The sequence below is a fragment of the Salvelinus fontinalis genome, chromosome 5, assembly GCF_029448725.1.
Source record: "Salvelinus fontinalis isolate EN_2023a chromosome 5, ASM2944872v1, whole genome shotgun sequence".
NCBI classification, from domain to species: domain Eukaryota; kingdom Metazoa; phylum Chordata; class Actinopteri; order Salmoniformes; family Salmonidae; genus Salvelinus; species Salvelinus fontinalis.
In genome coordinates, this window is record NC_074669.1 from 48,957,319 (window position 1) to 49,065,812 (window position 108,494).

The following is a 108,494-nucleotide window of genomic DNA, read 5'->3' on the forward strand; positions in this document are numbered from 1 at the left end:
TCATCCAAAGTGACACAATACATTATTTACCAATCATTTCCAAAGCCAATGCATCAAACACGTTTGTAGAGTCACAAGCTTGATGTAATCATTGCGTGCTAGGAACATAGGACCAAATACTCAACTTTTGACTACTTTAACACATAAGTGAATTTGTCCCATTCATTTTGGTCCCCTAAAATGCAAGGGACTATGTACAAAAAAATGCTGTAACTTATTTTGGGCCTGAACTATTGCAAAGGAATATCCAAACATTCTGTTACGCTGTCCTCACAGTTTTGCTTCAGGCCTATCCATGGCAGCCATGCAGACTAAATGGACCCAGGGTTTCAGATGTGTTCTGCTACAGTAAAGCAGCTAAGGAGCTTTCTAGTGATGAAGATATGGCCAGCCGATAACAATATTATATTTACTCTACATATCTACGGTATGTGCAGTTATGCTGCAGATGTGGAAAAAAACATGACACTATCTAAGATTTGATATTTCAGCATATTTCATTGTAGTTTACAGGGACAATAATATTTTGTGTATTTGATAGACCGATACAATACAAACATTGCTGATCTAAACGTTCTAAATTCTTTTGATTTTTATGCATCAAATTTTAAGACTCCTGATATATTCATCTTCAAGTCAACACTATCAAGCACGTAGAGACAAAATGTAATGATATGTTTTACCATTATTTCCAATGGGAATTCAATGTTTTAATAATTCCTAATGAAATGTATAGGTTATTACACATATATAATTACCATTTTATCATGCCATTGTGTTAGTTAATATCTGGTCATTTATGTACAGTAAAATAAAGTGCTACCGGTTTTCCTATAGAATAGTCCTGTAAGTGAAAACCCCACCCATCTGGCACGTCAGGCAGGCTCAAGAAAATGCTATTTCAACACAGGTCTGATCAGCAGAGGGCAGCTTTGCTGTGCTAATAGAACCCAAGTCCATTTATGGCTGGGACAAACTCGAGACTGTTTCGTAGTATGGTGCAGCACATTCAACCCAATCAATGATTTATGCTTGGTGAAATAAATGGAAAACTGAAAGTCCTGGATGTCCTTAAAATGCTTTGACACAAACTAGCTTTAGTGTCTAGGTGACCAATGCTGATGGTTTGCAGGGCTTAGAAACTATGCAGGAGCCTGCAGTGTAACAATTTTCGACTCTCACACTGAGAGGAAATGGACCATTTTAAATACTGTGTTTTTTTTAGTTGTGTGGCTCTGCTAGCATTGTCACTGGTTTATATCATCGCCAGAGCTGACTTTCCAGCTGTTAGACTTGTGCTAGTAACAGAGCCTCAATGGTTTTCGTCATCACAATATTAGACGATGGTCCAAATTCTAAATAGTAAAGTGTGTGCAGAGTGTGTGTGCAGGGTAAAGGAAGTTGATACTTGATTTAGAAATTGGCTAAGTTGTGGCTTGACCCGTTCAGTGCTGAGGATTAACCTGGCCAAGAAGTCGTTTGGTGCACAGAAGAGGGCTGTCGATTCCTAAATGTGAATGTGAACTCCCTCCGTCTGGAAAATGCTGCAGTGCAAATCAAAGGCACTTATGAAAGCACAGTGCAGGAGAGTCAGTACTGTGCATAGTGTTAGTAATGCACACTGACAAAAAACTCTAATAGAGCAATAAGAGATGGCCTCCGAACCGTATTCATCTCTCAGATGGTTAACAATAAAATAAAAGTTGCTTAACCATACCAAAATTACTTTTTGTCATTTAACATTGTGCCACCCCTCCCACCAAGCATCTACCCAGCCTAACTCACAATGAGAGAGATGGAGGCAGAATGGAGTGGATTGACCAGAATAACAATATTCATCCCCTCTCGATGAGCCAGCTGGCTTGTGCCAATAACATCCTCACACATCATCACATAATTTCCCCAAACAATCCAGCTTGATTGCCACGTCACTGACTGTAGTCTCTGTAGTGCATCACAAACAGGCGCTGGAGTAGCCCACGAGACCGGAGTTGGACCGCGATTGAACGCTTGACCCTGAAATGCTGTTGTGATTCAATCAAGCACTTTCCCTCATTGAAAGCCAATTATAGAACGAATTGCATGAGGGCTAAGATCCTTTTCTGGCACCAGTACAATCATGTCTGTTTTGAGTATGTATGTATACAATGATCAGTAGCTCGTGAACTGGTTGGTTGTCAAAAAGGGGCATAATCGATGTGTGGGCTTTCTCACTTATATTTGTTTCATAGTGTCCTGTGGTGTAAAGTACTTAAGTAAAAATTCTTGAAAGTACTACTTACGTTGTTTTTTGGGGTATCTGTACTTGACTTTACTATTTATATTTTAGACAACTTTTACTTTTACTTCACTACATTCCTAAAGAAAATTATGGACTTTTTACTCCATACATTTTCCCTGACACCCAAAAGTACTTGTTACATTTTGAATGCTCAGCAGGACAGGAACATTGCCTAATTAACACACTTATCAAGAGAACATCCCTGGTCATCTCTACAGCCCCTGATCTGGCAGACTCACTAAACACCTGCTTTTTTTGTAAATTATGTTTTGATGTGTTGAAGCATGCCCCTGGCTATCCGTAAATAAATAAAAAACAAGAAAATGATGCCGTCTGGTTTGCTTTACATAAGGAATTTGACATTTTTATACTTTTAATTTTGATACTTAAGTATATTTTAGCAATTACATTTACTTTTGATACTTAAGTATATTTTAAACCAAATACTCGTAGACTTTTACTTAAGTAGTATTTTACTGTGTGACTTTAACTTGAGTAATTTTCGATTAAGGTATATTTACTTTTAATCAAGTATGACAATTGCGTACTTTTTCCACCACTGATAGCGTCTTTCTCAAGACGCATTGGGGGAGAAGATTCTAGGTTCTACCCCTTGGATCTTTTCCTCAAATGTGTTTTGAGGGAGAAGCAATTAATCAAGGATGCAAGAAATCATGGAACGTTTTAGTTTCCTATCGATCGACTTATCCTCCCCTATTGTACTAAGAAAACATGAAAACCGTATGTCAATTCATAACATGGAACTTGATGTACTGTAAAAACGTGCTATACATTCCCATACAGAGGCTGGGTGAATAGGAATTCTCCTGAGATAGGACTTACCTCAGGGGTAATGAAAGATTACGTCTGTGAACAGTGCACATCTCAACAAACATTCCTTGTACTTGTGTGGCTGTGGACAGCTGTGTCCACACATGAATGTAGTCTTTTTTCCCCCTAAAATTTCTTTCAGTATTGGATCCCAGTTGCTATTTAAGGAGTCTTCGTAGTCCTGTGTTTGTGCCATCTTAGGGTTCAGTATAAACAAAGAATAGGTGGACTCTACTTGAAGCTGTCTGGGCATGTGGCACACACCGTGGGAACTGCCTTTTTATCAGACCTACCTTTAAAGACCACATGCTGAGTTTTGCAACCCTGTCAATGTAAACAGGGTAGGGGTTTTACATGACGACATATGGAAGGGAGACATTTTGTACCTGAATTACATTACAAGGCATGGTGGCAAAATGGTTCTCTCTTCACGTGTTAAGAAAATAAAAGACATTACAGATATAAGGTCGATGTAATTGTTCACTTATGATCATAATTTAAGCCATTGAAGTGAAGTCCATTTGTTGTACCTTTACATTACATCACATGAATAGTCTACTGTAGCCTATGCCATTAACATCACAGAAGCCTCAAAAAAGCCTTTTGAGGACAGTCAGGAATTTTCTCTAATCTTCCCGCTAGGTGGCTAACATTAGCAAGATGGCTAATGTTAGCTAGGCTAGGGGTTAGGGGTTAAGTAGCCATCTGTCTTATGTAACCATACAAAATGTAACATATCATGCAAATTTTATATCCTGGATTTACATTTACTATGTTACGTCTAATCAACGAGACCATGCTGCCTAAACAACAGCCAAACTATGACCCACAGTTTCCATTTGACACCATATGAAAACTTTTTAACCTACTGATAACCTCAAAACATTATAGTGATTTATCCTTTTTCCTTTATCGTCTAGATCTTGTTTCATCTGGGAACGAATCCTCAAGGCGAAAGAAAACAGATGGCTATTAATTGCTTTCCAAAAGTTTTGTTGACTATTAATTAGGCATACAGATGATGCTTTTAGTCCACAGACTCTCTTAATAAAAATATTGCCTTGCATTTGATTAGGACAAGAAAGATAAGAGCATAGGATAGTGTTTCACAATGTAATTCAGGCTTTTTTATTATCTTAATTAGTTGTGCTTTGAAGTCGTGGACTTGTTCTGTTTATGTACTTCGGGAAAGCTATCTGGGGATCAGTGCAGATAGTTAGCCTGCGCCACCAGATTGTTTTAGGCCCCTGAGCTAAAGCCTTTAGGGTATTAGCTCGGGGGAGCTTACGTGATTCTTTAGATCTCAGACAAGGTTTCTCATCATCATTTACCTAACCACCTCCTCTACACATACATGAGCACACCTAACAGTCTGATTTCTTAAGTGCTCTACATATTAGGATTGCGAAACGAAGAAAAGCAAAAGTGGTTTAATGAAATAGATGTCTGTCTTTGTTTATCACCACGTTAGCTAAAATACCCAGGTGGCCTTCTTTAATCTAAAGTCCCATTGTTTCCAAAATAGAGTGCACACCGTCAGCCAACGGATGCTTCAATAATGAAAATGGATAGGCTGGCTTATTTGGAGGCTTTGTGAGTGAAATTGAAGTTGAAATAGAAAAAAAGAGAACTCCCAAAACAGTTTCCCTGGCTTTTGTATCTGTTATGAGGAGTAACAAAGGATGCCATCCAAATGCTTCCTTTCCCAAGGAGAGATGGGAAAGCTTTCAAGTGCCGGCCTAACCTTCCCTGCTTGTTTATTATTTAAACGCTGAAATGTGTTTTATGTCAGATTTTAAAATGGCTGCTCCAATGGAACTTTCTCTAGGCCATTTCACGCCAAGCTTCCACAGTGACTCATGAGCAAACTGATGACAAGTATTTGCTAGAATTGTGAAGATTTGACACATACTGTATAAGAAGAGCAGGTCATTTTCATTTTAAAGAAAGAAGTCATCCTCCTTGTGTCACCAAATGACATATTGACCACACATTGACTTCACTGTGATTCAAAACGAAAGCATGACTACATTTAGTAATGGCTATTCACCGCTTAGCATTATCAATTAGTGCAAAATAATGAGAGCTGTATAGGACCCCTGTCATCAAAATATTGTGGGCCGTAACTTGTTGCTTTCTTCGATAGAATTCAGTTCAATTCTATTCTTAATTTTTTTGCCAAGATAGTCAACCAGGCAAAAAATGTCAGTCATTCTGGGAGTCCTAGGATCCATTGGTGACTTCTTGCAAGCTGAATTGTTTGCACTCATCAACATAATTTCAATAACACATTTCAATATTACTACTGAGGCCCGAAGTCTGGAAAAGATGTGGTAAAGATCCACATCGTAGGATTCTAGTGCCATGCACAAGAGCCCACACACACACACAAAAAAAACACATACCTGTCTGATAAAAATGAATCTTTCTGGGGAAGTAAGATTAACTGTGAAAGACTGGAGCAGTTAATCACAGATTCTAACCACATCTCCAATCATAGTTTATATGCGAGAAAAGTCATAATGTATACAAAGTAATGACAGCTGTGGTGATGGAAACAGGAAGTTTCGGGAACAGTTTTATAAATGCCGACAGATCATTTGTTCACTTGACATGGTGGGATCTTTTAGTGTTTGTCAAATGTATTATGCAATAAATGGCAGCAAATATTGATATAAAAACCATCATACTAAAGTAAACTTAGAGTCACACGATGACATGATGTGTGGTCCTCCCACTACGACTCCAGAAACGATGACATTTATTAGTCTACGGATGATGACATAAATGATGATGAACTTCACGGGTGGTGGGAGTGCACGGTGATCTTGATGCTCCTTTCCAATAAATATCATAGAGGGTCTTATTCTGTTGACATGATGATCGATGCTTGACTGCCGTTTTGACAAATGCAATTACAAATATTCTCGCTCTTCTCTATAATAATCCCATTATGTAGACGAGCCTACCCGCATCTCAGATAAAGCATCCGAGCGAGCAAAACAGCGCCCCTCTGTCTCCGTATGTAGACCATGAATCTAATATTGTCTGGACAAAAGGAGTATTGCATGTCATACTTCTTCGGGCCAAAGAGCATCAGATACATAGGCTTTCGCCTTATGCCCTTGGGGGAATCCCCGTCACCATCTTGAAGGGTGGTCCAAATGATTAGCCAAGCAAGGGAACTTTGCAACGTAAGCCCCTCAGCCCTCGTTTTTAGTTGAGTTTGCGAGTGTACAATTATGTTCACTTCGGGACCTGAAACTCAGCATAATTCAATTTGCGACGATTGTACATCCACTAAGAAAAGCCAGCCAAAAATTAAAACCTCAAAGTCAATATGGAGTCAACATACAAGCTAAAGTAAAAACGAATATAAATAAGTTAGAAATTGTGCTGCTAATGCACATGACGGCACAAACACGTAGCGTAAAAGTAATGATGTTTTGTTTGGTTATTTTTTGGAAACGGTAGAAATAAAAAAAAATCCTTCTTCAGAAGTTCCAGCTAGGCAGGCTAACGTTATTTAGCTAATTGATTTTCTAGCTATCATACAGTAGACGTATATTAATAATTATATATTTAATATAAGTAAACATAGAATCATAATTGAGTGTAGCGCACATAAGCTACCGGTGGCTGAAAACATAATCATCTCGGAATGAACAAGTTATTTATTTAAAAAATATATATATATATATATTTTTTATTAACAACAAATCAATACAGAAAGTACATAAGGGAATACAAGTATATATAGATTATATACAATGGACAACCGAGCTAGGGAGTACAATATCACATTACAATTACACAAGAAATTTAAACAACTTCTTATGGCTCCAATCCCATTAACGGGATGATATGACAACAGCCAATGAAAGTGCAGGGCGCCAAATTCAAACAACAGAAATCTCATAATTAAAATTCCTCAAACATACAGGTATCTTATACCATTTTAAAGGTAATCTTGTTGTTAATCCCACCAAAGTGTCCGATTTCAAATAGGCTTTACATCGAAAGCACCACAAACGATTATGTTAGGTCACCGCAAAATCACCGAAAAACACAGATATTTTTCCACCAAAAGACAGGAGTCACAAAAAGCAGAAGTAGAGATCAAATTAATCACTAACCTTTGATAATCTTCATCAGATGACACTCATAGGACTTCATGTTACACAATACATATATGTTTTGTTCGATTAAGTTCATACTTATATCCAAAAACCTCAGTTTACATTGGCGCCATGTTCAGAAATGCCTCCAAAATATCCAGAGAAATTGCAGAGAGCCACGTCAAATAACATAAATACTCATCATAAGCTTTGATGAAAGATACATGTTTTATATAGAATTAAAGATACACTTGTTCTTAATGCAACCGCTGTGTCAGATTTCAAAAATCTTTACGGCAAAAGCACAATATTCAATAATCTGAGAACAGCGTTCAGCCACAAAAGGAACCCATACAGTTACCCGCCAAATTGTGCAGTCAACAAAACTCATAAAAAGCATTATAAATCTTCACTTACCTTTGCTGATCTTCGTCGGAATGCACTCCCAGGACTCCCCCTTCCACAAGAAATATTTGTTTTGTTCGGTAATGTCCATAATTTATGTCCAAGTCGCTACTTTTGTTAGCGCATTTAGTACACAAATCCAAACGCTCGTGCAGGTCCAGCCGAACGTCGGACGAAAACTTCAAAAAGTTATATTATAGGTTGAATAAACTTGTCAAACTAAGTATAGAATCAATCTTTAGGATGTTGTTATCATAAATATTCAATAACATTCCAACCGGAGAATTCCTTTGTGTCTATAGAAGTAATGGAACGCAAGTCGATATCATGTGGAATGCGCGTGACCAGGACCTGGCTCTCTGCCAGACCACTGTCTAATTCCCCTCTCATTCAGCTCCACATCACAGTAGAAGCTTCATTCAAGGTTCTACAGACTGTTGACATCTAGTGGAAGCCGTAAGACGTGCAAACAGATCCATATCCTACTGTGTTTTCAATAGGCGATGAGTTGAAAATCGACCAACCTCAGATTTCTCACTTCCTGGTTGGATTTCCTGGTTTTTGCCTGCCACATGAGTTCTGTTATACTCACAGACATAATTAAAACAGTTTTAGAAACATCAGAGTGTTTTCTATCCAATACCAATAAAAATATGCATATATTAGCAACTGGAACTGAGGAGCAGGCAGTTTACTCTGGGCACCTCTGTGCACCTTTCATCCAAGCTACTCAATACTGCCCCTGCAGCCATAAGAAGTTAATAACTAAATGGAACAATAACCATGTAAAGTCAGAGCAGACCTGTATGCCCTTTAAAACAGCATCTTAGTAACTGTATACATAAAAAATAAATACAGCTTTCAATATTCTTCGTAAGTTTGTAAACAAAATAGGTCTACAAGAACAAACTAATAAATTGAAGTACCTGAGTATTCCTGAAAAATAGTCACCTGATCCTTGTTAGGTTAACAACATTAGGAAAATGAGAATACCATGGCTGAAACCATCAACCTGTTCCTTCTGATGAGATTTTAGGGAGGAATATGGATTCCTGAACCGTTGATGAAGCCTCGTCCTCTGACGAAGTAAGCAGCCTTTCCCTCATTTCGTGCTATCTTGATCGTTGGCCACAACTTGTTCCTTCTTTCTATGTCCTCCGGGATGAGATGCTCGGCGAAACGCATACCATGGCTCTGAAGGAAGGCGTTCTTCGTAGCAGCTTTCCAGACAGCATCCCTGTAGAATCTGGCAGTGAAGAGGATGATGATAACCCTTGGTCTTGAATCGTTTTGCTGTTGCTTTTTACCGAGGCGATGCACAACGTTGATGGTATCACCAACTTTGTTCTTCTCTGCAGGCATAACTTCTTGGCAGATGCGGATTGCGTCTCCTCGCACATCTTCATTCTCCCCCTCTGGCAAGCCGTAGAGTCTCAGGTTCCATCTTCTTGTGTATTGTTCCACATCAGTGAGAAGTCTATGGTAGACATTGTTATTCTTTTCTACCTTTTCCACACTTTTTTCAACTTTTGCCACTCTCGTTTTCACATCCTTGATTTCACCACATGCAAACTCCACAGCCTTTTTCAAGCCTTCGATAACCATGGTGTTCGCGCCAACCTTTTTCTCAATGGCGTCAGACCTGGAGTTGATGAGTAAGGAGAGGGTAGCCACGATGTCAGAGTTCATGTTGGGGTTTTTGGAGGGTGGAGGTTTGCACGGAGTAACCGGTAAAGAGGGGAATTCGTCATCTTCAACAGCATTCGAATGCATGATATTAACCATAGGGCAAGCGTAGTTATGGCAGTTGTATATAAGCAAGTGTGAACGCTGCGTGTAACACATCCGGTGTCAGGATAAATAAAAAGCAAAGTCTGCAAACTTTTTAAAATTATGTTTAATTACCGCAAACAATGAATGGCAAATGCAATTTAGTATATACGGGTTTGCTGTATCACCGCGCAGGTTAAACAGAGAACTGGCAGGAAGTACGTAAACAGCTGTTCTTATACCGTGATGACGTAGTTCCAACGCGTCTGTTGGCCTATCACAGTAGAGGCTGGGCACGGTTTAGACTTTGCCCCGCCTTTGCTGGCCCTCGGACTTGTCCAAGCCCCTTGGCGCTTTCCTTTGTCCACATCTGGTTGCTGCATAGATTAGCTCCGTCTTGTGTCTGTCGATTCTACATTGAAACAGTTCCTAATATGGTATTGTCCAGTAATCTAACCTCCTGGTTGGCCTAGAGAGATGCACCCCTCCCCTCTCCAGACGACCACAGCTTTTATGGCCTGTGTTGGTCAGTCCTTACACACCTATCTGTATTGTTTGTGTGTGTGTGTAACAAAACAATATTCATCTTCAAACAAAATGCAAACAGGCTATAGTGCATAAACATACATCCGAACACAAGTTTCTCTCTTGTTGTTTAGCAATAGAACGGCTAACTTCTTCCTTTCTTTTTTTGTCACGACTTTGCATGGACATGCTGAAATAAATTATCCAATTATTATTCCAGTAACAGGAAAGGTCTTATATCTTGAACAAATAAAAATAGTAGTGACTGTAAAAAAGTGTAAAAAAAGTGTCTGTTCAAGCCGCCATCTTGGCACCTCCATTTAATTTGAGGGCTAAGGGTGTGTCTTTTAAGTGTTTGGACTGCGCCATAGTCTAGTAAAATAGAGCAGCTCTTCTTCGCTCGCTAGTTTCCGCAGAGAGGAAGAAGGGAAGCGAGAGGGCTCACTCTCACCAAAATCTGGCCTGAATAAACTCAATGCATTTCTATGGGGATAATATGCAGCCATAAATTGTCGCCTGCATTCCTGCCTTTGGGACGACGACTCGCGTTGTTAGGGCGGAAACATGGGCATCTCGTCATTATATAGACATATCTGGTTTCAACCACGGCTTCATGACATCCAGCTCGATGCCCACCCTAGCCCTCCCAGTGCGGCAAGGTGGAATAGCCCGCACTGGGCTAAGCACGCGTACTGGGGACACCGTGTGCTTTACCGCATAACACGGTGTCTGACCAGTACGACGCCCTCTCACTCCACGGTATGCCCAGGGAGTTGGCTCAGGTATCCAACCCGGCTTCGCCACACTCCCCTTTAGCCCCCCCCAATACATTTTTGGGTGAGCCTCTCGGGTTTCCAGCCACTCTGCCTTGCAAGCGCCTCATAATGCCGCCTCTCCGCTTTTGATGCCTCCAGCTCCGCTTTGGGACGGCGACACTCCTCTGGCTCTGCCCAGGGTCCTTCTCCGTCCAGAATCTCCTCCCATGTCCGTTCCTCCTTGTACTGCTGCTGCTGTTGCTGCTGCCCGTTGCCACGCTGCTTGGTCCGGGTTTGGTGGGTATTTCTGTAATGGGTTTTTTCCAGGGGTGAAGGAGAGGACCAAAGTGCAGCGCAGCTAGTGTTAAACATGTTTAATAAAGAACAAGTAAAACACTACAAATAACAATACAAAATAACAAATGTGCAAAACCCGACACAGACCTATCTGGTGCAGACAATCACAGAGACAGGAAACAAACACCCACAAAATCCCAACACAAAACAAGCATCCTATATATGATTCTCAATCAGAGACAATGATTACCATCTGCCTCTGATTGAGAACCCACACTAGGCTGACATAGAAACAGACAAACTAGACACACAACATAGAATTCCCACCCAGCTCACGTCCTGACCAACTAAACACATACAAAACAACAGAAAACAGGTCAGGAACGTGACACTGCATGTATTAGTCATTTACTGTTCTCATTCTCGGAGTGGAAACGTCATTTCAATCAATCAATATATAACATTTATTTATAAAGCCCTTTTTACCTCAGCCGATGTCACAAAGTGCAATACAGAAACCCAGCCTAAAACATTCACAACAGATTTCACAACACATTAAGTCTGTGCCCTCAGGCCACTACTCTGCTACCACAAATCTTCAACACATCATCAATGTGTACGAGTGTATATAGTGCGTATGTTATCGTGTGTGTATGCACGTCTCTGTGCCTGTGTTGTGTCTCTTCACAGTCCCCGCTGTTCCATAAGATGTATTTTTATCTGCTTTTTAAATCGATTTTTACTGCTTGCATGAGTTACATTGATGTGGAATAGAGTTCCATGTTGTCATGGCTCCATGTAGTACTGTGCACCTTCCAAAGTCTGTTCTGGACTTGGGGACTGTGAAGAGACCTCTGGTGGCATGTCTTGTGGGGTATGCATTGGTGTCCGAGCTGTGTGCCAGTAGTTCAAACAGACAGCTCGGTGCATTCAACATGTCAATCTCTCCTCCACTTTGAGCCAGGATAGATTGACATGCATATTATTAATGTTAGCTCTCTGTGTACATCCAAGGGCCAGCTGTGCTGCCCTGTTCTGAGCCAATTGCAATTGTCCTAAGTCCCTCTTGTGGCACCTAACCACACGACTGACCAGTAGTCCATGTGCAACAAAACTAGGGCCTGTAGAACCTGCCCTGTTGATAGTGTTGCTAAGAAGGCAGAGAAGCACTTATGGACAGACTTCTCCCCATCTTAGCTACTGTTGTATCAATATGTTTTGACCATGACAGGTTACAATCCAGGGTTACTCCAAGTAATTTAGTCACCTCCACCTGTTAAATTTCCACATGATTCATTTCAAGATTTAGGGCTTAGTGAATGATTTGTTTCTGAAATATTTACGACTAACTTATTCCTTGCCACCCATTCTGAAATTACCGGTAACTGCAGCTCTTCAAATCAAATCAAATTTGATTTGTCACATACACATGGTTAGCAGATGTTAATGCGAGTGTAGCGAAATGCTTGTGCTTCTAGTTCCGACCATGCAGTAATATCTAACAAGTAATCTAACCTAACAATTTCACAACAACTACCTTATACACACAAGTGTAAAGGAATGAATAAGAATATGCACATAAAAATATATGAATGAGCGATGGCCAAAAGGCATAGGCAAGATGCAGTAGATGGTATAGAGTACGGTATATACATATGAGATGAGTAATGTAGGGTATGTAAACATTATATAAAGTGGCATTGTTTAAAGTGGCTAGTGATACATTTATTACATACATTTTTCAATACTAAAGTGGCTAGAGTCAGTATGTTGGCAGCAGCCACTCAATGTTAGTGATGGCTGTTAAACAGTCTGATGGCCTTGAGATGGAAGCTGTTTTTCAGTCTCTCGGTCCCCGCTTTGATGCACCTGTACTGACCTCGCTTCTGGATGATAGCGGATTGAACAGGTGGTTGTTGTCCTTGATGATCTTTTTGGCCTTCCTGTGACATCGGGTGGTGTAGGTGTCCTGGAGGGCAGGTAATTTGCCCCCGGTGATGCGTTGTGCAGACCTCACTACCCTCTGGAGAGCCTTACAGTTGTGGGCGGAGCAGTTGCCGTACCAGGCAGTGATACAGCCCGACAGGATGCTCTAGATTGTGCATCTGTAAAAGTCTGTTTGTGATGTGTACGCCGAGGAACTTAAAACTTTCCACCTTTTCCACTACTGTCCCGTCGATGTGGATTTGGGGCTGCTCCCTCTGCTGTTTCCTGAAGTCCACGATCATTTCCTTTGTTTTGTTGACGTTGAGTGTGAGGTTATTTTCCTGACACCACACTCCGAGGGAACTCACCTCCTCCTTGTATGCCATCTTGTCGTTCTTGGTAATCAAGCCTACCACTGTAGTGTTGTCTGCAAACTTGATGATTGAGTTGGAGGCGTGCACGGCCACGCAGTCATGGGTGAACAGGGAGTACAGGAGAGGGCTTAACCTGTCTAAGATGAGGGTGCCGCTAGCGGCACTCCCCCCCCACCCCCACTGAAAAACCAGTGCGGCGAAATTCAAAAAAATATTTTTTACAAATATTTAACTTTCACACATTAAAGTCCAATACAGCTAATGAAAGACACAGATCTTGTGAATCCAGCCAACATGTCAGATTTTTAAAATGTTTTACAGGGAAGACACAATATGTAAAGATGTACATCTATTACCTAAAAACACATTAGCATAATCCACCATCTTTTATTTGTCCACCAACACCAGTAGCTATCACCAATTCGGCTAAACTAAGATATTTATAGCCCCTAACCAAGAAAAAAACTCATCAGATGACAGTCTGATAACATATTTATGGTATGGGATAGGTTTTGTTAGAAAAAAGTGCATATTTCAGGTAGATGGCATAGTTTACAATTGCACCCACCGTCACAAATGGACTAGAAAAACTACATTGAGCAACGTGTTTACCTACTTACTAATCATCAAACATTTCGTAAAAATACACAGCATACACTAATCGAAAGACACAGATCCTGTGAATACAGACAATATTTCAGATTTTCTAAGTGTCTTACAGCGAAAACACAATAAATCGTTATATTAGCATAGCACATAGCACATAGCAGCCCAGCATTGATTCTAGCCAAAGTGAGCGATAAAAGTCAACATCGCCAAAATATATTAATTTTTTCACTAATCTTCTCAGAATTCTTCAGATGACACTCCTGTAACATCATATTACACAATCCATATAGAGTTTGATCGAAAATGTTTATATTTAGCCACCAAAATCATGGTTAGACAATGTGAAATGTAGCCCAGCTGGTGAGAAAATGTCCGTGCGCCACTTAGACAGTGATCTACTCTTATACATAAATACTCATAAACGTGACTAAAAAATATAGGGTGGACAGGGATTGATAGACAATTTAATTCTTAATACAATCGCGGAATTACATTTTTTAAATTATCCTTACTTTTCAATACAGTTTGCGCCAAGCGAAGCTACGTCAAAAAACATGGCGTCCTAAGCCACTAACATTTTTCGACAGAAACACGATTTATCATAATAAAAATGTCCTACTTTGAGCTGTTCTTCCATCAGTATCTTGGGCAAAGGATCCTTTCTTGGGTCCAATCGTCTTTTGGTGGAAAGCTGTCCTCTTGCCATGTGGAAATGCCAACTGCGTTCGGGATGAACTGGAAGCGTGCCCAGCAATTCACAGCGTTTCAGAAATAAATGTCCCAAAATCGCACTAAACGGATATAAATTGCTATAAAACGCTTTAAATGAACTACCTTATGATGTTTTTAACTCCCATAACGAGTAGAAACATGACCAGAGTAATATTACTCCCTCCACTAATGCTTGGAACAAGTGCGGGTCGATGTCCTCCAGGCGCATTACGCAGCAAGAAAAGACTTGCTAGCTACAGGTTTTTTTAATTTATAGTGCCTGTGAACGCGCAATCGACCCCATTCAAATCGTCATCACGTAAAGGCATCCAGGGGAAGACGTAAGCAGTGTCCGTATACTCATAGCAATAACAGTGCCCTTTTAACTGACTCCAGAACAGTGGCCAAAATTTCTGAAATCTGACTCCATGTCAGGGAAATTGCTGTAGAATGGGCTCTGTTCCACTTAGAGACAAAATTTCAACTCCTATAGAAACTATAGACTGTTTTCTATCCAAAAATAATAATAATATGCATATTGTACGATCAAGAGTTTTGTGGGAAGCCGTTTCAAAAATTACACGATTAGCATAAATAGTCACAACAGCGCCCCCATCCTCAACAGGTTAACACGTTTAAATGTTTTACTCACGTTGGCTGCAGTGAAGGAGAGCCTGCAGGTTTTGGTAGCGGGCCGTGTCAGTGGCACTCTGTTGTCCTCAAAGCGAGCAAAGAAGTTGTTTAGTTTGTCTGGGAGCAAGTCATCGTGGTCCGCGACGGGGCTGGTTTTCCTTTTGTAGTCCGTGATTTGTTGTCCTGCCACATACCTCTCGTGTCTGAGCCGTTGAATTGTGACTCTACTTTGTCTCTATACTGACGCTTAGCTTTTTGATTGCCTTGCGGAGGGGATAGCTACACTGTTTGTGTTTGGTCATATCTCCGGTCACCTTGCCCTGATTAAAAGCAGTGGTTTGCGCTTTCAGTTTGCGCGAATGCTGCCATCAATCAACGGTTTCTGGTTGGGGAATATTAGATGCTGTGGGTACAACATCAAGTATCCACTTGCTAATAAATTTGCTCACCGAATAAACGTATTCATCAATGTTATTGTCCGACGCTATGCCGAACATATCCCAGTCCACGTGATCGAAACAATCTTGAAGCGTGGAATCCGATTGGTCGGACCAGCGTTGAACAGACCTGAGCACGGGCGCTTCCTGTTTTAGTTTCTGTCTATAGGCTGGGAGCAACAAAATGGAGTCGTGATCAGATTTTCCGAAAGGAGGGCTGGGGAGGGTTTTATATGCGTTGCGTAAGTTAGAATAACAATGATCCAGGGTTTTGCCAGCCCGGGTCGCGCCTTCGATATGCTAATACAATTTAGGGAGCCTTGTTTTCAGATTAGCCTTGTTAAAATCCCCAGATACAATAAATGCAGCCTCAGGATATGTGGTTTCCAGTTTGCATAGAGTCAAATTAAGTTCTTTCAGGGCCGTCGATGTGTCTGCTTGGGGCGGGATATACACGACTGTGATTATGATCGAAGAGAATTCTCTTGATAGATAATGCGGTCGGCATTTGATTGTAAGGAATTCTAGGTCAGGTGAACGAAAGGACTTGAGTTCCTGTATGTTGTTATGATCACACCATGTCTCGTTAATCATAAGGCCTACACCCCCGCCCTTCTTCTTACCAGAGAGATGTTTGTTTCTGTCGGCGCGATGCGTGAAGAAGCCAGGTGGCTGTACCGACTGACTCTGATGACGTATCCCGAGTGAGCCATGTTTCCGTGAAACAAAGAACGTTACAATCTCTGATGTCTCTCTGGAAGGCAACCCTTGCTCGGATTTCGTCTACCTTGTTGTCAAGAGACTGGACATTAGCGAGTAGTATCCTCGGGAGCGGTGCGCTATGTGCCCGTCTACGGAGCCTGACCAGAAGACTTCTCCGTCTGCCCCTTCTATGGTGTTGTTGTTTTGGGATTCCGGCTGGGATCCGATCCATTGTCCTGGGTGGTGGGCAAAACAGAGGATCCGCTTCGGGAAAGTCGTATTCCTGGTCGTAATGTTGGTGAGTTGACATTGCTCTTATATCCAATAGTTCCTCCCGACTGTATGTAATAAAACCTAATATTTCTTGGGGTGCAGCTTTCCTTCCGACTGTATGTAATAAAACCTAATATTTCCTGGGGTAACAGTGTAAGAAATAACACATAAAAAACAAAATTCTGCATAGTTTCCTAGGAAAGCGAAGCGAGGCGGCCATCTCTGTCGGCGCTGGAAGTAGTGTTGCAGTCATTTCAGTCACTGTAGCAGCTGACGTGTATAGTGTTGAGTCATCTGCATACATACATTGGACATACTGGCTTTACTCAAATCAAATCTTATTTGTCACATGCGCCAAATAGAACAGGTACAACCTTACAGTGAAATGCTTACTTACAAGCCCTTAACCAACAATGCAGTTTTAAGAAAAATACGTGTTTAGTAAAATATAGATAAATAAAAAAATATGAAATAAAAGTAACAAATAATTAAAGAGCAGCAGTAAAATAACAATAGCGAGGCTATGTGCTGGGGATACCGGTACAGAGTCAATGTGCGGGGGCACCAATTATTCAACGTAATTGAGGTAATATGTACATGTAGGTAGAGTTAAAGTGACTACGCATAGATAATAAACAGAGAATTGCAGCAGCGTAAAAGAGGGGGCGGGGGGGCACTGCAAATAGTCTGGGTAGCCATTTGATTAGCTGTTCAGGAGTCTTATGGCTTTGGGGTAGAAGCTGTTGAGAAGCCTCATGGACCTAGACTTGGCACTCCGGTACCGTTTGCCGTGCGGTAGCAGAGAGAACAGTCTATGACTATGGTGGCTGGAATCTTTGACATTCTTTAGGGCCTTCCTCTGACACCGCCCGGTATAGAGGTCCCGGATGGCAGGAAGCATACGGCCCAGTGATGTACTGGGCCGTATGCACTACCCTCTGTAGTGCCTTGCGTTCGGAGGCCGAGAAGTTGCCATACCAGGCAGTGATGCAACCAGTCAGGATGCTCTTGATTGTGCAGCTTTAGAACTTTAGAACTTTTTCTCCCCAATTGTTAGTAGTTACTGTCTTGTCTCATCACTACAACTCCCGTACGGGCTCGGCAGAGACAAAGGTCGAGAGCCATGCGTCCTCTGAAACACAACCCAACCAAGCCGCACTGCTTCTTAACACAGTGCGCATCCAACCCATTTATTTCACCTTTATTTAACCAGGTAGGCCAGTTGAGAACAAGTTCTCATTTGCAACTGCGACCTGGCCAAGATAAAGCAAAGCAGTTTGACACATACAACAACACTAAGTTATACAGCATGTGCAAATGAGGTAGGATAAGAGAGGTAAGGCAATAAATAGGCCATGGTGGCGAAGTAATTACAATATAGCAATTAAACCTTGGAATTGTAGAATGTGCAGAAGATGAACGTGCAAGTAGAGATACTGGGGTGCAAAAGAGCAAGATAAATGTTGACGGGGTACAGCCCGGGACCGAACCAAGGTCTGCAGTGACGCCTCTAGCACTGAGATGCAGTGGCTTAGACCGCTGTGCCACTCAGGAGCCTTTAAATTTGTCCATTTGGCAAAGGCTGGTGCTCTTGTATTAGTTGAATTTTAACTTTCTGATTTTTTATAATTTTTATTCATATTTTTATTACTCTCAGTGTACATCTTTACAGCTTCCCCAAATTTGAAACCCCCTAGCTGCCTATGGTCTTTATTATGACACCGATTGACACCCACAGGAGGACCCGTGAAAAAACAGGCCCGCCTATAGATCAAATTAAATGCCCATCCAACTGATTCGTTCTGGCGCCAGCCCTGGTTTCACCATTAATTTTATATCATGAAAATTGTATAAAAACATTCAGAAGCATAGTACAATATATTGAAAAAAAAATATTAACCTAGTACTTTCCACTATACTGACCATGATTTTTGTTCTGTTTTAGCATTAAATACGTTAGCCTAAAGGAATAGACTGGCACATCACAACAAAAAAATAAGGTTTTCCTCATTTCAAAATTGAGATGCAGAGCCAAAACTGGATGGACATCTGTAAATGGCATTCCCTATGGATGGTTTGTAGCTATGGTGTTCAGCTATGAATAATTATGGACACACACACACCAAATACCTAGCTGCAGTGTACAGAATCATATCCCTTAAATGTAGGGCCTAAATGAAGCAGGAAAAAGGGCTGGAGAGACAGGGGAATGAGAATCTGCCTTGGTGGTGTTCAGCACAAAATCACACCGCGTGCATTTTCTCTGACATCATTATCCATATACTAAGTGGGTCCATTCACCTGGAAGCGACAGCAATTCACTTCTGCCACCTCCTTCTTAAATCTGGGAAATAAGAAGGTATTCTTCGATTGTTTCCGCTTAGGCTTAATCTTTCAAGTTCAATTTGGAAGCTGGAACTAGGTGTGACAGTGGTACATAGAGTGCAGGGGCCTCGGTACAGATCGGAAAAGGTTACAGTCCTTTATTTGATCACAGGCCCAGTACACAACTTTGATATGCTCAGAATAAACCCTGGCGTAGACAAGCACAGAATGGCAGAACGGCGGCCATCTTGGCCAGCTGCTTTGATGAAATGTAAAGGTCAAGATAGCTATGTGGTTTTCAGAAGGACTCGGTTACTGTGTCACAAGTTTAGAGCTAATGAGTTTCTATAGTTTTCTAGTGGTTGTTCACCATTGATGCCACTGAATGACCTACATTGTACAATTAATGTCATTATGCACATAGGGAAAGTGATTATTTGATTATTTGCTGAGGGAAACAGACATGCAAACTCTTATTCAAGCACAGACAGACAGACAGACAGACAGACAGACAGACAGACAGACAGACAGACAGACAGAACACTCTCACACTCTCCCTCATATTGCTGGAGTGTTAGGGGAAAAACTATTTCCGAGTAAGTGAGAGTGCTTTTTAATCGACAACGCCAGGCTATTTCATTTTCCATTACATATAGCAATACCTCTGTGTTTTCTCAACACCAGCTTACTTCAGGGAGTCACCAGCAAAATCTAATCCGAGTTGGAAAGCACAATTTTGAGGCCATATACTTTCCTCGATCAATCCCATCTTTTTCTTGTAAAGGAGTGGAGAGATTTGACCCTACTAAACTCAAAAATCTATTCCAACTAATTTTGAATTATATACACCTTCATGTGGCAGACTGAGTGCAGCAGCACACATACATGTTCAAATGAAAGCTGAGATTGGTGGATTTCAACGAATATGTGCCACACAAACTTTGAGAACTTTGCACAGCTGGCTTTATGTAAACACACGTTTGTGAGTCAAGTAGCTGCTGTTTGGCTTTATTTGGACTATTGAACACCGCGGATATGTTTGCTTATCATCTTGACCATGTGCTAACGTGGTAGGCTAGTCGACACATTGTTTGTTTTTGAGTGACTGATGATCTTGACTTTGTAATAGAGATAGATAGTTATGGGATCCCACAACATCCCACTGGTCAGTGTCCATTTTAGGAAGATATGATGTAAATACAGACTTAAGTCATGAAATACATGAAAAGGTGGTCCGACAGTAAAGCAGTGATTTGACATTTTAAACTGACATTTTAAACTGTGAGAACTCATTTATGATGATGATTATTAGGCGGAGGCTGCGGTTCCGAAGATAACCCCACTTTTGCCCTTGTCCCACCCCCATGAAAGCCTCTTCCCCAAAGCAAAACATCTCTATCACATTCTGTGCATGCATTTCTTTACGCCTTGATCACACCGACAGCGTCATTGCATTTTAGTACACCAGAAGTACATTCATTTCGAATGGAACACTGCGTTTGCCTTGCAGAGGCACTTGCAGTGCGTTCTGTGTGGTGCACACTCTGTATTTGTCGAACTTATGCGTCAAATTGTATGCGTAGACTGCTTGACAGAAATGGTAGCAGAAGGTGTTGTTTGTTGCACACATATCCAGATGATGCTGTATACCATTTTATGCAATGACGCTGTTGGTGTGATCGAGGCGTTACCTCTACTTTACTTACATTTTTTTGTGGCCACCTTCCCTTCATATTTCTCAGTCTGTAAAGTAGGGAATCCCATACATTTTTAGCTATAGAGAAGAGGCTTCCAGAGAATTCAGAACCGCAGCCCCTCCATGATTATCATTCAACCTTTATTTGACCAGTTTAGACTCTCAAATGTTACACAAGATAAGCATAATGTCAAGAAGATAAACATTTAGTTTGACATCAGTTATCTTAAAAGTATGAGCTTGTGTTAGCATTGGTAAGGTAACCGTGTTATACAGTATATCTGCCAAAAGTAAAATTGCAACAAAATGATTTAACTCTATTTTCGGGACCCCACAGCCACTTGCTGGAGTGTTTGAGTCTGGTAAAGGTTGAAACAGATGGACATTGCCTACTCTGTGTAAACACACTGGACTGTGGTGTGGGCTACATTACATTTCGGATTCCTTAGCAACCTTCATATGCAACACTATGGTATGAAAAGTAAATGACCAGTCCAGTTGGGAATAGGCCTAAGCATGGGCAAGACGTGCCAGTATTGTCTCTGGAAACAGATAAAGCCTAGTCCTGGATTAGAAATCACCTTCAATGGAGATTCTCTATTGAACATACTTCTTAGTCCAAGAGTAATCTGGTCCAGGAAATCAGCCTATAGTGTGTCGGCTATACCTGTGGGATTCTCAGACAGATTTTGGACATGGAAGTGGGCATGCAAGAAGAGCAGATGATGAGGGGGAGAGGGCAGGCTTGGCTAGGGAGTCGACGTTTGTGCGCGTGTGTGCGAGTGCGCGTGTGACTTGGCAGTCTTGGCAGTGAAGATAAGAAGTGTGATTAAGAGAGGGGGAGATGGTGGGAGGGGCTTTCCATTAGCTAATGGGGGTTGTTACTTCGGTGCCAATACAAGTTTGTGGCATACACATGCAGAACGCTAATGGTGATGCTCACAGTAACACTTGATTATAGCCTACATAGCTAGCTAGGCATTAACCCAGGGGAGATACATTATTATTTATGTAATTATGTAAATACATTTGAACATGTAACATGTGGCTCAGTTGGCAAAGCATGGCGTCTGGATTGTGGGTTCAAATCTGTCTGGGCTACCTGTATGAAAATGTATGCACACACACTACTGTAAATCGCATAAGATGAATGCGTCCGCCCTAATTTGTCTCCAGGTGTGTCTTGTTATGAGGGTTGGGATGCACTTTGAAACAATAATTAAGACATGATGCACTATGTCACTGTACTGCTGGTGCAGACAGGTACATTGCATTCAGAAAGTATTCAGACCCATTTACTTTTCCCACATTTTGTTACCTTACAGCCTTATTCGAAAATGTATTAAATATTTTTTTCCCCTCATAAATCTACACACAATACCCCGAAATGACAAAGTGAAAACAGGTTTTTAGAAATTTTTGCAAATTTATTAAAATCAAAAAATAGAAATACCTGTAAGTATTCAGACCTTTTGCTATCGGACTCGAACATTTTGCTCAGGTGCATCCTATTTCCATTGATCATCCTTGACATGTTTCTACAATTTGATTGGAGTCCACCTATGGTAAATTCAATTGATTGGGCATGATTTGGAAAGGCACACACCTGTCTAGATAAGGTCTCATAGCTGACAGTGCATGTCAGACCAAACACCAAGCCATAAGGTTGAAGGAATTGTCCGTAGAGGTCCGAGACGGGATTGTGTCTAGGCACAGATCTCGGGGAAGGGTACCAAAAAATGTCTGCAGCATTGAAAGTCCCCAAAACCACAGTGGCCTCCATCACTATCTTAATGGAAGACGTTTGGAACCACCAAGACTCTACCTAGAGCCGGCCGCCCGGCCAAACTGAGCAACCGGGGGAGAAGGTCTTTGGTCAGGGAGGTGACCAAGAACCCGATAGTCACTGTGACAGAGCTCTAGTGTTCCTCTGTGGAGAGGACTCCACCAATCAGGCCTTTATTGTAGAGTGGCCAGACGGAAGCCACTCAGAAAAAGGCACATGACAGCCTGCTTGGAGTTTGCCAAAGGCACCTAAAGGACTCTTAAACAAGATTCTTTGGTCTGATAAAAAACAATATTGAACTCTTTGGCCGGAATGCCAAGCGTCACGTCTGGAGGAAACCTGGAACCATCCCTATCGTGAAGCATGGTGGTGGCAGCATCATGCTGTGGGGATGTTTTCCACCGGCAGGGACTGGGAGACTAATCAGGATCGAGGTGAAGATGAACAGAGCAAAGTACCGAGAGATCCTTAATGAAAACCTGCTCCAGAGTTTCACCTTCCAACAGGACAACGACCCTAAGAACACAGCCAAGACAATGCAGGAGTGGCTTCGAAACAAGTCTCTGGATGTGCTTGAGTGGCCCAGCCAGAGCCCAGACTTGAACCCAATCTAACATCTCTGGAGAGACCTGAAAATAGCTGTGCAGAGACACTACCCATCCAACCTGGCAGAGCTTGAGGGGATCTGCAGAGAAGAACGTGAGAAACTTCCCAAATACAGGTCTGCCAAGCTTGTAGCGTCATACCCAAGAAGACTAGAGGCTGTAATCACTGCCAAATGTGCTTCAACAAGTACTGAATAATAGGTCTGAATACTTATGTAAATGTCATACTTCATTTATAAATTTTAACAATCATTTCTAAAAACCTGTTTTTGCTTTGTCATTATGTGTACTGTGTGAAGACTGTGTGAAAACAATTGAATCCATTTCAGAATAAGGCTGTAAAGTAACAATTTGGGAAAAGTCAAGGGTTCTGAATACTTTGCGAATGCATATAGCCTACTTCTTATCCTTGGTAATTCTGTTTTCCAAGAGAAGACCTAAGGAAAGCCTGTGGTGTAATAGACATGGATAAAAAGAAGGGATGTTGAATGGGCTTGTAAAAAGAAAGAATAAGCATTGTGTGCCCAATTTGGAAGACTCACTTCTCTCTGGTCCTGCCTCGTCTTCTCTCATTCCATCTAAACCCCATAAAATGTACTCTGGGTTTTGCTGGCGTTTCCACAGCAACCAGGGTAAACTGATGTAATTCAAAGCTGACATAGCAAAGAGTTACAGGGAAATAAGTAAAACATTTCAAATGGTGTGACATTGCCACAGCAACATGTTGGTGATTCATTGATAGATATGGGTTATTGTGTGTTATATATTACCATATTATTTACAATAGGAATGTTATTTTGTAAATTTACAATAGGAATGTTGTTTTGTAAACTGTAATAAATTAAAATTAAAATAGACCTTAAAACCTCTCTTGGGGGCCTCCCGGGTGGCGCAGTGGTCTAGGGCACTGCATCGCAGTGCTAACTGCGCCACCAGAGTCTCTGGGTTCGCCCCCAGGCTCTGTCGCAGCCGGCCGCGACCGGGAGGTCCGTGGGGCGACGCACAATTGGGCTAGCGTCGTCCGGGTTAGGGAGGGTTTGGCCGGTAGGGATTTCCTTGTCTCATCGCGCTCCAGCGACTCCTGTGGCGGGCTGGGCGCAGTGCGCGCTAACCAAGGGGGCCAGGTGCACGGTGTTTCCTCCGACACATTGGTGCGGCTGGCTTCCGGGTTGGAGGCGCGCTGTGTTAAAGAAGCAGTGCGGCTTGGTTGGGTTGTGCCTCGGAGGACGCATGGCTTTCGACCTTCGTCTCTCCCGAGCCCGTACGGGAGTTGTAGCGATGAGACAAGATAGTAATTACTAGCGATTGGATACCACGAAAATTGGGGAGAAAAGGGGATAAAAAAAAAAAATAAAAAAAAATAAAAATAAAAATCTCTTGGGTACGTGAACCGTTAGCGTCCCACCTCTTCAACAGCCAGTGAAACTGCTGGGCGCCAAATTCAAATACAGAAATACTCATTATAAAAATTCTGAAAACAAAACATATTTTACATAGGTTTAAAGATGAACTTCTTGTGAATCCAACCACTGTCAGATTTTTAAAATGCTTTACGGCGAAAGCATACCTTTACGATTATTTGAGAACATAGCCCAGCAGACAAATCATTACAAACCAGCCAAGTAGAAGAGTTACACAAGTCAGAAATAGAGATAAAATTAATCCCTTACCTTTGATGATCTTCATATGGTTGCACTCAGCAGACATTCATTTACTCAATAAATGTTCCTTTTGTTCGATAAAGTCTCTTTATATCCAAAAACCTCCGTTTTGTTCGCGCGTTTTCTTAAGTAATCCACAGGCTCAAACGCAGTCAAAACAGGCAGACAAAAAAATCCAAATTGTATCCGTAAAGTTCATAGAAACATCTCAAAATATGTTTATATTCAAACCTCAGGTTTAGCCTAAATAATCGATAATATTTCAACCGGACAATAACGTTGTCAATATAAAATGTAAACAAGAAAGGCACTCTCTCGGTCTCGCGCATGAAAAAGCTCTGTGACACTTTAGGGTCCACTCATTCAGACTGCTCTTACTTCCTCATTTTTCAGAATACAAGCCTGCCAATCAGTTCTGTTATACTCACAGACACTATTTTAACAGTTTTGGAAACTTTAGAGTGTTTTCTATGCAAATCTACCAGTTATATGCATATCATATCTTCTGGGCCCGAGAAGCAGGCAGTTTAATTTGGGCATGCTTTTCATCCAAAATTTCGAATGCTGCCCCCTACCCTAGAGAAGTTAAAAGGAGTCTTGAAAAAATAAAAAATAAAAGAGTCTTAATTTGATTACTGTCTGTCTACTGTTTTCAATACAGTTCTCCTTGAATCACAAGTAGCCTACATCATTGGATAACTGTCATTGCTGAATGTGTACATTTTAGAACCGAAATCTTATGTGGCAATTTACTGATAAGGCTATCCCCTGTAGGCTTCTAGATGTAGTGATATTTGTTGGGTACAACAGATTCCCTGTTGATACAAGTTAGTGAGGGTAATATAATAACAAAATAAATATTATTTTTGTGAGATATAAATATAGGCCTATAGGCTACTTCAAATTGTGTTCAACTCTTGCAATGTAATTGTATGTTATTGTTCTATAAAATCAAGTCTGCCAACGTGACCACACAATACATATTTAGGCCTACCAGCAAAAAGCAATTCATTACAGTAGCCTATGTATTATTCCAGGTACAATATTATAAGCACATTAAATGAGAATTAGAATTAAGTAAACCATGGCTGGGCAGTATTAGTGAAGTTGGTTATTACACTTTGGCAGTAATGGGAATTCTTATGCAACATGCATCTGTCATGTCTAGCCTACTATACGCAGTTTTGGGATGGATGTTTAGCCTACTATGTTAAAAATGTGGTAAAATGAATAGTATATAGGACTACCATCATTTGTAAAATGGATTTACAAATATGTGCTGGAAGAACAAAACGTTAATCGTATCCCAACCCGATTTTCCCCTTGACATCAACATGGAATTTCGTCGTGTAGGCCTAGAATATGCGATTAAACGCACGCCTGTAAAAACAAAAAACATAACACCACCGGTCATGATAAATACCTTTACTAAAATAATTAAAAGAATGAATTAAAAGCCTGTATTTTGGGGTGTCACAACAAAAATACCAATGACTGTTAGTCATTCGTGCGTAACGGTACTGCGCACAAATCATCATCCAACTCTTTAACCGTCCACTGCACGCGCGGAGTAGTCTACAAGGCATTTCATACTGATATATTTCTTTAAGAGCCCAACCTACTCGCGCATCGATTGGCCAGGTCGACTCTCCTGTCGGTTTTCATTGGTTTGTGATAATGGTATTTCACTCATCTTTTGCCCATGTAATTTACTATTAATATTGTGTGTGGTTGCTGGCATAGGTGCGGATCATTTATAACATACGAAAGGGAGAAAGACAGGTGTCCACAAGAGAGGATGCGCATAAAATAATACATTTTTTTCTCCTCGCTACCTTGCGAATGCCATGATGTGGGAATGGAGTTTCCAGCTGAGACCGGAGTTGCGTGTCCAAAATGTAGACATTTGCATGTAATCAAGAGATGAGGATAAGCACTAAGAATGTTTTGCGCAAAATTGAAAGACCTGAAAATCTCTGGAGAATGCCCGTTCTCCGGTATCGGTCGTATGGACGAACCCGGAGACTTTGAGGAATGTACAAGTGACCATACCGGGGATGTACTTGCAATTTCCAAGGATGTGTATGGAAATGTATCGGAGGTGCTACCTCAAAGGAAGACAAGCAAGCCTAGAGTCAATCTTCATTCATTAGGGGAGAGCATCCGCAAATTGGCATGTCCCGAGGTAAATTGAGATTGTACTACAATAAAGCAATTTCTCAAAACATTCATCAGAATTGATTTGTGCACGGTTGTTGAGTGTAGTTTTAGAAGAGAGCAGTTTACACCGTGGAACATGTACAGATCGGAACAAAAAAAACATCTGTTTTATCTCGAACCAAATTATTTGTTTGCTGTTGTGTTGATGTGATTGCAATGGGCCAAACTATAAGATTTCTTATAGAAATATCTTGTAAATAAACTTCTCGACTATTTGTTTACAGTTTCAAAGACTGCATACTGCCTTTCTGCAAATGATGAAACAGCATACGTTAGACAAGAAATGGTAAGAAATAAGTCCAATAAATGTTGGCGAAATTAATGATTTAAACTATGCTGCCCTGATATTTAATTATTGTCAAAGGTCATGATTATAATAAATGACAATGTTCAGTTCAATTGAATGCGTTCAGATATTATTCTTATTGACGACCTATTGACTACATGCCATGCATGGATGCACCATGTATCACGACCTGTATATGGTCAATCAGCAAGATGGCTTTGAAGGCAATACAAGGAATAGGAAAAATAGCCAAACCTTAGGTTAGAAACTTTCTTTCGTAACATGCATGGGATTTCAGGGAATACGATATCTAGACCCATTTATTAATGTGGGGAGTGCAGTGCTTACTAATATAATACTAATATAATTTCTGTCCACAGCCCTTCCGTGTGTTACGCAGACATCTGTCAAGATAGGAGCTTTGATCGACCAGAGAATTTAATGGAGATCATGAAGAATTATTCTCTAAAAACAGGTAATGTAAAGCTGATCGAATTCAAACAACACTGAACATGAGTTGCTTTTACTCAATTTTTGACGTTTTTAAGGTCTGTTATATTCATGCCTCTGTGCCTTGTGTGGAAAATAAAAATGTTTTATTCTATTCGTTTGTATTATTTTCTATTCTAATTATACAGTATTGTATTTCATTTTTAATTTACATAGTGTTATTCTATTCTATTACATTGAATAAGTGTTTTGCCCTCCTTTTACGACCAGGTATTCACATGGACGCTTTGAAAGTCTCCCTTGGTGAGGAGCTGTTCCAAACATGCTTCGATGAGGATGGCCATATTCTGCGGGTAGTGGGGGGAGCCCTCAGCGACTTCCTGAACAGCTTCAATGTCCTGTTGAAACAGAGCTGCAGCCCAAACCCGCTAGCACCAGCCGCTCTGCAAGCCGAACCAGACAGGAGAACAGATTATGTAAACAATGAAGAAGCGTCGGTGCTGTGCCTGGACAAGGATCTGGGTCTGCTCACCGTCTACTACTTCAACCCCAGGCAGACCACGGAGCTCTTCTTCCCTGGGGTCATCAAGGCGGCCGCCCGCCTGCTCTACGACACCACTGTGGAGGTGTTGATGGACATGGAGATGGACCTTCAAGGAGGCACCAAGGAAAGCGTAGGCCCCTTGCAGTTTCAGGCTGGGCCCCGGCAGCCCAGCCTGCTCTACTCGGTGGTGGTGAAGAACGCCAAGAGCCTGAGCCCCAGTCCCATGAGGGCCACGTCAGTTGGGACCATGCCCACCTCGCTCTTCTCCTCCACCTTCCCCTTCCACCTCTTTCTGGATCAGGACCTGGGCCTGTTGCAAATCGGGGATGGCCTCCGGAAGAGACTTAGCCGGAAGGACGGCCTGAGGCGGCCCACTGCCTTCCTGGAGCACTTTGCCATCGTCACGCCCCAGATCAGGTGCACCTTCCAAGGCATCTTGACTATGCTGAACACACAGTTCATCATACGGATAAAGCACCAAGGTGGCTCCATGGCCGATGACACAGGGAGGGTATGACCCTATTTCGACTGAATATCAGACCTGTGTTCAAATAGTATTTGAAGTCTTGCGTGATGCTTCATTGAGCTCGTCTGGTTCAATGGAACCAATGGAATAGTCCCAAAGGTGCAAACCCGCCCATTTGGCAGTCCAGTCAGGTTTAAGCTAACCTAACGTAGCAGCCGTAGAAATACGCCTGAGCGGAGTTCCCACTATCGTTTTTAAGTGGAAAGTTAGGTGGAAAATACTATATCCTTTGAAACATCCACTTTTTGTCTGGCTCAAGCACAGACTCAGTCTTTGATTTCCAAAACCATTTGAACTCAGGTCTGCTGGATATGACCCTTTGGAGTTGAGACGAATGACTCACAAGGAATCGAAGGTTGTCTAAATGCAGATTTGATGTTAGAAATAGCCCTTCAGAAAGGCAAAATGCCGCATTGTTAATTCTTATGTGCTAATTAGCGGAATGCTCCCCCTGAGGTAGAGAACAACATAAGCCCATGATGGAATTGGACAGCCGGGTCTCAAACACTAGACGTAATATAGTAAATGTAAATCCGGGACACTCAAATTAGTATGATATGGCTACATAAGACATATGGTTACTTAAGGCAAAAAACAAAAGTAGGGTGGTTGGTCAGGGTGGATGGGCAGGCATATAAAGCGAATGTCTAGCAACCCAAATGTTGTGAGTTCGTATCACATTACAGAAAACGTTAGCTAATTAGCAACTTTTCAATTAGTTACTACTTTGCGACTACTTAGAATGTTAGATAACACTTCCCTTAACGCTAAACTTAAACTTTTTAGCTAACCATTTCGCTAACCATAATCCCTTTAGCTAAACCTAATCTTAACCATTTAACCTAACTCCTAAACTTAACTCTAACCTTAACCTCTAACCCTAACCCCTAGCCTAGTTAATGTTAGACAGCTAGCAAATGTTAGCCAGCTCGCTGGAATTCGTAACATATCATACGTTTTGAAAATTTGTAACATATCGTACATTTTGCAAATTTGTAACATATTGTACATTTACAAATTCGTAACATAACATCAATTGGAGAATTTTGTTCACTTCGCGCTATCTAGCTACATTAGCTACAACGCTTTCAGCAAACTCACCCTTGATTAGTAATTTGGGCAATTATATGCCATTCAATGACAGATGATTTAATCAGATCTGTTTTCTTTGTTTACCTTGTAGTAGTGTCCAGAGCCTGAACAACTAAAGCCAATACTTACAGTCACGTCCAAAATGATTGGCACCCTGTACAAAGATGAGCAAAATTGTATAAAGTAAATACACTGAACAAAAATCTAATCGCAACATGCAACAATTTCAAAGATTTTACTGAGTTTATACATTTTTTCAACCATTATTTTACCAGGTAAGTTGACTGAGAACACATTCTCATTTATAGCAATGACCTGGGGAATAGTTACAGGGGAAAGGAGGGGGATGAATGAGCCAATTGTACGCTAGGGATGATTAGGTGACCGTGATGGTATGAGGGACAGCTTGGGAAGTTAGAGTTCATATACGAAAATCAGTCAATTTAAATAAATTCATTAGGTGTGACCATTTGCCTCATGCAACACATCTTCTTCACATAGAGTTGATCAGGCTGTTGATTATGGCCTGTGGAATGTTGTCCCACTTCTCTTCAATGGCTGTGTGAAGCTGGAAGGATTTTGGCGGGAACTGTAACATGCTGTTGTACATGTCGACCCAGAGCATCCCAAATATGCTCGATGGGTGACATGTCTGGCAGCAAACCGCTTGTCCACATGACGCCATACACATTGTCTGCCATCTGCCCCGGTACAGTTGAAACCGGGATGCATCCATCGAAGGTGAGCATTTGCCCACTGAAGTCGGTTACGACGCCGAACTGCAGTCAGGTCAAGACCTGGAGAGGACAGGCCTCCCGAGTAACGCAGTAGCTGCGTTACCACACATCCTGGTTCGATACCAGGCTGTGTCGCAACCGGCTGCGACCGGGAGAACCATGAGGCGACGCACAATTGGTCCAACGTCGTCTGGGTTAGTGAGGGTTTGGCGACTCCTGTGGCGTGCCGGGCGCATGCACACTGACACGGTCGCCAGTACAGTGTTTTCTCTGACACATTGGTGTGGCTGGCTTCCAGGTTATGTGTGCATTGGGTCAAGAAGCAGTGTGGCTTGGCAGGGTTGTGTTTCGGAGGACACACGGCTCTCGACCTTCTGCTCTCCTGAGTCTGTACGGGAGTTGCAGCGATGGGACAAGACTGTAACTAACAAATGGATATGATGAAATTGGGGATAAAAATACAAAAAAGACGAGCATGCAAATCAGTATCCCTGCGACTGTTTCTGAAAGTTTGTGCAGAAATTCTTCGGTTGTGCAAACCCACAGTTTCATCAGCTGTCTGAGTGGCTGGTCTCAGACGATCACGCAGGTGAAGAAGCCGGTTGTGGAGGTCCTGGGCTGGTGTGGTTACACAAGGTCTGTGGTTGTGAGGCCGGTTGGACGTACTGCCAAATTCTCTAAAACGATGTTGGAGGTGGCTTATGGTAGAAAAATTAACATTAAATTATCTGGCAACCGCTCTGGTGGATATTCCTGCAGTCAGCATGCCAATTGCACACTCCCTCAAAACTTGAGACATACAGTGGGGCAAAAAAGTATTTAGTCAGCCACCAATTGTGCAAGTTCTCCCACTTAAAAAGATGAGAGAGGCCTGTAATTTTCATCATAGATACACTTCAACTATGACAGACAAAATGAGGGGAAAAATTCCAGAAAATCACATTGTAGGATTTTTTATGAATTTATTTGCAAATTATGGTGGAAAATAAGTATTTGGTCACCTACAAACAAGCAAGATTTCTGGCTCTCACAGACCTGTAACTTCTTCTTTAAGAGGCTCCTCTGTCCTACACTCGTTACCTGTATTAATGGCACCTGTTTGAACTTGTTATCAGTATAAAAGACACCTGTCCACAACCTCAAACAGTCACACTCCAAACTCCACTATGGCCAAGACCAAAGAGCTGTCAAAGGACACCAGAAACAAAATTGGAGACCTGCACCAGGCTGGGAAGACTGAATCTGCAATAGGTAAGCAGCTTGGTTTGAAGAAATCAACTGTGGGAGCAATTATTAGGAAATGGAAGACATACAAGACCACTGATAATCTCCCTCGATCTGGGGCTCCACGCAAGATCTCACCCCGTGGGGTCAAAATGATCACAAGAACGGTGAGCAAAAATCCCAGAACCACACGGGGGGACCTAGTGAATGACCTGCAGAGAGCTGGGACCAAAGTAACAAAGCCTACCATCAGTAACACACTACGCCGCCAGGGACTCAAATCCTGCAGTGCCAGACGTGTCCCCCTGCTTAAGCCAGTACATGTCCAGGCCCGTCTGAAGTTTGCTAGAGAGCATTTGGATGATCCAGAAGAAGATTGGGAGAATGCCATATGGTCAGATGAAACCAAAATATAACTTTTTGGTAAAAACTCAACTCGTCGTGTTTGGAGGACAAAGAATGCTGAGTTGCATCCAAAGAACACCATACCTACTGTGAAGCATGGGGGTGGAAACATCATCCTTTGGGGCTGTTTTTCTGCAAAGGGACCAGGACAACTGATCCGTGTAAAGGAAAGAATGAATGGGGCCATGTATCGTGAGATTTTGAGTGAAAACCTCCTTCCATCAGCAAGGGCATTGAAGATGAAACGTGGCTGGGTCTTTCAGCATGACAATGATCCCAAACACACCGCCCGGGCAACGAAGGAGTGGCTTCGTAAGAAGCATTTCAAGGGCCTGGATTGGCCTAGCCAGTCTCCAGATCTCAACCCCATAGAAAATCTTTGGAGGGTGTTGAAAGTCCGTGTTGCCCAGCAACAGCCCCAAAACATAACTGCTCTAGAGGAGATCTGCATGGAGGAATGGGCCAAAATACCAGCAACAGTGTGTGAAAACCTTGTGAAGACTTACAGAAAACGTTTGACCTCTGTCATTGCCAACAAAGGGTATATAACAAAGTATTGAGTTAAACTTTTGTTATTGACCAAATACTTATTTTCCACCATAATTTGCAAATAAATTCATTAAAAATCCTACAATGTGATTTTCTGGATTTTTTTTTCAAATTTTGTCTGTCATAGTTGAAGTGTACCTATGATGAAAATTACAGGCCTCTTTCATCTTTTTAAGTGGGAGAACTTGCACAATTGGTGGCTGACTAAATACTTTTTTGCCCCACTGTATGTGGCATTGTGCATATCCCTGCATATTTTAGAGAAGCCTTTTATTGTCCCCAGCACAAGGTAATGATCATGCTGTTTAATCAGCTTCTTCCCACACCTGTCAAGTGGATGGATTATGTTGGCAAAGAGAAATGCTCACTAACAGGGATGGAAATAAATTTGTACACAAAATCTGAGAGAAATAATACTTAGCTATATTGTATGCACATTTTTTTGTGCAAATTATATTATTTTATACTAATACAATTGCTCAGAGAAATACATTTTGTTTAACAAGTAATACAAAAAAATCATAAAAAGATAGGGGTCCAAATTATTGGCACCACTGTTTTCCATACTCTGCCACCCTCCCCTTGCTACTGAGACTTCTTATTACATGTTTTATGAGATTGAACACATTGGGAGGGACCTCAGACCATTCCTCCATATAGAATATTTATAGACCCTTGATGTCCTTTGTCTGCGCTTATGGACTGCCCTCTTCCATTCAAAGACACGACAATGTCCTGAGATGGCCATTGCAAAAGTCTGAGATGGCTATTGCAACATTTTAATTTTGTGGTCAATCAACCTTTTTTTGGGGGATTTTGATGTGTGCTAGGGGTTATTGTCTTGCTGGAAGATCCACTTGAGGCCAAGTTTCAGCCTCCTGGCAGAGGCAACCAGGTTTTTGGCTAAAATGTCCTGGTTCTTGGTAGTTCATGATGCCGTTGACCTTGACAATGGCCCCAGGACCAGTGGAAGCAAAATATCCCCATAACATCAAAGTTCCACCACCATATTTTTTACAGTAGGTATTTTCTACATATGCATCCTTCGTTTGATGCTAAACCCACCACAAGTGTGAGTGTGAGAAAATAGCTCTATTTTCATGTCATCTGACCATAGCTCCAGTTCCAATTCAAGTGCCAATACTGGTTAGAAAACTTGGTGTTATGGGGCAATCCACTGGTCCTGTGGACCTTGTTAAGGTCAACGACATCATGAATTTGACCAAGTACCATGACATTTTTTGCCAAAAACCTGGTTGCCTCTCTCAGGAGGCTGAAACTTGGCCGGAAGTGGATCTTCCAGCAAGGCAATAACCCCTAGCGCACATCAAAATCCACAAAGAAATGGTTAACTGACCACAAAATCAACATTTTGCAATAGCCATCTCAGTCTCCATACTACAGTACAGGTACCATTGGAAACCTATGGTTTGAATTGAAGAAGGCAGTCCATAAGAGCAGATGAAGGATATCAAGGATCTGGAAAGATTCTGTAAGGAGGAACTGTCTAAGATCCCTCCCAATGTGTTCTCCAATCTCTTTAAACATTTTAGAAAAAATCTTTAAATGACTTGTTAAACCAAATCTCTTTCTCTGAGCAATTGAATTTGAGAATACAAAATAGCTCAGTATTTGTATTATTTCTTTTATTTAGTCTTTTTTGCTAAACTTTATCAAGTGTGCCAATAATTTTGGACCTGACTGTGTATGTACCATTTAGCATGGAGAACTCAGACAAAGACATGTATCTCATGTCTTGTTTCCCTCTCTTCTAGCTCATGGACCTGAAAGGCCAGATGATCTACATCTCAGAGTCCAATGTCATCCTCTTCCTGGGCTCCCCGTGCGTAGACAAGCTGGAGGAGCTGACTGGCCGGGGCCTCTACCTGTCTGACATCCCCATTCACAACGCCCTGCGCGACGTCGTCCTGGTGGGCGAGCAGGCCAAGGCTCAGGACGGCTTGAAGAAGCGCCTAGGCAAGGCCAAGGCGGCCCTGGAGCACGCTCACCTTGCCCTGGAGGAAGAGAAAAAGAGGACGGTGGATCTGCTTTTCACCATTTTCCCGGGGACGGTGGCCCAGGAACTTTGGCAAGGCCACACGGTGGATGCCAGGGAGTTTGAGAATGTCACCATGCTGTTCTCTGACATCGTGGGCTTCACGGCCGTGTGCTCACGCTGCACACCTATGCAGGTGGTCACCATGCTCAATGAGCTGTACACACGCTTTGACCACCACTGCGGGGAGCTGGATGTATACAAGGTGTGTGTTACAGCAAGGCCCAAGGAAACTCAGGGAACTTCTCAATCAAAACTGGATTTACCAGATAAAACTTAACATTGTTTAGTGGTTACGCTTTATTTTACAAAGTGCCTGGTAATTACTTGGACTGATAAAGGTGAAACTAAATTCAGATTAATAACCACAGAATATATTTGTTTATGGGGATCGATTGAATTAATTGAAATACTACGCAACATCTGGTACAATGCCGTTATCAATTGTGTGGAATTAAGTACCAGAAAGTACGAGGATATAATATTATTTCTCAGTAAAACAGCAGTTAAACAGCAGTTGAAATGGAACAGCAAAAAGTGCCTTACAGTGTAACAGCTAAAATGAACATTATTGGGAAAATGGACCCCAAATGTGCCCAAAATGTTTCTTTAGTCTAATTCCACAACCCCTGTTACGGGGTTGGATTGAATAGGCAATATTATGTAATATTATTTTTATATCAACAGATTATTTTTAGAACAACAATCTATGTTGTTGACTGCAGACCCTTGCTGGCATTCCCATATTATGTTCATCCCATCATGAATACGGCTTCATTTGAATTAATTTAGCCATGAAAGTAAAAAGGTTAGATATGCCTTATGTTGCTCTTCGATAGCGTTTTATAAGAATGTGTTAACTGATATGAATCATTTGAGAGTGGAGGATTGTTTACTTTTTTCCTTTGCATAATTTAGCAATAATTCGTCAATGTATTAATATAGACAATACTTAACAGTTATGTCTTGACCAAAGCAATTTAGAGAGAATAATAGTTGTATTCTTAACAGTCCATCAATAATTAAAAGGTCTACTCCAAAATAAGAGTCTGCAATATAAAAGAGATGCACAGGCTCCAAAAAGGGGAAAGAGCACGGTTGTTTTTGACCTTGTCGGGATAAGACTGTTATGTGATTTAGGCACTAAAGTACTTTAAGTTCATGGTAGAAAAGTTATTTTTGTTGCGTTCACAAGTTAGATTACACAAGTCTTGGACAAAAATGACACAATTCCACCATTTTATCTAGGTTTAATATTTCTTAAAGAACAGACTGTACTTGTCTCATGGCCAAACTTGCTTGCTCTCAGCCAACTGTCCTGTAATCTGCGGGGAGTTTGGCTAATGTAATCAGTGTGTCACTGATGTATAACAGAGGAGAGCAGCATGTCTGACAGATCATTTGTAAAGTACTGGGAAGTCAGAGGTTCCTTTAGGACCTCTGTTTCCATTCCCGGTCCAAAAATAGATTTTGTCTGCTTTCCAAATGGCACTCTATTCCCTTAATTGTCCACTACAATTCACTATATGGAGTGCCATTTGGAACATCAACTTTTACCTCACATTGTTCACCACCACCACACTGTTGAGTGCTCTCCTGCTACGGAGTAAAACATAAACACCTCCCAGAAGAACCATTTTGATGCTAATTCACACGGATTAAATTGGCCCTGATGATTGTTTTAATGTGTTTGTGTTCGAATGTGTCAACATCTACCCGTAGGGGAAGACTGTGTGACAAATTAAAATAGGTACAGTCGTTTTTGCTCACTTGACGTGTTTTCCATTACTTGTGCTTTTCATTAGGAGTATATGAATTGGAATGGTCTAACGCACAAATCAAGGAATTAAGAGGGCTAGAAAAACAATCCTTCAATTTAAAGTCCTATGCATACATCATACAACTATACAACTACTCTCTCTCTGTACAGTCAATGTAGAAATGAAGATCAGAGGTTCTGTAGACAATGGGGGCACGTCTTTAAAAAAAAAGAAGTTGAGTGGTTCCCTCTCTCTGATCTATGCTATCTGATATTATACAAGTCTTGTGATGAAGTTAACTGTATGCCATGTAGTTTGTCTATGGGATATTAAACTATTCTATTTGACTGTATCTAGGTGGAGACTATCGGTGATGCGTACTGTGTGGCCGGTGGCTTGCACAAGGAGAGCGAGACTCATGCAGTGCAGATTGCCCTCATGGCGCTGAAGATGATGGAGCTGTCCGATGAGGTCAGGACGCCCACTGGTGAGCCAATCAAGGTGAGTGTTACAGCTTACCTTCTCCACAGTGTGAAACCATCAATGGAAAGCCCAGAATGGCACTGAGTAGCACAGGAAGTTGCCTGGACAAGAGAGTTTTGTACACAAAACTGATTTTCAGGCTTTTCTACTGTTACGCCATTTGCTCAAGATGTAGACAAAGTTGTTCCCTGGTAGCTGGTTTTTGTTAATATCTAGAATGCCAATATTGTTCATTTGAAAGAGAGTGACTCTCCGTTTGTGCTGATCTATGACACGCTAGCACCTCCCCCATTAAGAGGGGGATGAGGCAACCTCAGAGTTACACACAAGGAATTTTATTCACACACACACAGACGGAGATGTACAGGGGATGAAGAATAGTAATGGTTCTGAAACAGGAGAAACAGAGGTAATGAATACACCGTACACAATGCAATAAGGGTTCCCAACATTTTCCCCCAGGGCCCCCCTTTTCACATTTGATTAATTCATGTTTATTGAGATAGCCTATATTAAATACAGCTTTTATAATTTATTTTGCTTAACTTGACCTAGGACAATGTTGTTGTTTTGAAGCTCATTTCCTGCAATTCTACGTAGTTTAACAAAATTCATTACATCTTTTAGGTAGGCTAAATAATAATAATTATAATAATAATACTAATAATAATGGATATGGAACTCTAGACCCAATTTACCCAAATGTTTTTCCGCTACCAAATATATGTTTTATTATGATCATTTCTATAAACCCTCAATTTAATTATACATGTTCTCTTTTTCAGAGAGTGAAGAGATCAATTGATAGCGACAGTCACACATCGTATAAGATTACTTCCCAAGCAAAGTCCAATTTCTTTGACTCCTCGACTTTAGAAGGTTGTAGCTCAACTTCTGAATATCACAGAGACAAACAAAATATATTCCCATTGGCATCAGAGTCGTGTCTTCCTCTGGCATTTTACAGCTTGTTTCTTGCCAAAAGCATCGCAGATTTATGCATAATTTTAGATTGGTATAAACAATCGTGAATTGTAAATGATTAGCTATTATTATTATTATTATTATTATTGTTATTTGTAGTAATTTTTTACCCCCCGCAAAATGTTGGTGCCCCCTCAGGTTGGAAACCTCTGCAATAAGTGATAGCACAAGTAGAGTAATAAGGTTATTAACAAGGGAAGGACTGTATGAATGTATATGCTACCTGCACATATTACAATACAGCTATACACAAAGGCAGCATATAACAACTATAAGAACATCAAGCAGGAATTATAAACATGTCACAGTTTTTGCATGTCACACTCACTTTGGTCATGCACACCAACCCACAAGTCCAGAGATATTGTATGAATGAGTCCAGTTGTTGATGGGCAGAAACAGAGATGTTGTAGGAGACTGTGTATTGTGTGACCTGCAGAGTCAAGGGGATGGGCAGATGTCAGGCCGGCTAGTAACCTCCCTAGCAACCTGACAATTGCTCATCAACATCTCAAATTTGGAGATTATAATGAGAAAGCTGCAGCTGTTCCTGTCTTTCTGTATTTTGATATATTATTTGACATTTGACATTATATTGAAAGCTTAGAGGTAGTTGACCCCATCTTATGAATACCTAGAACACAGATTATGGACCCAAGCCATGATTTGGATTCGTTCACTTTGCTACAGTTTAGCATTAGCATCATTGAACACAAAACAAGGGGTATACTACAAAGCAGGATCAAGGAGTTAGCCAGCTCTTTAGGAAGATACGCTTTAAATGTGCATTGTCTTATATAGTAAACAACCAAAAACACATCTAAGTTTAGCTTTATTCTAATGAACTAGAAAATCTATAGTTATTTCTGGTTGATTTTCCAAAGTAGCTGGCTAACTCATAGATCCTGCTTTGTATACTCCTCTGGTTAACATGCTCCAAAAAGCAGGCCTAAATCACATTTAAGTAACTTCTAAAATACACTTGACCACCCGTTTGGGTGGTCAAGTGGTCTAAGCCGCTGCCTCTAGAATACACAGAGAACACATATACTATGTAAAGTTGTGAGCGTGGGTTCGAATCCAACGCTCTCTGCTGTCAGTTATGGGACTGCCCTACTCCTTCGGATAGGACGTTAAATGGATATCTTGACTCTGTGGTGACTCATTACAATTTCATGGCACTTATCGTAAGAGTAGGGGTGTCCTGGCCCCATTTCCATCATGGCCACCTAATCATCCCTATCATTAATAATCGGCATAGTATATCACTCCTCACCTCTACACCATGCTACCTGATGGTTGCCTTGCATGACCAAAGTGGGTGCCACACATTGATGGTGGTGGATGAGGTGAGTTTCCTCCCTACTATGAAAGCAGCATCTGGAAAATTGATATATAAATTCAATCAATAAATCAAAGTAATCATTTGGCTAAATAATCCATTCAGAAGTAGAACATGTGGATAAGGTTATATCACATAAAGCATCACAGCCGATAGCATGGGAAATGTTCTTGAGTTATTATCATCAAATTATATTTAAATTATATTTACTAGTCAAAATGTGATTTCCCAAAAAGATAGGAGTTGCAATGACTTGATTGGGATTTCCACGACAGTCTTTGAAGAACAATCACAATTTGTTGTTCCTTGAAGTCACCTTGGTGAACTTTACTTTTCGAATACACATTCATATTGGATTTTAGTTGATTTCACCTTATAGCTGTCACTTCTAAGGAAAAATTAATATAATCAATGAAGCTTTGATTTAATGTTGCAGTTTCTTCCTTCAATGCAAGTTATCTTTTTTTATTTACAGATGAGAATTGGCCTACACACTGGCTCAGTTCTGGCCGGTGTTGTTGGCGTGATGATGCCGCGCTATTGTCTGTTTGGCAACAACGTCACATTGGCAAATAAGTTTGAGTCCTGTAGCGTACCTAGAAGAATCAACGTTAGCCCCACAACCCACAGGTGACTTAACACTTCTGCACTACCAAAATATTTTATAGTTAATTTCACTGCCAGATCTCCCTAAGCTCAGCCACTAGCTAATGTTTTATATAAAAAAATATATGTTTTGAAGAGTCTTGTGTTTACACTTTGCATTGATGATCACATGTATCATTATGATGTGGTTATAATGCATCGTTGGACATGTCATTAGCATGTATGTATTTATAATGTCTTTATTTGAATGTCTCATTAATTTGGATCACACTGTTTATCACAGAAGTCACACAGTAAATTATGTTCTGTGTGGTGTTCTTCAAATGACAAGCTACCTATAACTCACCGTGATAATGAAAGATGCACTGACCATACACTACGTCCACTGTTGGGCACAGAATTAGAACCCTGATTTGGCTACCCAACATTTGTCATAGTCAACAAAGCCAAGGTCTTTACTACACACGTTCTAGGATGTTCAGTGTGGTCTCTTTAGGGGCACAGTTGAAAACAGTTTCACAAAACATTTGATTGGCCAGAAAGTTCACCCACCTGGTTTCCCAAGTCTAAGTCTGTCCCCGATTGGAAGGAAAGAATGAAAACCAGAAGGGCTATGGTTGTTCTCTCGGACTGTAATAAGATAGCCCTGGTGTAAGGGCCTCTGAAATGTGTGTCCAAAACATTACCTGGGTATTTGCTAGCCCTTTCAATAAAGTCCTTCTTGCACCCGTGTAATAACACTGTAATTACTACATTAACATTGTTACAAATTTCTGCATTGCGCTTTATTATTCAAATGCAGTTACTAAAGTAAGATGTAAAAATATGTTAATACATTGTTATTAATAGTGTAATTACAGTGTACTGGTTGATTATGTTACTGTATATTTTTTGTAAGGAAGGAAAAACCACATTGTTTGTGTGTTTCAAGAGAACGTATTTAACTTCCTATCCAGTTGTTGCTTTTTGGTTTCAGACAGTACAATAAATTCATACACACATTCTCACAGTACAAGATAAATTGTTTATGTGGTCTTGCACAGGAAACGGGATCCAATGTTGATTGAATAGAGAGCCCCGCAGCCTCCATTTCTATCTGCAGCACATACTAAAACGTTGTATTTACATTCAAGATGGTTCATTTGTCCTTTTGGGTTTCCAGATTGCTGAAAGATTGTCCAGAGTTCGTCTTCATTCCCCGGACCAGACAGGATCTTCCGCCAAACTTCCCGCCGGATATTCCTGGTGTTTGTTACTTCTTGGAGGCTTTTGATCAATGGTCGGGCAAAATCACAAGTGACTGTGAGACCGATGAACCATGCTACAGCAATACAAACTTCATGGCTGAGCAAACATAGATGGTATGATGAGACACAGCCAAACCTGGGCTCAATTAATATTTTAAACCTTTGAGCGTTTGATTGAGCCTGCCTGGAGCACCAAATGGGCAGTTTGCACTTTTAGCAATATTCCATTGGATTCATTGCGCAATGCAAGCTCAATCGAGCAGAGCTATATATTTGTACCCAGGTCTAAATACAGCTAGCACCCGTTGCTGTAGATTTCTTTAGGTGATGTAGAAATGTTGATTATTCTCCTACAAAATCGCTAGATGTACATTTTGTATGCTTTCACTGATTTATTCACCTCACCAGATTCACATACTTTCGTACACTGTAATTACACTACAACTGCCTATGTAACTACCATGTCAATACATAGGTATTAATCACACATTGGGACTTAAAGGGATAGTCACCCAAAGTACATATCGGTTTTCTTACCCTGTATGCAGTCTGTGAACAAGGTAAGAAAGCAATCCATATTTTAATTTGAATTAACTGCTCTCCAAATGCAAGTCAATGTCCCTGCATTTTTCGCCTCTCACCTTGTCCTTAGACTGCATACCGGCTAAGTGCCAAGCATATGCAATTTTGTAATTTGGTTAAACTATCCCTTTAAAGAGAATTACACAATAACTAATGTCACGGCATGGCTAGAACACAATGAATGTGCTTCCATTACAATTAGCATTTATTACTGTGATTATTTTTGTATTGTCCAAGCGACAATAAATATTGTGATTAACAGGTTTGTGTGTCTACACTTCTACTACTCTGATGTTTGGAATATATTTTCAGTTTTCCTGCGAGCATAGTCATAGTACATGTAACTGCCAAAATAAAGGAAACACCAACATAAAATGCCTTAATAGGGCATTAGGCCACCACGAGCCAGATGCACCTTGGCATAGATTCTACAAGTGTCTGGAAACTATCCAATGCAACACCTTTCTTTCACGATACATTTGATCATTTTATGTTTTGTTGGTGGTGGTGGTGGAAAATGTTGTCTCCGGTGCCGCTCCAGAATCTCCCGTAAGTGTTCAATTGGGTTGATATGTGGTGACTGAGCATATGGTTTACATAGTTTTCATGCTCGTCAAACCATTCAGTGACCAGTCCTACCTTGTGGATGGGAGCATTGTCATCCTATGGGGCATAGCCATGGTAGCCAAAATAATGGCCTGCCCAGCATTTTTATACATGACCTTAAGCATGATGGGATGTTAATTGCTTAATTAACTCAGGAACCACACATGTATGGAAGCACCTGCTTTCAATATACTTTGTATCCCTTATTTACTCAAGTGTTTCCATTATTTTAGAAGTTACCTGTAGATTGTGTCGTGGAACATGTAATCAATAATGAGGAGAGACAAGGTCAATCACCAATCAGAATATTTCTTTATTCAAAACATATTAATTACATCGATGAATTATTGCAATAATGAAGCTGGTTGACGAACCACCCTTAGATGATTCATTGAGAGCCCAACGAGCTGATTTGAGCCACAGCATTTTATAACAAAGTACATCCTCCTGAATGTTCATGACAACCAACAGCTGTGTGAAATGGATCACAAGGTTAGGATTTATATGAAAGAAATGAATCATTCACAGCAAATATCTGCTGTAAAGACTGTTCTCATTGTGTGGAAACCAGGGTCTGGCCCCCCCAAAAAAGTTCCTCTCATCATTAGCCATCTCCACCCTGGTACCTCCCCTCACACACAAACACTAACTATGGAATGCGGTCTTTAGGTTTTATCACCAAAGGCATCGTAAATCCACTGTCAGCTTTAAGCTCCCAGAGGCCCAACTCAGAAGACTACGCACAGATAAGGGTGTTCTAAGAACCCTATTCTATTCCAAAAAACAACCATTTGATGCAATAACGGTATTATAACATAATCTTGCAATTTCACTCTCACAATTGATATTACACTGCAACAATGTGAGGATCAAACATTTGTTAAAGTTTGTTTTGCATTTTCACACGAAGGAAATTGTGTCCAAAATGGCACTCTATTCCATCTCTGGACCTCTAAGACAGTTTTTTCATTCTAACCCTCTAATCGGGGACTGATTTAGGTGGGTGTAATTAATTATCTGCCTTATTTGACGATGACCAGTTGTTGTTGGGGGTCAACTGCCTTCCTCAAAGGCAGAACAGCAGATCTTTCCACCTTGCCAGATAAGGGATTCGAACCAGAGATCTTACTGTCCAAACGCTCTGAACCACTAGGCTACCTGCCACTAGTGGCCCTGGTCAAAAGTAGTGCACTACAGTACACAGCGAATAGGATGCCATTTCAGACACAGACTTGGTTGTAACAGCTGTGATGGTAGGCCCAGAGGAGATCAGATGCAATTCGGCCTATGTTAATAGAGTGGATGGGGGTCGAGAAAAAGGTAAGGAAGAAAACATTTATTTTGTTATTTTCTATGATTACGATCATGTAGCCCTTGGTCATTATAGGCTGCACAACTCGAAGCATGGTTCAGTAAGCAGGAGGTAAAACCTGTCCACCCCTCAACATAAAAAAAGCTACTTTCTTGTCCTTAAGCCGTTTTGCCACAACTTTGGAAGTATGCTTGGGGTCATTGTCTATATAGACAGTTCAAAATGTTCTACATCGACATAACCTGAAAGGCCGCTCAGCAAGGAAGAAGCCACTGCTCCAAAACCGCCATTAAAAAAAGCCAGACTATGGTTTGCAACTGCACATGGGGACAAAGATCGTACTTTTTGGAGAAATGTCCTCTGGTCTGATGAAACAAAATATAACTTTTTGGCCATAATGACCATCGTTATGTTTGGAGGAAAAAGGGAGATGCTTGCAAGCCGAAGAACACCATCCCAACCGTGAAGCACGGGGGTGGCAGCATCATGTTGTGGGGGTGCTTTGCTGCAGGAGGGACTGGTGCACTTCACAAAATAGATCGCATCATGAGGAGGTAAAATTATGTGGATATATTGAAGCAAAATCTCAAGCATTACTCAGGAAGTTAAAGCTTGGTCGCAAATGGGTCTTCCAAATGGACAATGACCCCAAGCATACTTCCAAAGTTGTGGCAAAATGGCTTAAGGACAACAAAGTCAAGGTATTGGAGTGGCCATCACAAAGCCCTGACCTCAATCCCATAGAAAATTTGTGGGCAGAACTGAAAAAGTGTGTGCGAGCAAGGAGGCCTACAAACCTGACTCAGTTACACCAGTTCTGTCAGGAGGAATGGGCCAAAATTCACCCAACTTATTGTGGGATGCTTGTGGAAGACTACCCGAAAGGTTTGACCCAAGTTATACAATTTAAAAGGCAACGCTACCAAATACTAATTGAGTGTATGCAAACTTCTGATCCACTGGGAATGTGATGAAAGAAATAAAAAATGAAAGAAATAATTCTGTCAACTATTATTCTGACATTTCACATTCTTAAAATAAAGTGGTGATCCTAACTGACCTAAGACAGGGAATTTTTACTAGGATTAAATGTCAGGAATTGTGAAAAACTGAGTTTAAATGTATTTGGCTATGGTGTATGTAAACTTCCGACTTCAACTGTATATACATATACTAATCACGGGGAATGGGAACCACACGTGCGGAGATCATCCGTTCACCTACTCTGCGTCTCACAAAGACACAACGGCTGGAACCAAAAAACTCACATTTGGAATCATGAGACCAAATTACAGATTTCCACCGGTCTAATGTCCATTGCTCATGTTTCTTTATTCAATCAAATCTTATTGGTATCCTTTAATAGTGGTTTCTTTGCAGCAATTCGACCATGAAGGCCTGATTCACGCAGTCTCCTCTGAACAGTTGATGCTGAGAAGTGTAATTCACGCTGCAATTTCTGAGGCTGGTAACTCTAATGAACTTATCCTCTGCAGCAGAGCTAACTCTGGGTCTTTCCTTTCTTGTGACGGTACTCATGAGAGCCAGTTTCATCATAGCGCTTGATGGTTTTTGCGACTCCACTTGAAGAAATTTTCAAAGTTCTTTAAAATTTCCAGATTGACTGACCTTCATGTCTTAAAGTAATGATGGACTGTCATTTCTCTTTGCTTATTTGAGCTGTTCTTGCCATTATATGGACTTGATCTTTTACCATATAGGGATATCTTCTGTATACCACCCCTACCTTGTCACAACACAGCTGATTGGCTCAAATGCATAAAGAACTTTTAACAATGCACACCTGTTATTTGAAATGTATTCCAGGTGATGACCTCATGAAGCTGGTTAAGAGAATGCCAAGAGTGTGCAAAGCTGTCAAGGAAAAGGGTGGCTACTTTGAAGAATCTCAAATATAAAATATATTTTGATTTGTTTAACACTTTTTTGGATACTACATGATCCATGTGTTATTTCATAGTTTGAATGTCTTCACTATTATTCTACAATGTAGAAAATAGTAAAAATAAAGAAAAAACATTGAATGAACAGGTGTGCCCAAACTTTTGACTTAAGTAGTTTTTTTTGGGGGGGGGTATCTGTACTTTACTTTACAATGTATATTTTTGACTACTTTTACTTTTACTTCACTACATTCCTAAATATATATATTTTTAAACTTTTTACTCAAACATTTTCCCTGACAACCAAAAGTACTAGTTACATTTTGAATGCTTAGCGAGGCAGGAAAATGCTCCAGTTCACGTACTTATCACGAGAACATCCCTGGCCATCTCTACAGCCTCTGATCTGATGGACTCTCTAAACACAAAATGCTTCGTTTGTAATTTATGTCTGAGTGTTGGAGTATACCCCTGGCTATCTGTAAAAAAAAAAAAAAAAATGGTGCCGGTTTGCTTAATATAAGGAATTCAAAATGATTAATACTTTTACTTTTGATACTTAAGTATATTTTAGCAATCACATTTACTTGCAATACTTAAGTATATTTAAAACCAAATACTTTTAGACTTTTACTCAAGCAGTATTTTACTGAGTGACTTTCAATTTTACTTGAGTAATTTTCTATTAAGGCATCTTAACCTTTTCTCAAGTATGACAATAGGGTACTTTTTCCACCACTGCCCATTTCACGATGGAGCTAGAAGCCACGTGAGTAAGTGTTAGCCAGATCGTCGAGCTAGTCAAAAGCAACAACACAAACAAATGGACTATACAGCTTCAAGTAGTGAGTGGAATTACAAACTTATTATACTAAACAAGTTAAATGTCTTACCTGTGATTAAATGTGTTCCACACACAAAGCCACTCTCCCACGCCGAAAAGCCTGAAGCCACAGGGCTCTTCTTGCAATCTCTAATCCCCTACTTGGGAGCATTGTGAACCATAGATCGGGATTTCTGACCTGGTTACATGTACATTGAACAACACAGTAGCTTTTGGCATGTTTTGTTATTTCTTTATAACTAAAAACCATTGTAAAATAGTAGGCTATAACACGACGCAATGCGGAGTGCCTGGATACAGCACTTAGCCGTGGTATATTGGTAATATACCACAAACCCTTTAAGGTGCCTTATTGCTATTATAAACTGGTTACCAACGTAATTAGAGCAGTATAAAAATGTTTTTTGTCATACCTATAGTAAACGGTCTGATGTACCATGGCTTTCAGCCAATCAGAATTCAGGGCTCGAAACACCCAGTTTATAATCTATTCTACCAAATATTTGTTTCTATCATTTGATTGTGGAATTTAAATAGGTTGGTTTCGTTCTGTAGTCTTTCTTTTGCAGTGGATAAATAAAACGTTTGATGGGACTGTTTTCATAAACAACGCTGTCTTCAACGGGCAACCCTCACTTCTTCCTCAGTGGTCGGTTGCCGAGTGAGTATTTTTTTCCTTGCGCTCTCATTGGACATATTCGACGTCAATTTGGGGAATGTTTTCAGGAATGAAGACGCAACGTAACATCTGCAAACTGTGAAGGTGCCGTGATAATTTAGACATAACAGTTTACTTACATTGATAGGGAATCGGGAAGAACTGGTCGTAAAAATGGTATGTAAACATCGACATATTAGATTCCACGGCGACATTTGATTGCCTTGGCTATTTTGATGTGTAGTGGTGTGTTTTCCTTATGAGAACGAACTATCAGCCTATGGCTACAGTATTCGTTCCCCATGCTAACGGTTCTTACTGTAAATTACCACTGAAATTCGTTATTCGACTGCGATTTTATCGTTCTAATAATCATGCTGCGTCAATTAAAACATTATTTGCTGTTGTACAATTTAAGCATCCCTTCGTTGCAATAACAATGGAATCATAACACTATCATCACTCTAAGGCATTTATTTACATACTTGTTAATCCCAGTATTTTCAGATTTATGTTTCTCTATTCTTTCTGTATTCTGTTTTATTTCCGTTTTAGTATGGTTTTGTCAACCACGCCTTGGAACTACTTGTATTAAGAAATTATGGCGAAGAAGTGTGGGAAGACATCAAGTAAGTTAGTTTAAAGATGTATTTTGTATTTGTGAATGACACAGGGAATTTGCATATCATAATTTAAAGCAGAACGTGAGAATAAAAACTCAATGTGGCCATGTTGCAAAAGCAAAACAAAGAATTAGCAGATATGGTCATTACATAGATATGTTATTAACGCTTCACATTAAGTTGCTCCTATAACTGTAGTAACACTGTAGTAACACACTTTACACAGAACACATGGATTGTGTATTGTAGATATGTGGTAGGAGAGTAGTGGCCTGAGGGCAGACACTTAATGTGTTGTGAAAAGTGTTATGAAATGTAACGTCATGTAATATTTTAAATTGTATATAACTGCCTTAATGTTGCTTAATAAATACAAAAATACAAAAAACAAATTACACTACTGCCTATGTAATGACCATGTAATAACAATTGCTGTTACTTTACATTGTTATTACACTTTAATTTTGTTTACTACATTGTCTTGACCACAACTTTATGTAACCTACTAATATGACATGGATAATAATATGTCCATTAACCATATTATAGTTTTGAAATCAATAATCTCCCCCTATTGCTAAACAGAGTGGATAACGAATGGCCATGTCAAGATATTCCACTGATGATACATGACCAGCAGATATAGATATAGTGGTAGTTGGCATATCTGTAACTTAAAACATGTGACCATAAATCACCAGCAAACATAAAAGAAAACAATATATAATGAATCAATTAATTCTTAAATTGCATCACTCTTATGAGAAGGCGAGCCATATTTTTACTCAAATCATTAATTTTCATTAGCCTTATAATAGTGGTGAATCAGAGAGGTTGTGAATGTTGTTGCATTATGATAACAATCCCCTCTTTTCAAAGTGCTCAAATATTTGGCAAGATCCACATTTATTTTTCTTCCTCAGTCTTCGCTTTCCAGGACCCAGACTTTCATCCCATCCTATAAGAACAGATCCACAGCTGCCTCTCCGAAAAACGTGTTTTGAGGAATCTGGTCATTTTTATCCCCCAAGAAATATTGCAGCACAATGTTATCTTAATGTTATCTTAACCTTATCTTGGCTGACGTAATTCAACATTATTACATGCCTAACTAGGTTATATTTTCAGATCTTGCTGCTCAGAGCAATTGAAAAATGAAGTCTTATTTTCACTACATTTTTACATTGCTTGGTGTGTTTGTTCAGCTGATCACATGCTCAGAAAAAGTGGTTGCTAGCCAGCACAGCAAATCAGTATTGTTTTCTCAGATCAACTCAGTAATCAGGTCAAATAGACCTCATTAGGATATATAACAGTCTTATTTATTAGCATGCCAAATACATTTTCTCATTGTAGCTTCTAAATATAGATAATCCTACAATGCAGTTAATGCTCAAAGGTAGTTTAATGGTACTGCAACATTCATGAAGGTGTCATGACTGGTTTCATAACGGTGTTATGAATGGCTTATGTATACCCCCTAAAGTAAAGTGTTACTGATTGTTTTTGTTTGGACCCAATAAGTGTAGGTATCACTTTACTGAAGGCCTTTATGTATGCATTCATTAAGCCTTAATAACAACTATATAAGACGCTATACTGTCAGTCACAGGCAGAAACAACAGCATACAATGTTGTGAAGCTAGTTTTAATGGATACTATAGAGGACAACAAATATGTTGTCATATGCTCTTGTCAACAGCCTCTTTACATAGGTAATAATCACATTAATATGATATCTAATAATTCTATTTTCTTCTTACTTGTTATCAGGAGGGAGGCGCAACTCGATGTAGAGGGTCAGTTCCTTGTCAGAATCATATATGAAGATGCCAAAACATACGACCTTGTTGCTGCTGCAAGCAAAGTTCTCAGTACGTTTTTTTTAATAATGTTTTGAGATACATTATTTGAACCAGTTTATTCGTAACATAATTGTACGTCAACACATTTAAAATATGGTAACCCTTTATAAAGGGTAACTTATTGTAAAGTTTTACCAATGGGACTGAGATGGTGTATGCAACAAGTGGATATTTTTTTTTATCTTGCAGAGATTGATGCAGGGTGTATCCTACAGATGTTTGGGAAGATGTTTTTTGAGTTTTGCCAAGAATCAGGGTATGACACCATCCTTCGTGTTTTAGGCTCCAATGTCCGTGAATTCTTGCAGGTAAGCACTCCAGTTCCCTTCTTAATCTTTCTTCAGTTAACAGAAACTAATGTAAAACAATGTACTCTTCAATGTCATGAATGCTTCAACGTAAGTTAAATATGACATGTATTTTAATTGTACAGTGCAAAAACAATTCTGTGACTGCCCTCTCATCTTTGGATTTGGGGGAGGTGACCTTGTAATTCAAATGTATTTATTTATTTTATTTAACTTTTATTTAACTAGGCAAGTCAGTTAAGAACACATTCTTATTTACAATGACGGGCTATCAAAAGGAAAAAGACCTGCTGCGGGGACTGGGGCTTGGGATAAATAAAAAATACATATATATAAATATAGGACAAAACACACATCACAGCAAGAGAGACAACACAACACTACATAAAGAGAGACCTAAGACAACAACATAGCAAGGAAGCAACACATAACAAAACAGCATGGTAGCAACACAACATAACAACAACATGGTAGCAACACAACATGGTAGCAGCACAAAACATGGTACAAACATTATTGGGCACAGACAGCACAAAGGGCAAGAAGGTAGAGACAAAAATACATCACACAAAGCAGCCGCAACTGTCAGTAAGAGTGTCCATGATTGAGTCCTTGAATGAAGAGATTGAGATAAAACTGTCCAGTTTGATTGTTTGTTGCAGCTTGTTCCAGTCGCTAGCTGCAGCGAACTGAAAAGAGGAGCGACCCAGGGATGTGTGTGCTTTGGGGACCTTTAAAATAATTTGACTGTCAGAACGGGTGTTGTATGTGGAAGATGAGGGCTGCAGTAGATATCTCAGATAGGGGGGAGTGAGGCCTAAGAGGGTTTTGTAAATAATCATCAACCAGTGGATCTTGCGACGGGTATGCAGAAATGACCAGTTTACAGAGGAATATAGAGTGCAGTGATCTGTCCTATAAGGAGCATTGGTGGCAAATCTGATGGCTGAATGGTTAAGAACATCTAGCCGCTCGAGAGCACCCTTACCTGCTGATCTATGAATTATGTCTCCGTAATCTGGCATGGGTAGGATGGTCATCTGAATCAGGGTTAGTTTGGCAGCTGGGGTGAAAGAGGAGCGATTACAACAGAGGAAACCAAGTCTAGATTTAACTTTATCCTGCAGCTTTGATATGTGCTGAGAGAAGGACAGTGCACCGTATAGCCATACTCCCAAGTACTTGTATGAGGTGACTACCTCAAAAACTCTAAACCCTCAGAGGTAATAATAACAGTTGTGGGAAGAAGGGCATTCTTCTTACCAAACCACATGACCTTTGTTTTGGAGGTGTTCAGAACAAGGTTAAATTCTTGAGGTGGAGTGCAAGATCATGGTCGAACCAGGGGCTGAACCTGTTTTTAATTCTCATTTTCTTTATGGGGGCGTGTTTATGAACAATACCTTTGGAAATATCAAAAAAGATGGTCCAAGCGTCTTTGTCAGAGGGGATCAAGCTGATTCTATACCATTTTACAGAGGCCAGTTCATGAAGGAAGGCTTGCTCATTAAAGTTTTTGAGCAAGCGTCTATGACAAATCAGGACAGGTCATTTCACTGAGCATTCATTACGAACACAGGCTGTAAAACAGTGATCACTAAGGTCATTACAGAAAACACCAGACTGGCTTCTAAACAGCTTTTACCCCCAAGCCATAAGACTCCTGAACATCTAGTCAAATGGCTACCTAGACTATTTGCATTGCCCCCCTCTCCCCTCTCCACACCACTGCCACTCTCTGTTGTCATCTATGCATAGTCACTTTAATAACTCTACCTACATGTACATACTACCTCAACTAACCAGTGCCCCTGCACATTGACTCTGTCCCGGCACCCTCCCCCCCCCCCCCCTGTAAATATTGTTATTTTTTACTGCTGCCCTTTAATTACTTGTTACTTTAATCTCTTATTCTTATCCATATATCCATATCCATATCCATTTTGAAACTGCACTTTTGGTTAGGGGCTCGTAAGTAAGCATTTCACTGTAAGGTCTACACCTGTTGTATTCGGCGCATGTGACTAATACAATTTGATTTGATATCTATCACGATTATTTGTGAAGATAACATCGAGGAGAGTAGCCTTTTCTGGGTGTTTGGAGTCATACCTTGTTGGATTGGTCATAATCTGAGAAATATTTAGGGAATCCCATTGCTTTAGGACTTGGTCAGGTGGTTTAAGCATGTCCCAGTTTAGGTCACCAAGCAGGACAAATTCAGATTTAGTGTAAGGGGCTAGGAGAGAGCTTAGGGCAGGTAGGGTACAGGCCGGTGCTGATGGAGGACGATAGCACCCAGCAACAGTCAACAAAGAGCTATTTGAAAGTTTAAGGCTTAGATTTGCCAAGACCAAACCCTCTGTTTACAAACACAAAATGTAGGGCTTCGCTTTGGGTTGAAACTGAGATAAAGGAGTGAGGACTGGAGTTATGCAAACTTATTCTAAAGGAACCTTTCCTGCTCCCAGGTCTGTTTATGCTGTGTAGCCAACTCCTATGGTGTTTGGCATGACAATGACCACAGGAGTAGGCTATACAGCACAAACCGATATGGGACCAGTCTAAGTGGAATCTTAATGGAGAGAAACTCCCGTTTCAATCATTTATGCAACCCCCATACAGAATCTGGATGCCCTCCACGACCACCTAGGTACCATCTACCCTGGGATGAGGGCTCCGTCCTTCCGCTGCACGGACGCAGAGAAGGGCAACAATCTGATCCTGCACTACTACTCGGAGAGGGAGGGGCTCCAGGACATCGTGATCGGCATCATCAAGACGGTGGCCCAACAGATCCACGGCACAGAAATAGAAATGAAGGTATGCTGTTTCAAAGAAAATAAGTATATTATTACTTAAAGGGATAGTTCAGGATTTTGGCAATGAGGCCCTTTATCAAGTTCCCCAGAGTCAGATGAACTCGTGGATACCATTTCTATGTCTCTGTGTTCAGTATGAATGAAGTTAAGAGGTAGTTTTGCGAGCCAATGCTAACCACACCTAGACCTAACTCTGGCACTGTTTTTTTGGGTGCCTTGGTAGCTATTCGGATTCTTGGGGATCTTGCCTTCAGTCCAAAATGGGACAGTGGTCGACTTTTAAAATTCAGGAGTTGTTTGGGTCTTAGCAACTGCTAGGTGTTTGTCACCCACAGTGGGCATTTGTTGAGATGCTGGTGGGTCTCTGTTGACTTGGGTCAGATGTCTATGGAAGGGGCAGAATGTTAGTACACCCAGAAGGTGACAATGCAATTAACAAATAGCTAGTAGTTATAGTGTAAGATAGTGTATTTTAAAGTGTCTAACCATTATTAGACTGATATGTGTGATGATAGTTTTAAGGCTAGGAGTATGTGAATAAGTTATTGATATCTGTCATTCTAATTTTAAAGTTAGGGGTATGTGAATAAGTTATGCACAATCTTAATAGCAAAGTAGTCCATGCAGCAAACACTAGGTGGAATTAGTATACACCATTGGTATAGACTTGGATAGTCCTTTCAAAATTCTTGTCTCTGAGCACTTAAGATACCTCCTCATTTTCAGAGAAAGCAACTCTACTATCAAACCTAATCATATCGCAGAGATAGAGATGTCAGTATGTATTTTTTCTCTTCAGGACTCAGCGTAAAATTAAATGGGGGAGCTGAATTGATAGACCCTCCAAATGTGACACCAGCTTTTCTGGAAATGTTATCCGCCGTTGCCACGGCAACCGTGTGCGTCAGAGTCAAGCCATTGACGTCAGTGTATAGACTAAAAAGGACTTGTTGTGGCCAGGCAGTAACCCTCACAAGAACATCACTGTGTTTAAAACCATCACACCAAACCTTAGATATTTATATAAAGACATACAGTATTTCGATGTCTATGCGTTTACCAACCACCCACCGGTATCTCTTACATTATCTCTTGCCATAATGGGTGGACTGGCGGCCATTTTGCGTGTCCCCATAAAGTAAAGCAGGATATAAACACAGGAAGCATAGCATGCACTCATTCTAATTTTATGGTTGTACCTTCCTCCCTTTATGAAATCCATTCTTCCTTCACCAGGTGATCCAGCACAAGAGTGAGGAGTGTGACCACATTAAGTTCCTGATCGAGGAGAAGGACTCGGAGAAGGAGGCCTTCTATGAGGATCTGGACGGCTTCGAGGAGAATGGCACACAGGAGACTCGGATCAGCCCCTACACCTTCTGCAAGGCCTTCCCCTTCCACCTCATGTTCGACAGGGACCTGATGCTCACTCAGTGCGGCAATGCCATCTTCCGTGTGCTGCCGCAGGTTTATGTCTATTTAGTTATAGGACGTTATGAGATTTTATGTGTGTAAATAACTGATTAAATACTGCATTATGACTACATTATAACTCAGTATGAGTGTGTTTATAATGCATTGCAGATATGGGCTTCACAGGTAGCCTGCAATTATAATGCATTATGATGTGGTTGTAATGTATTTTAAGACTTGTCATTAGCATGTATGACCCCCTTATGAAGTGTTTTGCTGTTGTATTCCTTAGCTCCAGCCGGGCATCTGTAACCTGCCCTCCGTGTTCTCTCTGGTGCGTCCACACATAGACTTCAGCTTCCAAGGCATGCTCTCCCACATCAACACTGTCTTCGTTCTGCGAAGCAAGGTACGCCAAGAATACTCACTAATTAAACATTTAGCTTTTTAATTTAACGTTAAAATTAAATCAGAAAAATAATAATACAAAATAAAATAGATTAACTGGATAGAAAGCTGCATTTATATTTTCTGTGTGTCCTGGTTGCTTGTGTGTTCATGTGTGTTTGTCTGCGCTTGCGTGTGAATGCATACATACATGTGCGTGTGATTCTGTCTGTTTGTGTGTGCATGTGTATTACGTCCTTCCAGGAGGGCCTCTTGAACGTGGAGACTTCGGAGAACGAGGACGAGCTGACTGGTGCTGAGATCAGCTGCCTGAGGCTGAAGGGACAGATGATCTACCTGCCCGAGGCGGAGAACATCCTCTTCCTCTGTTCTCCCAGGTTCTGCCGCTGTGGAATTAGAAAACTATGTGCTGTCTGAAGGTTGTGTCCCAATCACAAATGGCACCCTTTTCCTTACATAGTGCACGGAAAGCTTAAAGATCATGTCGGTGTTCTGAGAGTACGAGACGTCATTGGTTCCAGATTGTTTGTCTGTTTCGGTCTGTCTCTGCCTTCCTGCTGCTGTGGCGTTAGACAAAGACAATGTGCTGTTCTAGGCTGCGTCCAAATGAGCACATGGAGCTCTGGTCAAAAGTAGTGCACTATGTAGGAAATAGGGTGCCATTTGGGATTTAGTCTTAGCCTTCGGGTGGATGGCTGTGCTGGATGGATGCCGTGGGGTGGATGTCTCTTGGTTGGTGTGTGAAACTTAATTGGATTCAAAACCACAGCTACTGTAGTGCAGCAGATGGTCTGGCCTTAAAGGGCAAATCTACAGTTGAAACAATAACAAAGTGACACCCCGCCTTTGTTTTGGTAAAAAGCTGAGGGATGGGTCTGGAAAAATGTAACTACTCTCAGATTCATAGACAGAGCTATGGATGCAATGACTGACCAACCATTATATCAAAATTATAGTTTTAACCATGTTTTTAGGCTATACAGTGTTTGTTTACATTTGCAATGTTTACTAACATTGGAGTAAAACAAGGTTCTATTTGGGTTCTGACAAGGTGTCACAGCTGAACTAAGCTCAGTAGGAATTTAGTGATATTCTTCAAGAATCAATGGGTATATATCATTAATTGGATGTAGCAACAACAGATTGTCCCATTTATAAAATCTTTGGTAACACTTTACTTGAAGCATCCATTTATATATTGTTTTATAACAAGGTTTATAATTTGTCTCAAACAAGCTGTTACTGTATTCAGTCCACATCATTATGAGCGTCTTATAAGACAGGCTAATGAAGTCTAACAATGCAGTACATTTAGTTAAAAAAAATACATTTTCTGGTTGAAAACGGCCTGTTGGTAATAGTCATATACACCATTTCTAGTCCCAGAAGTGACTGAAAAGTGTAAATATGATAACTTAAGTAATAAAGTCAGTATTTTCCCCCCAATAATACTGGTTGGGTTGGGTTTGATTTTAAGTTATGTCCACAAACTGACCATGTTGGTTATCTCTATGGGGCTAGTTACGGACTGTCAATAAATTCCATAATTTATATGGGACAATATGTTCACATTTCAATAGTTCCACATTTTAGTGACGTAAAAACCTCAAACCAACTATAAATTGTACAAATTCATGTAAAATATTGAAAGCATTTTATAAGAAAACTAAAAGGTGTAACATGAAAATATTGTCCCATGCCAACCAGAAGCATTGGTTGGCATGGGCTAGATGTCCTTTCAAATCAATGAAGGAAAGTGAACAAGTTCACACTTGGAGATAATTGGAATGCACCCCATGTACCTGGTAAAACCTTATTTCTATCAAGTGATCATCTAGAGAAGGTAGTGTCCCTGCATGGTGCCAGCAGGTGGTGAAACAACATTGGTGTTGTTGTTTACAGGAGGAAAGACACTTGGCTTTTTCATCAGCGACTGTATCAGTTTGGCCCTGTTCAGTCAGTCTTGCAAGTCATTACAGCTGAATACTATGTCTAGATCAGAGAGTGTGGCATCTAGAGTGCATTGTGTCTGTTAGACCTTTCATTGAAATGTGTTTGATTGAAGTTTATTGAAAGTGATTATGATGAGAGAATTGAGCTCTTGATACTGGACAAAGGGATAGAAAAATAAAGTAACTAGCGCTCCTGCGTTCATAAGAGGACAAGCCTTTATGATGTGTCTTTATGTATAACATTTTCAACTGACCCAAATTACTTATTTAGTCAATCATTATAAGATGATAGTTATTATAGGTATTATAAGTGGGGCATACATGCTAATCATAATGTATTATATGTTGCGCCCTGCTGAAAACGGCCCCTGTTGAGTTGTGTTCAGCCACTGTTTAGTGTTCAGGCTCTGATGATGCGTCACCAACATTGTGTGTTCAGTGTGATGAACCTGGACGACCTGACGCGGAGAGGCCTGTACCTGAGCGACATCCCGTTGCACGATGCCACACGTGACCTGGTGCTGTTGGGAGAACAGTTCCGTGAGGAGTACAAGCTGACCCAGGAACTGGAGATCCTGACTGACCGTCTGCAGCACACCCTCCGGGCCCTGGAGGATGAGAAGAAGAAAACGGACAGGTTCGTAGACTCCCGACCCATCGCCCTCACCCTCATAGTTTGATAGAATCCTTCACCCATTTCCATTTTTTTTTTAACGTAAAGGGATGGTTCACTCCAAATAGAATTTCAGCTGTGTTGGAGTCTTTGGTGTAGCGGTCTAAACTCCCAACTCCGACCACATGTGGACACTTTTCTCTCTGTGTCTATCTCCCTTTTTAACTTCTTACTGTCAAAAATGATAAAATACTTACACATTTAGTTAAATGTACAAAATGCCTTTCGTAAATAATGTGAAACCTAATTACCACAAATTGTTTGAACTTTGTGCACAGTAGCGCCATTCTGCTCAATAGTGCGGATTGCCTCAGAAGGAACTTCTGAACCCCACCTCCATTGAAAATCAGAAAAGGGGTGACTTCCCTTCGGGTTTGATTTGTCATGATGAACATGACATTTTTTTTATAAAATATACTACACTATATACCTACATTAACTCAGTCCTGTTTTATTGCAATATGCCAATGAATGTGTGAGGTGCAACACTCTCATCAAAACTATGAAATAACACATATGGAATCATGTAGTAACCAAAAAAGTGTTAAACAAATCAAAATATATTTTATATTAGAGATTCTTCAAATTAGCCACCCTTTGCCTTGATGACAGCTTTGCACACTCTTGGCATTCTCTCAACCAGTGTTATTTTATAGTTTGGATGTCTTTACTATTACTCTACAATGTAGAACATAGTACAAATAAAGAGAAACCCTGAAATGAGTAGGTGTGTCCAAACTTTGGACTGGTACTGTATGTCAAATCCAAAGTCCAATTTTATTAAGCATTTAAGTAAAAAATGTTTTGGTCAAGTACCCTCATTAAAATGTTATTGCCATAATAATGTCAAACTAGAGCTCTTCTCGGATCCTGAAATTGAGGTCCGAACCGAACTGGATCCATGAAATTCTAATCTGACACCAACAGAACCCGGCCATAAAAATAAAAAATGTTATTCCCGATCCAATACGGATGCGAGGTGGACCAGATCTGACGCAAAATATGTCCGAAATGAGGGAGAATCTGATCCAAATTGGTTCATGTCGGTATCTCACCAAAATGGATCCAAAAGAGAAAACAATGTAGCTTAATTGATGTGCAAGCCAGTAGAATTGTTTTGACTTGTGTGGCGGGCAGTGAACGTTAATGTATATCATGCATTTTCTATTTTCATAAATGACATCCCTAATTTAAAATGTCAACACAAGAAGAAGGGAAGGGGTGTGTGACGAAGACGCGCTATAGGAGCGTCTCTCTCCAGAATGCGCTTTCTGTCTCCTGCTAGTTTGTGCACATTCATTGTTTCATTGTGTGAATTGTTTGCCATTTGTTTGTTCATGTTTATTTTGCTTGAGCACTCATAGAAGTACCTGACCTGATGTGCACAAGTGTAGGCTTATAAAAGTTTGCATTTGGGAATATCTGATATTATTATTTTTCATCACCTCACACAGTCAGTGTTTTACATCCGTTGCGAACGGCAATAGTTCATCACTGTATTTGTAACATCTTTCCAAAATCTTCCCGATAGGCCTAAGTAACCACTGCACCTCGGTGGGCTATAGCAACATTTTGCTCTGTCTGTTCCGAGCTCCTTGGCGTGGGAAACAGTGAGCGCCCAGTTGAAACAATGTTGCAAGTTTACAATAGGGAGAGCTCAAACCAGACCAGAGAAGCAGACAGGCGGAGCATTAAGAGATTAATGCTATTGACTGAACCAACTGCCATGTGTAGCAAATGTTATTTATAGAGGATATTTATTTTCCTCAGGATACTTTCTTCTTCAAATATAATTTAGGCACTGGTGAGTATATTACATATTTTCAGGTAGATCCGAGGTCAGTAGCCACCTAGCTTGATCCAATCCGGCTTCCAAGGGTCAACTACTGAATTTTGGATCCGACATGTTCGCATACCGGATCGGATCTCAGGGCATCGGGTTCGTGTATATCGGTGAAGACCTCTATGTCAAACCACAAAGAAATGTCATATTTGTACCTACTAGGCTACTTCTCCGCAGTGGACGTTCTGTCTGGTAGTTACCCTTTTGTATGATTTGCCTCTGTCTACTCGGTGGCTCAACAACCTTTCACTGTAACCCAAACACAGCTTCCTCGGTGGCAGCTGTTTACAAAGGGCCCATATATTATTGTTCACCCATCCCCCACACCACTATTTCTCCCAGAGAGAGAGAGAATGCCTCCAGCAGCTCTGACTGCATTTTAAAGTGCTTTGTGAGGGGGGTGAAAGGTCAAAAGAACAGAGGTCAGGAACGTCGACCACAGTCAGACAGACAACCGCGCGTCCGTACAGTAAACACTGGCAGCTGTTTGTGCTAGCGAACCGAACCGTACTTTAAGTTCCCTCGGTTGGAGTGAGGTTTCGCACAGACGCACGTGCGCATTGATGCACACCTACGGTCACGGCCTCTAACACACATATACACATGTGCTTACACACACACACACAGCTTTATTTTAGTGACATTTCTGGAGTTTTTGTAGAGTAAGAATTTTGACCATTCAAAATCCTATTTTCCCTAACCATAACCTCAAACCTAACCTTAACCCTAATCCTTAGCCTAACCCTAACCTTAACTCCCCCCCAAAAACTAACACTAAACATTAACCATAACCATAACCTTAACCCCTAAACCATACACCATACACCTAACCCTTAAGCTTAACTATACTGTACAAACACACACATACACACACTGTTAAGCCTGCTGTAGATGTAGGGCTGGACTATGGCATTTGGGGTCTGGGGTCCCCCTCCCAAGAGAAAATGTTGCAGTTTTAAAGCGAATTTCCTGCAATTCTATACTTTTTGCCATGGGGCATTGAAAATAATTGCTGTTTATAGCTCATCTCATGCTTTTGTTCACATTTTGCCATGAGGCTCAGAGAACATTTAGCAATTTTCAAGCTAATGTCCTGTTATCCTACACATTTTGCTGTCATATGCCTTCTGGAGGTCGGGGGGCACGTGCCCTGCGTGCCAGTTCGGTAATCCGGCCCTGTGTAGCACCCTATCTTCTTATTGGGAAATGCTTTCTTTCTTGGCCGTGGTGGGGTTTCATTAATATTCTTCATGTAGTTCTGAGGTCTGTGTGCCTCAGGAGAGGACTCAGGTCCACTACGTTTGATTGGAATTCAAAGCTCTCTCATTTTGGTAAACTGTATTGTAATGTACACTGATCGCTTTCTCAAAGCACATTTTAGAGGTATGCAATTGGGTGGTGATGAAAGTATAAGACGTGTAATTTGGCCTTTGAAATATGTTGCAAACAATGTCTTATTAGACTACTGTATATAATAGAAAGACGATTTAAGACGATTTGTATAGGTAAAATAAAAAATAAAAAATACTTAACTAAAAGCTAGAAAAAATCTAAAATAATGGAAGGAGATTTTGCAGATTTTGACAGCATCAGAAAGATATCAGATATAGCAAAATGTGAAAACATGATAGATTAATACATTTTCCCCTCTACTTTTCATGGCATGGCACGTCAGTGGGTCAGCAACTTGGTGAAGACCGAATGTGGCTCCTGGGCTAAATTAGTTTGACACCCCTGCTTCAGACATATCCCTGGGTTGCGTTACTTTTTTTGTGTGTTTCAGAGAATACTTTTAGAGTGCCAGTGTAGAGAAATATTTGCATGCACCATGTGCCCTGCCATGCTGATACATCATTTATGACATTTCCCATTGGTAGACACAGATGGTAATGCTTTAGTCAGTTACCATGGCTACCACACCCTGCCTTTTCGAGACCAGCTTGTGTAAAGACTTGAGTGAAAAGGGTGAGGTTACCAAAGGGTGTATGAGGTGATGTGTAATGGGAGACCATTAAAACATCAATGGGGTACTCATAACCTGTATATTATATACAATTATGCAGTATATTTATGTTTTAATATACATACTGTTTATTTAATTTGTTAATTCATTAGTTTCTTCATTATAAACAGTTACAGACCTAAACCAAGAGAATATAGGCCTACTAAACTGATACAATTGTTTATATTTTCTTGCTCAACTACCAATGACCTAAAACACAATACAAGAAGCCAAAGACAGTTATCTTGTCATTTAAAAGCATATTAATATACACTGAGTGTACAAAACATTTAGAACACCTTCCTATTATTGATTTGCACCACCCCCTTTTGCCCTCAGAACAGCCTTCAATCAAATCAAATTGGATTGGTGCAGTAATATCTAACAATACACAACAAAACACACATATCTAAAAGTAAAAGAATGGAATGAATAAATATAGAAATATTAGGACCAGCAATGTCAGAGTACTGTGTGTGTGTGTGTGTGTGTGTGTGTGTGTGTGTGTGTGTGTGTGTGTGTGTGTGTGTGTGTGTGTGTGTGTGTGTGTGTGTGTGTGTGTGTGTGTGTGTGTGTGTGTGTGTGTGTGTGTGTGTCTGAGAGATGGGATGTATAGACATTATGGACAGTATATGGATAGGATATGTAGTAGGATGGATAGGATTTGTAGTATATCTGAAGAATACAATCTGGACCCTCTCTTTCTAAAATTATCCGCCGAAATTGTTGCAACCCCTATTACTAGCCTCTCTTTCATATCGTCTGAGATCCCCAAAGATTGGAAAGCTGCTGCGTTCATCCCCCTCTTCAAAGGGGGAGACACTAGACCCAAACTGTTATTAGACCTATATTCATCCTGCCCTGCCTTCCTGAAATCTTTGAAAGCCAAGTTAACAAACAGATCACCAACCATTTCGAATTCCACCGTGCCTTCTCCACTATGCAATCTGGTTTCCGAGCTGGTTATGGGTGCACCTCAGCCATGCTCAAGGTCCTAAACGATATCATAACCGCCATCGATAAAAGACAATACTGTGCAGCCGTCTTCTTCGACCTGGCCAAGGCTTTTGACTCTGTCAATCACCGCATTCTTATCGGCAGACTCAATAGCCTTGGCTTCTCAAATGACTGCCTCGCCTGTTGTTCGGACCTCTGGCAGTCTCTATGGTTGTGCCACAGGGTTCAATTCTCGGGCCAACTCTTTTCTCTGTATATATCAATGATGTCGCTCTTGCTGCTGGTGATTCTCTGATCCACCTCTACGCAGACGACACCATTCTGTATACATCTGGACCTTGTTTGGACACTGTGCTAACAAACCTCCAAACGAGCTTCAATGGCGTACAACACTCCTTCCGTGGCCTCCAACTGCTTTTAAATTCTAGTAAAACTAAGTGCATGCTCTTCAACCGATTGCTGCCCGCAACCTCCCGCCCGACTAGCATCACTACTCTGGATGGTTCTGACTTGTGTGGACAATTACAAATACCTAGGTGTTTGGTTAGACTGTAAACTCTCCTTCCAGACTCACATTAAGCATCTCCAATCCAAAATTAAATCTAGAATTGACTTCCTATTTCGCACAAAGCCTCCTTCACTCATGCTCGTAACACTGACTATCCTGCCCATCCTTGACTTCGGCGATGTCATTTACAAAATAGCCTCCAACACTCTACTCAGCAAACTGGATTTAGTCAGTCACAGCGCCATCCGTTTTGTCACCAAAGCCCCATATGCTACCCACCACTGCGACCTGTATGCTCTCGTTGGCTAGCCATCACTAAATATCTGTCGCCAAACCCACTGGCTCCAGGTTATCTATAAGTCTTTGCTAGGTAAAGCCCCGCCTTATCTCAGCTCACTGGTAACCATAACAACACCCACCCGTAGCACGGGCTCCAGTAGGTATATTTCACTGGTCATCCCCAAAGGCAACACTTCCTTTGGCCGCCTTTCCTTCCAGTTCTCTGCTGCCAATGACTGGAACGAATTTCAAAAATCACTGGAGCTGGAGTCTTATATCTCCCTCTCTAACTTGAAGCATCAGCTGTCAGAGCAGCTTACCGATAACTGTACCTGTACACAGCCAATCTGTAAATAGCACACCCAACTACCTCATCCCCATATTGTTACTTATCCCTTTGCTCTTTTGCACCCCAGTATCTCTACTTGCACATACTCGTCTGCACCTCTATCACTTCAGTGTTAATTGCTGAATTGTAATTATTTCGCCTCTATGGCCTATTTATTGCCTTACCTCCCTACTCTTCTACATTTGCATACACTGTACATAGATTTTTCTATTGTGTTATTGACTTTACATTTGTTTATGTGTAACTCTGTGTTGTTGTTTTTGTCGCTCTGCTTTGCTTTATTTTGGCCAGGTCGCAGTTGTAAATGAGAACTTGTTCTCAACTGGCCTACCTGGTTAAATAAAGGTGAAATACATTTAAAAAAAATAGAATATAATGGTATATGTACAGCAATAGTTGTACATATAGTTCAATATATAGTTCAATATACATATAGTTCAATATACAGCTGAAGTTGGAAGTTTACATACACCTTTGCCAAATACGTTTAAACTCAGTTTTTCACAATTCCTGAAATTTAATCAGAGTAAAATTCCCTGTCTTCAGTCAGTTACGACCACAACTTTTTTTTAAGAATGTGAAATGTCAGAATAATAGTAGAGATGATTTATTTCAGCTTTTATTTCTTTCATCACATTCCCAGTGGGTCAGAAGTTTACATACACTCAATTAGTATTTGGTAGCATTGCCTTTACATTTTTTTAACTTGGGTCAAACGTTTCGGGTAGCCTTCCACAAGCTTCCCACAATAAGTTGGGTGAATTTTGGCCCATTCCTCCTGACAGAGCTGGTGTAACTGAGTCAGGTTTGTAGGCCTCCTTGCTCGCACACACTTTTTCAGTTCTGCCCACACATTTTCTATGGGATTGAGTTCAGTGCTTTGTGATGGCCACTCCAATACCTTGACTTTGTTGTCCTTAAGCCATTTTGCCACAACTTTGGAAGTATGCTTGGGGTCATTATCCATTTGGAAGACCCATTTGCGACCAAGCTTTAACTTCCTGACTGATGTATTGAGATGTTGCTTCAATATATCCACATAATTTTCCTCCCTCGTGATGCGATCTATTTTGTGAAGTACACCAGTCCCTCCTGCAGCAATGTACCCCCACAACATGATGCTGCCACTCCCATGCTTCACGGTTGGGATGGTGTTCTTCGGCTTGCAAGCCTCCCTCTTTTTCCTCCAAACATAACGATGGTCATTATGGCCATACAGTTCTATTTTTATTAATCAGACCAGAGGACATTTCTCCAAAAAGTACGATCTTTGTCCCCATGTGCAGTTGCAAACCATAGTCTGGCTTTTTTATGGGGGTTTTGGAGCAGTGACTTCTTCCTTGCTGAGCGACCTTTCAGGTTATGTCGATGTAGGACTCGTTTTACTGAGGATGTAGATACTTTTGTACCTGTTTCCTCCAGCATCTTCACATGGTCCTTTGCTGTTGTTCTGGGATTGATTTGCACTTTTGGCACCAAAGTACATTCATCTCTAGGAGACAGAATGCGTCTCCGTCCTGAGCTGTATGATGGCTGCGTGGTCCCATGGTGTTTATACTTGCGTACTATTGTTTGTACAGATGAACGTGGTACCTTCGGGCGTTTGGAAATTGCTCCCAAGGATGAACCAGACCTTGGCATATACACTATGATCCCTTATTGATTATTTTTCTGAGGTCTTGGCTGATTTCTTTTAATTTTCCCATGATGTCAAGCAAAGAGGCACTGAGTTTGAAGGTAGGCCTTGAAATAAATACACAGGTACACCTCCAATTGACTCAAATGATGTCAATTAGCCTATCAAAAGATTCTAAAGCCATGACATAATTTTCTGGAATTTTCCAAGCAGTTTGAAGGCACAGTCCACTTAGCGTATGTACACTTCTGACCCACTGGGATTGTGATACAGTGAATTATAAGTGAAATAATCAGTCTGTAAAAAATTGTTGGAAAGATTACTTGTGTCATTGTAATGGTTTTCTTCCTGGGATGAAGGAGAGGACCAAAACGCAGCGCGGCTAGTGTTCAACATAATTTAATAAAGAATATGTGAACACTACAAACAACAAAATAATAAATGTGAAAACCGAAAACAGTCCTATTTGGGGCAGAACACAAAGACAGAAGACAACCACCCACAATCCCCATCACAAAACAAGCCACCTACATATGATTCTCAATCAGGGACAACTGCCTCTGATTGAGAACCATATTAGAGAACCATATTAGGCTGAACACAGAAACAGACAAACTAGACACACTACACAGAATGCCCACCCAGCTCACGTCCTGACCAACACTAAAACAAGCAACACACATAAGAACTATGGTCAGGACGTGACAGTCATGCACAAAGTAGATGTCCTAACCGACTTGCCAAAGCTACAGTTTGTTTTAACAAGAAATTTGTGGAGTGGTTGAAAAACTAGTTTTAATGACACCAACCTAATGCAACAATGCTATATTTAACCTAATCAACAGTGTGCGTATGTAAACTTCCGACTTCAACTGTACATATGAAATGGGTAAAACAGTATGTAAACATTATTCAAGTGACCAGTGTTCCATGTCTATGAACATAGGGCAGCAGCCTCTAAGGGGCAGGGTTGAGTAACCTGGTGGTAGCCGGCTAGTGACAGCGTCGAAGTTCAGGGCAGGGTATTGGGTGGAGGCCGGCTAATGATGGCTATTTAACAGTCTGATGGCCTTGAGATAGAAGGTGTTTTTCAGTCTTCGGTCCCAGTACCCTGATGCACCTGTACTGACCTCACCTTCTGTATAATAGGAGTTCCAAATTAAGCAGCAGCAGCTGAAAAGATGAGCTCCTACAAATATTGAAATTTAAATGTTTTTTTTAGAGTAAAGTACATCGAAAAAAATCAAAAGAAAACTGCAAACTGAATAGGAGACCAAACAAGCAGCAAACAAAGAAGAAAGGCTTTTGAAAAAGTAAAAAAAAATTCATAAAATTATACCGTTTTCTTAGCTAGCTAAGTTGTTTACCTGTTGCTAGGCAGTTGCTAGGGACATTCCTGGAAGAAGCTAGCTAGCTAACAAGGAGTGTCTAGTTGGCAGAAGAGAAGAAGGGACAAAGTGGGACAAAATAAGGACAGAAGAAAAGGGAAAGGGGGGAAAGGGGACATTAAGGTGAAGCAGTCCTCTAAAGACACAAAAGACAATAATACAAGAAACAACACTTCTATTGCCTCTCCCTCTACGATACGCACTTCCGGGTTGGAGCGAGTAGTTGCATTCCGCTTTGCTCCACAGGTAGTATTACATTTCATTTCATTACAGTACAACAGTTTGATTTGTTTGATCTTAGCTGGCTACATAGCCGTCTTTGTATCCAAGATAATTGTGTAGTCTAGAGTAATTGTCGAGGTTACCTAGCCAGTTAGAGGTTACCTAGCCAGCTACACTTTCAAACAAAGTCAACAACGCAGCCACTGCTAGCTAGCCTATTTCACCAGCCAGCAGTACTATATCATTTTAGTCAATAAGATTCTTTGCAACGTAAGCTTAACTTTCTGAACATTCGAGACGTGTAGTCCACTTGTCATTCCAATCTCCTTTGCATTAGCGTAGCCTCTTCTGTAGCCTGTCAACTATGTGTCTGTCTATCCCTGTTCTCTCCTCTCTGCACAGACCATACAAACGCTTCACACCGCGTGGCCGCTGCTACTCTAACCTGGTGGTCCCAGCGCGCACGACCCACGTGGAGTTCCAGGTCTCAGGCAGCCTCTGGAACTGCCGATCTGCGGCCAACAAGGCAGAGTTCATCTCAGCCTATGCTTCCCTCCAGTCCCTCGACTTCTTGGCACTGACGGAAACATGGATTACCACTGATAACACTGCTACTCCTACTGCTCTCTCCTCGTCTGCCCACGTGTTCTCGCACACCCCGAGAGCTTCTGGTCAGCGGGGTGGTGGCACTGGGATCCTCATCTCTCCCAAGTGGACATTCTCTCTTTCTCCCCTGACCCATCTGTCTATCGCCTCCTTTGAATTCCATGCTGTCACAGTTACCAGCCCTTTCAAGCTTAACATCCTTATCACTTATCGCCCTCCAGGTTCCCTTGGAGAGTTCATCAATGAGCTTGACGCCCTGATAAGTTCCTTTCCTGAGGATGGCTCACCTCTCACAGTTCTGGGTGACTTTAACCTCCCCACGTCTACCTTTGACTCATTCCTCTCTGCCTCCTTCTTTCCACTCCTCTCCTCTTTTGACCTCACCCTCTCACCTTCCCCCCCTACTCACAAGGCAGGCAATACGCTTGACCTCATCTTTACTAGATGCTGTTCTTCCACTAATCTCATTGCAACTCCCCTCCAAGTCTCCGACCACTACCTTGTATCCTTTTCCCTCTCGCTCTCATCCAACACTTCCCACACTGCCCCTACTCGGATGGTATCGCGCCGTCCCAACCTTCGCTCTCTCTCCCCCGCTACTTTCTCCTCTTCCATCCTATCATCTCTTCCCTCTGCTCAAACCTTCTCCAACCTATCTCCTGATTCTGCCTCCTCAACCCTCCTCTCCTCCCTTTCTGCATCCTTTGACTCTCTATGTCCCCTATCCTCCAGGCCGGCTCGGTCCTCCCCTCCTGCTCCGTGGCTCGACGACTCATTGCGAGCTCACAGAACAGGGCTCCGGGCAGCCGAGCGGAAATGGAGGAAAACTCGCCTCCCTGCGGACCTGGCATCCTTTCACTCCCTCCTCTCTACATTCTCCTCTTCTGTCTCTGCTGCTAAAGCCAATTTCTACCACTCTAAATTACAAGCATCTGCCTCTAACCCTAGGAAGCTCTTTGCCACCTTCTCCTCCCTCCTGAATCCTCCTCCCCCTCCTCCCCCCTCCTCCCTCTCTGCTGATGACTTCGTCAACCATTTTGAAAAGAAGGTCGACGACATCCGATCCTCGTTTGCTAAGTCAAACGACACCGCTGGTTCTGCTCACACTGCCCTACCCTGTGCTTTGACCTCTTTCTCCCCTCTCTCTCCAGATGAAATCTCGCGTCTTGTGACGGCCGGCCGCCCAACAACCTGCCCGCTTGACCCTATCCCCTCCTCTCTTCTCCAGACCATTTCCGGAGACCTTCTCCCTTACCTCACCTCGCTCATCAACTCATCCTTGACCGCTGGCTACGTCCCTTCCGTCTTCAAGAGAGCGAGAGTTGCACCCCTTCTGAAAAAACCTACACTCGATCCCTCCGATGTCAACAACTACAGACCAGTATCCCTTCTTTCTTTTCTCTCCAAAACTCTTGAACGTGCCGTCCTTGGCCAGCTCTCCTGCTATCTCTCTCAGAATGACCTTCTTGATCCAAATCAGTCAGGTTTCAAGACTAGTCATTCAACTGAGACTGCTCTTCTCTGTGTCACGGAGGCGCTCCGCACTGCTAAAGCTAACTCTCTCTCCTCTGCTCTCATCCTTCTAGACCTATCGGCTGCCTTTGATACTGTGAACCATCAGATCCTCCTCTCCACCCTCTCCGAGCTGGGCATCTCCGGCGCGGCCCACGCTTGGATTGCGTCCTACCTGACAGGTCGCTCCTACCAGGTGGCGTGGCGAGAATCTGTCTCCGCACCACGTGCTCTCACCACTGGTGTCCCCCAGGGCTCTGTTCTAGGCCCTCTCCTATTCTCGCTATACACCAAGTCACTTGGCTCTGTCATATCCTCACATGGTCTCTCCTATCATTGCTATGCAGACGACACACAATTAATCTTCTCCTTTCCCCCCTCTGATAACCAGGTGGTGAATCGCATCTCTGCATGTCTGGCAGACATATCAGTGTGGATGACGGATCACCACCTCAAGCTGAACCTCGGCAAGACGGAGCTGCTCTTCCTCCCGGGGAAGGACTGCCCGTTCCATGATCTCGCCATCACGGTTGACAACTCCATTGTGTCCTCCTCCCAGAGTGCTAAGAACCTTGGCGTGATCCTGGACAACACCCTGTCGTTCTCAACTAACATCAAGGCGGTGACCCGTTCCTGTAGGTTCATGCTCTACAACATTCGCAGAGTACGACCCTGCCTCACGCAGGAAGCGGCGCAGGTCCTAATCCAGGCACTTGTCATCTCCCGTCTGGATTACTGCAACTCGCTGTTGGCTGGGCTCCCTGCCTGTGCCATTAAACCCCTACAACTCATCCAGAACGCCGCAGCCCGTCTGGTGTTCAACTTTCCCAAGTTCTCTCACGTCACCCCGCTCCTCCGCTCTCTCCACTGGCTTCCAGTTGAAGCTCGCATCCGCTACAAGACCATGGTGCTTACCTACGGAGCTGTGAGGGGAACGGCACCTCCGTACCTTCAGGCTCTGATCAGGCCCTACACCCAAACAAGGGCACTGCGTTCATCCACCTCTGGCCTGCTCGCCTCCCTACCTCTGAGGAAGTACAGTTCCCGCTCAGCCCAGTCAAAACTGTTCGCTGCTCTGGCACCCCAATGGTGGAACAAACTCCCTCACGACGCCAGGTCAGCGGAGTCAATCACCACCTTCCGGAGACACCTGAAACCCCACCTCTTTAAGGAATACCTAGGATAGGATAAAGTAATTCTTCTAACACCCCCCCCCCCCCCCCCCCCTTAAAAGAGTTAGATGCACTATTGTAAAGTGGTTGTTCCACTGGATATCATAAGGTGAATGCACCAATTTGTAAGTCGCTCTGGATAAGAGCGTCTGCTAAATGACTTAAATGTAAATGTAAATGTAAATGTAATAATAGCAGGGTGAACTGGCCGTGGCTCGGTTGGCTGAGGTCCTTCTGAGGATCTTCTTGGCCTTCTTGTGACACCGTTTGCTGTAGATGTTCTGGAGGGTAGGCATCGTGCCTCGGGTAATGCGTTGGGCAGACCTCACTATCTTCTGGAGATGCCTGCGGTTGCGGACGGTGCAGTTGCCAAACCAGGCAGTGATACAGCCCAACAGGATGCTCTCAAGGTGCATCTGTAAAAGTTTGTGAGGGTCTTAGGGGCCAAGCCAAATTTCTTCAGCTTCCTGAGTTTGAAGAGGCTCTGTTGCGCCTTCTTCACCGCACTCTGTGTGGGTGGACCATTTCAGATTGTCAGTGATGTGAATGCCAGGGAACTTTAATCTTTTCACCTTCTCCGCTGAGGCCCTGTCTACGTGGATGGGGACGTGCTCCTTCTGCTGTCTCCTGAAGTCCACAATCAGCTCCTTTATTTTGTTGACGTTGAAGGAGAGGTTATTTTCCTGGCACCGCTCCGCCAGGGCCCTCACCTCCTCCCTGTATGGTGTCTCGTTGTTGTTGGTAATCAGGCCTACCACTGTTGTGTCGTCTACAAACTTGATGATTGAGTTGGAGGCGTGCGTGGCCACTCAGTCTTGGGTGAACAGGGAGTACAGGAGGGGGCTGAGCACACACCATTGTGGGGCCCCTATGTTGAGGATCAGCGTAATGGAGGTGTTGTTGCCTACCTTCACCACCTGGGAGTAGTACGTCAAAAAGTCCAGGACCCAGTAGCACAGGGCAGGGTTCAGACTCAGGGCCCCTAGCTTAATGACGAGCTTGGAGGGTACTATGGCATTGAAGGCTGAGCTGTAGTCAATGAACAGCATTCTTATATAGGTATTCCTCTTGTACAGATGGGATAGTGCAGTGTGCAGCTTGATGGCTTGGATTTACTGGGGCGGTATGCAAATTGCAGTGGGTCTAGGGTGTCGGGTAGGGTGGAGGTGACATGATCCTTAACTAGGCTCTCAAGCACTTCATGATTACAGAAGGGAGTTCTACGGGGTGATAGTAATTTAGTTCAGTTACCTTTGCTTTCTTGGGTACAGGAACAATGGTGGACATATTGAAGCAAGTGGGGACAGCAGACTGGGACAGGGAGAGATTGAATATGTCAGTAAACACTACAGCCAGCTGGTCTGTCCATGTTGACTCCCAATGCTTCCCATAGTTGTGTCAAGTTGGCTGGATGTCCTTGGGTGGTGGACCATTCTTGATACACAGAGGAAACTGTTGAGCGTGAACAACCCAGTAGCGTTACTGTTCTTTTTTTTTTTTTTTTTTTAACTTATTATTATTATTTTTTAAATTTTTATCCCATTTTCTCCCCAATTTTTCGTGGTGTCCAATCGCTAGTAATTACTACCTTGTCTCATCGCTACAACTCCCGTACGGGCTTGGGAGAGACGAAGGTCGAAAGCCATGCGTCCTCCGAAGCACAACCCAACCAGCCGTACTGCTTCTTAACACAGCGCGCCTCCAACCCGGAAGCCAGCCGCACCAATGTGTCGGAGGAAACACTGTGTACCTGGCCCCCTTGGCTGGCGCGCACTGCGCCCGGCCCGCCACAGGAGTCGCTGGAGCGCGATGAGACAAGGATATCCCTACCGGCCAAACCCTCCCTACCCCGGACGACGCTATGCCAATTGTGCGTCGCCCCACGGACTTCCCGGTCGCGGCCGGCTGCGACAGAGCCTGGGCGCGAACCCAGAGACTCTGGTGGCGCAGTTAGCACTGCGATGCAGTGCCCTAGACCACTGCGCCACCCGGGAGGCCTCAGCGTTACTGTTCTTGACACAAACCGGTGCGCCTACCATACCCCGTTCAAAGGCCCTCTTTTGTCATTCCCATTCTGAATGTCACAAATACAAGAATCCTTCTTTAACCTGTATCCTCCCCTTCATCTACACTGTGGATTTAACAGGTGACATCAATAAGGGATCATAGCTTTCACCTGTTCAGTCTATGTCATGGAAATACAGGTGCTCATAATGTTTTGTACACTCAGTGTATATTCCATTTAGCAGACACTTTTATCCAAGCGACTTACAGTCGTGTATACATTTACCTATGGGAGCCCCCTGGAATCGAACCCACATTCCTGGCATTGTAAGCAGCATGCTCTACCAACTGAGCCATACAGGACCACAATCAGTATTACGGGGGATTTTTTTGGGGGGAATAAAAACAATAATCTTCGAGATGTTTTCTTTTCACTTTTCTTTAGATTGCTCTACTCAGTCCTGCCACCATCGGTGGCCAATGAGTTGCGCCACAAGCGTCCAGTCCCTGCCAAACGCTACGACAATGTGACCATCCTCTTCAGCGGCATTGTGGGATTCAACACCTTTTGCAGCAAACACGCATCAGCCGAGGGTGCCATCAAGATAGTCAACCTGCTCAACGACGTCTACACCCGATTTGACATCCTGACCGACTCGAGAAAGAACCCCTACGTGTACAAGGTTTGAAGGGATATTTTCTTATTTTCTCTTTTATTTACAGATAAAATTGTAACATTGACACATTGAATATGCAACAGTCAGATGCATTGCACCATTATCACACCTTATACCATGGCATTGTTTGTTGAATACTCCTTTCTGATTGGCTTGAAGGGCATTCTAGAGCATTATTTCCCTATAATGCAAAATATATTTATACGGTAGAATTCAATGGCTATAGCTGAATTGTATTTTCATGATAGCAAGCTAGGACTGATGGTTTGGTTAGCTAAACTAGCAACTATGTTTGGTTACCCTGGCAACTAGTGTAGCTATATGGTAAACTTGCTAGCCACTTCAGCCATTTCACATGGCTTGAAGGGCATTCTAGGGAATTATTTCCCTATAACGCACACTATATTTGCACGGTAGAATTCAATAGCTATAGTTGAATTCGATTTTCATAATAGCAAGCTAGGACTGATGATTTGGTTAGCTAAACTAGCAACTATGTTTGGTTACCCTGGCAACTAGTGTAGCTATGTGGTAGGGTGACCAGACGTCCCCGTTTTCCGGGAACAGTCCCCGTTTTTAGTGGCCTGTCCCCGGCTGGAGCTGTCCCCGGAAATGTTTAACTGCGTTAAAAACAGACTGCGAAGTGAAATAATATTTTATGTGGCAAGAAAGACCGGGCAGCAGTCTACCGGTTGACGTCTCAATCGCGTTGTGCTTGTTTTGTCCAGCAGAGGGGGCTGCTAGCTATATCAGCTTCATTCACTCTTCTTCTTCTTCTAACTACTTGCTCGCGCTAGTTTTAGAGAAAACTGCTGTGGAAAACTGGCCCAGAAGCTAGCAAGTGTCAAGTGAATCCATAACATCACCACAAACGTCTTTTCAAGCCAGGTAAGTTACACTCGTTTTAAGATACTAGCGAATGATATTATGTCACAACTTATTATATAGATAAATGCTCTGCTTTATAAGATTTTAAATAGCATTAGCTATGTCGACTAAGTTATCTAGCTAGGGTAGCCAGCTACTGTCATGGTAGCTAGGTTAAAAAACATTCACATGTAAACATGCAGTGGACGGGCTATCTTGAAAATATGATTATATTAAATGAATGCAGAATTATAAGAATATTTATTTGTAGATTACAATTTTAATGGTTTAAGTATTGTGAAAAAATATTTTGAAATTTTCATGGGTAACATTTGCATTATGTTTTCTGTTAGAGAGTGGAGAGGAGGAAGACTGGATAGGAAGAAGAGTGAAAGCGATAGAGGAAAGGAAAAGATATGATTACAGAGCCTGCCAATTTATTATTCCAAACAATGTTTTTGAGATTAAAAATACAAAAATGAGGCAAGCAATGGGAATCTGTTAACCAAAGTATTTGATCTAATAGTGTACTACTTATTATTAAAGATTGGAGAAGAAGAAGGAAAAATTAAGGGAGTAAAAAGAGTGAAGCGAGGAGAGTGTGGAAGAGTGAGAAGGAAAGGAAGAAAGATCAGGAAGACGATTGGAGGAGAAGAAAAAGTTGAGAGTAAGAAGAGTGACACAAGGAGAGTGAAGGAGAGCAGACAGAGGAGGTACAATGGCTCTTTCCAAGAAACGGAAATGCCATTTTAATGACAACATGAATTTCCATTTATACGCTCAGGTCAAGACGATAGAATGGTTAACTGCACCCTTTGTAATTCCTATTTTTCAATTGGCAGCGGGGGAAGAACGGCAGTGGTAGAACGTCAACAGAGAAAAAAGCATAAAGCCTCTCTGATTGCCCGTGTTGGTATGCCCTCTGTCACCACATTCTTCAAGAAGGTATAGCCTTCCCAAGAAGAATATGATTTAGCTGTGCAGGAGGGTGTCTTTGCATACCATACTATGCGACACAATCCTAGTTACAGATCTATGGACTGCACAGCACAACTGACACGAAAGTTTTATGAGCCGAAGTTTACATGTTCTAGGACAAAATGTGACGCCACAGTGATTAACGTGTTAGCACCATGGGCAACTACTTTGGTAACACAGGACCTAGACCAGATTGAATTTGTGTCCCTCACCTTTGATGCGTCCAATCATGGACATGCAAAGCTGCTGCCAATAGTAGTCAGATGTTGTAAGATATATAGTGGCAACACATCTGTGGAAACAAAACTGCTTGATTTTGTTGAATTGAAAGGAGAAACAGCAGAGGAGATTGCAGCTGAGGTCCTGGTGGTCATCCAAAAATGTAACCTGCAAAACAAAGTTGTGGCATTCTCTGCCGACAACCCAAATACCAACTTTGGAGGACTGAATAGGCTGAGGAGGGTCAATGTTCATACCAAAGTTAAAAATGCTCTGAAGCGGGAGGTGATTGCCTTAGGTTGTCCTGCCCACATCATTCATAACACGGCCAGAACAGCTTTGGATATGATTCCCCTTGATGTTGAGTACCTGCTCACAAAGATATTTTCATATTTTCACCGTCAGAGTGGAAAGACTGAAGAGCTTTTGTGAGTTTGTTGGCCAGGAGTACCATAACATTTTAGGACACAGCAATATTTGCTGGCTGTCCATGCTCCCTGCTCTAGAAAGAGTGCTGAAAATGTATGTGCCATTGAAATCCTTTTTTCTTTCTGAAGACAAATGCCCTGTTGTCCTGCGAACAATGTTCGAAGATCCACTGACTGAATTTTGTCTGGACTTTGTCCATGGAAACTTGACCGTATTCAGTGACATGATCAAGATGCTTGAAGGCCAGGACCGCTGTGCTGTGGAGTCAGCTGCAATTCTGAGAAACATTGAGGCAAAATTGACTGCAAGACTTGATGACAACTTCATTCCAGTTTTGGTCAGAGGACTCCTGAGAGAGCTAGAGGGAAATGGTGCAATGTCTAAATAGAGCTTTCTCAAAACATCCCAACCAATCTTCACTACGGCTGTGAACTACTTGCAGGCATTGGGAAAGCACACAGATAATCTAAAAGATTTCCATTGTCTCCTTTTAAAAAGGCAACCTCAGCGTGAAGAGATCCAGAAGGTAGCAGCCATACTGCAGGACAAATGCCCCAATGTGACCATCAATGAGGATGCATTGTTTGACGAGGTTACTGGCCTGCAAGAGTTCCTAAAGGGGGGATCGCTTGAAGAATGGAAAACATTGGAGACACCGATTAGTCAGAGATGGAGCACGGTGGTTACCCACTTCAAAGAGAATGACATCCCACACACTAACCTGGCTAGATTAATGTCTGTTGTCATGTGCTTACCTGGAAGTATTGCACCAGTCGAGAGAGTGTTCTCCCAAATGAATGATATATGGACAGCAGCAAGAAATAGGTTCACTGTTCCTACCATCAAGGCCATGCTTATTGTGAAGACAAACTTCAACCTCCCCTGCCAGGAGTTCATGGAGAAGCTGGCCAAAGACAGAGCAATCCTGAAGAAGATACATTATTCTGAGAAATATACAGATTAGGTTGGTATAAGTGGTAACTACGTAATATAATCTCATCGTCATGTTATTTACTATGTTAAGTATTTCACATATACAATAATATTATTGTCTGTTTTTTCAATTTTGCTCATGTTCTCTTCTGTTCTTATTCTACCCAGACTACCAGGACCACTGAATGGCTGTTCAGATCGGACAGTTCTGTCTTGTCTGTAGTGTTTCTGTAATATAGTGGTTTTCTCTGTATCACAGTGTGCCTGTTAGAGATGAAACCGGAATTGTCCCCCTTTTTTATTTCATAGATAATAACATTGAATATTTTAATGATATTCGCTGAACTGGAAATGTCCCCGGTTTTAATTTCAGAAATCTGGTCACCTTACTATATGGTAGACTTGCTAGCAACTTCAGTGGATGTTGAACACATTTCTACCACCAACTGAACACATTTCTAGTGACAAATGTGTTAAATTATAGACATAATCAACTCGGGGCTCTATGCATTCTCTGGATAATATTGCAACTCCGTGGAAGGTCAGTTCCATGTCGTTCATTATTTTCCATTGAAAGCATAGCCCCTCGTTGTTTATCCCTTACTTAGCTTAGGCTAATTTTGTCACTAGGTGCTTGACCTTTCGCTACCCTCACAGAAATTAATTGGACAACACACTACTGAAAGCCAACAGGTATAAGACATTATGAGGGCTTATAACATGCTTATGTAAAACATTTATAAAGCATTATACCAATTGGCTTTATGTAAACATATCATCTGATATGTACCGCACATCAAAATCTCGTAACCCTCTAGTCTAAGCCCTGTCTAAGCCGGGGGGGGGGGGGGGGGGGGGTGAGACATTGCATTTTGCATTACTTCTATTAGCCAATAGAAACACTTTGAATAACAGATTCACTACATGGAACAACAGATAGTCCCCCCAAAAAAGTAAAGGGAAGTTTGTTCTGAAGTGTCTGTCCTATATTTGGAAGATCAGGAAACAATATAAAATAAAATTACATGTATTTATCCCCTTATTTTAGGCACTAAACTGTCTCCATATACAGTGAGCACTATAATTCATTGGACAGTGACCATTTTTTGGTTATTTTGGTTCTGTACTCTAGCAGTTTGAGTTTGAAAGGATACAATGAGGGTGAAGTGCAGACTGTCCGCTTTAATTTGAGGGTATTTTCATACATATCAGATGACCCGTTTAGAAATTATAGAAGCTTTTATACATAGTTCCCCCCATTGTCGGGCATAAAAAACATTGGACAGTAACATAATGTAGAATAAAGTAATCATTGTTAATATTTGGTCGCATATCCTTTGCATGCAATGAGTGTTTGAAGTCTGCGATGCTTCGACATCACCAGATGCTTGGTATCTTCCCTGGTGATGCTCTGCCAGGCCTGTACTGCAGCCATCTTCAGTTCCTGTTTGTTTCAGGGACTTATTGCCTTCAGTCTCCTCTTCAGCATGTAAAATGCATGTTCAATTGGATTCAGATCTGGTGATTGACTCGGCCAGTCAAGGATTTTCCACATTTTGGCCATCAAAAACCCCTTCGTTGCTCAAGCAGTATGTTTAGGGTCATTGTCTTGTTGCATGATGAAGTGCCGTCCAATGAGTTTGGAGGCATTTAGTTTTATCTGAGCAGATAAAATATTTCTGTAGACTTCAGAATTCATTGTTCTACTTCTGTCTGCAGTCACATCATCGATGAAGACAAATGAGCCTGTTCCACTGGCAGCCATACAGGCCCAAGCCATAACACCCCCTCCACCATGTTTCACGGATGAGATGGTATGCTTTGGATCATGGGCATGTCTTTTTTTTCTCCACACTTTCCTCTTTCCATCATTCTGGCACATGTTAATCTTTGTCTCTTCTGTCCACAATACTTTTTTCCAGAACTCGTGGGGCTCTTTTAGGTGCTTTTTAGCAAACTGTAATCTCGCCTTTCTGTTCTTCAGGCTTATCAGTGGTTTGCATCTTGTAGTGTACCCTCTGTAGTCCTACTTGTGTAGTCTTCTACGTATGGTAGACTTTGACACATCTACACCTGCATCCAGGAAAGTGTTTTTATCTGTTGGGCTGTCGTCATGGGGGTTTTCTTCACCATAGAGAGTATTCTCCGGTCATACACTACAGTGGTCTTCCTCAGTCTACCGGGTCTTTTGACATAATTGAGTTCACCGGTTGTTTTTTTCTTGTTAATGATTAACCAAACTGTTGACTTGGGCATGCCTAGGGTTTTTGCAATATTCCTGATTGATTGATTTTCATTTCTGAGCCTTATGACTGCCAGCTTCATTTGCATTGACAACGCTGTCTTCCCCATGTTGTCACACCCCAACAACATCCTCCAAAGGCAATAGCAAAGTCTAGAATCAATACTATTCATCAACATCTCTCATGCATTCACTAACAATACAAATGAATACACCTGCCTAACGACACACATCTGTGAAGCTAATTCAACAAATACTTGTACCTTAAAATGGGGGGACCATGTACAAAAGATGCTGTAATTTCAAACGGTTCATCCGATATGTATGAAAATACCCTCAAATTAAAGCTGACAGTCTGCACTTCACCCTCATTGTCATTGTATCCTTTCAAACTCAAAGTGCTAGAGTACAGAACCAAAATAACAAAAAAAATGGTCACTGTCCAATGAATTATGGTGCTCACTGTATACTTCCATAATTTGTTTCAATGGGTATCGGGGACCTTCAGACGAGTCTTGTATGCGTCCTAGAGAACAACATTGTGTTCGTGAGAGTCTCAGCTTTCATATTAGTGTGTAGCCCAAACCATTCTAATGCTACATATGTTTTCGTGAGAATACTGATTTTTGGGATGTCTCATGGTCTTACAAACATCGTCTAGCTCTTCCACCTTTCTTCGCAGATGCAGAAGAGTGATATTAGCGGATGCAGTGGATTGAGGCGCAGCCCATGCAAAAAACAGGATTTTGATGGAGATTGTTTTATGTTAATTCAATTTCCATGGCGGCGTGGAAATTGTAGGCTAAGGGTTAAATTACTTTTAGATACTAATCAATGTAATCAATGTACAGTATAAAAGCAAAGCTGTATGAAAAAATAGAATGTTCTATAAACATTTACATTGAAGATATGCTTTCATTATGTAAATCAAGTCCATTTTAAGCTTCAGTTTATGTTGCAGAATGGTTGGTTGAGATTAATCGTAATCTGTGGTATACAGTATTATATCAACTAAACAGGGCAATCTGCAGTTGCTGCATCCATTTTTAGACTTTTATATTAATGGTATATACCCATTGATTCTTGAAGAATTTTAATTACAGATTCCTCAGGAGCTTAGTTCAACTGTCGTACCCCATCATAATCCAAAATATAAGCTTGTTTTAGCTCCTTTGTTTGTAAACAATGTTAATGTGAAAAAATACTGTATAGCCTTAAAACATGGTTAAAACTATAATGTTGCTATAATTGATAGTCAGTCATTGTATCCATAGCTCTGTCCATGAGTTTGAGAGTGGTTACATTTCTCCAGCCCCATCCCTCAGCTGTTTACCAAATCAGTGGCGGTGTGTTTTTGTTCGAACTGCAGATTGCTCCTTTAATAGTAGTACCAATTCAACCTTTTTCGAATGTCGTATTGTCACACAAGTGTGATGTACTGTAGAATTGATTCATTTGGATGTTTCTCTATTCAAAAGCCTCACTGGGTAAACTTCACTTTAAAACCCCATTTTGTTTTTGAGCAAAATGTTATAGTCGTCGTCACTGGGCACTTTAGGCTTTCAGACAAGAATGCACTTTAAGAAGTCAAACAAACCTTACTACATCCAAGGGAAGGACTTCAGCACTGGGTCACCAAAATAAGTAATATTTACGCTACCATCCTCAATGACTAGGTGGTCCAAGTTGTTATCTGGCTCCGAAGAGCCTTGAATGTCTATAAGCTGACGTAAGTGTTTAAGTGTTTGTGTCGAGATGTTTCAACTGCAGGGCATTTGCCTGAAGTTAAAAGAACTGCCATTATCACGGTCTGCTCCTGAAGGGGTCTGAGTTGGGCTAGATGAGCCCAAAAGGGTAGTGTCTTAAAGAAATACTACTGCAAATCGCACTATCATGACAGTTTTTGCTCTGTACTGTGCTTTATCTTGAAAACTTGACTATTGACATGCATACTTGAGGATTGTATTAACAGTGGACTTACTAAAAGATTACAATAATGAGTGTAGTATTATTTTAAACACCTCACATCCTTTTAACACAAATACCCACTAACATACAGGTAACTGCCAAAATAAGGAAACACCAACATAAAGTGTCTTAATACGGCGTTGGGCCGCCACTAGTCGCCAGAACAGCTTCAATGCGCTTTGGCATAGATTCTACAAGTGTCTGGAACTCTATTGGAGGGATGCGACACCATTCTTCCATGAGAAATTCCATCATTTGATGGTGGTGGAAAACGCTGTCTCAGGCGCCACTCCAGAATCTCCCATAAGTGTTCAATTGGTTTGAGATATATACAGTGCCTTTAGAAATTATTCACACCCCTTGACTTTTTCCACATTTTGTTGTGTCACAGCCTGAATTTAAAATGGATCAAAGTGAGTTTTTTTTGTCACTGGCCTATACCCTATAATTTAAAAGTGTAATTTTTGTATTTTTTTTAAGCATTGCATCAATAACTCTTGCTATGGCAAGCCTAAATAAGTTCAGGAGTAAAAATGTTCTTATGTTGTATGGACTCACTCTTTGTGAATAATAGTGTTTAACATGATTTGTGAATAACTGCCTCATCTCTGTACCCCACACATTCAGTCGAGCAGTGAATTTCAGACACAGATTCAACCACAAAGACCAGGGAGGTTTTCCAATGCCTCGCAAATAAGGGCACCTATTGGTAGATGGGTAAAAAAAAGCAGACATTGAATATTCCTTTGAGCATGGTGAAGTTATTAATTATACATTGGATGGTGTATTAATAAACCCAGTCACTACAAAAATACAGGCATCCTTCTTAACCTCTCCAGGATTTCACCATGAGGCCAATGGTGATTTTAAAACAGTTACAGAGTTTAATGGTTGTGATTAGAGGTTGACCGATTAATCGGAATGGCCGATTAATTAGGGCTGATTTCAAGTTTTCATAACAATCGGTAATTTTGGACGTCGATTTTGCAGATGTTTTATTTTTTATATTTTCTCCACACCTTTATTTAACTAGGCACATTCTTATCTTCAATGACGGCCTAGGAACGGTGGGTTAACTGCTTTGTTCAGGGGCAGAACGACAGATTTTTGCCTTGTCAGCTCAGGGATTCAATCTTGCAACCTTACGGTTATTTAGTCCAACGCTCTAACCACCTGCCTCACGAGGAGCCCGCCTGTTACGCGAATGCAGTAAGAAGCCAAGGTAAGTTGCTAGCTAGCATTACACTTATCTTATAAAAAAAAATCAATCAATCATAATCACTAGTTATAACTAAGCATGATTGATGATATTACTAGTTTATCTAGCGTGTCCTGCGTTGCATATAATCGATGCAGTGCGCATTCGCGAAAAAGGACTGTCGTTGCTCCAACGTGTACCTAACCATAAACATCAATGCCTTTCTTAAAATCAATAAAAGAAGTATATATATTTAAACCTGCATATTTAGCTAAAAGAAATCCAGGTTAGAAGGCAATATTAACCATGTGAAATTTTGGCAGTTCTCTTGCGTTCATTGCACGCATAGTCAGAGTATATGCAACAGTTTGAGCCGCTTGGCTCATTGCGAACTAATTTGCCAGAATTTTACGTAATTATGACATAACATTGAAGGTTGTGCAATGTAACAGGAATATTTAGACTTATGGATGCCACCCATTAGATAAAATACGGAACGGTTCCGTATTTCACTGAAAGAATAAACGTTTTGTTTTCGAGATGATAGTGTCACGTTCCTGACCTGGTTTCTGTTAGTTTTGTATGTGTTAGTTGGTCAGGACGTGAGTGTGGGTGGGCAGTCTATGTTTTCTGTTTCTATGTTGTTTTTGAGTGACCTGATATGGCTCTCAATTAGAGGCAGGTGTTTTTCATTTCCTCTGATTGAGAGTCATATTAAGGTAGGTGTGTTCACACTGTTTGTTGGTGGGTGATTGTCTTCCGTGTCTGTGCACCACACGGGACTGTTTTCGGTTTGTTTTGTACATCGTTCTTTTGTGTAGTCTATTTTCCCTGTTCGTGCGTTCTTCGTGTTATTTGTAAGTTTGTATTGTTCAGGTCTGTCTACATCGTTTTGTTATTTTGTAGTTTATCAAGTATAGTTCGTGTCAGTGTTTCGTCTGTCTAATAAATCATTATGTATTCAACACCCGCTGCGCCTTGGTCGAATCACTACTCGAGGAGGAGGAACACCGTTACAGATAGTTTCCGGATTCGACCATATTAATGACCTAAGGCTCATATTTCTGTGTGTTATTATGTTATAATTAAGTCTATGATTTGATAGAGCAGTCTGACTGAGCGATGGTAGGCAGCAGCAAGCTCATATGCATTCATTCAAACAGCACTTTCGTGCGTTTTGCCAGCAGCTCTTCGCAATGCTTCAAGCATGTTATTTACTAGCCTATCAAGCCTATCAACTCCCGAGATTAGGCTGGTGTAACCGGTGTGAAATGGCTAGCTAGTTAGCGGGTGCGCGCTAATAGCATTTCAAACGTCACTCGCTCTGAGACTTGGAATAGTTGTTCCCCTTACTCTGCATGGGTAACGCTGCTTCGAGGGTGGCTGTTGTCGATGTGTTCCTGGTTCGAGCCCAGGTAGCGGCGAGGAGAGGGATGGAAGCTATACTGTTACACTGGCAATACTAAAGTGCCTATAAGAACATCCAATAGTCAAAGGTATATGAAATACAAATCGTATAGAGAGAAATAGTCCTATAATTCCTATAATAACTACACCCTAAAACTTCTTACCTGGGAATATTGAAGAACCACCAGCTTTCATATGTTCTCATATTCTGAGCCAGGAACTTAAAAGTTAGCTTTCTTACATGGCACATATTGCACTTTTACTTTCTTCTCCAACACTTTGGTTTTGCATTATTTAAACCAAATTGAACATGTTTCATTATTTATTTGAGGCTAAATTGATTTTATTGATGTATTATATTAAGTTAAAATAAGTGTTCATTCAGTATTGTTGTAATTGTCATTATTACAAATAAATAAAAAGAATCGGCCGATTAATCGGTATCGGCTTTTTCTGGTCCTACAATAATCGGTATCGGCGTTGAAAAATCATGATCGGTCGAACTCTAGTTGTGATATGAGAACTGAGGATGGATCAACAACATTGTAGTTACTCCACAATACTAACATAAATGATAGAGTGAAAAGAAGGAAGCCTGTACCGAATAAAAAATATTCCAAAACATGCATCCTGTTTGCAACAAGGCACTTAAGTATTGATCACATGGCGCTGACAGAGATGACGGCCTCGCGACTAGCTCTTAGGAAACTTTGCGGTTATTTAGATTTTATGTATTTTTTTTTTACATTATTAGCTCAGGAAATGTTTTGTGTCATTACATACAGCCGGGAAGAACTATTGGATATCAGAGTGGCGGTAATTTACCAGAACTACCAGCATTACGACCAGGAATAGGACTTCCCCGAAGCAGATCCTTTGCTCGCTCTCCCCAGGGCAATTGAACTCATTCCAGAGGGCGACCCAGAACATCGCCAGCGGAGGAGAGACACTTGGAGCGGCCTGCTTGTTTGACTTAGAAGCGGTGGGTGGTGAGCGCACCTCCTGAGTATATTACTCCCTAATGTTCAGTTTTTGGATAACAAAGTTGATGAGCTCATGGCAAGGATTTCTTTCCAGAGAGACATCAGGGCCTGTAACATAATTTGTTTCACGGAAACATGTCTCTGTCGAAATCGGTCCAGCCAGAGGGATTCTCAGTTCATCGTGCAGACGGGAATAAATATCACTCCGGGAAGCTGAAGTGCGGATGTGTGTGTTTCCTGATTAACGACTCATGGCGTAATTGTAGTAACATACAGGAACTCAAGTCATTCTGTTCACCCGACCTAGAATACCTCACAATCAAATGTCGACCACATTATCTACCAAGAGAATTCTCTTCGATTATAATCACAGCCGCATATATTCCCCCCCAAGCAGACACATAGATGGCCCTGAACAAACTTTATTTGACTCTATGTAAACTGGAAACCACATACCCTGAGGCGGCATTCATTGTAACTGGGGATTTAACAAGGCTAATCTGAAAACAAGACTCCCTAAATTCTATCAGCATATCGATTGTGCTACCAGGGCTGGTAAAACCCTGGATCATTGTTATTCTAACTTCCGCGACGCATATAATAGTTGCTGTGGGTACGACATCGCCAATGCACTTGCTAATGAACTTGCTCACCGAATCAGTGTATTCGTCAATGTTGTTGTTTGACGTGGTCAGCTTTTCCGAAAGGAGGGCGGGGGAGGCCCTCCCCTCCTTTCGGAAAAGCTGACCACGACTCCATTTTGTTGCTTCCAGCCTATAGACAGAAACTAAAACAGGAAGCTCCTGATCTCAGGTCTGTTCAACGCTGGTCCGACCAATCTGATTCCATGCTTCAAGATTGCTTCGATCACGTGGATTGGGATATGTTCCGCATTGCGTCAAACAACAACATTGACGAATACGCTGATTCGGTGAGCGAGTTCATTAGCAAGTGCATTGGCGATGTCGTCCCCACAGCAACTATTAAAGCATTCCCCAACCAGAAACCGTGGATTGATGGCAGCATTCGGCGAAACTGAAAGCCCGAACCAGTGCTTTTAACCAGGGCAAGGTGACCGGAAACATGACCGAATACAAACAGTGTAGCTATTCCCTCCTCAATCATCAAGCAATCAAACCAGCTAAGCATCAGTATAGAGACAAAGTAGAGTCGCAATTCAACGGCTCAGACACAAGAGGTATGTGGCAGGGTCTACAGTCAATCACGGATTACAAAAAGAAAAACCAGCCCCGTTGCGGACCAGGATGTCTTGCTCCCAGACAGACTAAACGACGTCTTTGCTCGCTTTGAGGACAATACAGTGCCACTGACACGGCCCGCTACCAAAACCTGCGGACTCTCCTTCACTGCAGCCGACGTGAGTAAAACATTTAAACGTGTTAACCCTCGCAGGGCTGCAGGCCCAGACGGCATCCCCTGCCGCGTCCTCAGAGCATGAGCAACCAGCTGGCTGGTGTGTTTACGGACATATTAAATCAATCCCTATCCCAGTCTGCTGTTCCCACATGCTTCAAGAGGGCCACCATTGTTCCTGTTCCCAAGAAAGCTAAGGTAACTGAGCTAAACGACTACCGCCCCGTACCACTCACTTCCGTCATCATGAAGTGCTTTGAGAGACTAGTCAAGGACCATATCACCTCCACCATATCACCTCCAGACCCTGGGTCTCGACCCCGCCCTGTGCAACTGGGTACTGAACTTCCTGACGGGCCGCCCCCAGGTGGTGAGGATAGGTAACAACATCTCCACCCTGCTGATCCTCAACACTGGGGCCCCACAAGGGTGCGTTCTGAGCCCTCTCCTGCACTCCCTGTTCGCCCACGACTGCGTGGCCATGCACGCCTCCAACTCAATCATCAAGTTTGCAGACGACACTACAGTGGTAGGCTTGATTACCAACAACGACGAGGCGGCCTAGAGGGAGGAGGTGCGGGCCCTCGGAGTGCGGTGTCAGGAAAATAACCTCACACTCAACGTCAACAAAACAAAGGAGATGATCGTGGACTTCATGAAACAGCAGAGGGAGCACCTCCCTATCCACAACGACGGGACAGTAGTGGAGAGGGTAGAACGTTTTAAGTTCCTCAGCGTACACATCACGGACAAACTGAATTGGTCCACCCACACAGACAGCGTGGTGAAGAAGGCGCAGCAGCGCCTCTTCAACCTCACGAGGTTGAAGAAATTCGGCTTGTCACCAAAAGCACTCACAAACTTTTACAGATACACAATTGAGAGCATCCTGTCGGGCTGTATCATCGCCTGGTACGGCAACTGCTCCGCCCACAACCGTACGGCTCTCCAGAGGGTAGTGAGGTCTGCACAACGCATCACCGGGGGCAAACTACCTGCCCTCCAGGACACCTACACCACCCGATGTCACAGGAAGGCAATAAAGATCATCAAGGACAACAACCACCCGAGCCACTGCCTGTTCACCCCGCTATCATCCAGAAGGCGAGGTCAGTACAGGTGCATCAAAGCTGGGACCGAGAGACTGAAAAACAGCTTCTATCTCAAGGCCATCAGACTGTTAAACAGCCACCACTAACATTGAGTGGCTGCTGCCATACATGTAAAAAATATATCACTAGCCACTTTAAACAATGCCACTTAATATAATGTTTAGATACCCTACATTACGCATCTCATATGTATATACTGTACTTTATACCACCTACTGCATCTTGCCATCTTTATGTAATACATGTATCACTAGCCACTTTAAACAATGCCACTTAATATAATGTTTACATACCCTACATTACGCATCTCATATATATATACTGTACTCGATACCATTTACTGCATCTTGCCTATGCCGTTCTGTACCATCACTCATTCATATATCTTTATGTACTTATTCTTCATCCCTTTACACTTGTGTGTGTATAAGGTAGCTGTTGTGAAATTGTTAGGTTAGATTACTCATTGGTTATTACTGCATTGTCAGAACTAGAAGAACAAGCATTTCGCTACACTCGCATTAACATCTGCTAACCATGTATCTGTGACAAATAACATTTGATTTGATTTGATTTACACACACACACACACACACACACACACACACTTTAAACCCCTAAGTTCCTTTGAGACCCCTCTTTCAGAGTCATTGAGATCTCTTCTTCTAGGCATGGTAGCCAAAGTAATAGGCAACTAGGCATTTGTATACATGACGCTAAGCATGATGGGATATTTTAATTGCTTAATTAAGTCAAGAACCACACCTATGTGGAAGCACCTACTTTCAATATACTTTATCACTCATTTAATCAAGTGGTTTCTTTATTTTGGCAGTTACCTGTATACCCCAATGTATTGGTTAGATATTTATTTGATGGTTTGTGACCTCAAGTGGCACTTTATAGTTTGATGAACCATTGAAGTCCAAAGATCCTTTTCATCATAAGGATTTACATTAAGGGGAAACAATATCGTGTGATATAAAATTCTGCATAGTAACAGAAATAGCTCTCTCTACCAATAGGTGAAAACAGTGCATGATATAAAAGTGTCAAAAAGAATAGTGTTAAAAATGACAGACTTCACGTCCTTTTCACATATAACCACTTACATCACACAGCATTTTCTGATATAACGTTCTGCCTAGTAACCAAAATGTCTCTCTTTCTATAGGTGGAGACAGTGGGTGATAAGTACATGACGGTCAGTGGGCTGCCAGAACCATGTATCCACCACGCTCAATCTATCTGCCACCTGGCCCTGGACATGATGGAGATTGCTGGACAGGTCAAAGTGGATGAAGATCCAGTACAGGTGAGGATGGGATATGTTTCCTTTTTCCAACATTTTGACCAAAATCAATTGAGAAATGCAGCAAACGTGAAATGCTGGTGCTGGCTGAGCCATATCAGCAGACTTGTCCAGAAACAACAAAGCGCTAGACGAGGGGTGGGCAATAATTTTGGCTCGAGTGTCACGCCCTGACCTCAGAGAGCCGTTTTATTTCTGTATTTGGTTAGATCAGGGTGTGATTTGGGGTGGGCATTCTATGTTATCTGTTTCTTTGGTTTTTACCGAGTGTGGTTCCCAATCAGAGGCAGCTGTCCATCGTTGTCTCTGATTGGGAATCATACTTAGGCAGTTCTTTTTCCCTCTTTCACTTGTGGGATCTTATTTTTGCATTGGTTGTTATTTTGCCCTGCAGAACGTCACGTTCATATTTTGTTTTGTTGTTGTCGGTGTTCATTAAATAAATAAATAGAATGAACACGCACAACGCTTAGGTCCACTTCTTCCCATGACGATCGTGACATCGAGGGCCACATGGGGATTTTGAAATTCAACTGAGTGACATTTTTTGGAGGACCAATTTGTTCACATCTATTGAGGTGTCTGAAAAATAGATTTTTTTTTCAGTATACAGTGCCTTCGGAAAGTATTCAGACCGCTTGACTTTTCCCAAATTTTGTTAGGTTACAGCCTTATTCTAAAGTTGATTAAAAACAGGTTTTTAGAATTGTTTGCTAATTTATAAGTATATAAGTAATTTATAAGTTTGCTAATTTACATAAGTATTCAGACCTTTTGCTCAGTACTTTGTTGAAGCACCTTTGGCAGCGATTACAGCCTCGAGTCTTCTTGGGTATGACGATACAATCTTGGCACACCTGTATTTGGGGAGTTTTTCCCATTCTTCTCTGCAGGTTTTCATCAAAGATCTCTCTGTACTTTGCTCTGTTCATCTTTGCCTTGTTCCTGACTCCCAGTCCCTGCTGCTGAAAAACATCCCCACAGTATGATGGTGCCACCACCATGCTTCACCTTAGGGATGGTGCCAGGTTTCCTCCAGACGTGATGCTTGACATTTAGGCCAAAGAGTTTCATCAGACCAGATAATCTTGTTTCTCATGTTCTGAGAGTCTTTAGGTGCCTTTTGTCAAACTCCAAGCGGGCTGTCATGTGCCTTTTACTGAGGAGTGGCTCTACTGACAATTCCTTCAACCTCATGGCTTGGTTTTTGCTCTGTCATGCACTGTCAACTGTGGGACCCAATGTAGACAGGTGTGTGCCTTTCCAAATAATGTCCAATAAATTGAATTTACCACAAGTGAACTCAAAGGAAAACGTTCGTAAAAATGTGTAAAAAGCTGTTTTTGCTTTGTCCTATATTGTGTGTAGATTGCTGAGGATTTTTTAATTTAATTTTAGATTAAGGGAGTAACGTAACAAAATGTGGAAACAGTCAAGGGGTCTGAATAATTTCCGAAAGCACTGTATGTTAGAATTTTAATAATTCTACTTGGGAAGGCAGATCAAGTACTTTTTCTTTTTTACCAAGAGCAAACAACACTTTGCTTGTGAACACTCTGAATCCTAAATTATTACACCACATTCTTGACATGTCACTTTATTTTGAGCCTACTTCGCAGTGGGCTTTGACCGGGGCACCCAGCTCCCGCCTGGGAGGCAACCTGGTTTTCAAAACAATCACTTTTCTCCTGGTGCAATCTCCGCCCACCCGGGCCAGCTTAATCGAATCCCCTCATTGTAACATTGCTGTAGCCCTCAGTTACAGGAATAGGCGTATAGGTGGTTGAGAGAGCACGTGAGGGCCACATCCCAATTCTCTTATGGTGTGCACTTGCCAACTCCTCATCTTGGGAGAATGCAAGTACACACTTCGGGTCGAAAGGAGGAGAATCGGGACACAACTCAGCAACATGACAGCAACAAGTCCAACTCATTTGAGTACTGCCTGTGAGAAGAAAGGGTGCTCCACACACAGTCTGTTCACAGTGTGTGACACAATGTGTCTTTGGGTGGCACAGTCACTGCCAAGTAATGACTTGTAATGACTTGCAAACATACAGTACGCAGTATCTACCTCTGTTTGCAACCTATCTATCCAAGTAGTAGTACCTAAAATGGGATACTTACTTGTACATATCCTAGATGACCCCTTGTTCCACGTTGTTCATCTGTTCCATTACATTACACATAAGAGTAATTGGACGAGGGCGTCTTCTGTACGGGGGAGTTTTGTTAAGATGCTCGGTCTGAACATTAACATGGATCACTTGCGGTACGGTTTTGGAAGCATAAGGACCTCATCTTTCATATCAGCGAGAGATAATAAGAGAAAAAACTAAAGGTTAAATTGATACACACCTTGCTAGGGCTAGTGTTCCCACACGGCCACATCTCCATGTTACAGCGCGTGTTTACGGAAGACAGAGGGACCACCTGTGCTAATTAGCTATCTAGCATGCTCTGAACACCTGTGTGTAATGGAAGAAGGCCACCAGAAACGTGTTGTCACTGACAAATACTGTTGACTGTACCTGTGATAAATCAGTGTACAGTAACTGTACATTTTTCATTTGAGAAATTATTTTGATGTGATATGAAAGTAAAGGGCCTTGTGTTTCTAGAACCGTATCGCAATTGATAATCAATTTGTTCAGATGGAGTATTTGGCTGTTTTGGCTGCCAGAGCCAGTATACAGTACTTCTGAAAATAACATACAGTGATCTGCTAAAGTATTGGGACAGTGACTTTTTTTTTTTTGGCTCTGTACTCCAGCGCTTTGGATTTAAAATGATACAACGACTATGGGGTTAAAGTGCAGACTGTAAGATTTAATGTGAGGGTAATTTCATCCATAATGGGTGAACCGTTTAGAAATTACTGCACTTTTTGTACATATTGCCTCCATTTTAGGGGACCAAAGTATTGGGATAAATTCACTTATGTGTATTAAAATAGTTACACGTTTTCTTTTTGGTCTCATATTCCTAGCACGCAATGATTACATCAAGCTTGTGACTCTACAAACTTGTTGGATGCATTTGCTGTTTGTTTTGGTTGTGTTTCAGATTGTTTTGTGCTCCATAGAAATTAATGGTAAATAATGTAGTGTCATTTTGGAGTCACTTTTATTGTAAATAAGAATAGAATAGGTTTCTAAACACTTTGCATTAATATGGATGCTACCATGACTACGGATAGTCCTGGATGAATCGTGAATAATGATGAGTGAGAAAGTTACAGATGCACAAATATTATACCCCCTGTCACGATCGCGTTGACATGAACGAGAGGACCAAGGCGCAACATGATTTGAATACATCTTCTTTTAATAACAACGACGAAGATGAACACGACACACTTATACAACACTAACGAAAACAACAAACGATCGTGAAAACTTCAAACGTAAGTGCACACACAAACTACTTACGTCGACATATACATATACACAAACAATGACCCACAAACAGCTAAAGCCTATGGCAGCCTTAAATATGGCTCCCAATTAGAGACAACCGAAATCAGCTGTCTCTAATTGAGAACCCATTCCGGCCACCATAGACTTTCCTAGAACTACACCCAACATAGACACAGCTAGACACATACACTCAACACAAAACCATAAACTACAACAAACACCCCCTCTACCATATAATACCCCAAAATACACACATACCCCATTTCACACCCTGACCTAACTAAAATAATAAATAAAACAAATAATACTAAGGCCAGGGCGTGACACCCCCAAAACATGTTAACCTCTTACCATTACAATAACAGGGGAGGTTAGCATTTTTGGGGTGGTATGATATTTGTGCTGTACAACAAAAATATATTTAAAATGGTATTAAATATCATCTTATCTTATAAAAACATTTTCATCATGTAATTCTCAACATATTCATAACAACAGTAAAATACAATGTTTCCCTTTGTTTACACTCGGTTTTGAACATTTCTTGTCGCCATGACTACGACAGGCTATCTTGACTGGCACTAAATTTAGCTGACATTAGCTTCTATGCTAATGGTCTTTTATACATTAATTAAACTAATATTATAAAAAATAACAATTATATCATTACACTCCGCTTAACTTGGTGTTTCATATCCTATGCTTTATAACTCACTCACCGTGATGATAACGTTAATAATTTGTTTATCTGCTGCTTTTCTCTTCAGTTTTCAGTTCAACTCATTCAACTGACTCACTGACTAGGCAGGCTAGCGCGAGAGTGTGTGAAACAACCACTAGAGCAGGCCGAAACAAGCCACAGTTGTCAGGGCTACAGTTTTAATGTGGAGAAGTGCAAGTTTGTAGATGTATATCTATGTTTGGTTTTGTTAGTCCTATTAATAAGAAAGTGAGATAAGTAAATAGTAAGGATATGATGCAAGATACTTGATATCACAAATCATAAACCCAGGAAATTATAATCATAAGCATATTTCATTCATTTCATCCAAATTAATTATACGAATATAGCGATATACAGTACTGACTCTTATTTAATCATCTCTTTTTTATCGTCCCGTCTCAGAAATGGGTGAATGATTTGTTTTCGTCGCTTTACCCCCTAGTATTTTTTAGCATCAAGTATTTATAAACTCTTTTTTTTTTAAGCCACTGTCCACATAAGACATTGTAAGAGCTGTAACTTGGATGTTAAACAGCAGACTTTTTGTTTAACTGGCGGATTGAGTTTGTTATTGTATCAGTGACTCTTGGAGACTTGGCATTGGAAAATCACATCTGGCTAGCAAAACATTGTTTATCAGACACATGGCATGGGGTGGAGAGGATCCCAGTTTGGCAGTAGAAACAACCTCCAATCATCTCACTTCCCTAGGTATAAAAAAAATAGGTCCTCATTCCACTTTATCCTAAACATTTAGTGTTCAGCTTGTGTTCTGTTCTCACTGTTTGAGCACTGAAGGTCCTGAACCTGTAAGAGACACAAATAGAGGGTCTACTACATTCAATGGAATGTTTATGGATTTGTTATTTCATTTAGTCTAAATATTTCAATTCATTTTACGTGCCCTTTCTTTCACCTTACACATAGTTTTAAATGACAAATACCATCATTACATTATGTTGGCATATGTAAACAAATTACCTGTATTTACGCTAGTGTAACAGTTCCAATCATGGCACCAGGTATTGAAGGTATGTCTACTATAAACAGGAAATTGAGAGTCCAAAAATGATTGCATATTGCAAAACACTGCTCGCCCGTAGCAATTTCCCCAAAAACAAACAGTTATAACAGTCTTCATCTATCATGTTCTCTCTTTTTATGTGCTCATCTAGCTAGGCACACAGAGCCAGTGCCACATTTAAACCGTGTAAAGACTTCTTATTTGTCAAATGAAATGGATTCTCATGCAATAAGGGGTGGAAGGGGCTGGCACAGTCATATAAATATACTAACATACTCAGACCTTGGCAATTTGACTGCTACACTCAATTCCTAGTTCTATTGGCACAGTTTCATCACGGCCGGATTACCTAATGGGCACACAGGGTTTGGGGCCCCCTAGATAGTATTTGAAAACGTAGGTTGTGAGCCCCCAGGAGGACGGGGCACTGCAGACAGAATACTATGAACACGTCGGTTGTGAATCGCCTGGAGGTCCCCCCCCCCCCCAGATAGCAAATGACCTTATCAGTTGAGGGCCCCCTGGAGGTCGGACAAATGCAGCCCTGAGTCCCATAGAGCTGTAAAGAACTGTAGAGATCCTGAGAAACCTTGACCTTGTAACACCTCCAAACTAATGTTCCAAAAACCTGTTCGCAGTTGTTTCAACCGTGCTCATATTTAGACACATTGCAGAGGTGTTAAAAACAACAACATTGCAGCAGATACATTGTTAAACATTCCATGACCAATGACCAGTTATCTTGTCTCTGGTGTTTATCCATGTCTTTGTTGAACACAAATCATCAACCCTGTCTATTGTTTAACGTTGGCTTAACATTTGGTTACAAAGATGTAAACGTCATGGTGGGTGTTATGTACACAGTACATTTACTATAGACAGTCGGTTCCAAAATGGTTAGCTATATGGAAGTTACGATGGTAGGAATGCTGTGTGAATTATCTGATATATACTGGGTTATTACATGGCAGGTGATCAGACACTGAAAAGTCCAAACAGCTTGATGAAGTCAATAGATTCATGCATACTGTTCAGCATGTGCCAATATTGTGGGAATCTAGGGATTAAATAAAAGTGTTTTTAAACAGAGTGTAATCCCTCTCTACCTTTAGTATGTTTCATGCTTTATTAGACAGACATAAAGCAAGTGCTGGGACACAGGCAGGTAGGGTTGAAAATGGGGATCAAACCCCGGTCTCCATTGGGTAGGCATGTACATATGCTGTCCAGGAGTGTTACTTACTCAAACGTGACTCTGTATGGGAAACCCAGTTTTCTTGACAATCCTCTTCTCTCCCTAGATAACCATTGGGATCCACACAGGAGAGGTGGTAACTGGGGTCATAGGTCAAAGGATGCCCCGCTACTGCCTGTTTGGAAATACTGTCAACCTCACCAGCCGCACAGAAACCACAGGAGAGAAGGGAAAAATCAACATTTCAGAATATACTTACAGGTAAGGATAAATATGCCGTTATTTAGATGAATGAGACATTGCTGTGAAGTGCTGATCCATTCTTTGTAAGATCGTGCATGGCATGGTATATTACTGTTGCTGACCTTGTCCTTCAACCTTTCTGTATGTGTGTGTCTTGGGGGTTGGGCTAAAGGGGAAAAAACACCTTCTTTTGAAGCAGCCTTTGGAAACAACATATTGTTGAATTCTGTGAAAATGTGGGAAATACCTTTGATTTCAGGTGTTTGCAGTCGGCAGAGAATGCTGACCCCCAGTTTCATTTGGAGTACCGAGGACCCATCACCATGAAAGGCAAGAAGGAGCCCATGAATGTGTACTTTCTGTCGCGCAAAAGTACTGAAAGCGATGTTTGATCACAAAAGTATTTCCCTTTCCCCAGCTGGAAAAATGCATAAAAGTGTAATTTCTGGGTTCTAATTTGGTTTTACGGGTTGAAGAGACGTCAGATAACTAAATTAGAACCAAGAGAAGATGTCCTTTTCTGTCCACTAAAAAGAGAAGTTAAAAAACGTTTTACAATCAGCATAAAATTTAACCATAACTCATGCCTGACCAGTTTTGCTCACTGGGTCACTTGTCAGTTTCAAGAACCTGCTGTATCTGAAGACAATTTTACCGTCTATAAATATACCTTGTTCTCTCCTTCACCAACAGTTATTCTTATTGTTAGTATGTATGTTTGTTCCAAGTGACAAAGGTAGATTATAGGATTAAGTTAGTATGATATGACGCAGATGAAGAACCTATTTTTATGGATATACTGTAGGTACTGGCACGTACTGTAATACAATGTCATGTATTTTTTCCTCTATCCATTCCAGCATTTAAAGTAGTATTTTACCCTCAAGGTATTCTGTATTCTATGTATTTATTCACTAATGTTGTATCTGTGCACTGATTTTCTTTGTTATTTTTCTTTGTGGTATAATATACATGTATAGGCCAAAATGTATTGGCCAAATCATAATCTCAACTGTGAATTCCATATTCTGTAGGACATACTGAACTTTTGGTATAATGTATTAAACACATTAAATATTTCACTTAACTGTTCAAATTAATTTTAACACAAATAAGCAGTGTTGAGTAGTAGTGAACTACATGTAGTTCGACTAGTAAATTAACTAAATTATGCAGTAGCTTGTTGGTAGTTGAACTACATTCAAATCTAGGTAGTGTTGTCCTTAGTTAGTTACTTTCTTTGCCATGTAGTGGTGTAGCTAACTACTGGTACTAAACACTACTCTTTTTGCAAAAAGAAAATATAAAATGGGTGAGGTAGGCAATCATTTCCTTTCTTTTTCGACCTCAGACCTGCCTAATTCTCACTTGAAACATCGTTTTTGTGTTTAGCAGGCTAAATTACATATTCTGTTAACATATGGCACGTACTGTAATACATGTATTGATGTATTCTTGCAATTTGTAGACAATGACATTTCAGATTTACATATCACAATTTTCACGATTTGGATGTAGAGAACTACTTTTTCAAAGTGACTTTAGTTAAGTAAACTATATTTTTCTTAAGGGTAGATTTAGTATAGCTTGACTTCTTCCAGTGTGAAGTAATTGGTAGCTTGATAAATTATATTGTCAGAGTAGCTTCCCTAACACTGCCCATATGTTGTTCTGTAAGTGTGACATTTATTTTAAACTGCACTCAACCCAAAAAACTTGTTCATGTGCAAGTGCCTCACAACGTGGCATGCTAATGTGTAGGAGAAGACTATTGTTTTTACATCAATTAATTCACTGTTTGTTTCATTGATGATTTTTGTTGAATAAAAAGAGGCTACCAGAGCTGTGGTAATATTTATTTGTTAGTTTTTTATTACTTATTTCCATGCTGGCATGTAATGGGGATTGTTCGTAGGCTGGTGGAACCAGCAGAGATCGGGCTGCTTCCACCAGGCTAGATAGTTGGGACAATAGGAGAAATGTATCAAATATTTGAATAGGAGTGGACTGTCAAGGAGTAAGTGAGGAAAGAGGTAATTCTACTATAAATACACTACTGTACCAAGTGAGCAGAGGAATTAGAAAACAGTTCATGCATTTTGAACAAAAGTCACTGTTTGCAACTGAAATAGTCAACCTTGCAGAAGCAGAGGAAATCATCCTTGGTTAATGCGCCCTCAAGTGGCCAGTTGTTGAACTGTTGATACTGACTTGACATCAGAGCCAAGTACACAGATCAGAGTACACAAAAAAGGAAAGAAATGTTTAGCCCCATGTGTCCTACCCTACCACCCACCCTCCCTAATGATCCTCAATGATTTGATTTTCTTTCTATCCTAGTATTGAGGTACACATCATATAGATATCTACACACTTCAATAACAATGAAAACTCAGGTACATAATCAACCAGACAACAAAATGAATTATAGCTTGCCATGTCCTATAAAATAAATCAAATAAAATGTTATTGTTCGCATACACATATTCTGCAGATGTTATCACGGATATGGGTTTTTAGAAATGTTTGCAAATTAAAAACAGAAATAGGTCATTTACATAAGTATTCAGACCCTTTATTCAGTACTTTGTTGAAGCACCTTTGGCAGCGATTACAGCCTCAAGTCTTCTTGGGTATGACGCTACAAGCTTGGCACACCTGTATTTGGGGAGTTTTCCCCCATTCTTCTCTGCAGATCCTCTCAAGCTCTGTCAGGTTGGATGGGGAGTGTCGCTGCACAGCTATTTTCAGGTCTCTCCAGGTATGTTTGATCGGGTTCAAGTCCGGGCTATGGCTGGGCCACTCAAGGACATTTAGAGACTTGTCCCAGAGCCACTCCTGCATTGTCTTGGCTGTGTGCTTAGGATCGATGTCCTGTTGGAAGGTGACCCTTCACCACAGTCTGAGGTCCTGAGTGCTTTGGAGCAGGTTTTCATCAAGGATCTCTCTTCACTTTGTTCCGTTCATCTTTCCCACGATCCTGACTAGTCTCCCAGTCCCTGCCACTGAAAAACATCCCCACAGATACTGCCACTAATATGCTTCACCGTATGGATGGTGCCAGGTTTCCTCCTGACCTGACGCTTGGCATTCAGGACAAATAGTTCAGTCTTGGTTTCATCAGACCAGAGAATCTTGTTTCTCATGGTCTGAGAGTCCTTTAGATGCCTTTTGTCAAAATCCAAGCGGGCTATCATGTGCCTTTTACTGAGGAGTGGCTTCCGTCTGGCCACTCTACCATAAAGGCCTAATTGGTTGAGTGCTGCAGAGATGTTTGTCCTTCTGAAAGGATCTTCCATTTCCACAGAGGAACTCTGAATCTCTGTCAGTGTGTCACCTCCCTGAAGAAGTCCCTTCTCCCCCGATTGCTCAGTTTGGCCGGGCGGCCAGCTCTAGGAAGAGTCTTAGTGGTTTCAAACTTCTTCCATTTAAGAATGATGGTGGCCACTGTGTTCTTGGGGACTTTCAATGCTGCAGACATTTTTTGGTACCCTTCTACAGATATGTGCCTAGACACAATCCTGTCTCGGAGCTCTACAGACAATTCTTTCGACCTCATGGCTTGGTTTTTGCTCTGGCATGCACTGTCAACTGTGGGACCTTATATAGGCAGGTATGTCCCTTTCCAAATCCTGTCCAATCAATTGAATTTACCACAGGTGGACTCCAATCAAGTTGTAGAAACATCTTAAGGATAATCAGTGGAAACAGGATGCGCCAGAGCTCAATTTCGACTCTAATGACAAAAGGGTTTGAATACTTATGTAAATAAGGTATTTAATTTAAAAAAATTGGCAAAAAAAAAACTTATGTCACTTTGTTATTATAGGGTATTGTGTGTAGATTGATGAGGAAAACATTTAATGTAATACATTTTAGAATTAGGCTGTAACGTAACAAAATGTGGGAAAAGTAAAGTGGTCAGAATACTTTCCGAAGGCACTGTACATGTAGACATAGAGGGGCCTTTCTGAAAGGGTCACATATTTTTTCCCTGCTGCTGTGTGACTCAGGTTGTGACCCTGAAGTTGAGTATCTGATGTTATCCATCAGCAAGCAAAGAGAGCCTGAGTGCTCTCTCAGTCTCAGTCATATTGCTTTGCCTTTAGCCTAGCAGTTTTACCTTCTCTTCTTTAGAGAATGCACATCAAGATGGCAGGCCCAAATTCCAAATAGGATGACAGACAATATACTTTTATAGTGTAACTCAGGCCATGATTCACTCCGTCCGTGCCTTGTTGACAATTAACCCTTTAAAGCCAATGTTCCCGTGTTTGCAGAGACCACATTCACGGTCAATTCTGCACATGTTGGCTAAATCGGAAATTACCTTTAAATTGCGCATTGTCGGAAAAACACCATTGGATTGAATAGCGGCTTTAATATTTTCTTCATTCACCATCTCCTGTAGCTGTAATATCTCAATAAGCAACTAAATTAAATTTAAAAAAAAGAGTAAAAGGTTTTACACCAGATGTGCAGTTTTATCATCTTTACAAACATTCAGTATAATTATTTTATGAATGTTGTTAAAAAAGCCTCATTGCAGGTTTACATGGGAATAATGCGATAACTTCAAAGAAAATGAAAACCAGCACTGTTCTTGCTAGTATGGCTTATTTCATTAAAGGTTAGCCTACGTGGCGAACTCTTGGCCAATCTTCTGAGCTTTTTGATGTGCCGGGCTCAAATGCAATTGGATGCTTGATATCGATATCATTATCATTTCTTTTTTACAGATATCAATATAGCCTTTCCATATTGATGCCTATCACTACTACTGAGTATAATGCTGTTAATGATTAACCTCCCACATCTACATTGTTGAGTAATGTTCCCTTGATTGATTACATCACTACAGGATGGCTGTGCTGCAAGCACAGCTTCAGACGCAATCGTTAGGCAAGGGTAATTTCAGTGTAGGAAAGGATGAAACAGCGTCTGTGCCACCAGTAAATACAGATAGTAACTTTAGTATAAATCCCCTCGCACGGTCCCCGCAGCCGGACAACTTTCTCATGGCTTCTGGAGGGAAATGCTGTAGGAATGCTCAACTGGTGTCGCTCATTCAGCCGACAGAAACAGAAAGTTTTCCCCATTAAGTAGCGAGACGGAGTCTGAGGCCGAGCCTTCTCTTGTCTCTACTCCTCCCGTTACGTGGTCTGAGACGCCGAAGCTTCCCACCATTAGCTCTGACAAATTGAAAACCCTAGTCATTTGGGACTCCATTACCAGCAGTATTAGACTTAAAACGAATCATCCAGTGATCATACACTGTTTAACAGGAGGCAGGGCTACCGACGTTAAGGCTAATCTGAAGATGGTGCTGGATAAGGCTAAAACTGGCGAGTGTAGAGAGTATAGAGATATTGTTATCCACGTCGGCACCAACGATGTTAGGATGAAACAGTCAGAGGTCACCAAGCGCAACATAGCTTCAGCGTGTAAATCAGCTAGAAAGATGTGTCGGCATCGAGCAATTGTCTCTGGCCCCCTCCCAGTTAGGGGGAGTGATGAGCTCTACAGCAGAGTCTCACAACTCAATCGCTGGTTGAAAACTGTTTTCTGCCCCTCCCAAAATATAGAATTTGTAGATAATTGGCCCTCTTTCTGGGACTCACCCACAAACAGGACCAAGCCTGGCCTGCTGAGGAGTGACGGACTCCATCCTAGCTGGAGGGGTGCTCTCATCTTATCTACCAACATAGACAGGACTCTAACTCCTCTAGCTCCGCAATGAAATAGGGTGCAGGCCAGGCAGCAGGCTGTTAGCCAGCCTGCCAGCTTAGTGGAGTCTGCCACTAGCACAGTCAGTGTAGTCAGCTCAGCTATCCCCATTGAGGCCGTGTCTGTGCCTCGACCTAGGTTGGGCAAAACTAAACATGGCGCTGTTCGCCTTAGCAATCTCACTAGGATAAAGACCTCCTCCATTCCTGCCATTATTGAAAGAGATCGTCATACATCACATCTCAAAATAGGGCTACTGAATTTTAGATCCCTCACTTCAAAGGCAGTTATAGTCAATGAACTAATCACTGATCATAATCTTGATGTGATTGGCCTGACTGAAACATGGTTTAAGCCTGATGAATTTACGTGTTAAATGAGGCCTCACCTCCTGGTTACACTAGTGACCATATCCCCCGTGCATCCCGCAAAGGCGGAGGTGTTGCTTACATTTATGATAGCAAATTTCAATTTACAAAAAAAAAAAGACTTTTTCGTCTTTTGAGCTTCTAGTCATGAAACCTATGCAGCCTACTCAATCACTTTTTATAGATACTGTTTACAGGCCTCCTGGGCCATATACAGCGTTCCTCACTGAGTTCCCTGAATTCCTATCGGACCTTGTAGTCATAACAGATAATATTCACATTTTTGGTGATTTTAATATTCACATGGAAAAGTCCACAGACCCACTCCAAAAGGCTTTCGGAGCCATCATCGACTCAGTGGGTTTTGTCCAACATGTCTCTGGACCTACTCACTGTCACAGTCATACTCTGGACCTAGTTTTGTCCCATGGAATAAATGTTGTGGATCTTAATGTTTTTCCTCATAATCCTGGACTGTCGGACCACCATTTTATTACATTTGCAATCGCAACAAATAATCTGCTCAGACCCCAACCAAGGAGCATCAAAAGTTGTGCTATAAATTCTCAGACAACACAAAGATTCCTTGATGCCCTTCCAGACTCCCTCTGCCTACCCAAGGACGTCAGAGGACAAAAATCAGTTAACCACCTAACTGAGGAAATCAATTTAACCTTGCGCAATACCCTAGATGCAGTTGCACCACTAAAAACTAAAAACATTTGTCATAAGAAACTAGCTCCCTGGTATACAGAAAATACCTGAGCTCTGAAGCAAGCTTCCAGCAAACTGGAACGGAAATGGTGCCACACCAAACTGGAAGTCTTCCGACTAGCTTGGAAAGACAGTACCATGCAGTATCGAAGAGTCCTCACTGCTGCTCGATCATCCTATTTTTCCAACTTAATTGAAGAAAATAAGAACAATCCGAAATTTATTTTTGATACTGTCACAAAGCTAACTAAAAAGCAGCATTCCCCAAGTGAGGATGGCTTTCACTTCAGCAGTAATAAATTCATGAACTTCTTTGAGGAAAAGATCATGATCATTAGAAAGCAAATTACGGACTCCTCTTTAAATCTGTGTATTCCTCCAAAGCTCAGTTGTCCTGAGTCTGCACAGCTCTGCCAGGGCCTGGGATCGGGAGAGACACTTAAGTGTTTTAGTACTATATCTCTTGACACAATGATGAAAATAATCATGGTCTCTAAACCTTCAAGCTGCATACTGGATCCTATTCCTACTAAACTACTGAAAGAGCTGCTTCCTGTGCTTTGCCCTCCTATGCTGAACATAATAAACAGCTCTCTATCCACCGGATGTGTACCAAACTCACTAAAAGTGGCAGTAATAAAGCCTCTCTTGAAAAAGCCAAACCTTGACCCGGAAAATATAAAAAACTATCGGCCTATATCGAATCTTCCATTCCTCTCAAAATTTTTTGAAAAAGCTGTTGCGCAGCAACTCACTGCCTTCCTGAAGACAAACAATGTATACAAAATGCTTCAGTCTGGTTTTAGACCCCATCATAGCACTGAGACTGCACTTGTGAAGGTGGTAAATGACCTTTTAATGGCGTCAGACCGAGGCTCTGCATCTGTCCTCGTGCTACTAGACCTTAGTACTGCCTTTGACACCATCGATCACCACATTCTTTTGGAGAGACTGGAAACCCAAATTGGTCTACACGGACAAGTTCTGGCCTGGTTTAGATCTTACCTGTCGGAAAGGTATCAGTTTGTCTCTGTGAATGGTTTGTCATCTGACATATCAACTGTACATTTCGGTGTTCCTCAAGGTTCCGTTTTAGGACCACTATTGTTTTCACTATATATTTTACCTCTTGGTGATGTTATTTGAAAACATAATGTTAACTTTCACTGCTATGCCGATGACACACAGCTGTACATTTCAATGAAACATGGTGAAGCCCCAAAATTGCCCTCGCTAGAAGCCTGTGTTTCAGACATAAGGAAGTGGATGGCTGCAAACGTTCTACTTTTAAACTCGGACAAAACAGAGATGCTTGTTCTAGGTCCCAAGAAACAAAGAGATCTGTTGAATCTGACAATTAATCTTGATGGTTGTAATGTCGTCTCAAATAAAACTGTGAAGGACCTCGGCGTTACTCTGGACCCCGATCTCTCTTTTGACGAACATATCAAGACTGTTTCAAGGACAGCTTTTTTCCATCTACTTAACATTGCAAAAATCGGAAACTTTCTGTCCAAAAATGATGCAGAAAAATGTATCCATGCTTTGTTACTTCTAGGTTAGGTTAGAAAAGTAGATCCACTGTAGATTATTTCACATTGATATCAGAGTAGCAGAGGGTTAAGAATGCTCTACTTTCCGGCTACCCGGATAAAGCACTAAATAAACTTCAGTTAGTGCTAAATACGGCTGCTAGAATCCTGACTAGAACCCAAAAATGTGATCATATTACTCCAGTGCTAGCCTCCCTACACTGGCTTCCTGTTAAGGTAAGGGCTGATTTCAAGGTTTTACTGCTAACCGACAAAGCATTACATGGGCTTGCTCCTACCTATCTTTCTTATTTGGTCCTGCCGTACATACCTACACGTACGCTACGGTCACAAGACGCAGGCTTCCTAATTGTCCCTAGAATTTCTAAGCAAACAGCTGGAGGCAGGGCTTTCTCCTATAGAGCTCAATTTTTATGGAATGGTCTGCTTACCCATGTGAGAGACGCAGACTCGGTCTCAACCTTTAAGTCTTTACTGAAGACTCATCTCTTCAGTGGGTCATATGATTGAGTGTAGTCTGGCCCAGGAGTGTGAAGGTGAACGGAAAGGCTCTGGAGCAACGAACCGCCCTTGCTGTCTCTGCCTGGCCGGATCCCCTCTCTCCACTGGGATTCTCTGCCTCTAACCCTATTACAGGGGCTGAGTCACTGGCTTACTGGTGCTCTTTAATGCCGTCCCTAGGAGGGGTGTGTCACTTGAGTAGGTTGAGTCACTGACGTGATCTTCCTGTCTGGGTTGGCGCCCCCCCCTTGGGTTGTGCCGTGGCGGAGATCTTTGTGGGCTATACTCGGCCTTGTCTCAGGATGGTAAGTTGGTGGTTGAAGATATCCCTCTAGTGGTGTGGGGGCTGGGCTTTGGCAAAGTGGGTGGGGTTATATCCTTCCTGTTTGGCCCTGTCCGGGGGTATCATCGGATGGGGCCACAGTGTCTCCTGACCCCTCCTGTCTCAGCCTCCAGTATTTATGCTGCAGTAGTTTGTGTGTCGGGGGGGCTAGGGTCTGTTTGTTATATCTGGAGTACTTCTCCTGTCTTATCCGGTGTCCTGTGTGAATTTAAGTATGCTCTCTCTAATTCTCTCTTTCTCTCTTTCTTTCTCTCTCTCGGAGCACCTGAGCTCTAGGACCATGCCTCATGACTACCTGGCATGATGACTCCTTGCTGTCCCCAGTCCACCTGGCCGTGCTGCTGCTCCAGTTTCAACTGTTCTGCCTGCGGCTATGGAACCCTGACCTGTTCACCGGATGTGCTACCTGTCCCAGACCTGCTGTTTTCAACTCTCGAGAGACAGCAGGAGAGGTAGAGATACTCTTAATGATCGGCTATGAAAAGCCAACTGACATTTACTCCTGAGGTGCTGACTTGCTGCACCCTCGACAACTACTGTGACTATTATTATTTGACCATGCTGGTCATTTATGAACATTTGAACATCTTGGCCATGTTCTGTTATAATCTCCACCCGGCACAGCCAGAAGAGGACTGGCCACCCCTCATAGCCTGGTTCCTCTCTAGGTTTCTTCCTAGGTTTTGGCCTTTCTAGGGAGTTTTTCCGAGCCACCGTGCTTCTACACCTGCATTGCTTGCTGTTTGGGGTTTTAGGCTGGGTTTCTGTACAGCACTTTGAGATATCAGCTAATGTAAGAAGGGCTATATAAATACATTTGATTTGATTTGATTTACAGCTAAAATAGAAAGGCATCTTCCAAAGACAGCTTCTTTGAGGTGTATGTATAGGTCATGTGAAGTTTGCTAATGGAAAATGGTGTCCAGAAGGATCTCTTAGGATGAAAGTTGTGTCATGTCTGCACACTGCACAGTACTCATTCATTCATTCATTCATTCATTTCGAGACTTCTGGAATAAATCCGTGTGTACCATAGTGAATATGGTACAACTCTTTAGTGAAAAAGAACCTGACATACTGTAGGTAGCATAAAAAGCTGAAATGGTGCTAGATAGGGAATAATTTTTCTATCTCTTGACCTATATTTTCATTGTAAAGAAAGCTACAGATTTGTAGAAATAAACAGTAGAAACAAAGAAACCCAGTGCCACACAAACGCCAATCCATTCATTACAGCCAATGTTCTCCTACACGTCAGATTATTTCCCCATTGGCTCTTTCTGTGGCAGACCACCTAAACTGAGGGAATCTTAACAGAAAATATAATCTGCTATTCTCCTATAGGACAGTAAAGATGTCACAATACGTTATCTGCTAGGGCTTACACTATCCCTGTGCAATATTAACTAACTACAAAGGTCGTCATTTTTAGGTCAAGTAGTGGGAAGATTATGATTAAACTCTTCTATCGAGCCAAACTTTATCAGAGATTCAGATGATTACATCCGGCCGTGATTGGGTGTCCCATAGTGCGGCGCACAATTGGCCCAGGGTCATCCGGGTTTGGCCGGGGTAGGCAGTCATTGTAAATAAGAATTTGTTCTTAACTGACTTGCCTAGTTAAATACAGGTTCAATAAAAAATAAAAAATAAAATAAAGATCGGCAAGAGAGAGGCAATGGTTAAGATCCAAGGCCACCGATGTGAACCAGTCCCTAACACATAACTGTCCTTATCCTGACATCTTTAAAGTCCTATAGGAGAATAGCAGATGCACTTCTTATGGTGCACTCAGTCTGCCACAAAGAACTGGTGTGGAAAATAATTTGACGTCCATAGACCAAATAAAAAATAGGCAGCGCTATCTATGCACGATCAAGAAGTTCATGGTGAACGTTTTTTTAAATCTTTATTGCCCCATGTAAGACAAGTGCCAAGGGGTCACGTTTCACATTGGTCCACTCTGGGGGGGACAAAGTCTAAAAATGATTTTCATTGACATCAATGTCTGTGGGTTATATTTCAGTAGAATAACCACTTATCGGAGGTAGCTAAATTCTGGTTATCGGTGCATTAATGTTATGACCCCAATGAGGTTATCTGTTTCAACAGGATTGAGGGCATGACATGAAATGTTCATTACCATTCCAATCTTCTCAATTGTTGTCTTACAATACAACAATGGATAATACAATGGATGTCACAATACAACACAAAATATGGTGTGAAACAATTGGAATGGTGATGAATTATCTATGGGTCCGATTTTTTGTTTATTTCGAGCCAGAATGGGAAGTATAGGGAAGTTCTTTATTGTGGCCTTGATGATAACTAACACCAACTTTTACACACAACAAGGAAACCCATTGAGACCCAAGTATTTTAGTTATATAGAGTCATCCTACATTTAATCATATTTAGTTCATGGACTAATAGGGACATTTGATCTACAGGCAGGATGACAGAGCACATTTTTTAATATATTTTTTAATTTCACCTTTATTTAACCAGATAGGCTAGTTGAGAACAAGTTCTCATTTACAACTGTGACCTGGCCAAGATAAAGCAAAGCAGTGTGACACAGACAACAACACAGAGTTACACATGGAGTAAACAATAAACAAGCCAATGACACAGTAGAAAAAAAATAAAGTCTATATACAGTGTGTGCAAAAGGCATGAGGAAGTAGGCAATAAATAGGCCATAGGAGCGAATAATTACAATTTAGCAGATTAACATTGGAGTGATAAATGAGCAGATGATGATGTGCAAGTAGAGATACTGGTGTGCAAAAGAGCAGAAAAGTAAAGAAAATAAAAACAGTATGGGGATGAGGTTATTGTTAAATAAATAAATAATATATATACAGCACATTGTGCTATTGAATAAATATACATGATTAGGAGGAAATAGTAAAAATATGAAATTAAATAATTTGAGGCGATTGGTAACGGTTTATTTTAAAGAATACTTGATTGAAAAAACACATTTATGAAGCGCTTTAAATGTAGTTTATGAACTGTTATTTATTAGTTTATGGATTAAATGCTTATACATCCATTTTTTAAGTGTAACCAAAAGATGACCCTGTACCCACAAAATCTGGTCACAATGCGGACACAGTGACTGATAAAAGACACATTTGAATGCCAATTGTAGGCGTGACAAATTTTGATCAGATTATGGTGATTGGATCCCCTTGATCGGATGACGACAACCACATGTGAGCACCAGGAAAAAACAGGGCTTCAGTTTGTACATGGCCATGAGTCTTATCCAACTCCAGATAGAGTTCGTGTGAGTAGTGGGAAGGAATTAACTCATAAATCTTTCACCTACGTCCTTTCCCCTACATTCTTGTGCTGTCCATTTCCTGAAAAGTTGCCATTGTGGAGATACAAGGTTTTCTTCCAAATAAACGAATTAACAACAGAAGCAATCTGAGTGCATTAGTCTGTCTTTCAGATTTCTGTCTTTGAAATATCATCTGGTGCGTGATGACACGGCAGCAATTTTTGCGCCAGAGATTTCACCACACAACAGCTAAACACATAAATGCAATACACATGTTTATTACCACTCCCAAAATAAGAACTGCTTTAGTATTCCATTTCTGTGAGTGTTAGATGAGTGGTGAACTTTCTGGTGCAAAAATGGCTGCCGTGGTAATACCCACTAGATGAGATTTGAAAGAGAGAAATTTGAAAGTGGTTGCAGCAAGGTAAAATGCTGGGGATGAGTGTTTCTATGGGGGGGATCCCAGATTATAACTCCTACTCTGCGGTAATGTGATGTATGTTTGTCAAGTCTATCGGTTGATTTGAGGTGATTTTAGTTGATCTTTCACTGCAATCTTACATTTGTGGTGTATCCTCCCTCCATTTGCTCCCATAATCCAATCCCAACCATGGATTAGTTTATCCTGGCTCATAGGCTGCTTGCAGGGTAAGGAACCATCTTACTATTACATAAGAAATCACAACTTTAACTTAAAAGCTCTCAAAGGCAGTTGCCCTATCACTACCATGATGGTTGCTGGTAAATATTGAGAGACAACCAAAAAATCTATAAATGTGTAAAGTGTTGTTCCCATGTTTCTTGAGCTGAAATAAAAAATCCCCAAAATGTACCATACGCAAAAAAGGCTTATTTCTCTCATATTTTGTGCACATATTCGTTTACATCCCTGTTAGTTAGCATTTCTGATAGGTGTGGCATATCAAGAAGCTGATTAAACAGCATGATCATTACACAGGTGCACCTTGTGCTGGGGACAATAAAAGGCCACTATAAAATGTGCAGTTTATTTATTATAATTTTTGACCCTTTATTTAACCAGGTAGACCAGTTGAGAACAAGTTCTCATTTACAACTGCGACCTGGCCAAGTTAAAGCAAAGCAGTGTGACAAAAACAACAATACAGATTTACACATGGGATAAACAAACGTACAGTCAATAACACAATTAGAAAATCTGTATACGGTTTGTGCAAATGAAGTAAGGCGATAAGGCAATAAATAGGCCATAGTGGTGAAGTAATTACAATTTAGCAAATAACACTGGAGTGATATATGTGCAGATGAGGATGTGCAAGTATAAATACTGGTATAAATATTGGTGTGCAAAAGAGCAGAAAAAAACAAAAAACAAATATGGGGATGAGGTAGGTAGTTGGTTGGATGGGCTATTTACAGATGGGCTGTGTACAGGTGCAGCGATTGATAAGCTGCTCTGACAGCCGATACTTGAAGTTAGTGAGGGAGATACGTCTCCAAATTCAGTGATTTTTGCAATTTGTTCCAGTTATTGGCAGCAGAGAACTGGAAGGAAAGGCGGCCAAAGGAGGTGTTGGCTTTGGGAATGACCAGTGAAATATATACCTGCTGGGTGGGTGTTGCTATGGTGACCAGTGAGCTGAGATAAGGCGGAGCTTTACCTAGCAAAGACTTATAGATGACCTGGAGCCAGTGGGTTTGGCCACGAATATGTAGCGAGGACCAGCCAACGAGAGCATACAGGTCGCAATGGTGGGTAGTATATGGGGCTTTGGTGACAAAACAGATGGCACTGTGATAGACTGCATCCAGTTTGCTGAGTTGAGTGATGGAAGCTATTTTGTAAATCACATCGCCGAAGTAAAGGATCGGCAGGATAGTCAGTTTTACGAGGGTATGTTTGCCAGAATGAGTGAAGGAAGCTTTGTTGCGAAATAGGAATCTGACTCTAGATTTAACTTTGGGTTGGAGAGCCCTAATGTGAGTCTGGAAGGAGAGTTTACAGTCTAGCCAGACAACTAGGTATTT

General features: G+C 41.4%; 2 protein-coding genes across 3 annotated transcripts; both read left to right on the forward strand.

Moving 5' to 3' along the window:
- Nucleotides 1–25,342: 25,342 nt before the first annotated feature.
- gucy1a1 (guanylate cyclase 1 soluble subunit alpha 1) lies at nucleotides 25,343–42,076 on the forward strand. Its single transcript, XM_055923768.1, has 8 exons — nucleotides 25,343–26,905; nucleotides 27,165–27,226; nucleotides 27,607–27,701; nucleotides 27,947–28,731; nucleotides 34,529–35,014; nucleotides 36,927–37,070; nucleotides 39,854–40,008; nucleotides 41,147–42,076. The coding sequence occupies exons 1-8, from the start codon at nucleotides 26,663–26,665 to the stop codon at nucleotides 41,340–41,342; spliced, it is 2,166 nt and encodes a 721-aa protein (XP_055779743.1). The 5' UTR covers nucleotides 25,343–26,662; the 3' UTR covers nucleotides 41,343–42,076.
- Nucleotides 42,077–47,166: 5,090 nt separating this feature from the next.
- Nucleotides 47,167–95,841, forward strand: LOC129855765 (guanylate cyclase soluble subunit beta-1). 2 transcript variants are annotated; one of them, XM_055923769.1, is made up of 13 exons: nucleotides 47,167–47,314; nucleotides 47,693–47,766; nucleotides 49,534–49,634; nucleotides 49,815–49,933; nucleotides 52,559–52,756; nucleotides 53,992–54,222; nucleotides 54,461–54,577; nucleotides 54,820–54,953; nucleotides 56,968–57,165; nucleotides 72,125–72,362; nucleotides 87,241–87,381; nucleotides 93,847–94,001; nucleotides 94,243–95,841. In XM_055923769.1, exons 1-13 carry the CDS (start codon nucleotides 47,312–47,314, stop codon nucleotides 94,373–94,375), a joined length of 1,842 nt encoding a protein of 613 aa, XP_055779744.1. In that variant the 5' UTR covers nucleotides 47,167–47,311; the 3' UTR covers nucleotides 94,376–95,841. The 2 variants fall into 2 exon arrangements, with proteins under 2 accessions (XP_055779744.1, XP_055779745.1); XM_055923770.1 differs by lacking the exon at nucleotides 47,693–47,766.
- Nucleotides 95,842–108,494: the final 12,653 nt, after the last annotated feature.

Coding starts and splice junctions, on each gene's coding strand:
- gucy1a1 (XM_055923768.1), top strand. CDS start 26,663: ATGTTTTGCGCAAAATTGAAAGACCTGAAAATCTCTGGAGAATGCCCG. Junction 26,906..27,164: donor GCAAATTGGCATGTCCCGAG/GTAAATTGAGAT, acceptor ATTTGTTTACAG/TTTCAAAGACTGCATACTGC. Junction 27,702..27,946: donor GAATTATTCTCTAAAAACAG/GTAATGTAAAGC, acceptor TTTTACGACCAG/GTATTCACATGGACGCTTTG.
- LOC129855765 (XM_055923769.1), top strand. Junction 52,757..53,991: donor GCACAGAAATAGAAATGAAG/GTATGCTGTTTC, acceptor TTCCTTCACCAG/GTGATCCAGCACAAGAGTGA. Junction 54,954..56,967: donor CTCTTCCTCTGTTCTCCCAG/GTTCTGCCGCTG, acceptor TTGTGTGTTCAG/TGTGATGAACCTGGACGACC.